The 144,179-nt window shown below is 44.5% G+C and overlaps 2 protein-coding genes across 4 annotated transcripts in view; one reads left to right on the forward strand and one right to left on the reverse strand.

Moving 5' to 3' along the window:
- Window positions 1–408: 408 nt before the first annotated feature.
- Window positions 409–65,970, reverse strand: EDAR (ectodysplasin A receptor; the record flags this gene model as incomplete). Of its 2 annotated transcripts, XM_084279181.1 has the most annotated exons (12): window positions 409–728; window positions 2,114–2,174; window positions 6,416–6,575; window positions 7,298–7,370; window positions 7,679–7,753; window positions 7,843–7,971; window positions 9,127–9,213; window positions 19,147–19,232; window positions 25,313–25,494; window positions 26,576–26,698; window positions 27,540–27,608; window positions 65,938–65,970. In XM_084279181.1, 12 exons carry the CDS (start codon window positions 65,968–65,970, stop codon window positions 409–411), a joined length of 1,398 nt encoding a protein of 465 aa, XP_084135307.1. The 2 variants fall into 2 exon arrangements, with proteins under 2 accessions (XP_084135307.1, XP_084135308.1); XM_084279182.1 differs by lacking the exon at window positions 65,938–65,970 and having other exon boundaries at window positions 7,843–7,968; window positions 27,540–27,590.
- Window positions 65,971–108,421: 42,451 nt separating this feature from the next.
- SH3RF3 (SH3 domain containing ring finger 3) overlaps window positions 108,422–144,179 on the forward strand; it is a gene marked incomplete at its 5' end in the record, with an annotated part of 257,121 nt that continues 221,363 nt past the window's right edge. For both annotated transcript variants that reach the window (XM_084272921.1, XM_084272922.1), the window contains one exon: window positions 108,422–108,817. In XM_084272921.1, coding sequence (XP_084129047.1) covers window positions 108,422–108,817 — 396 coding nt within the window. The remainder of the gene's footprint in view (window positions 108,818–144,179) is intronic.

A 144,179-nucleotide genomic window follows, 5' to 3' on the forward strand; every position in this document is an offset into this window, starting at 1 on the left:
CGGTACTGCTTTTGACTGTAGCTACTAAACCATTGAACAAAGCCCTAAGAAACAGGAATACCTTCAGAGAGAAATTCAGTGGCTTCCTTGAAGGCCAGGCAGGAAAGGTACCAGCAGGGTTATCTGCACATATACACAGGGTGCAAAATGGATGTTTGTGGGTCCACTTAGCATCAGGAACTATTTACCATGATCGTTTTGTGTAATGGCATGTTTCATACCAAGCTTCTTGGGAGATTTCTGCTCTTGTTTTGGTAGATGTGCAACTTCACGTTCTTTAGAAGTCAGAGAAGAGTTTCCCATTGGTTGTTGGGAGTAGAAGAAACATCAATGGTCTTTTGTCCAAAGTCTTTGCTGGAATCGCGGTTCTCCCAGGAGATGTGGAAGTGCAGGTCCCAGGCAGGCGTGTCAGGACGTCCCTGCTGGTTCAGGAGCTGGCATTGCTTGCGCCCACTCCAGAATATCCGCACATAAGGACTCCACAGCATCCAACCGCTCGATTTGCACCAGTTTGGTCAGCAGTTCTGGGATGCTGTAGCCTGCCGTGCTGATGCGGTCGAACAGCTGCATGCCGTCTGTCATGCCGCCTATCTCGTCCCTCTTCAGTCCAAAGCTCTCGGCGAGGTGGCGCCACGTCTTCACTATGGCTTTTTCCGTGTTGTAGGTGGAGCTGAGCATTCGGCTGGTCTTCTCCAGGCAATCAAACGGCAGCTCCGTAGGGCTCAGACCTGCAAAGTGAAGGTTTCGCTGTCAGACGGCTCCCAGCACGAGCCCCAACTGCTCATGACATTTATTGAAGCACTACAGTGCGTACTGTTAGCAATAAGTACAGCTGAAATCTTTAAGGGATGACAGTCCTCGATAGGTAAGCCTAGCTCCAAAGTCATTTCTGTATATTACAGTAGGGTACAACGATTAGGGTGAAAATTTTGCTGGGAAAGAAGTATTAGATGGGTTGTGTGTATTCCCATGGCACTGCCCCTTCCTTCAACAATCTCCTAGCTGTTAGAAGAAGTATATTGCAACCATTTCCCCAGTGAGCAGCTCCATCAATACACCTCTGCGCTTCAGGCACAGTGTTTGAGCTGGAGAGATAGCTCTGACCCTTCCCTGAGTCTGTCACCAGCAGCTGCCGTAACATCTCTGTAATTGAAAGCTGCCCTTGTAGGAACGTGAGGAGTGAGGTGAAGCAATGATGCCTGGTGCTTGTAAGCATAAAAGTCCCTGCAAATGCTCGACTGTCATTACTATAACTGAATCTCTAGAGAGAATTTAAAATTCATCCTGTGGGGAAAAAAATTGCTATTTTTTTCCTGGGCATTTTTTCTATGTATGGTCACAGAACAGAGGAGAGAACCGGCTAAGGCATTTTTCCAAACCCAGTCTTTCGCTTCTGTAGTTTTCCTGCCTTACATTCAACAGCAGTAATTTGGTGGGAGACAGAGCTCCTCAAACCACAGAAAACTCACACCCACATGTGCACATAAAGTGTGCGTGGGGGGTGAAGTAAACTCAGTCACGTCTTCTGTTCTGCAGGGAAATTATCATGTCTCTACTACCAGAACAGCCCAGGTAGTCAAGTGCTAAAGAGGGTTAAGACACGTAAAAGACCGAGGTGGAAACTCCAATTTTTGTCATGAGAAGTGGGGCAGCATTTAGAGAAGCAGAGTAGGTCAAGACTTGTTTCTGAAATACAATCCTGACCTTCCCCAAATCACACTTGTGTGGTTGGAACTAATTTCTACCTGTCATCCAAAGGACTAGACAAATAAATCACACAGCTTTCCTCTAGATGGAGAATGAGAGTGCTTCTCTGCAACGTGGTGTGTGCATGCCCCAGCACGACTCAACACTACCCTCCCCGCTCTCCATGGGAGGGAAGCCCATGCCGGGAGAGAAGCCACTGTGTGCTCCAGCCCAAGGCCAGCCAAGACAGGTCTGGGTTCAGGGCATCATGGGGCTCCCCCTGTGCAAGCGAGGGTGAATCTGCCCACGGAGTGGGTTTTGTGGGTTGGGACTTTCTCCTTTCCATAGGAAGAGCAGAGGCCTCTCTTATTACAGAAACTGCTTGCGATGCTGTTTGTCAGTGGGAGCGCACGCTCGGTACACTCACCTTCTGCAACATCGCAGACGTTGGCGTACACGTCAAGTATCTTCTTCCTTCGACTTTGAATCTAGATGAGAAGAAATCTCTGTCATTAATTTTTCAGTCCTGGGAGTAAACAATTAGCAGGCAGCAGTGGAAGAACCCGTGAGAGATCCTCATTTCACGGCACTAGGGGTTATCACGTCACATACTCAAGGTTCCCTTTTGAAGACTTGAAGAAAAGGACACAGCAATTATTCCACGAAGCATATACCTATCTCTGACCTCACTTCCCACTGCTAATGATCTTTCTTTCCATCTTCTAGTCTGTTTTTAGATCAATTGCTTTTCTGCTCCAAATATTTGTATATTTTATTTCTGTTTCAGATGGAAGCAAAATCCTGACAATGAGGACACATCCAATACCAGGTATGCAGGCAATTAATGCAGGGATGTCCAGGTACACCAGGACTGGACTAGCCGTGGGGAATTAAATCAGACTGAAATTGCCTTCGTCCAATAACCTAACAGGACTGTGGAGGAAGGGATCTTCCTTCCTGTCATTTGTCATAGAGCTGCCTGGTGCATTAGTAATTAACTGTATTTTCTTCCATAATGTATTACCTGGCTGAATTGGAAACATTTTACTAAAAGATAGATTTAAAAAAAAATAAAATAAAACAAAACATATCAGTGAAGCTTTGGACAGGTAAAATCTGAGGTCCAAGGTGCTGTAGTCATTTTTGACAAGATACTCGGACTGAAAACCTGACATTTCCCAAGCTGAAAAGGGACGTTTCATTTAGCAGGGATATTCTCAACGTTTGTCTTTGGATTCAATGTGGAGTGAAAACAAATGTCAAAATGTCATGAGTTCTCAGGGACAGGAATTGTCATCCCTCTGCCAGTTCTCATTAGGACTGAGCTCTCTGAAAAGCTGTCTGTTTGATGGGACTCCAGCATCATCTCCACACATTTGCCACTTCTCACTGCAAACCAGGCTAGGAAAAAAAAACCCGCTCTGCTCTCAGCGTTTTGTCTTGTGGAAAGATTTTCCTCATTTTATTTGGGCTCTAAAGGGCAAGGCATATCAATGGCTTGGATTAATAGACTTGCAGCTGGAGCCCACAAAGCGGCTGCTCCAGCCGAGGGCTGTCTCGCAGGCGCAGACGCTGGGCGAGCGTGTTGTACCACAGGGCAATGCAACGCACGCACTGGTTGCTGGTCACGTGTTCTTGGTATAATTTACATCTGCTTAATTGGTTATGTTGCTATTGTGGGCTTGGATTAGCTGCTTTAGAACCTTGTAAACAGGAAATTTTCCTTTAACGGGATTTATTAAAACTCCTAAGCAAACTATTGGATGAGTATTTTCATTTTCCTCTCATTTTTAGGCCAAGGAGGGAAGCTAAATAATTCCATGCCCGTGAAGAATTATGCAGAATGCTCTTTTTACCAGAGCCAAGAGACAAGGGATTTATAAAGCTTTTTGTTGAAAGCAAACAGGTAAAGTTGAGCCTGACAATCCTCTGCATGGCAGCTTGTTGCTTAATGGGTTTTGGTTTAACGAGGAAGGAGCAGACACAGTTAAGAGCAAGCCTCTAACTTTCTTTTCCTTTGTCCAATAGCTGCTTAATACTCTTTCCTGTACTAGAAATGATATTTAATCTCCATCTTAAAGCAAATTATAGCTTTTATAATGTCTGGCAACTGACTTAATTGTGAAATCTTGGATTCGGAGTGGTGGAACTTGACGCAATCTGCACTTCCATTGACAGGTTTGTCTTCAACCTTGTCAGCAGGCTTCAGTACATGAGAAATATGTTTAGAACAGAAGGTCTGGAAGATATGGTTCAAGCTTCAGGTGGGCTTACAAGCTATGTATCTAAATTATTCAGGAGGATATGTCTATTATATATGCTCAGGTAAGCCTGACCCTAATAAGGTAAGCCACTTCTTATTAAATGTTTCAATTTTGTGAATGCCCAACTTGTATTGTCCAATTTCAAGCCAGCATATATGGAAGTATGATGAAGTTGGATGCTTAGAGACACCTCAGAAAACTGAGTGTAAGCATTGGAGTAGAAAATTGTTTTCAGATGGTCATAACTGTACAACTACGAAAACATTTCTCATGTATTGAGATTTTCTGTCTCTGGCCTCAGATGAAAAATGAGTGATTTTAGAAAGTTTGAGCTGAACCATCCCAACAGTTTAAAACAAGAAAACATGAAAAGATGTGTTTTCAAACCTTTTCATTCTTAAATGGTATCTGTTTGATATTAATGATGCAATTTTGTCCTAGATATCCCCATTTTTCAATTATTTTTAAAGTACTAAAATCATTAAAAATCTCTGAACAGACACCTTCTTTTTAAGGACAGTTTCATGTTGAAATAAACGAAAAAGTTGTGGGGGGGAGGCGTGGCCTTAACTGTGCCTTGAAATACTCTAAGTGAGATAAAGTGCCCTGAGCAGTACATCCTCATCAGGAAGAGGTGAAGGCCTTCCACAGTGAAACAAACAGTGGATTTCATGTCCATCAGAGCACAGGAGTGACCTTCAAAGCACACGTGTGTTTTTCAAAATTATCACAGGAAAACCAAGCACAACACAGGATATTATTGAAAAGTCTGTGCTGTGGAAATACCGGTGCTACTGGGTCAAGGTACTCAGATATTCATTACCCTATGAAGCCAAAAATACTGTTGAATTATTTTTTTTATCTTGGATTTTCTGTGGTAAATCAGAATCACAGAAAGGTAGGGATTGGAAAAGACCTCTGGGGATCATCTAGTCCGACCTCCCTGCAGGACCACCCAAAGCAGGTTGCACAGGATCATGTCCAGGTGGGTCTTGAATCTCTCCAGAGAAGGAGACTCAGCAACCTCTGTGGGAAGCCTGTCCCAGTGCTCTGTCACCCTCACATAAAGTATTTTTTTCTCATGTTCAGACAGAATTCGCTGTGTTCCAGTTTGTGCTTGTTGCCCCTTGTCTTGTCACTAGGCACCACTGAATAGAATCTGTTCCCTTTGTCTAGACACCCACCCTTGAGATATTTATAAGCATTGATACAATCCCCTCTCAGTCTTCTCTTTTCCAGGATAAACAGCCTTTCCTCATAAAAGTGATGCTACAGTCCCCTCATCATCTCTATAGCCCTCCACTGGACTCTCTCCAGTAGGTCCCTGTCTTTCCTGAATTCTGGAACCTAGAACTGGAAACATTGCTCTAAAAGTGGCATCACCAGGGCAGAGCAAAGCAGGAGGATGACCTCCCTCAACCTGCTGGCCATACTCTTCCTAATGCCCCACAGGATACCACTGGCCCTCTTGGCCATAGAGGCACACTGCTGGCTCACGGAGACCTTGTTGTCCTACCAGGTCCTTCTCCACAGAGCTGCTTCCCAGCTGGTCAGCCACTAACCTGTACTGGTGCCTTGGGTTATCCCTCCCCAGGTGCAGGACCCTACTCGTGCCCTTGTTGAATATCATTTGGTTCCTCTCCACCCAGCTCTCCATCCTGTCCAGGTCTCTGAATGGCAGCGCAACCTTCTGGTGTGTCAGCCACTCCTCCCAGTTTTGTATCATCCACAAACCTGCTGAGGGTACACTCTGTCCTCCTGTCCAGGTCATTGATGAAGATGTTGAATGAGACCAGACCAAGCCCTGACCCCTGGGGCACACCATGGGCCACAGGCCTCCAACTAGACCCTGTGCCACTTATCAAACCCCCCCTGGGTTCTGAGAACCCTTCAGCCAGTTCTCAACCCACCTCACTGTTCACTCATCCAACCCACACTTCCTAAGCTTGTTTACAAGGATGCTATAAGAGAAGGTGTCAAAAGCCTTGCTGAAGTTAAGGTAGACAACATCCACTGCTCTACCTTCATCCACCCAGCCACCACAATGTAGCATCAGAGTTAAGTTATATAGGCATGACCTATACTGGGGTTTTGCTGTTATTTGCTTTTTCTTTCTTTAGACTATAAAATATAATACTCAAAAAATCAAAGCTATTACTCCTGTAGGAAATTTGGTTTTCAGCCCTGGAAAACCCAAACCATGCTATGATTCTATTTTATATATATATAGACACATGCACACACACACACATATATATGCAGCACTATGCAAAGGAGATTCTATAGTAAATTTGTCTGAAGAAGTTCTTGTAAATTAGTATGGTCTGCACTATGATGCATTTTTGGGGGGTAATGGTTTGTGTATTGTTTTCTTAAAAAGCAAAACAAAACAAAACCCCCACAAAAAGTCCCCCCAAACCCCACAGAACAATCCTCTCAATTTTTAAATCTCAAAATAACCTTACCCCAGTTGATTTATTGCTTGTAGAAGATTTATCTCTGGCCAAATGCACTAAAGATAACAAGCATCTCTCTGGGGTCCCTTGCTTGTCAACTGCAGCTTCTTCATCACTATCCATACTCCGACTTAAAAGTCGTTCATTCTCAGAAGACGCATCATTTTCACTGTAAAATGAAGGATACAGTTATCTTGGCAAAGTCTCTCGTGGGTGGACTCTAATCATCTCCTTTTGGCTATCCTAGAACAATGGAATAGGAATGTCTTCCACTTTTTCCAAATGCCTTTTCTCCAAAGCCCTGTGAATGTAACTGCATTCGCCCTCCCAGGATACACGTACCGGGCCCACCAAGTTACGCTGTCGCACGTTGCTTGTACCAACCCTGTTATAGAGGGATTTTCCAACTGAGGACATTGTTTATCCCACTTTCATTGGGTTACCCAGAGAAGTTTGGCTGCCAGGAAGACAGAAAGTGAGGAAAACTATCACACCATGCCACCCAGACAAGGAGTTTCCTTAAGGCTTGGAGCAGCTATTTTTACTCCTCCTGCCTAAAGTGAAGGGGAACCTTACTAAGGGCGTGTATGCAAGAGCAGTATCATGTCACAAAACCAGACCTCTCAAAAGAGTAGATGGAGTTCCCCAAGAGCAGATGAACTCACGGAGAGTGGGGAGGATGGGAGTTTCTCTCTGGTAACGTCTGTCATCCTCATTTAGAAACCAGGGGGAGAAAAGCCTACAAAAGCATCTAGTCTTCACCCTGCTGCAGCAAGCTCCCAGCACACCCACCTAATTTGTTCTTCATGTATTCATCTGTACTGGGATGAATGGTGACTATGTCCCCTCCCCACTTTACTCAAACTGGAAGTATGTTTATTTTTCACTCACCTTTTAACAGCCTTAGCTGGAGTTGCTGTAAGTTTCTCGAACTCTTCTTTCTCGGAGAATATCACCACATTATCTGCAGATCAATAATTAGAGAAATTTAAATTGGCAGTGAGTTTCCAAACCTGTATTTTGTCTCAGGAGCTGTTTCTGCTGACAACCATACTGCAAAAATCACTCTGCTACTTTTTTTAATTGCTACCAGAGGATTAAGTGACAATCTGGAAATACAAAACCTATTATACACAATAGGTGTATAGTAGTAAACTATATTCTTTACTAAAACTATACGGATTTTATACAATTAAAAGGAGAAATGCATTAAGAGTAGTTAAGACAACTGTATTCTTGGACAGGAAAAGCAAAACCTAAAGCAGCTTATACCTTGCACTTCCTTCTTCTCTTCTTGTGCGTTAGCCTGAGCTTCAACATTTTTCACTGAGTGGCTCTTGCAACAGGCTAGAATGTAAAAATACAACAATAATTATTCTCACAAGCTATCTAAAAATAGCACTTGCAGCTAAAATTTTCATGTGCTGAACAATTACCTTGAGCAGAAGGTTTTGTTTTCACAATGTAAAACATGATGATGAGGACAATGGCAATAGCCATTATGAAGATAGTAGACATTGCAATTATAAGAGCTGTAGCCAGATGTCCTTGTCCTGAAAGATCTGCTGGAATAAATGAACAAAAAAATAGTATTTTCATAAAGGAGAAACTGTTTGGATCAGAGAACTGCTAACAGTTTGTTGACTGCTCTACACTTAGATTTTGCATACTCGTTTAGTTGATCTGAGTCTTAGCTACTTGTTAAGCATTGAAAAACTTAGTGCTGCCTCTCAAAGGTGAACTAATAAACTTTTTTTTTTAATTGTGACATTTATGCCACAATAACCAGTTATCAGTACTCATAAAAATATTTAATTGCACAATCCATCAGATACAAGGGTGTAGGAAATTATCTGCTAATAATATTGGGAGCTATATGTAAGCAAGAGTAGCAGCTTTCCTAAAGCCCTATTCCGGGAAACAGCGTAGATAAGAAAAGAAACCAACCAACCCAACAAAACCTAAGTGGGGTGAGAGCTGAAATGACTGTTGAAAACCATGGCTGCCTCAAAAGCTTTGCAGTAAAATGGGAAACGTGATGCACATGCAGAAGGGCTGATGTTTTTCTAACAGAGACTTAAAAGAGCATGGCTGGAAAATGAATTTAAAATTAGGTATTTTAATGAAAAGGTATTCAGATGCAGAATTTTAATGCAACAAACTAGAATAGAAAAGCCACATGAGGATGCAGAAGATGCTAAAATAGATGGAAACTTCAATTTTTTCTGAAAACCTGTTCCTCACGGTCAGGTTTCCAGACAATGCCAGGAAGAACAGCATTGTTGGTACCTCATTAACTGCATCTTTCCAGTTGTGCCTTCTCAGATTCGCTTATTTTTAAAACCCAGTAATCACGCTGGAGAACTGTTTATGTGAGCTCAAGAAGAGACTGGCCATATTTGTGCATTAAATTATTTTCACCAGTCTAAGCTAAGCTTTGCTGAGGCGTAGTGCCATTTCTGTACGGCTACAAATAACGAGCTAAATTTGTTGCTGGCATTACTGAGCACAGTTCAAATCCATTTTAAGTCCATCTGACTTAAACCAGCTGTGTTCATTAACCAAGAAATAAAAATTCATTCTGAATGATTTTTAATAGCACTTTTAGAAATCTGGAAATAGTGGCAACGAAAAACCGCAGCAGATACTCTCAGTTTGGTTGCACTTTGCTGTGTGCAAAGCTGGCAGCTGCTGGATTAAATGTGGGAATGCATCCTTACCTTTGTGAGCATGCTGGTAAGGAGAGAAAGTGCTGGTGCCAGAGGTGCTTGGGAAAATGGCTGAAATGCCCGAGGTAGCCCCGGCGCCTGCAATACAACCAGAAATGCCATGAACTTCCACAGTTACTTTGTCCAGTCAAAGCAGTAGGTTGGCCCAAGTAACCAGAGCCTTTACTTAGCTTGATCACACCTCTGTCATATTGAAATTTGCGTTACAGGCTATGTTTTTGCATAGCATCTAGAGGAAGTGGAAGCAAAGTTCCTGAGCTGTTAGGACCCTAGAAGAAAACCCAGTCATCTCCAGACACAGACAGAGCTGACTCTTCTACATAGATTCCTATGTTACACATCTGTCCCAAGGAGCAGGAAGTTTCCCAGGATCCAGTTGATGATTCACACTGTTTACCCCACTCCATTATTTGCAACTGCAGACCCAAACTCCCAGTCATCAAATCAGCGCTTCTTACAAGCAATCCTTCCCTGCCAGGACCAGTGTGAGACTTTGGTGGTATGCAAACCCTCCCAAAAAGGAGACCTAGGATAGGCAGCAAACGGTACTGTTGAATGTTTTTTCTGTTCCATGGAGCTCTCTTATCATAAGAGGGACTATTAGAATTACCTGCAACCTATTGGGACAGTATGTTTCTCATGATTCACCCTGCCAGTCCCAATCTACATTCTGGGGAGGGAGGAAATCCACAAAAACAGTGAAACAAAGAATTTAAAGGAATACCACAAGCTGCTAGAGGAGTGAGATTGTCCAATAGGGGCTTCCATGTCTAAATTCTACACTTAACTTCAAAAGTCAATATTAATCTTTCAGATGGTGTTGTGCACCAAGCTTTCAGAGCCGTAAACCAAGTAATAACATTATTTGACAATACCAGACAAAACTGGACATTATTGGGAATAAGGCTTTCATACAGGATGGTGTTGGCATAGCGTTCCCAAGCAGAGTGAAAACATCAGGTTTGGGAGAAAACATTCTCTTTGTTCTCCAATAAACTTCAATGTCGTTGGTAAGCAGGTTGCGCAAACAGCGAGTACCAGCAGACACTGGAAAACATCTTCTGGCTTGGAGGGGGTACGAAATCCCTCCTGGTTCGTAGTAGCTGTCTGAGAAAAGCTCGGGGTTAACTGAATTGAGAAGACCTAAAGGCAAAAGACTGTCTCGGTGATTGGTAAGGTGCACACAGCACATGACTTCACAAGGCACTTTGGCAACGGCAGTAGCTGTGAAGAAACCCTGCCATTCTTTTGCCCTAGTAAATGTTTTCAAGAAATTAAACCCACCAGGTAAACTTGACAGGAAATGAAGTGGTCTGGAGTAGCCTGCGAACCGCTCTGCGGTTAAGAACAAAGCGATATACACGCTCTTCAAATGAAGAGAAAGGTTGTCTAAAAAGAGAAAGAAGCATTATCCCTAACATAAAGCATGGCTGCGGGTAGTGAATGAGAAATGCACGCTCTTAAAGTGGCCAGAAAGTATGAGTTGCAGATGTCTTCAAAATAAATTCTCTTTAACAATGGTAAAACTTCTTTCAAACCTCATTTGTTGGAAGGAAATGGATTCATTTATTACAATTGTGGTTTTATTCAAACTGAAAAAAAAGGGGGTTCATAGAGTTTTAAATATACTAATTTGTTAATTCAGATGCTTTTCATATTATGTAAATGACAGGCAGATTACGTAAGTCTTGCCTCTGGTCCTTTCTAAGACAGATTTCCTTCTAGGAAGAATTAGAAGCTCCAGAAACTTCAGCACAGCAGTAGATCATCTAGATATCTAGAAGAAGATATCATCTGCATGTAGTGAAGATTAAAGATGGGTCATTTGATAAATTTTCAGCAATTCCTCACAAAACTGAAATGAATCACCCTTGGTCTTGACCTGTGTATTTACTGACCGTGGCTGGACTACTCTGGGGAAGTTTAGTAAATGGCCTGTGCTGTAGCATGTCCACAGCAACCAGGCCTACACCTGCTCTTGCAGTCCACCCTGGCAAATCCAGTTACAGACAATTGCAATCCTGTGCAGGCCTTGCAAGCTGCAACAAGTCAACAACACTTTCCTTCCAGTGCCTTTCAGCTAACACCAGCGAGCCATGCTGCCTTGTCTGCTTGGAGTTTAACAAGCTTCAGCTCGTCTCCTCCATAAGTGAGCCTTATCAAACTCTCCTTCCTCTCTCTCCCTTCATCTGAAATACGTAGCCACTGAAGCATTTCTGCCCAATCAATCTTTCAGCCGCTTTGTGTTGTTAGCCTCACGTTTTCCACCTGCCTGTGAAAAGGAAGTAGAGCCCTCCGAGGTGGGAAGTCACGCAGCAGCACGTAGCGCGGGAACAGTAAGGAGGAAGGTCACCCATTCTTCATTCAGCCCTGTCGGCACGCTTCACCCAGCTCTAACCCACACCAGGATATGGCATGTTGCCCATGCTCACACACACACAGAGAAAAGCAGACAGACAGGCAGACCCCCTCTCCTGTGCAGACAAGTGAGCACCTTCAGCTCCAGAGCCTACGTGCAGAATTATCTTTCCATGGGAATGGGGCCGCCTCGGTTGTTCTGCAGTGCCTGTCGCGGCAAAATCACGGCTGGCACTAGAACGTGATGGCTTTTCACATGTGACTAGGTGGGAGTTAGTCGTTATGCATATTTTAAGCCCATTATCAAATTTAATAATTTGGCATACTGGTGATGAGCCAAGGTTTTTCTTCAGATGTGGCTTAGCAGAAAGCGCCAATCTGCGCACCTGCACGACGAGGGGCACCGAAGGCGCCAGCTTCTGCGGGAGCTCACTACTTCATACCGCTTGGGTGTGAGCAAAAGGAAACAGAACTCCTAGCTGCTGCTTCTTCCCAGCCCAGCAGTACACCATGGCTGCAATGTCAGTCATTCCTGAGCACATCCAGTTCTGCATCCCGATCACAGAATCGTAGGGATTGGAAGGGACCTCAAGAGATCGTTGGTTCCAACCCCCCTGCCAAAGCAGGACTCCCCTGCCATCATGTTATTAATTCTGGTTTCAATATAGATGACACTTACATAACCTACAAAGACGTCGATATAGTTCAGGCAGAGACATCCTAAGGTGCTACAGCACAACATATGGAAACAACTCTACTTTAAGCACAAAAAAAAGACTGATGACCATAATATAGTTGTGCAAAAGAGTGGTTTATATTCCTAGACACCTGTAAGTAATATTGTAGGAATGTGATAAAGACATTAGGGAAGAAGTTTATCACTGAAGTTGGGTCAGCTTTTGCTTTATAAATGTTTATATTCAAAAACTGTAATTTAGTTATAACTTTCTTGGATTCTAAATACAGTTTCTTTTTAAAAAATAAACTTATTGTTTAAAAGAACAATTGAGCTTGTATTCAGATTTGAATGTTGGGGGGGTTAGCTGCTGAAAAGATAGCTCTAACCTAAATTGCCATGCAGTCAGCCTTTTGTCCTCATAGCAAGCAAATAAAATACTTTTGATTGTTTGTTTCAAAGAACCTTTCTGCTTTATGTAACAGGACAATTACAGTTGTTCTTGCATCTCAAGACAGATTTACAGTAAGATGCGATGAACAAAACTGCCAGATTTGTGAGGGGAGGAGGGCATGGGGAGTGGGATGTTTACCAACATGCCCCCTTGCAAGTGTTTGTGAGTGAATAAAATCTGGAGCAGTAGGAGACCATATGGGCTCCTGACACGGGTCGCTTACTGGTCTGTGCAAAGGACTGCTGTTCCCATAGCTAGCAACAGCTTTGCTTTTTGTTTTGTTTTTAAAGCTTATTTGATATTTAATGACATATTATAAAAATCCCTGAAGTGTGTATACAACAGACTATCGGAGTGATCCATAAATAAGAAGCATTTTAAAAATGTCTTTGTGTGTATATGTATCAATTCCTTGCCATTGAGTGCCTCTTGCTTTCTCCTGATGCACCCCCTTTCTCACAGCCCTGGCTCATTTATGAATGGCCCTGTAAACTCATCACAGTTCCACGGGAGCCAAGGAAGATGAAGCACACACACAAATAAATAACTAACAGCCTGGAGTGTGAGATGAAAAATAAATTATATTGAGTTGAAATTCAATAAAAAGAGACAGCTTATGGCTGGAAGAATAATCAAAAACTGGCTTGTAACTAAACCTAGTCATAAATAAAGCCCTAGATGTCTAGAAAGCAAAGGTCAGAATTTTCATTAATGTAAAACTGCATTCAAGTAAGTTCTGGGTTCAAACTTAAACGGAGCCATGGAAGCAGAAGCAGCAGCCAAAGCCAAGACACTCCCTCAGGTGTCTACACACAACTTCAGTAATCAAACATTAAACCAACTCTGAACATTTCACCAACCACTAACAGCAGAGCATATCCCAGGTAATGGAGGATTGCCCCTCTGCTCTTTACTTTATTGTCTTTCACTATCAGGGGACATATGATAAGGCAGGTTCCCCTGATGTTTCCTGGAGCCATGGGTAGACACTTCAGTTAGCATAGGTAGTTTTTAAATCAGGAACAACATGAAGTAAGTTAATTCCTGAGATTGAGCCTCCTAAAAAGGGTGATGGCAAAGGTCCCCCAGATTTTATATATTTTTTTTTTAAATCTGGTCATTCCCACTGTAAGTAACCCCTACCCTCCAGACACATAAAAGGAAGTATTTCATGCTGTTGCACTCTCTGTAATGCCTTTAACTGTTCTGTTTCTCTCTTTTTTTTTCTTTTTTTCTTTTTTTTTTCCAGGGCAGAGAAGTGGTGATGAGTCCCATGGCCATAGTCTAACAGTTTGTTTGCATCTGTTATAGTTTTGCTCAAGATGCACTGGGAGCTGCAGTCATTGCACACTACTGGAAGGTCACAGGCACACGCTTCATGAATTAAACCTAACTCCAGGAATTCAGTGTCGTGACCTCTTTGTGCAACACGAAGGGGATAATTGCCATTTTAACCCTATTCTGGTGACTTCAGAAGTGTCGGAAAGAAGCGAACAGACCTGCAAAGACTCGGTCTCCTATTTCCTCTGGGCCTTGGTGGGTAGGCTGTATAGGCAGTGGAAAGCTGCAGCTCTGTGGGTTTTGCAGCTCATGAGCCTGGGCAGAGCGATGCTGCAGAAACTTGCAATGTCTCCCATGGGCAGGCAATGCTGCAGCTCTGGCAAATGTGGAAACATCAAATTGTTGGAGATTTCTTTCAGGAGAGCTGCACTGGGACCAGGTGCCCTCCTGAGTGATACCTACGCCCAGCTTCCCCAGCAAACCTCATCTTTGCTTCTCAGATCCCTCCCCTTGAAGGTTTATGGCTGAGGCTGGCCAATTTTGTCCTAAGATTATATATTTCCTAATATAGACAAACCCTGAGGGGATGAGAATTAGGCCATACCACCAGTGAACAATAAAGCACTGCCTTCAACATTTCTCCCATTCCACATGTGAAGAGGAATGGGGTGTTCAGAGATCAAACAACTCAAAAAAAAAAAAAAAAAAGAGAAAGAAGGAAAAGTTTGTTAGCTCCAGCTAACAAGCCTATTCATTTGTAAGCATAATTTGAAACAGAAGGGGAAAAAAAGAAGTCCTGATGTTGATCGTATTACAAAAGGACAAAACTGGCAAGGAAAGAAAATTAGTGATATTACAAAGAATGGAGAGTTAAAGTAAAAATCTCTGAAAGAATTATTTTTCGCTAATACAAGTGTTTTTTGGCATTAGGCTTGTTTGTGTTAAGCATTTCAATTAAGGAGACTTAGTACTCAGTGTTCAGTAAATGGGTATGGATGTGACCCCCCACCTCCCTCCCCGATTACAGCTCGTCACACCAAGCCGTCAGCCTGTTAGTCAATTGTTCCATCTCATCTGTTTAGTTGTTTTTGAAGTTCTAAGGATGCAATAATAAAAATGATCTTTTCTGTTTCTAGATGCTACTTGTTCTCTGGTAACTCAAAAATAACTCGACTGCCTATGTTTTCCGTGGATCTTTGTTTTTCTTTTTTCCTTTTAATTTTCCTAAGCCATCATCAGTAGGTGTTAGACTTAAAAACTTACACAGGTTCATTACTGCATCTATTTTTGTACATACAACCAGCAAAAAAGGTGAGAGGAAATAACAGTGTTTCATGCCCATGCACAGTTACAAATATATACAGTAGATTCCAAAGAAAACCTTTGATGAACTGTCAAATTTCTCTAGATCAATTATCTGTGAGTGGAAAAGGATTTGCAGATTTGGTGTAACTGTGTAAATACAAGGTGAAAGAAAATGTTTTTCAAGTTTTTGAAGGAAGGTTTGGTTTTGTTCTCCTCCATCGTTTTTGACCTGGAATGGCTACTATCAAAGACTGAAGAGTAGAATTACTTTACATAAACTGAGTTGTAGCTGCTGAAAGACAAAATCTCTTCCAGCAGTAACTGCACCTCACTACCAGAGAGACTCCGAGTAGGTTAAAATATTCTGTCTTTTACATAAACTTTTACATTGGATAAAAGAAGAAAACCCACAACACAAAACAGCCTCTGTAGTCAGAGGCCTCAAGTGACTCCAGTTCCAGAGGTGTTGACAGAAAATCCAGCTCCTTTAACTGTGGGAAGCCACATCTTAAAGCAGCTCGATGCTCATTACCATCATTCTTCGATTTGCGTAGGAAACGTCCCTCCCCTACGTTTTGCGATCCTGCTGTTTATCAATTTTCTGTCAGCAAAGGTCAGTGATGGCTCGTGATCTGCTTCATTCACAGCCAAAGGAAGGTCTCACATCTTTGATATTTTGGCATTGCACTCCTCTGTGCTTAGCACACCAGTCCTGAGGCTCCCATCCAGGAGACATGGGGGAGCTGCATGCTGAGAGCCCCCTAAGTCTTATGTAGGTGATTCACAGTGCACAAGATATGAAAAATTGCAGTCTTCATAGTGATGTCAGCTCTTTTTCCAATAAGAAAAAGCTTTCCTCGTACACAACACACATCCTTACGCTCACATACACACAGCCCCTTCCGTGTATGTACATGCTCATGGCTCACAAGCTGCCGCTGAGGCCTGCTATTCTTCCCAAACTGCAGAACTTTATTGCTCCCATTGTTCAGTCTGGAGAGCTTCAACACCGTAACCTGGTGATATGTTTGCCTCAATTAAATCTCTGACCTCATGAAATGTCTCCCTCTCTTCCCCCTCTTTTCCATGCTATTTTGTGGTATTTATGTCTTAAGTCCCTCAGGTGGGGAGGAGGGGTGGGGGGAAAGAAAAAAAAAAGGTGACACAGGACCATCAGGGAATTTCTTTCTCACTTCTAGTCCTTTTTGCCCTAATATTTCCAGATGCTGGGACATGGGGTGTTCGTGTTGTTTCCTCAGTCGTTTCAAGGTTTATTGACTGTGTAGGAGATGAAAGTCGCACAGCAGGCTCCCGGAGTTGAAAGCTATTTGTTTACCCTTTGATCAAACCCAAATACTTTTCTGCCAGATAAAATGTGTCATCAGGCAAATTCTTTGAGCAGGTTTCCATGAAGCAGCACACATACCCTACTTCCATCTTCTCCCAGCCCCCTGTAACATGCAGGCCTGGCACTTCCCCAGCAAGGTACTTGGACAGCTAGGGCTGTCCTCCAATCCTGTCTCTCACCTAGTGAAGGTCTGAATTTAGATTTATCTCCTTTCATTTTTCTATCTAGAAGTGTAAAGCCAGAGCTTGTCCTCCCCCAGCTTCTTATTTGTGAGTAATCTGCCACGCTGGCTTCCTTGCAACCCACTGCATCACCTTTCTCCAGCAGCGTGCCATATGCCGAGGTGTTTGAAGAAAAGGTGCTGTAAGGGAGAGGCACCCCTTTAGGCTGGGGATTAGGATCCTGAATGCTGTTCAGTGCTATCTTGAAGTCTCAAGAAAGGAACAGAAGATGCCTTGTGTCTGTTTGGAGTTCTCATTCTGGGACCTCCTCTGCCATGACAGCCAGAGGGGTGAGAAAGAGGCACCATCATGCAAAAGTAGTTCTGCATAGAGGAACCATTCCTACCAAAGAGCTGACACTGTCCTTCATATGACAGAAGCTGCATGCTCATGTCAACTTGAAAACCTCAAAAAAACATGCAGATATGACACCTTTTCTTTGCTCTGACTGGTATCATCTGATGACAATGAAACATATGACAGAGAGCATTTCTTTTTGATCAACTGCTAATACCAAATTTTATGCTGCCTGACACAACAATGCTAAGCCTTTCAAGAGGTTCCTGCAGCAAGGGTGATTTTCCATCTGGAGTACAAATTCTTGCCTATGAATTAGGGAGCTGCAATTCCAAACCAGGTCCAGAGGTTTAGACATCGTAAACCAAATTACCTGAGCTTAGTGATTTGAGGGATGTGGATTTTAAGAAGCTTTCCCACTTTTTGAACATTTGTAATCAAACAGTTGGTTTCACAGACTTGATTAAAATGGTAATGTTTACTCTTTCTAGACTAATGTTTTCTCCTACTTTAGTACCAATTTGATAGTTTATGCACCTGCCTAAATTTCTCCCAAAGATAATATGTATTTTATTCTTCTGTTTGTCAAGTCAAAAATTGCATGTGGTTAATCAGTTGTGCGATTCGTACTTTCCTCTCAGAGACTAAGCCCATTATTATAAATGTCAGATATCCCACAAAAAGGCAAAGATTTGGTTTTTGAATTGAGTAATAGCTGTAAGATCTTCTGGTAGTTCTTTGCCTAATCAGTAAGATACAACATACTTGATACTACTAACCCCCCATTTCAGCGTGTGTTGGAGACACAGACTGTGAGAGCTGAGGAAGTGATTCATTTCTGGCTGTTGGCTAGCAGCATGGTTGTATTCCCACCAGCAGGGCAACCAGCCTGCACAGGCATGAAGATGATGTGTCCACATCCTTTTACCAGATCATCTCCCACCAAGGCTCCTAACATCATGTTTCTGCTTACCTCTCCACCTTCTTCCCACTACTCACATTTGAGTCCTCCCAAGCATCCTTAACTCACCTCCCAATACAGAACAAAACCACATTTGCTCTGCCCTCACGGGTCTCAGAACCAGGTGGGTTCCTGCAGACAAGGGGGAGCTGCGGCTGTACAACGGATCAGCCACTTTGCATCCAGACAGTTCAGGGAGTTGCCTCCAACCGGGTTGCTACCACTCACCAGGAGCACTGTGAGATGGTCATTAATTATCCTCTGGCTCATCTGAGCTCTTGCACTTTAGGAGAGGTGGTAGCTGTGAACGACCTCTCCTCCTTTGAAGTGGCTTACACAGCACTGACGATACACAGTTCAGCAGCATCTGAACTAAGTAATTGCTATTTATGTACACAAATAAGTGCTCAGGGGCTTCTGTGCTAACTTTTGCTTTCAAATCAAGCAGGAAAAGTATTTCAATTCTTTTTCATGAGAAAGGCTTTTAAAAGAACAGAACATGGACAGGATTTTGGTTTTAGATGCATCGGGTTTCTCTTGGGCCATTTTTGGCCTTTTTTTTTAAAAAGCTGTTTCTCCAGATCTTCTCCCGATTGTCTGACCAAGTGCAAAATAATTTGTTCATTCAGACAGAACCTCATTTTTCCTTTTCTTTTTCTCACTTTCTTTACTCATAAAGGGGAAAGCATACTGCCCATAGAGGAGAGAGGATATGAAAAGGTGTGATGCACCTTTAGTAGGATCTGCAAAGTGACCCATGTTTTCTCCATGCTGAACTAAAACTGAATGAAAAAAGATTACACAGATTTGTGACTTCCTATACCTACAGGTTAAGGAACCATAATAAGTCCTGTATGGGATGTCTTAACTGATGAAAACAGGAGCACAACTGAACAAGAGCAGGTCCTGGAATCAAAGGTTCTTATCTCTCCCCAAATGTTCAGCATTTGTTCCCTTTGTTGGCAAGGCTAGGTGGGAGCAGAAATTGCTTCACTGGAGATGGATTTATTGTTTGAATATAATAACCATCACTGGAAGTCTTCATATTGAGCTTCCAGATTATTCCAAGTCAAAACCAGATGAAGTGCATAGAAACTGTGGAACACTTACATTCCTTGGTGTTAGGAGGTGCCAGCAAGCATGAGTAGCAAACCATCCCGTATATGTTGCGAGGTCTGTTTTCCAGCATGTAGTAACTGAAATGAAGGGCAAGATGAGGCAAAACAGTGTAAATTAATATGCTACAACTGAGCACGGTTCAGCAGCAACCAATTATACTGAGATAAAATCATTTTTTTAAAAAAAATCCCTGCCACTTTTATAAGCAATTTGATGCGACAATTGTTCTTTTTTTAAAAAAAATTAAAATTGCCTGAATAGACACAGTGTTTCTCTTCTTCCTTTCCTCCTAAAAGGCAATTAATCAACCATCAAGCCTACATGACAAGAAGCAGTATCATTGCCTAAAACAACATTACTCTCCCTGCTGAGTTCAAGCTGCACTTTACAGCATGCCCAGAAAGAAGACTTTTCAAAATAAGGGAACGTTATTTTTTTAAGCAGTAATCTTCCAGGCAAGACCACCAGTTGGACACGGTTGGCTAAATTTCTTCACAAGCACCAGTAGAATAATCTCCTTAACGTTAGAGCCAAATCAGAGCCAAATCTGAGTTCAAAAAAAATACAGGAAAGCACCACCCTCACAGGGAAAAACAGATTAGGGTTTGCATGTTGGGCTTTTATTTTTGGGAGGGTTTTTTGGTTTGGTTTTTTTTTTTTTTACTTTGTTGCTTTATAGTTTATGTTAGCCCTTGATAGTGGAATTACAGCATGAAGAAAAGGTTTTTACAACTCGAACTTCTGGGCTGCTAGATAAAGTTAGTGTTGAAAAAGGTAATTGGTTATGCAAGAATTGGATCCACAGGCAACCTACTAAGCAAATCACCTCAAAATCATACGTAGTTGATGTTACAGATATGTCTTTACGAATCACTTGTAAATCACTAGAGATTTCAATGAAGAAATTAATACATTTGTCATCCATTCTATGCAGACCGGTATCCAGTATAATAAAACATCCTATGTTATGAGGAATCTGTTTTCTGGTCTCATGTATGTGTACACAGTATGCTTTTTTCTGGACAGTGTGTGTATGCATTGTTATGAAATTACTGCTGAATTACATCAGAACTCCACCATCAAAATCAGTTGGCCATTAATGAATTAGCCAGCCTACAAATAGGAGATAAAGGTCCAGGAAATGGAGTATGTGCAAAGGGGGATGGATGGGAGATGGAGGTACTTTGGAGAGCAGGTGAACGGAACATGATTCCTCTTCTTTCTTACTGGTTTTAAAACATTCACCTTCACTCTTCACTTTGAATGTCCCTTGGGCCTTATCTGCCACTCCTCTCCAGAGCCAAACTTCATCTTTCCTCTCTTATGGGGGCCTGCATAATGTTAGCTTGTGAAGCAGTTAATAAATAAGGAGGGAATGACTGCCATACCACACACACACACAAAAAAAAAGGCAGGCCAAAGATACATATAAATCTATAAGGAAAGATACAGGACAGTTAGAATCCTCAGTGTAATAGACACAGTGGTTTAGGAAAGACAAACAACTCTTCTGACAGTTAATTAAAGCAAGCTGGTGGAATATTTCTTGGGTTTCGCCACAATGCAGAGTGATGGAAGACGCGTACAGAAAACTGAAGAGGATGCTCACAGCAAGCAACTGTTCACCCACATGAGTAGGAAGCTCTGCAGTTGCAAGCATGAATGATTTACCCCTATGAAGTGCTAGCAACAGATTTGTGTTTCTGGCTACTTTGCAATGCACCAAGTACTGAAGGCAATGTTGTAAATCGTTGATCCCTTTATATGGGTAACAGCAGAGAAGAAGTGACCAAGTAATGAAATAATAAATTTTCATGGTGTTACTCTTCCACTGAGAGACTTGCTATTTGTCTTTCATTAGCATCTACCAATCTCAGGCTTTGAGGTGTTAGAGGAAAAATCCAAGAGTAAAGGCTAGACTGAAAAACCAACTCAGGTGTTTTCCTGCTCATCATCCTGCTCATCTTGGACTAAACTTGCTGGTGTCATGTCACACTCAGGGACTTGGCTCTGGGTTTAGGTCAACCTGCCAGCAGGGACCTGGTCACCTGTAACCTTGGTGGGGGGAAGCTGTTCTTATCAGGGGACATCCTGCAGAGGGACAACAGGGAGCTGATAAGCACATAGTTGGAGGCAGCTGCTGCCTTATCTAGAATTGCAGGGAGACACTTGGCTTCATCAGAACTCCACTAGCTAAATGTTTTCATTCAGAAAACAGAAGAAAGGAGCTCATTCCTTCTTTCAAAAGAACCTCAGAGATGAGAATTGAGTCTGCATTTGCTGTAACTGTGGACAAACACATCAAAAGGGGAAAGATATATGTGTCCATAGGAGAGGTATCCCTGACTACATTTCAAAAGAAAATGCCACCTTTACATTTCCATCTAGTAAGGATACCGGGGACTTACTCTGAGCTGAAAATAGGTGCTGGGACAGCATGGGAGGGACTTATCATATAATGCTTGCCCTGTTCTTACTCCTCTGTGGGCTTGCACTTATGGCCACTGCTGAAGACAGACAACCAGGCGAGTGGAACCCTTGCTCTGACCCACTGTGGCTGATCCTACTTGGGTAGGATCTCAATCACACCCCAAAAACACATAGTGGATCATCCCATTGAGGGAAATCATTTGAATCGTAGAATCACTAGGTTGGAAAAGGCTTTTGAGATCATTGAGTCCATCCATATCCCTAAGCAATTCATCTACCTATCTTTTAAATATATCCAGGGATGGTGACTCAACCCCTCTCTGGGCAGCCTGTTCCAATGCCCAACAACACTTTAAGTAAAGAATTTTTTCCTAATGTCTAACCTGACCCTGCCCTGGCACAGCTTGAGGCCATTTCCCCTCGTCCTATCACCTGTCACTTGGCTGGAAAAGACCAACACCCACCTCTCTACAAACTCCTTTCAGGTAATTGTAGGCAGTGATAAGGTCTCCCCTCAGCCTCCTCTTCTCCAGGCTAAACAACCTCAGCTCACTCAGCTGCTCCTTGTAAAGTTTGCTCTCCAGCCCCTTCACCAGCCTGGTTGCCCTTCTCTGGACACGCTCCAGGACCTCAATGTCCTTCTTATGATGAGGAGCCCAGAACTGGACACAGCACTCGAGGTGTGGCCTCACCAATGCCGAGTACAGGGGCACAATCACCTCCCTAGACTTCGTGGCCACGCTATTTCTGATACAAGCCAGGGCACCATTGACCTTCTTGGCCACCTGGGCACACTGCTGGCTCATATTCAGCCTGCAGTCAACCAACACCCCCAGGCCCTTCTCTGCCAGGTTGCACCTGATTTCCACATTCTTGATCTGTCCTATTTAACATGATGGAAAAGCTGCTGGGCAGGAGTAGAGGATGATGTCTGCTGTGTCCCAGGAGGTTAAATCTAGGCACCTCCAGACTTCACTAGCAGCTGAACTTTTGTTTTGAGGCTCACAGCTTTGGAGCTAGGCCTTCAAATTGTCCCCTGGTCATGGTTTTGCAAGCTTTTTGTGAGCTTGATAAATAGTGTTATTGCTATTTTATATGTAAGGGAACCTGGACACAATTAGGTGGTTGATAACCTCTTGTTCCAAAGGTTTCTTTCTTCCTTAAGGCTGATCATCAGTAACACCAGGGAAAAAATAGAATGAAAAATATATAATTATCCAGCACTTATTATAAGGAAAATAATACAGAAAGGCACATGTAACCACTAGGAAAAGGTGCCACGTCATTGGTATTTTGTCTAAAAACCTTTGGTCAGAATGTGCCACACGCTCATTGTTTCCTCAGGCTGCTTTTCTGAGCTGCAGAAAAAAAGCAAAGGGATGAGATGCCCCTAAATACAGACTGCAGTGTGTGTGCTGCAGACCTTGGAAGTGGAAACCTTAATTTTTTCCCTCACATTGAGTCAGGGGCTGTTTGAGGTTTACAGAGCAGGCAAGGGAAAGGTCTGGTGGTGGCTGCCATTCCCCCAGGTGCCTGGCTGTCCCCGCGCCACCAGGAGAATGAGGAAAGGTGGCTGGTCGGTTGGCACTGCTCGCCAGCTCCTCTCTGACACAGGGACTCTGCGTTTGCCCCACCATCACACAGAAACACAGAATCGTTGAGGTTGGAAGAGACGTCTGGAGATCATCTAGTGCAACCCCCCCACTGCCAAGGAGGTTGACCTAGGGTATGTCACACAGGAACACATTCAGGTGGGTTTTGAAAGTCTCCAAAGGAGACTCCACAACCTCTCTGGGCATCCTGTCCCAGTGCTCTGTCACCCTCACAGTAAAGAAATTTTTCCTCATATTTTGGTGTAATTTCCTATGTTCTAGTTTATGCCCTTGTCCTATCACTCACCACCTGTGAAAAGAAATCTTCTTGACACCCACCCTTCAGGTATTTATATACAATAATCAAATCTCTTCTCAGCCTTCTCTTCTCCAGGCTGAACAGACCCAGCTCTCAGCCTTTTCTCATAAGAAAGATGCTCCAGTCCCTTAATCATGCTCGTTGCTCCTCATTGGACTCTTCCCACTATTTTCCTATCTCTCTTGAATTGGGGATTCCAGAACTGGACACAATACTCCAGATGAGGCCTCACCATGGCAGAGTAGAGGGGCAGGAGAACCTCCCTTCACCTACTAGTCACCTCTTGGGTCTCACGAGGAGTCAAGGCAGCTTCAGAGCTTCTTTTAGCCCACATTTAATTTATCTTGAGATATTAATCTCTTCAAGCTTGGAGCAAGAGTGTGTTTCTCCTTAACTGCTAACCTCGCCAAGCTATCCCAGGACCTGGGAGTCACAGGCAGGGCTGTGCACAGCCAGACTCCTACAAGGCCAGTTTCTGCTACAGGTTACACCTGTGCAAACACGGTGTTTTGAGACTACTCCCCACACAGTACCAGCTGCACAAGCTGATTCTTTTCAGCTAGCACCCCTCTCCCACCTGGGTGACCTCATTAGTCCTGACAGAAAATTGCAAAACAGCAACTGAGGCCACTATTTAACTTTCGTGCTCTTTACGATGTATGAGGGGAAGTCAAGAGGGAGCTCTTTGCAAATCACACCATCAGTTTGCTTGGTTGGCAGCTAGACAAGTCCTTCTTTTTATTTGTAAACTGTGAAAATTTCACACAGGCTTGCTGATATAATAAACCTGGAGCCTCGTGGGGCCTCTTTGACAGAGTTTCCTGTACTATATGAGTAGTGTGGGTTATGCAGTGTCTGCAAACTGCACAAAAGCCAAATGTCAGTAGGAATTATGTTTCTGAACCAAAGAGGCACCCTGGCAGAAAACTGAAAAGGCCTGTAAGGTGAGGTTGTGTTTTAAAGTATTTACTTACCCTACCAAAAAAAAAAAAAAAAAAGTTGAGAAAGCAAATATACTTTAGGGTTTCAGACTTTAAAAGGTAATATGGTCAAGAATGTATTGCTAACATATTCAGTGCACCAATTGCTTTCTCACCATTACTATCAGAATTCCACTGAGTGTAGGAGGCCATTAAAAGATGAATTTAATACACAGCACCTATTTTAAGCCTCTTCAGCCAGCCCTGGAACTTGTTTTGACTCTGAACACCTGCACAGCATCCACATAAGCAGCTCTAGAAAGGACACTGAGAGTCTAAAACACCTCTATGAATCTGACCAAACAGCTATGTTAGCTAATGCTGTCAACTACTGACAAATTTGCCAGCTGGTCACATCTGGAGAGGAGATAATTTATGTTCCTAAACATGCTGTAGTGCCAGCATGGACCCTACATGGTATCCAAGGTGCTTGTTTGTAGGATGCAAGACACAGAGGATGTCCCTCTGAAGCCACAACTGGAGGCCAACCTGGATTTCTTAGAACATCTAAAATGGTACCACACAACTCTGCTTGGGCACGTGACCAGCTCCCTTCCCACTTCTAGTAAGAGCAGAAGCTTTGGTTTTTCTAGCTGTTCCCACTAGTTGTTTCTTCAGTGAGATTCCAGTAAGATTAATGACATCTTCTGAAACACTGAATTCACCAACGCTTTCGAAACATTTAAATTGTTTTAGCGGAGACTGAAAAGCATAATTCACCAGTCAGGTACCAACACTCAGCTAGGATATGAAGAGAGGCTGTGAGAGGTTTTTAACATAAAAAAATCACTTGGCAGTGCCTCAGGCAGAGCAAAGGCCCACAGTTAAATCCTTACCCTGGGAGACAAGGACCACACTCTGCATCATTCTCCTGATCACCAGGTGTCATGACTGTGGCTCGAAAAAACCCCTCGCAGTCTTTGTGCCGCCTGCATATCTGGTAACCTCCTCTGGAAAACTTCTCTGAAGGGCAGGGGATGCAGCCGTAGTCCTCATCTTTGGTGCCGTATCCACAGGTCTGTAACAACACAAAGTTGCTGAAAAGCAGGCTGGTGCTGCATGCCAGCTTCTAGTAAAAGGGAGCACTCATAGTCTGGCCCGTTGGCTTTGCGGCACAACGTCATATCAAGGGAAAGAAGTCTGTCATTTGCTCCCTTAGTGTCTGTCCTAAAAAGGCCATGGGGAGATATAAGGACCCAGTGTGCTGTGCCCTGAGAGGGGGAAGGGGAACCGGAGCATCGTACTCCTTGAAAGTGGCCCCCTGCTAGCTATTTATAGTTTTTTATAGTTTATCTCAGCTGCTGCTCAAATAGAAAGTGGACCAAAAACTGGAGAGTAGAGAAGAAAATTACAGGGGAACATGGCTACAGCAGGGATATCAGAGGTCTTGCTTTCATGCTTGGAGAGGCCAGAAGCAACATCACAAAAGGCAGTGTTTGGATGAGGTTTTCTAACCTCTGAACTCACGTATCCCAGCTGAACATTAAATAAAACTAAACCAAACTGGTTATTATTCAAAAGTACTTGGTCTGAACTACCAACTGTGTGAAATTCTTGCAATAGGATGTTTATCCCATTAAAACCAAACAGGATTTCAGTAATTTATTTTTTAACAAGCAACAATTATCTACTGTAAATCAAATGGTTACTTAGGAACTGCAATTTAAAATGCTGCAGAAGCATCCAAGTTCCTCTAATGCCAGAATATCTTAGCGGGAGAGCAAAATTAAATTCTCTGTGTGGGGGGCCAGAGAGCACGCCAGGCTAACTGATTTACCACGCCACGCCAAAATGGCAGATTTTAAGTAACTATTGAGATGAGAATGCACTGGCAGAGGCTGTGGGAGAAATGTTTACCTTACAGTTTTTTACAATATCACTTCTAACAGGCTGCTGCTGGGACCTGGTGTACCAGAGCACGTGTGTGTGGTGCCTCGCCGCTGCCACGCACTCGCAGGTGTGAGCACTCCTGCTTAAGCATCTCTGTCCTTGCCCTTTTCCTCTCTTATCCGTGTATTACCACCATGTGGCAAAGCTTTTGTTCTTTGCATCTGGCGCTCGACATGTGTCCCCCTACCAGCGGAAGAAGCTGAAATTACCATGTAAGGCTCTTCGCCGGGCTCGCACTTGGGGCAGTCGTGGCACATGCCGGTGGTCTGGTTGTAGTATTCGTTCTCGCCGCAGTTGGAGTATTCGGCACTGGCAGTGTACACCAGGGAGACCTGTCACCAGAGAGCACCCCAGAGCACCGTCACTTCCACCGCCTTCATCCCACAAGCCTCGCCCCATCCCCGTGCCTAGCTGCTCTGGCTGGCATTGCAGCACCAAACACCCCTCATGCTCAGAAGCAGAGTGATGGCACCACCTCCATTCCATGTGATGCCACCACCGAAGAAATTTATCTGTCATCCAGTAATGGAGTCAACATTGGACTCCTTTTATTTTTTACACTTTATTTTGAGAGGATAACTGTTAGAGAGGAACAGGTGGAATGCCTTTAAAAAGCATAAAGCCCCCAGCAAGTAACAGCATAGTTTTCAGCAGCCTGGTCTGCTAAGAGTTTCTGGGAGCACTGATGTTCATCTTGTTGTCACTGAAGACTGAAGGCTGTGATTCCTGACCTATTAATCCTCCTGCTCTCCCACGCAGCAAATGCCTGAGTTTGCATCCTTACTCCTCCCAGCTCTAACGAGCCTTCATAAATATGACTGCGAGGGACAATTATAACAACCTGAGATAATGAGCTGCCTCGGGCCTCAACCATGAGACACATGGTTAATCAGCTCTTCCATGTTCATGTGACACCCAGGTTAATCAGCTCTTCCAGTGCCTTCCCTCTGCTCCATCTGGGGTCCTTTTCCTTTCCCCCTCCTCCCTAGCAGCCTCAGTCTAGGCAGCGCATACTGAGGTGTTTTATTGAATGGAAACCAATCACTGCATCGGAGTTCAGTCCCTAAGTCATCTGTGGCTGTGCCATGATGACTCACAGACGTTTTCCAGGACCCCAGAAGAACCCAGTTATCTCTGTACACTGTACAGACATATCTGCACGTCAATACCTACCACCAGAAAAGGGAACACGTGAGTCCATTTACGTTCGCCCAGGCGAGCCATGCTCTCTTGATATTTTACCTGAAAAGATAGAATCAGTGGTTGTTTATGAAGATGAGTAAATATTTGTGTGTGTGTTGCCAAAATAAGAACAGAAGGGCTCACAAGCAGAACAAAGGTTACATGGGTATCTGTGCGGGTGCCTGGAGGTCTAAACAGAGTGGGAGATGTGCACGTGCACTCACACACTCACACACACTACACGCCCTTAACTGCACGTCTTTTTCCTCTCTTTGAGAAGACCAATAGTATCAGGGAGCCCAGTCTTGCAGCCCTTATAAAAATCTGTCAAAGGTGAAGAACCAGGTCAGAGCCCCAGACTTTCTTGGCTTGCTGAGAAATCCTCCCACGGAGGAACGGAGGGCTACATCAGGACTGCTGAATGGAAGAAGACTGGGGATCAGTATCCTGGCTTGTGTCTGCACTGCTTAGTGCTTGACCCCACTAGATCAGATTTGTCTAGGAAGGATCTAGATTGAGCAGCCAAAAGCAGTGCCAGGGAGCAAACCAGCAGCAAGATGCGTGGGCAGCCGGCACGCTGAGGGCCCACCGAGGAAGTTGAGAGCTGCCTTCGGTTAGAAGCGCCAGCTGCTTTTCAGTCTTGATAAGCCAACTGCAGATTTAAGAAGTTAAACTCCAGGAAGAAGCCAAACTTTATATGTTTAGTGCCATTACAATGGTTGGGGAAAATAAAGGCTGCAATTTCTGTTATAAACACACGTGCTAATTTATTTCCTTTCTTCAAATGAATAACTTTGAATAAGAGCTAATGTTACATATTCATATACTGGATTTCTTTCTAAGGGGAAAAAAGAGACAGGAAAAGGAGGCACAAATTGTTTCGTTAGCATGATACAACATATTTAATGGCATTGTTACAGCACATAATATGCCCTAGGGATTTTACAGCTTCAGGTTGCAAATGTTTGAAATACAGTTGCAACACTTTGGCCCTAGAAGATGTAAACTACAGTTTTAATTTTCCAGGTCTCAGGCACTGTAAGGCTTTTAGTCTCCCAGAAGAGTACAATTACTGCTTTGTGCCACGTTTGAGCACACAACCTACATGAGAGCAGCGCTCTAGTATTCGAGATAGCCATTAACATTTACATTTTTAAACACTAAGTAGATTAAGCCAAGATGATATCACTCCAGCATCAAGCTAAACTCGCTTTATACGTTCCTTCCAGCAATTGGGCTAGCTGAGACAGGCAACTGGGTGGGTGGGTGGACAACCTGAATTATGAGTATATTCGTTTCTGCAGGAAATTGCACTTTGAAACCTAGAAACAAAAGGGAATCGGAGATAAATTGTCCTAATTCTGGAGGTAAGAGATGAAAAATAGTAGTGCAATTGTATAAACTGTCAAACATTTGAGTTGGACAATGGCTTTGGCTATGACAGTGCAGTTACTTGGAAAAGTTCCAAGGATATATACTCTTAACGCATATGTCTCTTAAACTGAATCTTAATTATAAAGGAGCTTGTTAGACCTTTAATGTGAACATTATTAAGGCTGTGTCCTCACTAATGGTGTAAAACAATTATATTTATTATAAATTGGGTCTGAGGCTACTCAGGACCAAAAATTTGTCCAGTAAAGCTCGAATCTATAACTTTACAGTAAAAATCTATCTTACAGTGCAAACATGCTTCAGTTTCTTTCAAGCCACCCAGATGTTTGCTGTTTGAGGTACTTATATGCAATCATAGCCAGATTTGAAAAATGGAAATGAAGAAGTATAGCCCATTAATGTATAATACAATCTTCTCCATCCATTTGGTATTTATTTACATAAAATGTTGAAAGTGTCAAGTTATACACACAAACATAAAATATTTTTCTGTCTTTCAATATAAATATGCATGTGAGGTTACGTTTTGTATGTAAACATAGTTTCCCCCTCCCTGCATTCCATCCTTATATGAAGCAATATGTCAAACATATGGGAAATACTTTTTTAACTGGAAAAAGCCAGTTCCCAGTTCAAAGTACTGAATATGGCCAGATTAGAGCTCCTGGGGAGACTTTCTCCTCAAATTGGAATACCAAAAAGTTGAGTGCAATTATTCACCCCCCTATTCAACTAAGCTGCCACAAACCAGCAGTTTTATTTTCTATTGAGTTTGATTTGGGATTTTTTTTCCTCCTTTGATGTTAAGCCCCAAAATGCTTACTTTATAACACAGGAGTGGGGGAAGGCAGATGCAGGAGTCCTCTGGCTGTAGGGCCATAGGTAGCTCATCCACTGGGATGATACCTGGCGGTGTCTACAAAGATATGCCAGGCTGCTAATTTTCAACTATGTTAATTTGTAGCCTCACTGCATTATCTGTCATGCATTAATCCCATCCTCACAATAAGGCATCTTCTAGTGCTAGGATCTAAAGTGAAAAAATGTCAAAAGTTTTACATCTGTGAAGACACACAAAGCTTGGAGGGTGAGCCTGCAGCCAAGAGCTGGAAAAAGAGCCTAATCATGGGAATCGATTAGTTCTTAACGAATTAACAGGCGCTGTACCTTGCCTCCACATTCTGCTGTGCTTTGACTAAAGCAAATGACCTTCTCCTGCGGGATGGCAGGCAACGGTGAGTAGGAAGGAGCTGGAGGTGTATTTTTGCTGGGACCACGAGGTCACTCCTAAGCAATCTGGGATCTGGGGCAGCTTGTCCGCTGAGCCCTCCACAGATCCTGACTCGTGATTTTGTGTAGGTCACATGGGGTGTCTCTGGAGAGGAGGTGTGAAACACAGACCCGTGTCTATGGATCAGGTGTGCAACATGCAGCAAGTCTCATCATGACTAGAGGGGGTTGCTAATTACAGCCATATTTGCCCTTTGGGTCATATTCATTAATAGCTGCTAAGAATATACATGTAAGCTGACAGGAAAAGGAAGACTATTTTCCCAGTGGCAACCACAGCAAGAAAAGCTAGAGACTCCTTGTCTCTCCTATAGACTGTGAGGCACAATTTGGCCTGGGGGAATAGGAAAAGAGACGCCTGGGACCCTATTACTCAAATATTTCTCCTCCCACATGAACGGTCCTTCTATATGGTCTTGGTGACTTCTTACCAAGAGCTGGAAGATATAAATAAGTAAGTAAATAAATCCATCCCCAGGCAGAAAATGCTTAGTTCATGCTTTCCAAAGGAGAAAAAGCATCATTTGCAGCAGTCAGCCTTTGAATTCGATAATTTTCTTAGATCATAAGGTAGCGCTGCCGTGACACAGTATCCATCAGTAAATGGAGTAAACAGAGGGAACGTGCAAACAATGAAGTTCCCCTGGCTGGTGGTCTAAACAAAAGCTCACAGCTTTCTGTAAATGATCTTATTGGTTAATTCTGTGGCTTTGGTATTAACACTGTGCAAAAGATAATTTCCAGTCATAGACTTCTTGGGGTTTTTTTAAAGAAGGCTTGAAAAAAAGAGGCAAGTAAATACAAGGATTGGGATATAGAAACACATGTTTCTTAATGAAGAGAGGAGTAATTTTTGGTGTCTTTAGTTTCATTGCTAATGCATATGTACTTTAAGGACAGAAAACCTGACTTTCTGAGAGGGAAAAGCACAACTGTTGTGCCAGACATCTTCACCACTTTGACATTTCTGCAAGCACTTTTCTTCTAGGGCCTTCTAAACAGCTGTTTGGTTAGCAGATCTGTGGCTGTGTAATTCCTGACTAGCTGGAAAATTGGTATCGATCACAACTCCACGCCCAAGGTCTGCACTACTAACAGCAACAGCAATGGGCAGCAGCATGCGAGACAGCGGTTTTCGTATGAAGGAATGTGGGCAGGCTGTGTGTACTTCACAGGTGCCACTAAAAAAACCCCAAAGCTTGCCCTGAGTTTCTGGGGTTTATGAGATGAACCTCGCAACCCGCCTTTTCCACAGATTGCCACAGTTTTTTGCATGAGCTCAGTAGATAATCTCTGTATGCTCCCACTGCTGCTAAATCCTCTTTAGCTGCACTAAGCGTATAATCCTCACTGCAAAGGCCTCACAGGTTCCAGGGTTCAAGCAGCAGAGTTCAGTCTGGCTCTGGCCTTGTGCAAACAGATGCGATCTGAGTTTTCCTTTCGGGAGGAAAGAGGATTCCCTGAGCCCATCACTTTATGGCAATGATGGCAGCGCAAGTTCGGGGAGACAATAGGGAACTATAAGCAAATGGCAACACAGAGATGATGAAGAAAACTATTCTGCAGCCTTGGTTACAGCTTGTATTGTGAAAAAATATTTCACAGAGTAATATTACAGCACGAACAGTAAGACAGCATAAACTTTATAGTTTCCCATAGCTGGTCTTTACAGCTTTGACCTTGCAAATACGCCTTAAGAATTACCTCAGAGAGAGATGTAAAAGTGCTAAAACGATACAACTCCATGCTTTATTTTACCTGAAACATCAAAAGGAAACAGGAACAGCTCAAGCTACACACAAAACTTTAATTTCCTCTGCAAACCAGCAACTCCGTCAGAAAAAAATTCAGTGCTTGGGCACAGAAACAAGATTTTTTTTGCTGTGGGAGCCACAGTGACAAGAGGGGACAAAGAAGATTCTTTGATTTGTTAACGGGGCCACTGCGTGGGGGCAATCAAGTCTAATGAAGAGTTGTCTGTCTCTCACAGGCTGGCTTATCTGGAAACTACATCTGGAAGTCTGTATTCCAACCTGCTTTCTCACCTTACATGAAGACACGTGTTGGCTCTTGTGTAGAGAGGCCATCAGCTTTCTGAAAGGGTTTTTGAGGGTGGGGGAGGCTTGAGTGCACGAAAAAAGCAAGTAAGAAGGAAAGGCTCTTTCCAACAATCTTGGTGCATCTGGCATATGTTCCTGCAGAAATGGGGCCACTAATCTGGGGTCTCACTGCCCAGCCCCAGGGCACCCACAGGTGGCTGGTGCTGAGCCAGCTGTTCCTCTCCAGCCCCCTCACTACCATCATGGCCTCAATTCATCCTCCTCCAGGCTGATGTTGGTCAGCACCCCTCCAAAACCCAACCCCACCAAACCAGAGCTGCAGGACGAGCAAGGTGGTCTCCCTCTCCAGCCCTGGCTCTCAGGCAAACCCTCCTCCCTGTGCCTAGGAAGATAAGATGCTCAGGAAGGTGAACAGGGAGTGAGCAGGGGATGGCTTTTTGGGCAGGCAAATTGTAATTCATTGATCCTGAGACCTGTCACCACAACACATCTGCTTCAGTGACATTCCTGCTAGAAAGGATGCTATTTTGGTGGGGAAGTGATGGGTAGGGAAAAGACACTCATGGCTGCTGCGGTAGCTCTTCTGTTAGTGCTGCTTCATGCAAACAAGAAAATACTCACTGGGGCAAATATGTGAGCAAGAACTTGTATATCCCCCAGTCAAAAGCTTCCCTTGACCCTTAGGCTAAGTCATATAATCTCTTTTGTTTTTTATAATAAAAAAAAAATATCTGGGATTTGTCCTGACACACACACACAAATAAATCATAAACCTCTTGACTTTTTTGACTGGTTACCATAAAGATTTTCCTCAGTGGGAGAGGACTGCTTTCCACCTCTGAAAATAAATTTTTTCCAAAGCAATTTACACAGAGGTTTTCTTGCTGTTTTTCAGGCACATCTAATACCTGCCACAACAATTGACACATTTTTCCTTCTGGTTTGCTTGCTTGCTTGTTTGTTTTAGGAGGGTCTGGGCTTGTAAGAGATGCCGGCACTGGTGGCAGTGGGTGCTCAGGGCTGCACTCCATCTCCTCCCACCCAGAAAGCTCCTGCTCCGCTGCCCAGGTGAGCTCGCCTTGCTGCCAGCTCGCAGCTGCTGGAAGGCACCCGAGTTTTCCATGGAAGTAATTGCAAGATGAATCTTACATCACCATGAAAAATTGCAGATGAGCACGTTAGACTCCCTAACAATTCCACAGCAAGAATGAACGAGCAACAGCATATTCGTTCACCTTCTAACCAGGTTGTCCTGGTGCTGCATTGGCTCTGTGCTTTCTCCATCTCTGCTTCCTAAGATGCTTCCCCACCTGCCTTATCTGAGGGAGAGGAAATGGGGTTTCAACATCTTGCTTCCAGGAGACAGGTAAAATTGCTGGTATGAAGGAACTCATTTTAGATTCAGCAGCTCTCCTCAGTTCCTAAGACAAGTATTACTTTCCATTCAGAGCAGAAAATTAAAAGCTTATTAGGAAAATGCAACCACTGAAGCAACAGGGATGTTTTTCTAACAACTTTTCCTTTTTATTGGGCTTTACACTTTCTAGATAGCAGATACCATAATAAGAACAGTCTGAGTCTTGCCTTGTGTTACAAAGATCAATCAAGATTTGAGCTCACGCTTTGCTTCCGTTTCTCAGGTCTGACCTTGCGAGCTGCCAGGGACCCTCCAATCTCACAATATTTGGGAAGTGGGTGATTTTTAGCACTGTGCAGAGACAGGCATCTTCTTAATACAATAATGGTTGACAGCCAGGACAGAGGTGGAGACATTTAGAAATACTTTACGGGAAGAAGCTGAGGTGAAATCCTACAGTGACCATCAACAGAATTTGCAGAAACTGCAACTAGAGTGGAAATCCCACCGTGACCATCAATAACTAATCTCTGCTCTTAGTTCTGCAGCACATTTCCATTTCTTAGCTAAAAGCCACCAAGTTATGAGTGAGGTCAACACACAGTTCTGTTTTTTCCACGGTTTACATGAAAACATCTGAATGACTCCATCTTGCAGGAACAGTGAAAAGCAGCTGGGGTTCTGTGGGAGGGGGCTGCAGCAGAGCGTGGTGGTACCTTCGGATGGTAAACCTCCCCTGAGCAGCTCACTGCATGGGGAGGATGTCATTGGGAGGGTCCTGGTCATGAACTTTTATTCCTTCTACAAGTGCAATAAGCAACAGGGCCGCAGTTTCACTGTGTTTGGCAAATGTAATGAAGTCACTACTAGGTGGTGGCCATTTATACTTTGGGACTTGATTTAAGAGATCCAGAAAAGCCTCTTGTTTGTCAACAGGCCTCTGTCTTGCAGACAAAGGGATACACACGCTGCCAAAAAACATTAGGTTTTTTTATTATTCTACTTTTTACATAACTTTGTTTGAAGGGGGTTTATTATTTTTGTAAACTAAAGGCTGGCCGCATTTAAATTCAAAACTACATCCCAAGCTGCCTGGGCCACCATTGTTGGGAAGAGCAGGGAGAGGGAGCACGGGGAGGGGAAGCATTCTGCTGGGAACTGGGGCCACACAGTGGGCGGGCGCCGTGCCGGGGGCTGCCTGAGGGGACAGGCAGCTGGGGGGCATGGCATGGGGCTCTGTGCCTCAACTAGGGGGGATGCAGGGTGGCACATGGTAGCAGCCCCCCCATGTGCCCCATCCACCCACCCACCCATCTCGCAGTCAGGGGTCCCCCCTTGGGCGGGGGGTGGGGGGGAAAGCAAGGGGATGGGGCATAGAGGCCAAAATGCAACTCGCCGTCCAAATCCAGGCGGAGGAACATGCCCGAGCAACCGAACCCCCCATATCTGTGGGTAGTTGCGAGCTACAACCTGCTGGGGCTGCTGTTTGTGCCAACCACCATGCGCACAGGTGAGAGGAGGAGCAGCCACCACCTTGGCTGGCAGCAGCTGAGGTAGCAGCCCACTCTTGTGTACGTGCCTGTAGAAATCACGTGTTTGCAGGCACGTGTGTGTATGCAGACACATCTATTCATACCCACACGCCCTCGGAGAGGCTGACTGTCCCTCACATCTCTGTTCAGCCTGGACACCCCAAATGTCAGTGTCCCAGTGGAGGGAAATGGCAGTGCCTTATGTGCTGCGTAGGGTTACAAATAGAAAGTAGGTTGCCCCCTGCTCCTAGGGCAGGAGGAAGAAATGGCTTCCTCAGTTGGAATACTTTCTCTTTTGAGTCCCTAATCATAAAATCTCTTCATAATTTCTGTGAGGCCTTCATTTTTACTTTTTTTAATGAAGGTGTTTACATTCCTAATTAAGGAGCACGTTAAGCCTAGTGGTACCTTATCTGATAAACCCATTAGCAGGCTATGTCAAGCTGAGCCTTTCAAGGGAACAAGGTAGTTTTAAAAACTGGTTATCCTCTGGGCTGGAAATGTGCAAGCCAAGAGCTTGCAATTAACTTCGGTTAATTACAAAATACCAGAACTGTAATAATGTATTTAAAAATATAACACAGGTGCTAATGACCTTTTTTTTTTTCCCTCCCCCCCCCCCTCATATTCCTACTCTGCAGGAGCTCACAGCCTGTCCCTGTGCTCCCAGGTAACGCCTCCCACACTGCACAGGTGTTAACCACCTTTTTCTCTCATGTGGTGGGATTGATTAGCATAGCAAGATTGATCCAAGGGATTTACTTCTACCTTGCAGTTAGCATGGCTTTTGCTGCTGCTTTCTTGGCCTGCTGAAGGAACCATGCCTGAGATGGTTTGTTTTCTCTAGGTCTTCTGGCTAGTCTAGGTCTAATAAAAGATACCACTTTCCTCTATATGCAATTCTACCACCATCACCATGATTGTGCATAGCACAAGAACTTTGAGACCCCCCCCGCCCTGCAGTGCCACACAGGATCTAGGCTTGAGTAACCATTTGATCTCCTTCCCATGAAGTAGTCATCTTGTGATTGCATCCCATCCTTTTCAGCACAGATGCTGCCTTCTCAGCTAGGCATGCTCAGCTAATTCTGTTTGCAACTTGCAGTCCAGGACACTTTTAATAAGGCTCGTTTGGAGACACCAGTCAGGACTCTCCAGTTGAGTAGCTGCTATTCTGACCTGACCCTTCTATACGTCTCTGCTTTCTCATGTTTTACCTGTTTGTCTTAGCCCATGTTCCATATGTCTACCAGTGTCAAGTGCTTTACTGAAGTCCAGACAGCTCATGGTACCTGCCCTATTTAGAATTAAAGCTTCCTGTCAAGTACATCTTAGGTGCCTGGTATTACCTACCAAGGTCATATTGTATTGCACAGCTAACTGGTGGAACAACTCTATTCTATGATTTTACAGAAGACATAGGTGCATTTCTTGTGCAAAACCCACTAACAAAACAACTGGGGCTATTGACCCCAAGCGTAAATGGGGAAGGGAGAATATTTGCAGGATTAGGGTACAAAAACCAACTCACCCCACCCCTCAAGCCCCACAGTGCTGCTGAAAACACAAGGCAAGTAGTAAGGCAGGGTATGAGAAGGGTGAATGACTGTGGGTCCAACCAGCCCAAATCCTCTCCAGCTGTGAGATGTGTTAGATGAGGAAGAGGAGCTTGCAGAGGCTGAGTAGGAGAGGGAGCAGGTTGCTAGCACCCGTCTTGAGAGGAGGGACCAGTGCTATCCAGGGGCTGCTCTCTGCAGGTAGCTGAGCAAGTATCCTGCCAGGATGGCCGCCCCAGGGCAGGTCTTGCTGACATCTCATCCTGAGGCCCGGGAACTGGGTGACTGGAAACCATTGCACACACTGCTGGCCACCCTGCAATGTGTGAGGATCAGGCTTTGACACCCACTGACCCAACAGCAAGCACCCCAGAAGGCACAGGCCAAGGGTGGGGGGCGGGGGGAGGGCAGGCATTCTACATGGCAAACTAATGCCCTGGAAGGCAAGCCTATAGGGTGTCTGGAAAGTATATATATGGAAAGGAAGCTGTACTCCTCAGGCTTGTGCTATGTGAGACACTGCTTTTCCTATGTGCACTGTGAGGGTGTTTGTGACAGTCCCCTGGGGCAGCCTGCTGCCTGTTTCTGCCTTGAGTGCTTCTAAGCCTAGCTTATGTGTTCTCTTCAAACATACTGCATTTCACATTGGCTTTGTAATTCTTTCCATCTCCATCAACTGGCCATTGAACCAATCCTGGTGCCTTTTGTGGTGCTAAAACCTGACTGTGCTATGAGCAGAAAAAGATACTTTCGTTATGTGCATGAGCATTTATTGCCTCATCCCATTCCAGTGACACAAGTGCAGGAAAATGCAGAGATGTGGTTTCAAAGGCATTGCCTTTGTCCTGACACAGAGGTGATGTGAAGGAAATGTGGCAGAGCACTCAAGGAAAAATGACAAGGATAACACCTTGAGAAGAGAATCAAAGCAATGGTGAACATCATGGTCTTGATGTCTACCATCTAGGCACTTAGTTGTGTGAATTTTTTAAATTTATATTCAGCTAGACCTGCTGTTTGATGAAAGGGTCGATGGACGAGCCAAAATAGTGACTGTAACTGTGAACAGAACCTCAGCTTTTACAATATTCTGTGTTGCTGTAGGAAAAATGAAATGAGGATAGGAAAGGGACCTGTAGGAAGTAGCAACAGTCCTAAGAAGGCTGGAAGTCAATAAACCAGTGAGAGAATGAAATGCAGTGGGAAAAGGAGTGTGATTTAAAGTTATCTTCAGAAACAGTTAATATGCTCAAATAAAGTAGTATTTTCTGGTACAAACCAGAAGGTGACACATTTTCCCACTGGATGATGAGGGGTGTTACAGTGAATGAAGACAGCTCCTTCCAGCTGCTTTAACAGTTATGTGTAACATATCAGCCTTGAGAAATTTTGGGTTTGGCTATTCTTTAAAAAGGAGAACCTCCTTCAGGTCCCCTCAGCAGCTCTGAGATGTGAAGGGTCATCCAGAAGCAGCTGAAGACCACCTTGCTTTCTCTGACTGCAGTGCTTGCTGAGAAAGAGAGGTCCTTCTCCTCCTCCACTCTGCCCTGGTGAGACCACACCTGGAATACGGGGTCCAATTATGGTCCCCTCAGTTCAAGAAAAACTCCTTGAAAGAGTCCAGTGCAGGGCCACCAAGATGATTGAGGGAGTGGAACACCTTCCTTATGAGGAGAGGCTGAGGGAGCTGGGCCTGTTTAGCCTGGAGGAGACTGAGGGGTGACCTTATTAATGTTTATAAATATGTAAAGGGTGAGAGTCAGAAGGATGGAGCCAGGCTCTTCTCAGTGATGGCCAGCAATAGGACAAGGGGCCATGGGTGTAAGCTGGAGCATAGGAAGTTCCACGTGAATATAAGGAGAAACTTTTTCACTGTGAGGGTGACAGAGCACTGGGACAGGCTGCCCAGAGAGACTGTGGAGTCTCCTTCTCTGGAGACATTCAGACCCCACCTGGACATGTTCCTGTGTGATTTAGTTGTCCTGGTTTTGGTCAGGATGGAGTTAATTTCATTTGTAGCAGCAGATGAATGCTGTGTTTGAGAGTAAGATGGGAGTAGTGCTGATAACACCCTGATGTTTCTAGTTGCTGTCAGACAGTCAAGGACTTTCTCAGCTCTTCATGAGAAAGGAGGGGCGAAGCCAGGACAGGTGACCCAACTGACCAAAGAGAGTATTCCACGCCAGTTACGTCCTGCCCAGGATATCAGGGGCTGACGGGAGGAAGGCCGAGGGCGTCTCCGGGACGCGCGGTTCTTGGGGGACGGTCGGGTTCTGGGACAGCTCTGGGTGGCACGGCCTGAGTTGTGGGTTTGGTGAGAAACTGCATTGTGTATCAACAGCTTCATATATTTTTGCTTTGAAGTCCTGTTAGTATTGTTACATTGTATCTTTCTGTTATCTTAGTAAACTATCCTTATCCCAACCCACGGGCCTCTTAATTTCTTGATCTTGGGGTTATTTGCCCCTTCCTCTTTCTTTTCCCTTCCCTTACTTCTCACCCCCCCCCTCCCCTTCCCTTTAACCTGCTCTTTTCCTTTAAGGAGCAGGCAGCTGCGTGGATCTCGGCCCTCAGCCGGGTGAAACCACGACATTAGTCTAGCTGACCCTGCTCTGGTAGAGGGGTTGGACTAGATGGTCTTTCAAGGTCCCTTCCACCTCCTAAAGTTCTGTGATTCTGTGACAGCGTTTGTTTACACTGCAAAATTACAGTTGGGTGCAATCTACCATCTCCACAAAACACCTCTGAAGAGCTTTAACACTGCCCTATCAATGATTTAATGTATGTGCCATGAGCGTTCCCTTTAAGCACTGCCCACCCCAGCGAGGGTTGGCGGCAGAGCTCCGGCTCCTAATCCAGAGCCCGGCTCCACTGGAGGGCAGTGCGTGAGCACGGCCAAGCCCTCCACACGCACCCCTCTCCTCCTGGGCACAGCACAGACAGACACACAGCTCCCTCCCACAGACACACAGCTCCCTTCCACGCCTGGTCCTGCTAATGGAACAAACACGCACAGATGGATGCATGTGGCAAGTACCCCTCTCCAACACGGGGCTGCTAGATTGCTTGCTAAATGAGCAATGCTAACCTGGGAATAGTTTTCAAGTTTAAAGATAAACTGTTTATTGGCACCAGGATCAACAGATTCTAAATTAGCTACAAAGCTGCAGGGAATAATGACATGTGAAGGGGTTTTTTGTTGTTGTTGGGCTTTTTTTTTCTTCTTCCTTTTTTTATTTTTTTAAATTCTTAGCCCCTTGGGAGATTTGGGATGGTTTGATGTTCATCTGGAGTCTTGTCAAAATTCTATAGAAACTTAATAGCCTGCCAACATGGGTGGTTGCTGCTTGAAGGCATTTCAACATGGCAAAGGTCCTGTCTGCACGCTGCAGACCTGTATCCATCAAAGGCTGCTTGGAATGACATGAAAACAGGAGCCGTGTGGTGTCAGAACTCCGTGTGCAGGATTGCAGGGGCAATGTATGAACATCCCTACTCTCCTAGGGCAGCTGTGGGAGGAATCCATTTGGCCCCTTAATTACCGTGAGCACCACCTAAGCATTAAACCCCACAAGGTGCTACCACACCTATATACCAGGTTTGGGTGGGACGGGGCTCCCTGTTCTCTGGTTAGAAGAGAAATGAAGACCGGAGGGCAGCCAAGGAGGGGTGATGAAGCTGGGTGGAAGCAGGAATCAGGCCAGAAGTCTCAGGACAGAGCTGGAGGAGGCATGGAAGGCTAACATCTGGATTGGGAGCACTGGGCTGGAGAAAGGACACTCAGGGTAGGGACAGGAGTGGGGAACATGACCTAATTTGAAGGCAGCAGAGGTGAGCGCAGGCTGTGGATGCCCTTTGGTGGAGTCACACCTGCTGGTTGCTCCAAAGCAAGTTGTAAGTAGAGTTGCCTGGTGGGGTGTCATGGTTCAGCCTCAGGCAGTGGCTGAGCACACCTCACTCACCCTTAGAATGGATGAGAAACAGAGCCCTAGTGGGTTGGGATAAGGACAAGCACCTCACCTCTAAAGGGTCACAATGGAGCCCCTGGCAGAATTCACACACACTGTGATAACACTGAGCACTTTACTGACCCAATGAGGTGATAACACAGAGCACTGCAACACACTTCAGCTGCCCTGGAGCTGCACAAAAAGTGCCCTTTCCACACCACATCCCTGAACGTGGTGTGGAAAACAGCCTGGGCTCACCTGTGCTGGCTTCCTGGGGGAATTAACTCTGTCCTGGCTGGAATGAGGACATGGAGTCAGGGTTACATAATTCCAGAATTCCATGGGGTCTCCATGGTTGGAAGCAATCACAACATGAGGGAATAGCCAAGACTTCAGGAAGCAGATGGGAGGAGCCATCCTGTGCTAAGCAGTAGGATGGGGAAGAGGATGACCCTTAAACCATCCTTGTGATGAGCCTTCAAGCTCCTCCTTGAAGGCATGGGAGAAGGCAACTTGACAGAGAGCAGGGATGTCTGCACTGTGGCAGCATCAAGAACATTGCTCGAGCTTCTGGCAAAGCTCTGCAGTGTTGTGTCAAGTGCCTTGGGACGGTGACAAGAGTTAGTGCAAAGAATTAGTTGGTAGGACAAAACCTTGGTTACACACCAACCTGAAGGGAGACATGCAGGTTTTCTGTCCTGAACTCAGGAGGTGGGTAGCTGAGGGATACAGACATACACTGAGCAGCTACCATTGGTGAAACATGGGAATCACACCACAGCAGAGAAGCTTGGAAGGTTGTACCTTTCCAAGCAAAGCCCTGGGCAGGACACAGGGAGGACCTGCTTAGCCAAGAGCAATCTGTGCTGGCAGACAGACTGTAACTGCCTGGGTCTTGTGCTCAGGGAGAGCGCTGTCTGCAGCCCATTCCCCACACGAGACTAAATCCTCTCTCACTGGAGCCTTGACTTGCTTCCCCAGAGCACTCATGGTGTTTTTGCAGTTGCAGAGCTGTACTCTCTGAGAGAAGGCAGGTGCTTTTCTGTATCTTGTTTCGGGCTGTACAGAAACATGAAGTGCATATTTGATACCTGTGCCAGGACTGATGCTCTTGTCCCTGTTTGGGTACATTTGAACAGGTTTCGGACCACAGCTGGGCAGAAGTGTTAGAGCTATTTAGGATCCCTTTAGGCGAGGAAGAAGCAGAACTTGCTGGAAGTTCATGCTTAGTCATCAGTACCTGCAGTTTGGAGTTTGTGGAGGAGGAGGAGGTTCTCACTGTACTTTGTGTGTTTGGTTCTGTTTTGTTTTGTTTGGTTTGGTGTTTTGGGGTTTTGGTGGGGTTTTTTTTGCAGGGCTGGACATGTCATGGATAGCTTTGTCCAACAGTCTTGCAGCCAAGAAGACATTTACCTTGCCACAGTTTGGTGGAGCACATCTGGACTTTATAAGGAAAAGACTTCTGAAGCAGGAGGAGGTGTCTGAGGCAGCACTCAGAGAAATGGCCTTACTAGGTCCCTCACCACTGATAAAATACAGTATGGCCAGAGGAGGGCGAGGGGTGGAGTGGGATATATATCAGGTTCTGAACAGGGGAGTTGGGCTGTTGGGAAGCAGTGCAGTTGGTCCCTGACAGAGGAGAAACGCTATGTGTCTGTTTGGAGTCATGTCACTCCACGCAGCTTGTGGGCAAAAGAGAAGTACAGGGCAGAAGGCAGAGCTGGCTAAAACTAACTAAGATAATTCTAGGAAGATTAAAAATAATTTTTGGTAATTAATGGATAATTCATGTTTATCAGGATTATAAGAAAAGAGGAGTAGCTTACAGCTGTAAAGTCAAGTATTATTTTTTCCATTTCTTAGCACTTAAGAACTTGTAATTGCAGCAATGAGACACTGAAGGCTTTGGATCAAGCCTGCCTGCAATTCAGATGCTGCTGCAAACACTTCTTCAGTTCACATGGGCTTTTATCAGAAAACTTGGATCATAGATGCTTACTGGTTTGGATATTGCATCTCCATCTTGTGGCTTTCATGAAGTTTTTTACTAAACATGGTAGAAAATGAATTCTCCCTGTATTTCATTTCTATCGCATCTGACAGCTTTCGAGTTTGTCTCTATGTGTGACATTTGTGGCCAAGTATTTTAACATAAAAATTCCTTTTGCAAGGCCAGAATGGATGCTTTTCCTATGCTTCATCTCCCTGTTTTTTGAAGGAGTAATTTTGATGCTGAGTTAACATTAAGAGAATAAAGGTTGTAATGAAGCAATCTCAGAGATACATTAAATTAGCCTAATTAAAGCAGGATTCAGATGTATTTTCTTTAAAAGTCGATGTACCTCCGTGACACACCGAGTACCAAAAGCAGGAAACTATAAAGCCGTTAGATTTTACAGAGAACTATAAAGACCTTTGACAATTCAGGCTATCAGAATAATCAAATCCATCCTGTCAGGGAACAAAGGGCAATCCTGAGATCTATGCTTGTTATATACTTAGAAGTTATCAAGTAATTCAACCATGGGGAGGGGGGAAAAAGAAAAAGAAAGAAAAAAAGGACCAGGTGGGACATCAAGAAGTTCTCTAACTATTCTACCCTTCTGTTTCACACTAAGACAAAATCATTTTGTCACCTTAATGAAAGTTTATCCAACCGGGTCTTGAGAACCTCCAGTGACAGATATTAAGCAATTTTCCCTCATCTATTTATTCCTGTGTTATGTTGCTTTGGGTACTAGGCAGCTTCTCTTAATGTCTAATCTACATGTCCCTTCACTGACTTGAAGCTGCTGCTGTTTGTTCTACCCACCAAGGATGTGAAGAACAGATTGTTTCCTTCTGCTCTGCAGCCGTCTCCTGTGTATTTCAGTCTGACCTCATGTCTTGGCTTGGTCATATTTTATACAAAAGTCTTAGCTCACCCAGTCTCATACCATTAAGCCACGGTTTCTGGAGCACTGGCTGTTGGTGCTTCTATCTGGAGTTTCTCCAACTTTCTTTCTTTAAGTGGATGTCTAAAACTGAACAGAATACTTTTATACAGGCATCAGCCATCCTGGATAGAGCATTTCGTGGAAGAGTTTATAAGCCCCCAGATGAGATTGTGGAGAGAATAAAGAACCTACAGTCACTAGGAATCTATGAGAGACCATAACATCTCATCTTTTAAACTACTGTGTGTTTGAAGCTGGTAAGTTTTTGACTTGCTCTTGTCCCTCTTTCACTACAATCTATGTTGGCATCTCTAACAAGATGTGAAAAAATACCTTGCATTCATAAGACATAGAGCAGTTTTGCAGTGTTGCTGTTTGTGCACCAACACATACATTCCTTTTGTGCCTAGCAACTTCCCAGGGTTTTTCATTCTACCAAATTTTTTGGTTTTCCAGCGATGCCATTCATACCAGATTCCCATTCTCCATGCTCCTTGCTTTCCCAGGTTGGTGAAGGCGATGTTGAGACTGCCATGGTAAGAGTGTTTTCATCTGGAGAACAACAGCGATTTGCACCCTCAGAGAACTGTCAACTATCTCCTGCAGCCTGCTGAGCTATGCCAGCTCAAATCTTTTCACCGTGATGCTGGATGAATGCAACAACTCCAGCATCATGAACTGGTATTTTGAGTTGGATGCTCGAGTTGTTGAAAAAGATTTTTCTGGCAGAATACCTCTGCAATATTTCCACTACAAAAGTCTGCTTTCATCCTCAAATTCTAATGTCTCTGTTTGAATGTATTGCTGTCAAACCTACTTATGTGGTCAGGAGATAATCCAGTTGTGAGGGCTGGCAAGAACAATTCTGCTTTGAACAGAACAAGAAATTGCTCCCCTTTGTCCACTAACTCGCTGAGTATCTTGTGTGTCACTTGATGGTCAACCCTGAGTGCAAACTACTGGAGGATTCCTTAATAGATAACACGTGTTTTAATAAAACAACACAAAACTATAGACCTTGGCAAATATACATTGCAGGTATTCAATTGCTCTTTGATCAAACATGTTAAAATTAGATTCTTAACACCTTTAGTGGCCTGCAGAAAAACAGGACTCACTACTTGTGTAGTTAACTCTCGTCCTGAAGCAGAAAACCAAAGAGCAGTATGTAATGTGTAGAGCCTAGGAGATGCTACAGTGAAGATCCTATCTTGTTTCTTTGGAGTACATCTGCAGTGGCTTAGTGTGTGTGTATTTTTTTTTTGTGCATAGAAGATTGAAGGATGTCTTCTGCATGAAGACAGTGAACTTCTCTGAAGCTTTGTTTTGTACAAAGCAGTGACTGCTCCTGCAGAGCCAACTCCTCTGTACTTTAAAGACTAAAAACTTAACGAGAAACATGGGAACCTTAAATTTCATACAAAGCCTACCATTTTCCCTTGGTTAACACCATGTGACCACCACAAACAGAAAGCCAAGGCATTCATAGAGTGAATTTCGCAATTGCTACATTTGGTACCTCTACTTAGAGCACCACATGAGCAACATTCAATTAGCAGCTGAATGCTTTTGGAGAAATAGAGTGGGGCAGAAGGGAAGACTGTGGGCCTGATCTATCAGCTATTCTCAATCCAAAGTGTTGGGATGGGGCCATATTGTTTTTTTCCTCAATATAAAGCTAGCATGTACATCAAAGCCAGCTCTAGTCTGCTGGGTTAATCTGAAATAGAGGAAACTTGATTCTTGGCTGGATCAGATCACACAAAACTGATGTAGGCTTAGTAATACCTCCTTCTGGAGGACATTGAGGTGCTGCTTAGGGTTGGTCAATAGGGTACCTTCCGATCTACCTCCCAAATCAGTTTGATAGATTTTAATTAGTTACATTTTGTGTTAAAAAAAGGATGTGTGGTTGCTTCTGCAGGGCAAGTTGGAAAAAAGCTTATGTCCAGCAAAGGAATGCCTCCACACCTACTGACAGGTCTATGAAAGGACAGACATTTATAGCAGTGGGGAGGGGAGAAGAGTGGCACAGATAGGCCATGGGTGGCTTAGCAAGAGAAACAGCCCAAACAGGCCACCACACTAACGCTAGACGCTCCAGCACTCCTGGGTAACTTGTGGGCTCAGGGGGAGCTGGCAGTGCTGCCTGCACACAGATCAGTGTCCAGGCACTGGGAGAGGCAGGGAGCAAGGCACTACATGCAGTAAACGCATCATCTTACAGCTGAGAAAGAGAAATTGAATGGCTAGAGTGCCAGAAGCAGAAACACATTTCTTACTCCTTAAAGACTATAATGTTACACAAGTTGGAAATGGAGTAGATGAGACTTTGTAGAATGACAAAGTTTTACTTCGTTGTTTTTTTTCTTTTTCTTTTATAGCCAGTTTTGTTTGCTCCCTGGTGACTGGTGGGACAGCCAGACACTAGCCTTCTGTAGCCATTTATTTTGTCTGCTGTAGAGCTGGGTCTGATGGTGCTGGTGATCTCACCTTAAATTTTTTTCTTAATCACAGAACCTCGTATTTGTGGGATGCAGAACTCAGGTCCTTTTTTTGAGGCAAGGTCTATTGACAACTCTGAAGTCATGGCTGCTGCTGCCGGACTACCATGTCTCCCCACTTCCTTCTACCTTAACTACACTGTAGATTGCAAATCACACTGATTTTTACCAGTTGGCTATACCTAGAAGTAATGTTTTGCAGCCCTGAAGGCATTCAATAGCGATTGCTGCTGAGGTCTTGCAAAATGGTTTCTGGAGGCCAAAGTCATATATCATAAAGGATTTGATGGTGCTAGTAAATCTATCTAGCCCAAATTTCTGAGAGGTATTATTTCTAAGCTAAAAATATCACTGGGGGGGTGGTATTCCTTCTTGGTCACAAATAAAATTTAAAGCAGTCTACCCATCCTCTGGGTTAAAATGTCTGCAGGTATCAGTACGGAAATAACCCAGACACAGACAGTACTGGATCCCACAGGTGACTAAGGTGTTCAGTGCATGTAAATAACAAGGGTCTATCCCCTCTTGGAGAAGTTGTTTTGGTAAATTCAAGTCTAAACATGAAGCAAGCAAAACATAAATTTTAGGCCTTTCCTGTCAAACATGATGCTTCGTTCCACTGGTTTGGAAAAAGTCGTAGCTGTTGTTTCCCTTAGAACAATATGAAAGCCTTGGGGAAAATGAAATTGGTGAGAGATTCAGTATGTAAAATATACAGCGCAGAAGGATGGAGAAATCTCAATCTGGGTGTGAAGAATCACTCTTGTCACGAGTTGGCAAGATTTCTATCCTTCTTTTACACTGAATTTTGGAAATTGATCCATGTGCCTCCTAGGTGAGCAGCTTACTGGCTGTGTGGTGCTGTGCCAAACTGCTGATCCCCAAACTCTAGGTGCCAATGTGTCAAGAAAATCTAATGCAGAAGGATGTGTGCCTCCATGAAGCAAGATGTTGTCAATTAGCCCGCCGCTGGAAAATGTCGTTCGAAGAATTTTTGGAAGAGGAAATGCCAAGTTTCTAGTTAGACTTGTTGAGTATCTCTGGCAAAGTTGAATAAGAAACTTTCTCTGGAGAGATTATAAAAATAACTGTTCGAGCCAAGTAAACAATGTATTCAATGTGACAACTTTTGTCATCGTGTCAGCTCTGATTTTCACAGATTATGATGAATACAAGAGCGAGAAGCTAAAATAACACTGAAGGCTTGTAAACATGAGGGGAGCCTAGGAGAGGAACCGGAATGAACTAAACTCATGAAGTTAAAGCCCATTAAACCTGCAAGGCTTCCTCTGAACGTGGCTGCTTGAGATTCTCAGTTTTCTTACTTATCTAACTTAACATCTAGCACAAAAAAACCTGGAATGGCCTAAGAGTTACATTACCACACAGCTAAGAAAGCAGTCTGAGGGCAGCAAATGTAATTGTTCTCTCATGCTTCGTGTATTTGTCTCTGACATCCTGTGCTCAATGTCCTGCACGCTGGCAAGGCCTCTATCTGCAACTGTACCCAAGATGGGTGAATATAAAACTCCCCGACTCTCTGCTACAGCTGGAAAAGAGGAGTCTCCCCTCACTGGGAAAAGATAATGTCTCTCCGTGGGTATATTAGACATTGCTCTACTGTGCCAGAAATGACTAATAATACTTTTCTAACCTATATCAGGCATAGGGAGACCTCAGATATATATTCTTAGGTAGCTCAAACACACCATGCCAATCCCATTGCACAGTGCTGCTCCTGCTCCTGGGCTCAGCCTCACGTTACTGAAGGTTATCCATCGAGCCATCTTGCGGGGAAGGGAGGTTATCCTGAAGCATGGCTGCAGTGATGGAGGCTGGGGCATGGCCCGCACAGCAAAGCTGGCTAGCAGAACTGGGTGGCTATGCTGTGTAGTAGGAGCATACTTTCAAGCGAGGGGCTGCAGCACAAAAGAACAATTCCTGTGCTAGACTGACTGCTGTGGATCAGTTTGGAAGCAGCAGATATGGGCAACATTTGCTCTCTTATGTAAACATGCTTATTTTTGTAAAGACTTGGACCTATCATCTCAGAAGGGTGAGATCATTTGCAACTGGGAAGACTTGCGTTATCTTCTGATGGATTGGTCTGACAAGTTGCCATAGAGGCTTCAAATAACTTAGAAAACCGGTAACCATTCCTACGCCCTGTCCCTGCACCTCAGCTGAAGCTCTTAAAGTTGGCTACAAGTTAAAGCAGCCCTCAAGCTACCTTTTTATTTGTTGGGTCTAAGCCAGGAGAGGCAAAGCACAAGGCATACATCAGCCTCTGTGCTGAGGCCAGCGTTGCCAGCCTGATATATGTCTTCTGCTGTGCTAACTCCATGGTGTGCATGCAGGAACTTCTGGTCACTCCTCACACGGTGCTTGCCTGCCCAGAGGAAAAAAGACCTTGTCAGCCCTGTCTTGTTTTCTAGGCAGACATTTTTTCCCCTGTCCTCTGGGGATTTTTTTTCCTGTTGTATTAATGATCTAAAACCTGTCATCTCTGGCAGAGATTGTTCAGAGGCACTGAAGGACATGGCTGCATCTCTGCATAGTCCCACGTTCCCTGCGTGGTGACACCCACTTCGGTCTGGTGGGAGGAGGGTGGTCACTGAGGTCCTTTCCTCCAGACCTGCGGTGGGGAGAGACCTAGTCCCTAGACTAGGAGGGGCTGAGACACTCGGGAGGACGTGGGGTTTCTGAACAACTCTGGTTCAAAGGAAGAACCTGGGATTTCGGGAGGAACAAGGCTGCTCCCTGCCTGAGGAGGAGCATCAGGCACAGCTGTGCAGGTGAAACCCCACTGAAGTCTGCCGCGGAATTCTCAGTGATCCTGACAGCATCTGGATTCGAGCCATGACACACAAAGAGTGCTCTCAATGCGGCAGTTGACAGAATTAATAAAAGGGGATCATGTAGATAAAACCGGTGTGTGTTCACTGCACTCAAAGGAAGTAGGTGTATAATTTCCCTGTACCACCAAACAATACCACCGCCAGCACTGCAAACCTACCCTAACATAAACCCATACGTAGCAGCCTGACCAGAAACCTTCAAATTCTCTCAAAAATAGCCAAATCCTAGCTCGGAGCCTGAAATGCAACGCTCTATATATTCTGAGTAATGGAATAGTCACTAGCACACTAACAATAATAGTTCACAATTAGTGAAAATACAAAGGCTGCTGTAACCTTTGCTGTACCAAAGGGCTTATTTGTAGTCTGCTGCTTGCATCAGAATGACACGTTACAGAAAGATGAAGGGAGCCTGTCAGAGCCCATTTGAAAAGTCACTTCTTCTAGACAAGGCTGTCTGCTTTCATCCCTTTTTGCATTATCAGGTGAACTGCTGGCACCAGGTATTCAAGGAATTTCAGAGGGAAGGAGGAGAGCACAGTATTTCTTTGTCACCGTGATAGATTTGACAGAACATTTGGGCAATATATCCAGCATCCTGTCACACAAATTGAAATCTTTGGAAAGCCAACAGGCTTTAAGAACAATACGCAGCTTACCCTAGGCCTGGGATATTAGGTTATGACCAGATCCCTCTTTTGCTTGTGAATCACTCACTTTCACTTTTTAAAAGCATTTAGAGAACTAGGGTTTGGGGCAGTTCTGCAACAGTCTGCCTGGCTTCCTAATGGAAGTGTTCACATCCGTTCTTCTTTGCTCCCACATGCATCTCAGGGAACAGATTTTCTCTGCTAAAGATGGAGCAACTCCCCAGACTGTTGTACTTGTCTCAGAGACAAGTAACTGTGCTTGCCAAGCCTGTTGTGTGTGTGGTGTGTGGTCAGCAGGCAGTGGTGTCAGGAGAGGTCCTGGGCTTCACCAAAGGGGCAGGCTTGGCGCTGATGTCTGGAGGCGAGACAAGAGAAACACCGGCTGCTGTGCCAAGTGATGTGGGCACCCTTCCTTCGGGGTGTTGGCACCCAACGAGCAACCTAGCAAGATCTTTGAAGTATCAAGCTGCTGACAGCGCTATTTAAGATCCGTAAACAGGCATCTTATTCAAACCGTGGTTATGGAAGAATCCTTGGTGCTTGGGAAAGGGGTGTTATCAAGCTAGAGTTTAGGGATTGCAGGACCGCAAAGGACTGCCTTGGTGCCTGCAAAGTGACCATACAACAAAAGTCCCACTGCTCTTTCTAGATTGAATACTCTAGCCATCTCCATGTTGCACAACCCAGAGCCCATTTGTGTAACTACATTTCACTGGCTGCTATATTCCCATAACACCTAAAACATCATCCTTCCATTCACACACTCCAAATGGAAAGGGAAAATATTTATGAGCACAGTGCTGTTTTTTCTACCCTGCATTATGAAGCCAGCAGCAGGGTGGGATGAACAAGCCTGCTCTTACAAACAATTTTTATATCCTCTTGTAAAAGCCTTTTGTATGTTTTGGGATTGAAACTATATGAACAAGACTGAAAATACAGCCCTTTCCATTGCCTTCTCTCCATTTGAATGACCACACACCATCCAATTGTACACTGCTCCTCAGTAGCCCATCATGATGTGTTGGACAGGTACAAACTTTGGACTTCTGCACTTCCATGGCATCCTGCATAAACTCATAGGACCCTCTAAAGAGTATGCTGACCTTGAAAATATCCATCAGTAAACACGTCCAATAAAAACAAGGATGGTCCTCCATTCTGATGGATTAATTCTTCCTTTCTTCTGCTGCCTATTCCCAAGGCACAGCTTGTGAATGCTCCTAACCCTGTCATACTCTGCCCATTTTTATTTTCGAGTCAGAAAAGTATGCGTACTGCAGAAAAGACCATTTCCATGCCAACTCCAGGCTTTCAAACTTCATCCATCTTTCTGTCACTTTGCCCAAAGAAGCGATACTTTAGAGAGGGCAAAATGTCTTCTCACCTACTTGGAAATCTGAAAGCTCATTTTTCCCTATTTTTTCCTCACATGGTTGATCTTTTGGGGAGAGATAAATTATGGGTAAGCTGTGGAAACTTCTTCCTTGGCCATTGTTAGGAAGCATGCAAAGAGTTGCATTGCAAGATCACAGAATCACAGAATCACAAGGTTGGAAAAGACCTTTAAGATCAGGCCCAACCATTCCTGTCCTATGCTAAACCATATCCCTAAGTACCTCATCTACCCGTCTTTTAAACACTTCCAGGGATGGTGACTCAACACCCTCCCTGGGCATACTCTTCCAGGCCCTGACAACACTTTTAGTAAAAAATTTTTCCTGATCTCTAATCTGAACCTGAATCTCGCCTTAAAGTGTCTAAGTGTAGCTCACCATACTTCTAGGTTCCCATCAGGAGCAAAGCAGACCTCTGACTCAGGTCAAGAACTTGTTCCCCTCCACATACATGGAATAATATTATTTTCCCCTGGCCATTTTGGAGGAGAACTGGATAGCACAGGGTTGGTTGCTTTGTTCTACAGGATCAGGTTTTCTGGTGATTGCAAAGAAGGTACCGAAGCTTGCATGAGCAAGCTTGCCAGTCTGTACCTGCTCAGGGCCTTTACCCTGTGCTGTGCAAAGAATGAAACCAGAAACTCTCCCAGGTATCAGTGGCATTAAGAGGAGGAAGCAGAAGGTGAAACACTGTGTCTAAGTGGCTCCTTGATAAGAGGATTAATGTGAAACCATACGCTTTGCTCATTTAGCTTTTTCCTTTTTTTTTTTTTTGGTGAGGAAACATAAAACGCCACTGTAATTGTACTTTGGCCTGTGGGAATAACATCCCAGAAATAACATCCCTACTTAAATTCTAGCAGCTTAAGATCTCTGTGGGGCTGCTTCTTTCACTGGAAGACCTATAATTATCCACACATTGTGGCATTGAGCAGTAATCCTTAGGAAGCCCATATTTTCCCCTGAGCACTGTATCCCAAACACACAGGTAGGCAACACGCTGCTGTTCACCCTCCTGCACAACCCAGGCAGCACAGGGGGTTGGAAATCCTCCCCAGGACAACTTGCTGGGCTCTTTGGCAAGGACACCTGCTGGGACACCTTGCTGCTCTTGTCTGTACTGTGTCTCACATTGCAAACATTCTACACTCGAAGCCCTAAAGCTAAGGCGGTGTGGTTTGGGATGCCTTTTCCCTTTCTTTTAGCTTTGGGGTGAAGAAAGAAAGTAGTTTTCCATTTAGGAAGGGTGGGAAGCCACTAAGCCAAGCACTCCTTTCCTTTGGGTGGGTAACATCTCCTCAGTACAACTGTGATGGGGATGGCTCGCTGGTGCAGCTCCAGGTCTGGCAGTCTGTGTCTTCAGGACAGCTAATGCTGCCCTGGCACATCTGGAGGGGATACTCCCAGGGAGCTGTACTGGTCAAGCTGAAGACTGAGTTCAGGTGGGGTGAAACAGCACATCTGAAGAAGACCTGGTTAAAAGTTATTTCCCAGTGGTTTTGGGAAATATTTTAGGATCCCTTAAAATAAATAAGCAACTTTCTCAAGTGAGTAATTTTCTCAGGTGAAGTACCATAAACATATAAACTGTTTCACTTAGCAAATCCTCCATTTGAATTCGTTTGTATTTTTCAAAGCCTTTTCCCATTTTTATTGTCTAAAACTCTTTTCCACATCAGAATTGAATGTATAAATGGTTTCAGTTGCTTAGAAACAGTGCTGGCAGGGTTTGCGTGTGTGTGCGAACAAATCACTGGCTGAAAAGACTGCCCCTTTCTATGTAAAACCTTTACTGAAATCCATGCAAACTCCTCTGAAAGTGGCCTGGAGAGCTCTGCAGTGGTGGACATGGCTGATGAGACCAGTCCTCATCTTGACACACTTCAGTCTCTGAGACAAAAGTACAGACAGTCCTCAGATGTGCCAGACTTCATCCCCCGTACAATTTCCTCTGAACTACCATCCAGCCTAAATTTATGTTTAGAAAGATATTGAATCCCAGGTGTGACAGTTCCTCTCTGACTTCTGATGGCAATTACCAGGAATGAAAGCTCTCCAAGGCTCAGCATTCTCAGCAACACTGCTTCAGACAGCCCTTGAGTTACACCCCCTAGTTTCAAGTGCAAGGTAAAGTAAACTATGTTTTTTACAAACACTTCATTACTACAGATCAATGCCACCAGACACTCAAATTTGCTTTTCCCAGATTCCATGTAATGGAAACAAAGAGGGTTTCTGTAAAGTACTGGAAGTTTGGGGTCAAGGGCATGAAGGCATGTGGGAGGTGTAATGCTCTGCTAGACTTTGGAATGTGATTACTCCTCACAAGAAGTATTGCATGTTGATCCTCACCAGCCTAATACCACTGCAAGAGACAAATCTGTGACCTGCCTCAGCTGCACATATACTTGTGTAGACGTCACGTGTCTTTATGCAAGAAGTGGATACAGAGAGAAGCAAATTTTGACTAAAAGAAGAGGTCAAGTTTTTCTGAAATTCCCAGTGACGTTCCGCTCCGTGATAACACTCAGTTGAAGGTTTGGGAAAAAATTTACATTAAATTAAGTCACTGCAGTAGGTCAGTCTGGAAAAAAGCATTTTGCATTGCCAGACAGGTGCAATTTCTTATCTAGCAGTTGTAGTACGTGTTGAAGTAAATCTCATTTTACTTGCTCAGTAATGCCACGGGCCTGATCCTGTTCCAGGCTTCTTTGGAAACATAAAGGTAAGCTACACAACATTTAAGAAACTTGTAATTAAAAAAAAATTAAAAATAGAGTGAGCTCAGTTTTTAGATGTTCAATGTTTCTGGAGCTAGAACTCAAAAAAAACCTGCTTTGATCTTGTCCCTCAGCCAATATTTTGTTCTATTCTCTCTATGATATCCTTAAAAAAAAAAAAAAAAATAATTGGTCCATATTTGTGATATTGAAGTATCTACTTAATTCTGAGATTCTATTAGGGTGTTGCAAAGAGATCATGCATACATCCAAATTAGGAATCCACGAGATGCAGTAGCAACTGTAAAAGTTGTGGTTAGCTGGAGATCTGGGAACCACTGTGGTGGTTTTTCAAGACAGAAGAAATGAATGAGGTATGTAGGGAAAAAAGAAATAATCTGATGACCAAGGAGATGATCATGAGCTTTCTGGAGCTGTTAACTAAGCAATTCTTCTAGTTGCTGGACTCAAGAAGGGCTCGACACAGTTGCCCATGCATGGTTTCCTGGAGCCATTGGAGATGTCTTATGGCACCCTGCCTGACCCTGGTGTGCCACACTGAAAGACTGCATGTCCCCTCCAGGTCTTGCGTCAGGCCTGCCAGTCTCACATGGACATCTTATATACACAGCACATCTTCAATGGCAGTAACCACACACAAGCAGGCAAATGAATGCAGCTCTTCAGAAGGACCTTCTACTTGTTTGAAATCACAGGCAGAAAAAAGCAACAGTGAAAGATCTCATTCTTCACACCACATAGAAAGAGGATGCAAAGCAATTTTGTGATTTCACATTATCATGGCAGTCAGGGAAAGAAAATTGACATAAAGCTCCAGTGATCAATGTCCACACAATTACATATTCCTACACAAAATGAGTGTGAAAATACAATTTTTCTTACTTTCTCCCTGCATGCTCTTGCTGGTCACCAGAGAAAAGAATCACATCATAGGAAATATTGTCATACAGTGTCAAACTGTCTGTCTTTATACCTATAAAGTGACCATTTATGTAGGGATTATATGGTATGATAAATAAAAGTCATCAAAGATGCTGTTCCTCTGACTTTAAAGCAGAACTGCATTTTGAGAGTAGGATAAAAAAATCTGGGGCCTCACACAGCAGATTTACTGTTGGCTAAAAGGGGACAGGCGTGAGAGGCAAAGACAAACCTGGAAAATCCTCATTTTCTTGAGAAAATTAAACCTGTTAATGGTGTCCATGGTGACCAAGGCTTCTTAGACCTCTCCAACTCTTCCTGAAAATGTCCTTATCACAACTTTTTCATGACAATGACTGTGACAATGAATGTGCAAGTTGCACAGGGCAGAAAGAAGCTAAGGAACAAAACCTCCGTTGCCTCAACTATGCACTGACCAGTGCCGTCCTCGAGGCTCTCTGACTGAAATCTTCAGGTGCATCCACGTTCTATCATTTAATTTTGAGCAAAAACTACTGTGTGGTCACACTGTTTCTCACTCCCTTCTTAATAGCTAGAAATCAACATCCCAAATACCCTCTTAAACCACACTGTCTGGCAGTTATTTTACAGTATAGGCAAACATTTGAGTTTAGTGTTAAATATGCTGGGTGTTGTACAGTACACAAATAAAGGCTGTCTCTTCCTCAAAGATCTTACTGTCTGAAAGATAAGAAGATGAAAGAGTGCTCGGGAAGATGAGTAACTGGGGGGGCTGTGAGAAGGATTCACTTCAGTTAAAACATAAAAACCTCTCATCTCCTGGAAACCCCTTAAAGAACATACAGATTTTTGTGCTAAAAATATATATCTTTTGTGTATCACGGTTTTGCAATTAAAAAAAAAAACATAAGAAAAAAATGTGACGCTGTTGATATTTACTTGTGCCTGGTTTTGGTAGGACTTAGGTAGTGAGTTGCTGGTAATTCTCCCGACCCCCCAAGCTGGCCACAATGCTGCAGCCGGTCTCTGAACGTAACCAAAGGCTCTCACCAAAACCGCTGGTCCTGCTCTGAGCGAAACACTTGCACATCAGCATCCTGATATCCCTTCTCTTCCATAAACAACTTGTCGAGTTTTGACCTTGAGGGGAACTGGAGGGAGATTTTTCTGCCATACACAGATGTCTGTCGTGTATGGAAAAAGAATTTCATTTAAATACAAGAAATCGATGGACTTCTTTTTTCTTGCACAGACTTAGGAAAGTTATGAGTCACAAAGTAAACAGAAATAAATATGATGTAATCAGCATATGTGACTTTCCATGATTCAGTTTTGCAAATATTTCTCTGAACTGAACCTATCTGTCTTCAGACATCAAGCACAGGTTAAACCCAAGGACCCCCTGATCACAAGGGCACCAGATGGCTCTCTCCCTGAGAAGGAGTCACCGAAGAGCAGGCTGCTGGGGCACAGAGGCAGGGTGCTCAGCACTGCCCTGAACCTCTTGCTCATTTTTACCTCTGATTTTCTAGAAGCAGAGTTTATTGTTATTGGAGACAGAAGGACTCAGCATCAGGTAGCACAAACTTTTCTAGGCTACAGATACTGCACGGGGGACATCCCCAGGCTGGAACTTCTTTGTATGTCACTTCCCAGATGACAATTGCATCCCACAAAGAAAGGACAAAGATTAATTTCTCTTTCACTCGTAATGTGGTGTAGTACACATCATATGGTGCCTCTGTTGGTTTTGGGATCATACCAGCATAGCTTGTTCCTCAAGCAATGTTTGAGATCAGACTTACCCCAGATCACACAGACGATAGATCTGACTTTCCCTTAGCAATGCCAGAACAGTTGTGATACTAACTGGGATGATTTAGCTGCAGCCTCTCTTTGTCAAGCATGAGCAAAATGCCACATGCATATGAAATGAGTGATCCCCAGCATAATGAAGTCTTGTTCCCCTTGTTTGTGCAGAGAGACAAAGCACGCTGTTACTTTGCGAAGCCAAGCGACACGCTTGGAGCCATCCATGTTTTCATTTCAGGCCAGTGAAAACCAGATTTTCCTTTTGCTGAGGTAGCTGGAAGGTTGGTGGAGTGGGAGGCAGCCAGTGCCAAGGTAAAACTATGCACGTGTCTTGTCATATGTCTTCAAGTGATACATTCCAGGGCTTTTCTTCATGTAATCATCCAGAGATACATAAGCTACCACTTAGTAATAAGTAATTGTCTTTTTAAGCAGCACAGCTAAAAGATAATCTGTGCTACAAAATTCCTAGTGGCAACAACATCCAGAATTTTTTACATGTAAAATCATGAAGCTCCTGTGGTGCTTTTGAAGTTTTCACACACACACACACACACACACACACACGTATTTACTTAAAAACTACTATGCAAACAATAAACGCTCTTGTACGTGTCTGGTCCTTCAAGGAACAACACGAGTAGTTCTGCACTTAACTACACAGGCTCTGTCCTCACAAATTTCACCTAGCTGGTAACATTTTTGAACAATGGGTTTATCTATCAATGCAAATAATTAAAGGAAAATAAATATCTGGGTTTAGTATTGATTAGTCTTCTCACCAAAAATTAGGTCACTAAAGAGTTGTCTGTAGGAAAGAGGCTTAACGAAGACACTTAGAAGGGAAAAAGCCCAACACAATGCCTTTTTCTTTTGCTTCTCTAATTGCTGCAGATGTTGTGTAGTCACACCTATGAAAAGTTAAATATTATGTCTCTGGAACATTTTTGATCTTCATTAATTATAGCTCAGAAAAACTTGCAAAAAGCAGCATGCCTCTTTAATACAAATAAGATTAATTGCATGGCTGTTCAGAAAATGAACCCCCAGTAGTTAAACAAAAAAATGTTTGTCTTTAAGCAGCCCTTGGATGATTTTTTTTTTTTAAACTGTTACAGGAAGTGAAGAGGCTGCCAAATTACCATGCCCGTGAGCCCCACTCTCATTATCAGCCTAAACGAACGCACACACCCCGCTACTTTCATCCTCTTCCAGGTCCAAGAAAAAGAAAAAGGAGGCATAAAAAAACCCAACCTTCCACACAAAGAGGTGTCTCTGAAGTCTGGAATGCAGCCTGGCTGTTTGAAGACAAGATTTATACCTGACACCCTCCTTTAAGCTCATTGTCGAGACTCGCCTGCGTTCAAATCAACCGCAGACTGGCTGCTGCAGGTACTTCATCTTACAACCACCACATCATCTGAAGACAAATACACCAGGAATTGCTATCACTTTGAGGTGAAAAAAAAAGAGAAAAATATCAAAAAAACCAACCCCCTGATGCAGGTAGTGGGTGGGGGGAAAAACAGACGGGCAAGAAGGCGTGCATGAGGCGTGCCCAGGGAGGGAGCTGGAGATGGCCAACAGACTGTGGCATGGGGCATGAGTATGAAAGGGGTTTGGCTGCCTGTGCAGGTACCTGTGTTTCAGCACAGCATCCCCTCACCTTCAGCAGCTGGGCTGTGGGACCAGCCACAGGGTGGGATGCCTACACTGATGTCACTGCTGGGGAAGGGACAGCATGTTGGCTGCCTGTGGAAGACTGAAAGGTGTTCGATTTGGTGAAAGGTGACGAGAGGGAGTGTGGCATCGTGCCATTCCTATGGTTTCTGAGTTAAGCCTGGGTTGCACATTTTAGGTATACCCATTTTCTCCCCCAGCAAGCTGTGGTTTAGACACTTTCATTCAGCCTCTGGAAGAAACCCTTGGTAGTTAAGGACTTAGTTTTACACTGAGCCTGTCTGATGGGAGGTGAAGCCATAAAGCACTGAGATATATGAAGCAAACAACGTGAGGGAGAGAAGACAGTGATTGGGACAGTGTCAGGACATAGCAAATCACAACTGAATATCATAGAATCATAGAATCACCTGGGTTGGGAGACACCCTTAAGCCTAACCCTGCCTAGTCCATCTCTAGATTGTGTCCATAAGTACTTCATCTACACACCTTTTAAATACCTCCGGGGATGGTGACTCCACCATCTCACTAGGAAGCCTGTTCCAGTACCTTACAACCCTTTCAGTAAAGAAATTCTTCCTAACCCAAATCACCCCTAGTACAATTTTATGCCATTTCCTCTCACCTATTGTTTGTCACGTAGGAGAGGAGACCAACCCTGACATCTCTGCAACTACATTGCAGGTAGTTGCAGAGAGCCATAAGCTCTCCCCTCAGCCTCCTTTTCTCAAGATTAAAAAGCCCCAGCTCCCTCAGCCGTTCCTCACAGGACTTGTGCTCCAGACCCTTCACCAGCTTCGTCACCCTCCAAGCTCAGGCTGCTGAAACTCCAGCACTAGCAGGTGTTGCACTAATGACCGAAGGCTTTCAAATGACAAATGGCTGAAAAAGTCTGTCATAAAGAGAGAATAACACCCGGAAATTTGCAAAGATATTTATTGCCTACATTGTTTTATCAAAGGCCCAATAAAAGTTGGGGAGTCAGGACACCATTCATGGTGCAGAACCAGTTAAGAGGCATTTTCCAGAGTGAAGATTTACCATGGCATTTGGAATAATACTGCATTAATCCATGGCATTCAAAAACATTTGTGAAGAGGTATTCTGAAATCCCACTGACAGAGAAAAGAAAGCAGAAAAAACGATATTATAGCTTGTTAATATAAAACTTAACGTCAAGCATTTCATAATGCCTATCTGATCCTGGGACCAGAAAGCAGTATGGGGTTTACATCAAAACTAAGGAAGCTTGAGAGCTGTTCTAGCATCACAGATTGACCCTGCCATTGGGGATGACCCCTCAGCACGTTCTGGACTTAACCCAATGGAAAGCTCTAGGTTTGGTTTCCCGATTCTCCTTTTTTTGAGCAGTTCAGAGCCAGGCCTTTATGGGGCTTCCTCCAAAATTTCTGGGCTCACAGGGATATTTGGGATGTTGAGATCTGGGAAAAAGGAGCTGATTTAATCCATTTCAGTTATAGAGCACTTTCTATATTTAGGTTTTAAAATTACATTTTATTAAGAATGCAAATGATGAGCATTTCTAGGACTCCAGGTACTTGCATGTCCCAGCTAGTACATAAACCTCATGCCTTTACAGATCTGAATAAAGCTGGTTATATTTGCAGCAGATTTAAAATAGAGCAAAAGGGAGGGTGGGGAGAGAGCCTGTTGAACATCTACCCACTAGCATGGGAGGAGAAACATCTACACTCAAGCTGAACTGACACAATTGCCTGTGAAGCTGCACCATCAATCACAGTTTGGCCACAGGTATCCTGTTCTGTTTTCACATCTGAAAGATTTACCATTTATACTTCTTTATTTCTTTTTTTTTTTTCCTGTGGGTGTTTTGTTGTTTGTTTTATTGTTTGTTTTGGTTTTTTCCTTGGGGGATGATGTCTTCTATCTGGTGCCAGCTAGAGGTTCTCAGAGAAATCAGTTTCATCAACCTGTGCCCAATGTATTGAAAAATGGAGCGTTGCTCCACAGCAGCAATCACAGGAATCCGTTGCGGACACTTAGCCTGGAGCCTCCATAATTTCCGACACTGAGCGTCTGAGGAAATAGCATTCAGTATTTCATTCTGACATTTCAGCTCTTGACAGCCCTACACAATGCTGCTTGAACCCTAAGTCAAATGCAATAAATGGAGCACAGCTTTGCAAAAAAAAGAACCCCAAAACAACAACAAAAAAAAGAAACAAAAAAAGACAGCATAAGCAAGGCCAGTTCAGCTTGTCCTGTCTCACAGGGAGCCACAAGAGATGGAGACAGAAATATGGAGCTCTAGGCAGTCACTCCGTTGCCTGTTAAAAGTAACTTGTGATTTTCAAGAAGTAGTTACAGGTGTCCCAGCCTAATGAGAGCACCAGCAATGAATTAGGTAGAAAATGCTCTGGGTCACCCAGCAATTCCTCCTCCAGACCACAGAAAGACAACTTTCCCCCCATCCTCCAAAAACGTTTGCTATTTTTGTCCTTGTTCAGTCCTTTGCCTCATAATAATTCACTTTCTTCCTCAAGACACTCATTTTCTGGTGCCAATGAGTCCTTCTCTTCACCCCTCTTGCTGCCTTTCCTCACTCCATCCCTGATGGAGCAGCACGTCAGTGGAAAGCAGCCCTCTTCCCCCTGCCCAGAGCCCATGTTGCTCCCACAGCCACTGTTTGTGTCTCCACTGCTTTTTATGTCCCTGGGAGCCCAAACGGGACTTGAGCATCTCTTCCTCCCTCCCTCCCGTGGGCTGCATCCTGATCACAACGCATGCCCTTTGTGTGGCCGTTCTCTGTGCTGTTCAACTCCACTGTGAACCAAAGGTGGCAAAGACACGCTGGGCATGTCCTGCCTCTGGATCAGAATAATCCCACCTGGAGCGAAATCCCAGGCAACTCACCCTCACCTGCTTGGGGCCCCACTGCCACCAGGGCAACGTGATATCGGCCTCTGTCTGCAAAGGGGTGGGTAACGTGAAAATCGTCCTGCAAAGTGAAATGCTTATGCCTCATGTTTATGTTTATGACTAGTGGGGGCGGCTCATGTTTATGACTGGTGGGGGCTGTGAGAAGAGCCCTTTCCTGCCTCCTGGCACATCCATTCCTCTCCAAGAGCCTAGTCCAGGCGGTCCCCTGGCATCCCCCAGGTCTGGGGTAGCTCTTAGAAGACAGCTTAGCCTGACTAAATGCATTGCCCTGTATAAACGGTAGAAAAATCACATTTGTAGCTGTATCAATGTATTCTATAGCAACCACCTATAACAGAAAATCATTTATTTCTGTGACTGTTTGCTTGGAGTAGATAAAGGGTTATAGAAACGTCATTTCTGGAAGACGCAACTATCAAGCAGGCAAGAGCAACTGAGGAACTACATTTCTTTTACAGCTTGTCTGAAATGTCACCCTGTGCAGAGGCCTGGGGGCATGTTTTAGTCATGTGCTTTAAGTGGTGAACAGTGAAACCTAATTCTTCTCCAAAAAAGGATTCAAGCAGGAAACTTGTTTAAAGGACAAAGCTTACCATGCATAGCAAGTGCTTGTGTTCACATGTGTGCTCAGGTTGCTTTCAGAGTTGGGTTTTGGCTTCTCTGCCTTCTAAGACATCTCCAAAAACTTATGTATGTGCCTAAGCACCCAATGTGTATGCTGCATCTCAACTTCCACACCAAGTGACAGCTAATTAAAACCATGCATATCAGAGACCTCATCCTTTCATGATAAACGATGCTATTGACAGATGAGTTATTTTTACCTTACACTCAATCGCATCAAAGCTCAGCCCACCAACACTACTAATAGGCTGCGTTTGTTACTCTTTTCCTGCACCATTGACAAGTGGTGAAAAGGGACCTGAACCCATATACATCGTATGTCAATTAAAACCATTTTGGTTTTGTTGTTGCACCATGACACGTGTACAGATCTGCAAGAAAAAAAAGGCCAGGAGGCGGTTTCTTGGCACCTCTGGGTGATGTAAGTGTAAAGCCTTAAGGAAACAACGACTGAGGTTGCCTGCTTGCATGGATCCAGTTCTGTACATTCTCCTTGCTTGGACTGTTGCATACAGAAAGCTGCCCACCTGAATCCCTGAGGTCCTGTTTATCTCCTACACATGTATACCTCTTGCATGAAGAAGCCAAAGCTGTATACAGAGCTACAAAATGGCTCTCCCTAATTTAGGTGCCTAATACAATTAACTTCTCCAAAAGGGGATAGCTTTAGTCTTAAAACACAAAGACCAGATTGTGCTGTTCTTGCTCTAAGAGCAGCATCAGCAGCTGAAATCAGTGGGCCCACTAAGAGAAAAGTGTACTAGCAGAGTTAACAAAGTGTCCTAAATGAAAACCAAATAGTCTATGATAAAAGTGGGGGTTTTTTTGAAGTCTGCCTTCTGTGTCCAGAAAATATTATAGCTCCTGTAGACCAGTTTTACTTCAAAGCCAGTTAAAAGCCTGGAAATGAAAACCTAAGACGACTGTAGTCATAGCACCTCTTACCCCTTCACTGAAGTTTTCCCCTGCAAGATATTGCTCCTAAATCTCAGCTCTGCTCTATATTTGCACTCTGTGTATCCGCTCTTGAACAAACTAAAAAGCATTGCTACTCTTCTTAGTAGGCACAAAAGGTTTGCATACAGGGTATGGTTAGCAGATTGCAGAGGAGTCTATGATTTCCACAGATCAATTTATTAGTGGAGTAGTATGACACACTGAGGAAAATTGGACAACATCAAATACTTTCTCTGTTAAATCTGGAAGAGGGAGCTGAACTTCAAACTCCTGTCTCAAGAGAGTGCCAAAACTGTGGGATCATTGGATATTTGAGGGGGACTTCTTTTTTTACTATTTCCCCCCTTTTTCGCTGCATTCCAAAGCAAATAGTGCTTGTGTAGCCATGATGTAATTTCTCACTAGCTGTCCTTGGCTTACCTGTGTAACCCCAGCCCCTCTCAGAGCAGCCCTGCCTGCTTGGATTGCACAGGGAGGAACCCAGTCCCTGAAGGTTTCATGATGCAGGTGGCCAGGACAAGCTTGGTGTGCTCCAGCACGGGATGAAGCAGCTTTGTGAGCCACCAAAAATTGCACATGGCAGCAAGGTGTTTGCAAATGTGGGGAGAATTTCAGTTGGAGTTGGCAATCAGCCATTAGACATTGATCCATCAGAAATCAACCTTCATCCATGGTGGAGCTACTTGTTTCTTAGCCATCGCTGATTTACACTAGCCTGGGCTAATCTCTAGCATATTTTTTCCATGAAAGCTCCCTGCTTCATCAGGGATCAGGGCAGATTCACAACAGGATGAGTGCAATGAAGGAATCAGTGCTCTTGTGGAAGCCACAAGACATGGCAGCATCCTTGCTACAGACAGAGCCTGGGGTGAGTGAGACATCTCAGAACAGGGATCCTCAAAAGGCAGCAGATATGCCTCAGCCATGGCCCTGCCAAGGCTTAGCCATTCAGTCCTCTGGGCTTACCCACAAACCCAGCCCAGGGGGTGCCTCCCACAGGCCATTTCTCTTTCACAAAACACAGCACATCTCTTTGCCCTGAATTGCCCCCCTCCTCCCCCATCCATGGGGCTGTGCAAGGCCACATACCTCTGCCTGCTTGCAAACAGCATTCTCCTTTGTTTGAACATCAGTTTGGAAAACTTACCCCCCTCCAACATCCGGCATCTGGGGGCAGACTGGGTGGGCTCCACAGAGAGGAAACAGCCTGGAGCCCCCAGCCAGGCAGCACAGCTACAGGGGGTCCCTCACAGGGCTGAGCATCTCCCTCCTGTTGATGCCCTTCTGCTTTGCATGAGACAGTTTTTTTCTCTTTTTCACTTAGACACATGACTCCCAAACCTGGTGACTGGGGCACCACCTGGGACGGGGTTTGGAAACTGGGCTCCAGTTCTTACTCTGACAAAAATTTAAATATCTTACACTGAGTATTCCCCAGAGCCCACATCTCCATACACCCTCACAAGTACCCTAGCCATCTCACAGCAGTAGTATTTTTCTTTTGCTCTCCAAATAGTCACTTACGCCTATGAAAATGTAACAGTCAAATAAAAAACAAAACAAAACAAACAACATAAAAAAAAACAAACAAAGGAGGGATGAACAGACTGTCCCAGATTCTATCCCCAAATACACAAGAGCTGGGGCTGGGGCCACCATTGTGAAAGAAACAGCTAAGTTCTCCCCAGGCTGAGGACACGTGGAGTCCATATCTCCCACCTGAGTTCCCTAGGCATGGGCTAAACATAACCGCATGGCCATTCCCATTGGCAGGACTCATGCCTGGCGTGTGGGTCTATTCATCGAGCACAGGCCAGCCCAGGTACAGCATGTCCAGAAGCACATGTTTCAGCATGCAAGGAACTCAGTGGATGCAAACGTGGGTGTTGAGGAATGTAGGTACCTCTGGGGTGAAGGGGCAGGTGAGCAAGATTTCTTAGGATCTCAATTTTGGACTTAAGTGTGTGAAGTGAAAGGTCTGTTGGGCATCCAGGTTCCTCTGTGAGATTAAGTACATGATGATCTAACAGAAAATATCTGCTTCTCACCTCAGAGTGCTCCCAAATCAGATTCAGACAGTGCCTGCTACTCTATGCACTTTTCACACACCCATCGCTAATTGCTCTTCTGTGATGATGGAAAAGAGTTTCATCTGTATATACGGAAGGGGCTGAAAGCTCCAGATTAAATATACTGCAAAGTTAAACACAACAGATTAGGAGCTCTCATCTGCTCTGCAAAAGTGGATATGTTATGAAGCTAAGCAAAGGTCTGTGTGCAATTCTGGTTAAATTAATTCAGCTAGCATCGGTAATGGCTGGAAAACACCACAGAGAGCAGCTTTCCTTACGTACAGGGGAACTCGAGCTACCTTTGCACTTGGTTTTGCAAGGGGAAAAGCAGATGCCTTTCTCCTTCATTGATTAAACCAGCACAGCAATTGAACCTCTTCTTTAAATTTTTGATCAGTTCAGTCACGGGCATAGGCAACAGCAAACAAAAGCACAACATCCACAGTTTGTTGAAAGAAGCAGCGAAAACACCCGTAACATCAGGGCTGAGGGAGCATCTCAAGCCTTTCCACTCAAGTCTTCCCAGCAAACTTGTTTTAAGAGGGGTGTACAGAAAGTTCTGAAGGAAAAAAACAAATCCAGACACCGTGCTTCCCTCTCATTTTCTTCACTTCTGTGTTTTAGAGCTCCAGAATAAAAAGCCACGCATGCGCATGAAAAATTACTTGAACACACACATAGTTCCACTGTTTCTTTCTTATTTCTGTTGCATATTTTTAAACATAAAACTCTGCCACGCTGCTTCTGTGCACCTCCGAAATTCTTCAGGGATGCTTGTGTAATTAGGGAGAACTTACTGACTTAATTAACCAGAGTACTTTGGAAAGGCATTAAAATCATGTAAGTGAGAGGCACACCCAAGGCTGTGCCGTGGGCGAGCAGCGTGTGGAGCTGAAAGCAAGCATCCCCCTCCAAAGAAGCCCGTGGCTCTACCAGCTGTAAGCCCATCACTTCGCAGTCGCAGTCTCCTACAGTGATGCCGTACAAAGCCTTTTGAGCCGCTACAAACCACAACAAGTTCTAAACTTGACTCATGTCTAGAACTCCGACTCGCTCGCTGTTACGGGCTTAGTCACTGCCAGCCCGACATGCATCTGCTAATCCTGCGGTATCCTCAGCACCGTTCCCTCCTGTGGGAAAGCCCTGGTTAGTCAGCCTCGCAGAAAGGTAGGGTATTGTGATATTTCTCTTACCATGGCGCTGCTTTGTTCTTCTTGCATTCCCATCTTAATGACGGCAGGGAGCTGTTGGCCTTCCACACTTTTCTTTGTGCCTATGTAAATGCACTGTTTGATGCTGAAGAGGCGGAGACGATTTCTAAGTCAAGGGGCAGGTGTGAGTGAAAGGAGCAACCCAACAGCCAAACTATTTGAAAAAGAAACCTTTAATGTCTCATCAGCTCAGCACTTGGGGGGAGAAAAAAAAAAAGAAAAAAGCACCTTCATAACTTGCCTTGAAAACTGGAAAAACAGGGTGTCTAGCTATAATTTAAGACATTAATAACAAGAAGAAATTGCAGTTCCCTGACATATTTTGACTTTTGTGGAGTGAAATTCTATCTTAAAACTAGGTCTGATTCTTAATACGTGAAGCGCTGTCAGTGACAAAGACATTACAGAAAGGTTGATTTGTTTCTCGTTCGCTAGGCAAAATTTCAATGTATTTGGAGAAAAGAGCCCAGCCTAATTTTTAGAGCACACCTGAAAGAAACTGGTCTTTCACTTTGGCAAACGGAGATACTGACGAGTATTGCGGCATAATCAGAAATTTGACCATACTTACAGTACTGTAACAACTTCACATGGGCTTCAGAGGTATTCAATGGCCACCCCTAAAACTGCAGCCTCGGGATGTGGCACCCCAATTAACCAATTCAGTTTCAGCAAAAAGCAGCTGATGAGTACGCACTCTTTCAGTACGGATGTCTTGTCACCAGCAAGCAAAGCTCAACGAAGCACGAACGCGTACGCATTGCCATGAAGGAACACAGGGCAATATAAGCCATGATTTATTTTTATTTCTATTTCAATTCCCACAATTTATTTTTATTTCCCTGATCCAGAAGAGATTTTCAAGCATGGAGTTAAAGTTTAAAGACATGAGTAGCTTATTCGCCTTCCGTGGGACAGCTTGCTCATTTCAAGCTGTGTGTATGTGCTTAATAATCTCTGCCATGAATGTCACGATATACAGAAGGGTCACCTACAGCCTCCTCTGTGCAAGCATCTTTACATCCATCATGGAAATCTCAAGAAATGGAAAGTCACATTTCCTATTGGGCTTCTTCCTTCTGCTGAAATCATCAACTTTCTACATGGCTGCCTCATCTAGAAATTTTTTATGATGCTAGTAGATAGACGGGCAAATGCAAGCATCCTGCTCCTTGCACCTTCAAAGCCATCATGTAAAGATAACAGTGTTTTCTTTTTAATCTTTTTTTCATTACTGAATATTATGCTTACAACAATCCTGCTTTGCTACAGATGGTTTCCTGTTGTTTCTGCCAAATGTGAAATAGCTATAAAACTTGAAAAGGTTTTGATGCTGTCACTGCATGAAAAATTGCATCTACGAGGGAAAATTAAATATGAGCCTTAGCCTTTAATTGCTTTAATCTTACTTAGTAAGTGAACTTTTTTACTCCCACCCCCAACTCAAAGCTTCCGATAACATGACCTGAAGGGAAAAATACAGCTACGTATTTTAGTCAGGTATAAAGCCTTCATTAACAAAAACAGAAAAAAAAAAAAGAGGAAGGGGAAGTAGATAATTCTCATGTCCAGACCAACCAAACAGCCACCAACTCCAGCTAACAAGAGCAGTGCCTTTGGCTCAGCTTCATAAAATATGTAAAGTCATTTCTGTTCGAAGACAGTGAAGTTCCTGTTTTCAGTGCTATTATAAGGAAATCTGTCATCTTAAGCAGACAAATTACTAGAAAATGGCTCGCGTACTCCCAAGGGGACGAAGCCTTTGCTCCTTGCGTGGGCAAACCTCAGTGAACTCAGTGACAACTTGACTTGAACACAGAAGGAGAGCTAAGAAGGACTTCAAAGAAAAACTGAATTTTATACATTTGTCATACTGCGCAGTAAACTGCTGATGCTCCCTGTAGGCATCCCTACAGATTCAGTGCTCTCTGGGAGAAGGGCGAGGGAAAGGGCATGTTACCAGCAAGGGCATGGGGCGGGCACCTGGCTTACAAGCGGAGCGTCAACGACTGAGTGAGGCGCAGACCGTCTCAAATTTCTGCCAGCAGTGGACTGGCACCACATCAACATAGCTTTTTTTCAGAAAAAAAAAGCAGTGATTTTTTTTAACCACATCCTTCTACCACCGAGGTAAGGCTCTGCTCACAGCCGTGGACCTGCCCGTACAAGCACTGAGGGTAGAGGCAAAGAGAGCAAATATTAGAAATCGCTCTGTCATTTCGAGTTCGTGTGCCCGTCTGCTGCCTTACGTGGAGGACCTGGTTCCTGAGGGCTCTGCAGCACAAGAACCAAGTGCTCTGTATTACACGAGAGACTGGGTGAGCACTGATTTCTGCAGGAAGAAAGCGTGCAGTTACAGTAATGGTTGACCCAGACACCAAACCTCAGCTTTCCAGTGGCTCAGACCTCTCATTCCTGGGGATGGATCCGATACCCATTTGCTGTAAGAATTGATTCCTTCTCATTGGAATGAGAAGCTGATGGGATTTAAGTTTCTTTTAGCCTACTCTGGAGGCTGGAGGAATTTAAAAGCTGAGGCAGAGGTGACACTGTGGGCAGGACTGAGTGGAAAATGTGTACAGTCATCAACCTGCAACCAAATGTCTCATCTACATGAAGACAGCCTCACCCATGTGCTGGAACCCCTGAGGACACCATTCACTGCCTTCTCAAATTGCCCCTGGTGTTTCCCCATGCAGAGCTACTTGCATCAGAGGTATCTGTTTGTTTGTTTAGTCTGACTTCCACCTAAGCTAAATTAAAAACAGCTTACATAAGCTCTGGGAGACCTGCACCACACAGCTATGGACTTAAACCCCTGTCATTCAGATTGGCTGTGGCTCCAGGTTCACCGTAAACATCTCCAGGTTGCAGGGAGGAGGGGCGCAGGGGCTGCTTGGGACCCATGTGGCTGATGTGCTGAACCTCCTGCCTTTTCTGAGTGACCTGCATGGTGCCCGACTTTGACATCTATGAAAACTAGGAAAACATTCACAGCCAAGCACCTTTTATTTCTCTTTTGTAACGTAGCCTGTAAGTATCTGGATTCTGGATGAAGATCAGAAATGGGCATGCAGGTCCCACTTGAATGGCATTTGTGGAGAGTCTCCTGTTGACTTCACTGTGAAGTGGATCTAGACCCTGCATGTCCATTTTCCTACCTGTCTGTCTGTCTGTCTATCTCTCTGTCTGTTTGTTTCTACTTTTGTCATTTGGTCACCAGCTGAATTATTCGCACCTTTCACATCCAATTAAATGCCACAAACTGCTAGTGCTGTTTTTTTCTCACAACCGGTTAGAAACCATGATAGAAAACATAACCCTGCCACATCAGAGACGTTCTTCATATACCGTACCGTATTTGCATCTAGGTTTCCTTGTTGCTAGCCAATGCCATCTGTTATCTGTTTTGGTCTGCTTATGAGAACTGGTAATTTTTGAAAACTGAGAGCAAGGAAAGAACAATGGAGTTTTCCTTTGCATTTTACATCTCAAAGAAACCAAGTGGATCATGCACATGCACATATACCCCTCGAACTGGCAGTATGTTAGCACATGCCTTTTCTGCATGGAAAATGTAAAGAGATGAGGCTCATCATGGGGAAGTATTTGAACGTAATGAAATAAACCTGCACCCCACAGTGCCTGGATGCTCGGGTCTGCTTTTGTCTCTCTTGGAGGGTGCCAACAAGTCAGACTTGGTGATGGATTAAACGGTGACAGCTGAGATAGTCGCTGCCCTCGGGGGCGCGCTCTGCCCTTCTCTTGGAAATTACTGCCCTCCCGCAGCCGGCACAACTGAACGCTCCGTGAGTCCGGCTTCAGACGGCCAGACTTGACGCCAGCCGCAGCTCACGCGGATCCGCCGGCCCGTGAACTCCCGCAGCTTGGAGGCAAGACTGCGAGCCATCCAGCCGCGGCTGCGCTGCAGGTGGGAAAGGCTCAGAAGGAGAGGGGGTGGCCAGCTGAAGGCGGTGCTGCTTCGCTTGGCCCCCCCTGTCACGGGACACTGGGTGGGTGGCAGCCCACCGATCACTCCCTCCTATTTTTGGAAATGCAAGGGTGTCTAACTCAGGGGACGCACATCGTCACCAGCTACCCACTGAGCAAAGAAATGGCCCAATCTCGAGTGACGAAAAGAGAACACATCCCCGGCCTTTGCTTGGGTGGGTTTTTCTTCGTGTTGTTGATTGGGTGGGGTTTTTTTGCACAAGCCCTTTGGGGACACTATTAAACTGTGCTCAGCACTGACCAAACTCCAATACTTTGAGGTGTGTTGCAATTTTTTTTTTGGTTGAGTTTGATAGGAAGAGAAGCTTTGCTTTAGGATGGCCATTTCAAACTCCTTTTCGTTATAAGAGGTAAATTTAAGCCCCAGGTTTGGGGATGCTGTCTCTATCATAGTTATTACCTATAGCAGGCTATAAACCAGTACCAGATTCTGTCATTTTTTACCCTTTGATCTCGTCTGTTCTCCATATTTTTGTAGTCCCAGTTTTTTGTTCCAAGATATGTGATCTGGACACGTGGGGCCTTTTCGTCTCCTTCCTTTCAGTGACAGAACCAATTTCTATAACATCTCAATTTATCAGCGATTAGTTCACAGATCTCTTTGCCTCCCTGGTCCTTCTTCCAAGCAGTGTGTACAGTTGGGAGAGAAAAATGGAGCATGTCACAGGAATGCATCCTCCTAGCCTGAATAATAATAAATATCAAGTCCTGAGCTATTAAAGTGGTTCTTGCATAAAATGAAAGGAAAAAAAATCCTGACACTCAATCTGCAAATAATTGTATGCTGCTTAAACTGGCACTTCAGTAGATTTCCTTTGTGATAAATCTGATGGAAGAGATGGATGCACTGTCAGAATTAAAAGCTCTCTCAGTACTTGGCCATATGTTTCTGCTTTGGTCCCCAGCCTGTTATACTGATGAACAGAGGATAAAGGCTGGTCTAACAGAGCTTCATGTACAACACAACCTCCAGGGGAGGTGGGGGAAAAAGTAAATCTTTCCAGGCTTCCTCCTTACCAAAGGCTAGGACTTCGATTCAGCCAAGTTTTACAGCACCATACCCTGGCCTTAAAGCCAGGGCTTATTAACATGATCTGCAAGGGATGTACATCCATCAGCAGAGAAAAAGGTAGTGAGAAACCGGAGCTCGTGTATCTTTCTATACCAGGCTCCAGCACAGAAACAAACAACTCATTGGTTGGGAAGGGTCAGATGCTGGAGGTTTGCAACTAGGGTGACTGTGGCCTTTAAGATCAAAAGGGCCTCCAGTCTATCAATATTTCAGGGTGCCAGTAGCCTAGCTAAGCATAGTCAGCTAAGCATTATAAGCTTTTTTGGTTTTCCTTTCCACCTTCCCAGTGGCCATTGATGGTACTAAAGTAATGCTCCCAAAACCGAGTTTACTCCACACATGTTTATTATCAGAGCAGACCCCCAGATAGTTCATCAAGACCTTCCTAGCCTCATATGCACAGCAAGTCAGGCAAGGGTCAACTGAGATGTCATCAACTTCTGGAGAGGTTTCTTACATGGCAGGGAAGGAGGCAACATTAACCTCCTGAAAAAGCCTTTCTGCTCTAAAACTGACACAGTTCTCTCAGTCGCTTCTGCCACATAAAGTTTTCCCAGCCCTCCCCTCCTGAAAAGGAAAAGAGCAGAATTTAAGGCACTGAATCCAAAAAAGGCTCAGCTCTACAGAACTGAGTCTGAAAAAGAGCAAATGCCAGAGACTCTATGGAATCCACCAGGGACTTTGCTAGTGATTTTGCACTGCAGATGGTCAGACGTTATGGTAATATGGTAATGTAAAACCTGTTGCTAGATTCATGGTGGGTTATTCAGCTCAAGCATTGTGGATTAGCTTCACAGATTGCCATTTCTGACAGTTCTCACTCATGGCAGATCAGGAGGATGCAGCCCTGACTCCATCTCCACAGAGACTTGAAAATCCATTGGCAAAGCTTTAACTTCTTCAAAAGACAATAGCAGATAATGCTTAAAAATAGTGTTTGTTTATCTTTTATTCTTTTGTTTCTAATGGACTCCTCCTGAATTTGAAAATAACTTCCTCTTTACTTTTGTTCTGATTTCCCTGGTGGGAAGAGACTGAAAGATCTGAGCTATGTCAAGTCAGAAGAAATGCAAAGCTAACATGGTTCAGAGAGCGGTGCCTGATCACTAAATGTTGCCACAGAGCCAGAGTGAGCTGGGCACAGCACCCTTGTGGGAGCTCTGCCATCAACTGCATGGGCCCAGGATCTCAGTTCGTTTGTTTTAGAATTGGATGAGTGATAAATCAAACAAAAGAACAACAAGTTACTTGGCCTCCAAATAACATTTGGATGTCCTGGTCTTCTGCTGTATGAAGCCAGGTTCTTTGTTTTCTGGGGAAAGTATGGCCAAGCTTTTTGTCCACATGGTGACCATTGGCACAGGTTCAACAATATTTTACCAAGTTGGACAGTCATAAATGTCACAATTACAACCTTGTTTGGTAATATCTTATCCTTTACAGGGATTTACTTGCTTGGAATATACATGGCAAAGAAGCATCTCTGGTTTTGCAAACAAATCCCTGTCCTAGCAAGACACTGGCCAGAGTATTTATACATCCTAGGAAAGAAGGGTTTTCTCCAAAAAGAGATGCTGCTCCAGGAGCTGTTGGGTAAGAAAGGGCACCTTGTATCTTCTGGATGCATCATAAAAAAATATAGTGGTTCAGGAGGGTACCAAAAGGCAGCAAAGCCCTGGTTTGGAGAACAACCAGAGGGAGAAACAGGATACCTCTAGCAGGAGTGCAGGGAAAGGCTGATCTACCCTGAGCTCCTTGCAAACCTCGGCGCAGGGTGTGGTCATGCTGGAAGCTCTGGGTTGTGTTGCTATGAGGCAGTAGCTCACATCGCCATTTATCTACCCTTTAGCCAAGAAGAGAAGCAGCACAGATAGGATCTGAAACCCAGTTCCATCCTAGCATGGTTAAAGGAAACAACTCGGCTGAGGATATTAGAGGGGAATTCCTCCACTTATGACAACATGAGAAAAACATTATCTTAATATTAATCTTATCTTCAAAAGCTTATGCTGCTATTTTTTGAAAACTGGGGCTTGGACAATTTATCTAGCATGGCTATGTGGGTTCAACTAGAAACTGTAGACTCCACCAAAATATTCCAGATCTCCAGGAAATCCCACCCTTACATGAAGAAGTTTAAATGTTTCAAATTAAGCCATTTTTAGAGGAATCCTAAACACCTCTATGGTGCAGTTACGTTCAGTTGAACATTTTCAGTGAGGTGATTTCCAGGGCATGCAATTCAGCACGATCCCTTGAAAATGACCATCTCACCATCTGACATGAGAAATTAAAACATCACGTTTTCCATCTAGCTGCAACAGAGAATAAAAATGCCTATTTATGGCAGCAATTTTCTGTAAAACTATCTCCCTCCCTCCTCCCCCCCCCCCAAAAAAAAAACCAAAACCAAAAAACACCAATCAAAAAAACCTCCTGCTGGCTTTTTCTGGGCACATTCTCATCTGAGCTCTTTGTTGTGGTCAGACTACATTATTGCAAACAGCAACACAACTATGCTGTACTCTACCAACCAAAAGAGCTGAGCCAAGCTTTGGTAACAGTTTGACCTTTGTCAGACACCTCCAGTGAAACTGGGCTCTCTCAGGAGCTTACCTGAAGGTGAAACTGTTCCCATCAAGTAGCGTGGAGTCCAGCTGGCTACTGATTAATATATTTTGTTCATTTAATTCTTCTTGTTTCATTTAATTTCAAAATTGTTATCAGGGTTGCTCTTTAATAGAGGATAACTAAACTTTCTTTTATTTCCACTTTATCTCAGACATTTCTGAGAGTGGAACAAAGAACTGAGTAACCCTGATCAGGTTTGATGGAGTGGTTTGACTCCACTTTGCACAATCACAGTAATTTCCCCCTAAAATTTACCATCTCCCACGATTTTTCTTACAGAATTGCCAGAGAATTCCACCATTTGCCCAAAACATTTTGAGACTTATCATTTGAAAGCGCAGTGTGCACCATCACCTCCCACCTTTGCTGTAGAGGACTGGCAGCAGCAGTAGCCATAGGCCTTGTCTGTGTTCTTCTAATGAACAGCAGCAATAGGTGTGAAAGCTTTCCTTGCAGCTTGAGATGTATAAAGAGGTTTTGGGTGGTACCCCAAGAGGTGGTGGTCACTAAGCTCCATAGCAGTGTTGCACTAGATGAGGATCTCACTTGTCATCACATGGGGAACAGATCCGAAGTGCTATTCAGTGCCCCTTCATGTAATACCTAAAGCTCCACTGGTTGCAAAAAGATGAAACACCTTTTCTCACAGGCATTTAAGTGCCTAACTGCACTTTTTCTACTCCATGGTACCAGTGATGTAGCCATGGCTGTGGCAGCTAAAAACCACCCAGCTCAGCCTTTCACAGCCGTGCAATGCTCAGCCCCAGCTGAGCTCTCTGCTCCTCCAGAGGTACCTGAGCTGGGCATTTCAAAGCTACTCCAGCACTGTGTATGGCTACAGCACATGGTGTTTGGAGCAGGCCAGCGATACCACTGTTGCCCAGGCACTCCCCAGCTGCCCACTTTTCTCCAGACCCCAGTCCCACACTACGCTTTTACAGTGAGACTGTGGAAGCAGGGAAAATAAAAATTGGCATGCTACAAACATGTATTCACATGTATAAGCAGTCAGCTGCAACACTACTGATTCTGCACTATCTTACAGCGTTGGTCATGGTTTCGAAAGTATAGCAACAGTCCAAAGCACACAGGTAAATTACTTTGCAATGTTAACATAAACCCCAAAACAGCAGATCCACTGTCCTCTGGAGAAACGGGTACTTCCACTCAAATAAGAAACCTCACTCGATCGTCTAGAGTTTGTGAACTGGTCAGAAAACCAGTACTTTAAACAATAAATAAGTCTAAAACACATTAGATGCTAGGAAACTTTAGCTTTTAATCAGACATTCTACCAGGAACTGTAGCTACTTTCTAGCACTCAGAGAAAAAACCAGTTCTTTAGTCCAATGCCAGGAGCAGAGAAACTCACTGAACGGTAGATCTTGCTCAAATGAAACTTTGAATCGACAGGATTTCCATCCACAGCCCTGAGCAACATCCCCACGACAGAGCGATTCCCATACCAGACCCACGCCGGCTTTGGAGAGAGGCATACTCAACACAAGCCTACCTTGCACAGAGGGGCTCACCACCACCAAAGCCTGGAGAAGAGGTCTTCAGGCGGGTACAGGGCTCGGGGTAACCACTTGGTTGGGCTCTCACAGGTGCCGAGGCTCGGGCACAGCCAGCGTGCGTCTCCTCTTCTCGCAGAGCTTGTCATGAATGTCCCCAACTCGGTCCCAGGGAGCCCAAATGCACCAAAGCCCTCAGCTGCCGGCCCCGCACTCCCTTCGCCGGCTCACACAGGGACTTCCCAACTTCTCCTTCCCGTCTCGCTCCTTTGCTGCTGCTGGAGAAGTTTCACAAAGCCGCTGGCGCCGGAGCGGGCTCCGCCGGCTGTGGAAACTCGCCTACCCCACCTAGAGGTACACAGCAGGAGGAAGAGGAGCCCCACATTCCGTTCCCACTCCTGCTGAATTCGGATTTTGCTGGTGAACAGGAGATGAAGAAGGTTTTATCGGATATGGCGCAGAGAAGGGGAGACGGACCCTGAGGTACGGAGTGGGGGAACACTTTGGAGAAGCTCCCAGGAGCAGATGGGACAAGGGGGAAGTTTGCCAATAAAACTGGTTTCTCTATGAATATCTAGATTTTGAGGTAATTTGGGGCAACTTCCCCTAGGTTTCCCTCTGAAGCTTGCATAGCTTTCCTACTTCTCAGCAGCAGGTCTGGGGATTCCCCGGACTTCCCTCAGGAAAGGTGAGATATCATGAGAAGCCCCAAGAATTACTGGGTGCTCGGGAGCTGCGGGCAGCACCCAGCTCTCTGCTGCTGTCAGCAAATTCGAAAGGAAAAACATCGGTGATTTTCAAACTAAAAATGCCGTGGCTGCCTCTCTGAACTACTGATTCTTTTCTTTGAAAGCAAACCAGAAATACTTCTAAAGGCAGCAAACTCTGGTGGCCAGGTAGCTCTGCTTGAGGAAATGACAGTATTTGCCTAAAATCAGAAAACATGAAATAACCTACTCAGACAATGTTGTTTAACTCTGAAGTGGAAAGAAATAAAATGTGAAAAAACCCCAGGCACCTGCAGTTGGCTTGAGTGTTGCAAACACAGTTAACTCAAAGGTCATTAAGGACAAACGTATCAGCATTACAACTGTTTCTGCAAGCATACAACATGTCACATGAAAAGCTGACAGTATTTGCTAGATGAGTGGAAAATATTTCTTAAAGGAGACCTTTCAGCCTTGTTGAGGTACGAGATTCAGTTTTCTGGTATATGCTGTTCTTGAAACTCCACAGCTGACCTGGTTGCCACCATGCTGTTGGGTGAATGTGTGCATTGAAAACATGTGTGCATTCATTGTTATCTAGTACCTATCAAACCCCATGCTATGAATCAACATTAAATTATTATTTGGCTTTTTTTTTTCTTTTCATTTTGTTAAGGATATTCAGTTAAATGGTTCTTGATTCCTTTGTACCTGCAGAGAAGAAAAGGTTATGGCTGGTTTCAGGACAACACAGGCAGAACATGGCTAAGCCTGGCTGACCTTCCAATGGGGCTGCTTCTCTTAGCAGCCAGTGAATTGTACCTGAATTTAGTTCCTTGCTGCACTGACATTATATGAGAGACAAAGATGAAAGTGGGAATAGCTGGACAGGGCAGGTTCACTGGAAATGAAGGAATAAACTAGGAATGAGGTGACGTCCCTACAGCCCACAGGGTGCACTGAGAAGGCACAAAAAAGTGGCAGGAGTGTGAAAGACAAAAGAAAGCATGGAGCAGAAGGCAGAAGGAGAACAATAGGTTTTAGCCCAATTTCCTGTGGAAACAAGGTTAATGTAATGTTTGTATTCCCTCCTAACATCTTTTGAATCTACTGGCCAACAAAGATGCATCCTCAGAGGTCTCTAACCATAAGCAACTGGGTAAAGACAGTCATCCACAAATTGTTGCCCAGATTTGGGGAAAGCACAGTGTGAACACACCTTATGAGAAAGCAAAAAATCCATGCAGAGAGACACCTCACACACTCTCCAGGCACTCAGAAAGCATACATCTTCTCAGACCACACAAGCCAACTCAGGGACACAAGTCTGTAGGAAATCAGGATTCATTAGTTCCAGTACTTCAGGAGCAAAATGTTTTCTGAGGATGGTTTATCATCATGGGTCTGAGAGATGTTGAAGCATTTTATGTTTTGTATCTTTAATCTAAATTAGATTATTTTCCATTCTTCTATTTGTCCCAGTCTTCTAAGCAGAAGGCAAAAAAAACCCACAACCAGGACATGTGCTTCCAGCTGTTTGGCAGCCCCGCTGATCTGAGGGTACCCGGGTCATGCGTAGGCTAAAATTGGGTGCCCTTTCAGCCTCTATGACATCTGTATGTGTCTGCCTACCCTCTCTGCCACATGTCTGCAATTGCCACTCTGAGCACCGACCTGAAATGAGGGGACTAGCAAGCATTAGTGCCAAAATAAGTATATGCACCACAAGGAAGGAAAGGAGGGTTGGGTCACAATAACCTATGGACTCAGCCATCTGGACTTGCAAGGCTTCTTGCTGACTACCTTTTCTACCAGATTGGAGGGCTCCGGGGCACAAGGATGTCTGTTGTCACATAAGCATCTTTCCACCCTATCTTCAGGGACATCAGAGGCAGAGTATGTCACTAATAATTGAAATAGTTCATCCAAAGCTCCTGTGTCTTTCCTCAAGTTGTATGAGAGGTAGGGAGGCATGAAAAGTGCCTGCACTACATGTCTAAACTAGACAGCGAGTTTGCCTTGTGTGCCTTCTCGTTGCTGTAATCAACTAAGTGAGGCTGATGGGACTGTCAGTTTTGCATTTTATGTCTCTCCCTTTTCTGCAGGGACTGGAATACCCCTGGCCCACTGTGGTGCAGGACACTGGCATACAGAGATGGTGACACAAGGAGGAGGAGAAAGGATTATGAGACACTTAGGTCCTTGAAGATCTTTGCTCCTTTTGTAGTAGAAAATCACCTGCTCAGTACCAAAAGCTCTACCATTTAAAGGTCTCTCTTGTCTCCCAGAAATCGTGATGTTCACCTCATCACAAAACTAAGAGCTAGGAGAAAAAAATGCTTTAAGAAGCAAAAGTAGCATAATTGAATAGAACATGACAGGAATGAAAAGGCAGAATGAAAGGGCACTTCTGGGACTGTCCCTGATACAGGGACTCCTTTCTGGAGCTTACAGCTATTTCCCAAAAGAGAAATAAATGCTTCCATATTCTGTTAGTATCCCACCTGCTTCAAAGCTTGGACTCACTGATGAAGTGGAGACTACAAGAGAGTGTGCTCATCCAGGGCTCCTAAACCTCTTTCTTTCCTTCATAATCCATTCAATCTTCTCAGGCAGGTGTGTCACAACACGAACCATCACCCTCAGCCCTTCTTCCCAGCACTTTCTACCTCCATGCAGTTGGCAAATATGTTCTGTCCTTCACCAGTTCTCTCAACTGTCCATGAACTAACAGTGCTCCTTTGCAGCTGGGGTGGTTTATTAGGTCTAAGAAAATACGCATGGGTGCTGAAAAAGGTTTCCTCCAGCCAGAAAGATTTGGTTTGTTCCAAATGGTACCTCTCAGACATTCTTCAAATTTTCCTGACTCGCTTCTCCAGTTGAGTTATTACAAGCCCCTGACCTCAGAGGTGTCTGGGAACTGAAGCTGATTATGAACAGCATATGTAGCATATGGAGGCCTTCTTCCAAATCATTAAGCAGACCATTACAGCCTAGCTCATTAAATATTTTTCTAATTTTCAGAATCATGTCTTTCTACAGGGAAGGCAGCAAGCATCTGAAAATTATGAAGCAATTAGTTTAGCTTGAACACCAACAGTAACCATGCTCTTGTGTTTTTAATAAATATTTGAAATAATTAACAGCATATTTCTGTGCCTTCTAGAATGTATGTAATTAACAAATGTATTAATCATGACTGCTTTCCTAGAAGGAAGACCTCATGTCAACTACTGTAGAAAAATTTAAACCAAAACCAAATGAAACCACCCTTTCCGTTGTTGCTGAGAGACAACACTTTATATGCTACATGAGACTTTTCATAGTCTTTCTGAAACTCAAGTGGGCTTTGGAGAACACAGAAGTATGGATGCATGGACAATCCCTTCTCAAATGTCCAAAAAGCCAAGAGAAGAGATGTGTTGTGGTTCGGTGGAGGAGGGGAGGTTGCAGGAGTGGTTTCTGCAAGAAGCAGCCAGAAGCTCCCTGCAGGCCTGACAGAGCAAACACCAGCCGGCTCAAGGCTGGAGTTGTTGCTGACCAAGGCCGAGCCCATCAGTTCACAGTCACAATGACTCTGGGAATCACAGAGAAGAGCAAAAAAAATGCAAGCAACAGCTTTTTGCAACCAGAGAAGGGAGTGAGAAGATGTAAGGAGCTGTGCAGACACTGAGGTCAGTTGTCCTGGTTTTGGTCGGGATGGAGTTAACTTCATTTGTAGCAGTGGATGGAATGCTGTGTTTGAGAGTTAAAATGAAAGCAGTGCTGATAACACCCTGATGTTTCTAGTTGCTGTCAGACAGTCAAGGACTTTCTCAGCTCTTCATGAGAAAGGAGGGGCGAAGCCAGGACAGGTGACCCAACTGACCAAAGAGAGTATTCCATGCCAATTACGTCCTGCCCAGGACATCAAGGGGCTGTGGGGAGGAAGGCCGAGGGCGGCTCCGGGACGCGCGGTTCTTGGGGGACAGTCGGGGTCCGGGATGGCTCTGGGTGGCATGGCCTGAGCTGTGGGTTTGGTGAGAAACTGCATTGTGTATCAACAGCTTCATATATTTTTGCTCTAAAGTCCTGTTAGCATTGTTATATTTTATCTTTCTGTTGTCTTAGTAAACTATCTTTATCCCAACCCACGGGCCTCTTAGTTTCTTGGTTTTGGGGTTATTTGCCCCTTCCTTTTCCCTTCCCTTGCCTTTCACCCACACCTCCCTCCCCCCCCCCCCCCCCCCACTTCCCCTTTTCCCTGCTCTTTTCCTTTAAGGAGCAGGCAGCTGCGTGGATCTCGGCTCTCGGCTGGGGTAAAACCACGATATCAGCGGAGAAAATGAGGGAGAAGGCCCTCCAGGAACCACAGAGAAAGATTCCCCTGCAGCCCATGGAGAAGACCACGGTGGAGCAGGTGTCCCCCCACAGCCCATGGAAGAGGACGGGGAGCAGAGATCCCACCTACAGCTCGTGGAGAGGCCCCAAGCTAGAGCAGATGGAGACTACTGAAGATGCTGTGACCTGCACTGGAGCAAGCCCCTGCTGTGACCTGCAGCCCGTGGAGAGAGATAGAGACCCACACTGGAGGAAGTTTGCTGGGGGAACATGGGACTCCATAGGGGATGAGGCTGGAGCAGCCTGGGCCTTAAGGTTGGCACCCCATGAAAGTGACCCACGCTGGGTTGGTTGATGAGGCTCTGAAGGTCCAACAGAAAGGACGCATGTTGGGGAAGCTTGTGGAGGACTGTCTCCCGTGGGTGGGACCCCATGCTGGAAGAGGGTAACAGTGTGAGGAATGTCCCACAGCTAAGAAGGAAAACAACTTGTGAGGAACTGACAAAATCCCCATCCCTTCCCAACCCCTGGCCTCTTTCATGCCCCATGACACCTCAGGGGGAGGAAGGAAAAGAAATCATGAATAAAGTTGACTCTGCAAAGGAGGAGTGGGAGGAAGGTGTTTTAAGATCTGTTTTTACATCTAATTATTCTACTCTGGTTTCAGAGAGAGCGAGTGAGCACGTGCGTGCGAGAGAGAGAGAAAGATTGTGTCTGTGTGTCTTGTAATTCCTTTAATTCTGTGTTGAGTCTGTTTTGCCCATGGCGTTCATTGCTGAATGATCTCTTCCTGTCCTTATCTCGGTGACAGAGCAACTTCAGTGGGCACCTGGCCTACAGCCAGGATGAAACCACCACAAGAGGAAACTAAGAAAGAGGAAGGGCCAGGAACAAATGGAGTACAGGACAATTGAGACACACTGCTTATGATGATCTTGTATTAACTAGAAGTACTCTTAAGAGGATTCTTCCTCATTACAAGTATCTACATGCCCACAGTGAAGGTCCTCTCTGCAACTTCGTTCCCCAGACACTGGATGTGTACCTGCCTCTGCCAATGTACACAAGTAGTTCTTTTAGCTCTCCTTTTTTTCATCCTTATGCAATGTGTACGCACTAACATTATTAATGACACAACAGCAAGCACTGCTACACATTCATTAACTTTTTTATGGATTTTGCCAAGATTTTATGGATGTCTCTTGTAAAACACTCAGTATTCCTGAGCTTTACAAGTAATATTGATCGAATCTTCAACTTTTCTCTAAAACAGGTGGTGTTAGCCTGATTTAATAGAAAAGGGAGGGAGATAGAGGAGAAATGATAACCAAATATGCCAAATAATTCCATGTGTTTGATTTCAAATGCCTCAGGACTGATTTTTCATGTGACATCACCATGCACAGCACTTGATATATTCCAGAACAGCCTGCAGTGACTTCAGTGGCAGCTGGCACAATAGCTTGTTGCTCTGTCAGGCCTGCATTGCAGGTCTTGTGGGAAGCAGGATAATAAGGTAGGGAGCCCCTGAGACAAGGTTGTGTCAGAGGCTGTGTTTCCAGGGCAGCATTCAGCTGCTTGAAGTGTGAAAATGCTCCTTCTCCTCCTGCATCCCTTTGCCTTTGACAACTCCTGTGATTAGGGTTTTCACTTGTTCAGGCATTAGGGCAGATGAGGCAAAGTCTAGTAAAAAGTATATTGGCATGTAATTAGACAGAATACTGTAGTTTGCACTTGCAAAGTAACTTGAGTAACTCTCTGAATTCAGTCCCAGATGTCTAATTCTGCCTTATCTTGTGTAACCCCTGCCAGTCAGGCAGATGTGGTCTCCAACACTCTCATACTTGTCTGGTGACTTCCTACACTCAGTTTGCACATGAAAATAAACCCATAAGGATATAAGACCCAAAGGACTTAAAAACACTTTACTCCTGATTAACCTCAACAAGACCCTGAAGATTTCCTGTCCAAACAGGTAATCAAAACCCTGCAGGACATCTGGAAATCCAGAAGCTTTACACTTGATTGCCAGAGGAGTACTTATCTGGTGTTTTTAAATAACACAAATAATGCATTTCTTACACCACTAGAATTTACAAGATCTGAACAGGAAGCCAAGAAGCAGTAGGCATTGGAGGTGTCTGAATGATGAGCCATCCTGTCTGGGTCCTTCTGCTTTTGATGGGTCAGGCTGCTTCCCTTAGAAATGATCTGAAAGTTAAACTGACCACAGCAAGCCCTGCCACCTGGCAAGAGCAGTGGTCACCAGCACACTAAAGCATGTATTTCACTATTATGTTTAATGGGGAGCTGCATGAAGGAATTCTTCAGCTAACATTTGTCCTCGTCAAATAGCTATAGCACAGTAAGGTCATTAGCCATTCAATAAATGAATTAACTTGTGAAAGGTGTTTCTAGGTATTTCAAACAAGCCCTAAGTCTTTTCTTGCTTTTGGCATAACCCAGGAGGGTTTCAGCTTGGAGCATGTTTTTCTTTGTTGCACGTATGCACTGAATAAAACACTGGAGTAACCTTAGTTGGAGGAATTTCTTAGAAGAAGTAATTAGAAGTGGTAACTGGACCATTATTTTAAGTATTTATTAGCATTTGGATGGTCATAGAGTATTTTGATACATGATAATCACTTTAATAAAAAAGTGTAAACAGGGCATGAACAGCTCAGACCTTCCTTATATGTGTCTTTCAAAATTAGGTTTCTAAATTGGTGGTGATTCAAGCCATTGGTTAAAACAAAGTCTAATTGAAATTTGGATCATAAAATTAGGAGCATAACTGACCACAATGATGTCACAATTTGTCACTTTTATGGTAGAAAAAAAAAATCAGAAGTCTGGGCCAAACAAATTTCTGGGTCTGGTACAGCATCACACTCTTTTCACTATCGAGCCAGCATCCCTACTCTTTCACCAGAGTACCAGGAGAGTTTAAGTTAACATCCCTTAAAATCAATTCCACCTTCAGTACTCTTAATGGTTGTAATACATCTTTAATCAAGGAGCCTTGCATGAAGAGGAAGCATTCAGGATACTTTTCCAAGTACAGTATATTTTGGCTTGTAGCACATTCTTCAAAGTTATGGCAATGAATTTGCATTCTGTTTATAGCTTCTTCCTTGACAGATTACTTGTCTTCATGAATGCATGTGGTTTGCACATTTGATTAATATTTTAATACAGTATTGTATCACCTGCAATGTATGACTGTGGTGTATCACTAACCTTCAAAATACGTAATAAATTCTAACTGTCAGCTGGTTGAAAAGACCAAACCCAACCTTGTGATAATACATCTGTACAAGTGCAGATGATTTAAGGTTAGCAGGAAGTCAGAAAGCCCAGGTGACTCCACCATCTGTACTATCTACTACCTACTGATAGCCTGTACTCCAAATAGATCTTACTTCCATTTTAAAGGGAAAATGCAAGGTCATGTGCTTGCTCAGAGGTAGGATCCCAGTTCTGTTTGTCCTGAAGTAGTTCATTACCTCTGTTAGACGAGAATCCACCTTCCCTTTAGTTCACTTTGCCTTTAGTTCTACATATCAGCTGAGCTGCTTGAGATCCTCTCCCAAAAGGAATCCAAAGCTTTTCACAATATTGTTTTAATATGCTAATTCCTGGAAAAATACCCGGAAGTTGTAAGTAGGTTTGTGAGATGCACATGTGTTTGTTTCCCTTTCCAGCACAGCCAACATTTCAGTATTCAAAGTACTCCCATGGTACATAGGGCCTGAATTAAACCGGGGGCTTACACCATGTCGTGGTTTTGCCCCCAGCTGGGAGCTGAGTACCACACAGCCACTCTATCATTCCCCTTTTCATCTGGACAGGGGAAAAATATACATTGAGAGGCTCAGGAGTTGAGATAAGGACAGGGAGAGATTATTCTGCAATTGGTGTCATGGGCAAAATGGACATCCAATTAAAAAAACCTCTCTGATTTATTACACTACACACCACACCCAGTGAAACCAGAAACAGAAGTGCGACCAGATCTTAAAGCACCTTCCCCCACCCTTTCCTTCTTAGCAGGCTTCACTTTAGTCATGATTTTGCTCCCTCTTGCCCCCACTCCACTGTGTCATAGGTAGGGCCAGGGAATGGGGAAATTGGGGTTTCTGTCAGTTCCTCACAAGTTGTTTTCCTTCTGGGGGGGCATTCCTCACACCCTTCCCCTGCTGCACTGTGGGGTCCCACCCATGGGAGACAGTCCTCCATGAACTTCTCCAACATGAGCCCTTTCTGTTGGAGCTTCAGCTCCTCACCAGCCACCCCAGCGTGGGTCCCTGCTATGGGATACAGTCCCTCAACCCAAACTACTCCAGTCTCGTCCCCCACGGAGGTCTAGTTCAGAAGTTCACAGGATACCTGGACTTTATTTGTGGTACATGCTAAACAAAAATTAAGTTGCTTTCCTGATGACTGTACCTACAATGCTATCTTTAATTGAGCCTCAAGTTTGTATTTAAGCCCAAATTCGCCCTTTATGGTAAATGCTTTACATACCTGTCCGTATCATGACTCACATCTGGAGCAAGCCAAGTACTCAGAGAGTAGAGAACATCAAGAAATAGTATAGATACAAGGGGCTTAAGCCACAGCAAAATCACACCAGCACTTTGGTGCACCAAACAAAGCCCTTGCAGACAGTCGAAGAGGCCGTGCAAAGAGCAGCAAGAGCAGCAGGTACAGAGATAGTGGCCAGGATGTAGTGTAAAGATGCCTCACACTACACACCCATAGCAACAGCACAGCCTAGCCTGCAAAAAACCAAAAACTTCTCTGTAAAATTATGAATAATTGAGGACTTGATGAACTTTTTGTTCCCTCCTCACTGTTAATACCACTTTTACTTCTATAATGCATTCAGATGATCTTAATTTGTAATTTAGGAGAGACTTAATTACCGTAATTGTTAAGAAAAATTAATATGAATGCTTAGCAAAGTCAGTGACCCAACATGCTCTATGCACTGCTAAGGTTGGGCTCAGAAGAATGTACCAGATTTCTTTCCTTCAGGCAAACACCGAGAAAAATGTTCAAAGCTGCTTCTTAAATTGCACACGCAACATCTCAACAGACTTCTCCCTATGTGTAAGAAACCTGATTTGCATGCACAAATACAACATTTAATTTAAACATATCCACGTTATTTCCACACTAAGGGAGCATGCAAAATGATACCCAGGTAAACACTTAAGGCAATTTTCTATGCTTCTTTCATTTGAATAATAATGTTAAATATTGTACTGTATTTTTTCTGAGCTAGTCCTTCAGAGTGCCCCCTGAAAGGAGACATCTGGGTTCTGCACTTACTTCTGCAGCTTGTCATCTGGAGCTTGCTGAAGCCTATGCTTTCCTTGCAGCAGTGCTGTTTAGTTAATGACCGGCATACTTTGAGATTCTTGATGGAAAACCTTTCTAGGAACACCAAGAATATTACTCCTCTTTTAAATAATTTTCTAAAAATCTTAGAAACTTCATTTGCTCTTGGCCTTCTGGGTCTTCCTGCATGTTTTTCTACCCTCTTGCTTTAGACTGAAGTACACATTTCCATCCCCTGCAGGGCACTACACTTCAAACTCTGTCCTCTAGGTAGGTAATAATAGTGAGTACTCTGACACTTGAAAACCACACTCAGCAATTTCAACACCCTTGCTAGTGCTTGGGAAGCTTGGAAAAAGGATTACTGTAGTGATAGGACAAGGGGTAACAGCTTTAAGCTGAAAGATGGTAAATTTAGATTAGATATTAGGAAGAAATTCTTTACTATGAGGGTAATGAGTCCCTGGAATAGGTTGCTCAGAGAGATTGTGGAAAGTCCACCCCTGGAAATGTTTAATGCCAGGTTGGATGGAGCTTTGTGCAACCTGGGCTAGTGGAGGGTGTCCCTACCCATGGCAGGGGGGTTGGAACTAGATGGGGCTTTGAGGTGCTTTCCAACACAAACCAGTCTGTGATTCTGTGATTTGGATTCAGAGTGTGCAAAGGGCAGATATGCAAAACAGATCAGGGAAAAAACCTGGTGAGGAGATATTGGAGACTGGGGAGAGGTAGGAACTGGAACTGGGAGTCCGGCAACGAGATTGGGAAGAAAGATGGAGACTGGATGAGATTTTAATGGAAGGGACATGGGGAAGGCATCAGATGCAGGTACTCACTGCAGTGCAAAGTGATGGGGAACTAGGGAGTTGCATGGGCTTGGGAAGAAGTGCAGAGGGCTCTGCAGAATCTTGAGGTGAAAACAAGTCATTCAGATAACTACCACAGCCAGAGCCAAGAGAGGGAGAACTGAGGTTCCACCAAGAACCATAATGCTGATCCAGCATGACTATGGAGTTCATGGCAGGATGAGTTTCGTTGTGTAATTTTTATCCACGTAGTATTAGAGGCAAAAGTGGTATTCTGAGACCTAGAAAACCAGAAGTTGTAGCTTATTGTGTGAATGGCTTGAACTGCCCTTAACATCTCTACTTCACCAGAATCTTACTCTAGTACAACAGACTGAAATGTAAACAGTCTAGATATAACTAGCAATGATTAATTAGTCATTTTCTCGGAAATGCCTGGTCCAAGCAGCACTAGCTGCACTCCCATTAAATCCACAAAGAAATCTACACTCCGTTACAAAGGCTGCCTTTTTCGTAAGGCTACCTGAATTCCCCCCAGAAGTTCTAAACATCCTTTCCTTGCCTCACAACACAAATGCAGGAGCCACAGCTGCTCTGAGGGAATTTATGAACCCATGGAGGATTGTCCAAGAAAATGCATTTTGGCAAAAGGAAGTCTGATTTGGACTGGCTACTGGGTCTGCCAAGAGCCTGGATCCAGATGTGTAGCTGTGAAGATGCCTCTACATCTTGGGGTGGCTGTGCCAGGCACTTGGAAAGGGGGGTGGCAGACCCTACAGTCCAGCAGTAAAACAGTTTCTGTGGGGTAAGATTTTGACACACAGGCATAGTCATCTTAAGCAGTGAGAAGACCTCTGCCTGGGAAATGGTTGACACCTGATGCTTCAGGCATAGCTTAAAGAACTCATTATTATGAAGTATGAAATTTCCAAATGCAAGGTATTTTCCTCAGTTTTCAGTCCATGCTTTTCACTGATGTCAACTGGTCCCTTACCTTCAGTCAGTCAGAAGGGACAGCTACCATCAACCACGTTTCTCTCCACTCACTGACAGGGAAGTCTTTTCAGTCTCTGCATGTTCATCTTTGTTCCTCCTATTCCCACCACATTTTCTCAATACAAGGTTACCGCAATCAGCAATACCAAATTTACTCCCTTACCATGGAAAAGCTATAGACTGATAGTTGGCCATTCCTAGGTTAAATCCCTGACCCACATAGGCTGATGATTAAAATTGTCTTGGGATCTATCCCAGTGACCAAAACACCTGGGTCCTTCGGCAGGCACTGGATTGAACTCCACAGCTAAATAACACCTCAGGAAAAATTTAATGTGCTAAAACATAATGGCATCTAGAGACATTTTAGATCCAACCATGTCCCCTCCCACTCCCATGCCCTTCAGCTGCTGTTTCACAAGGGAGCAGACCTCTCACAAGTCTTGTGTCTTATCTGCCAGCCCCATTGATATGCCTTAGATATCTAGGGCATGTCAGATGGCAGTAAGTACCTGTGGTTAGACAAAATAACCCCACCATCACTCTGTCTTTGTTTTCCTTGAGAACTTAATTTGAATTTAAATATACATAAATCTTGTACACTTGCAATTCCATGGTGAGGGCTGGAGGCGAAGTCTGGCCCATACATGCAATAATAAGCCACCGTGGCTCATCCGTATTTGTAGAGAAGATGAAAACATTAGTCAGTGTGGCAGATTTTGTATCTAAAGGAATGGAGATATATTTACTGGTAAGTGGTTAAGTCAAGGTTAAGTCAAGGTTTTGCGAAATACCTGCAAATTTGCTGTACTTTTACACTTGTCTATTCATCCAATGACATTAACTTTAGCCATAAGTGTGCTGGTCTGTTGGTAGATATGTTGCCCTTTTTTTTCTTAGTGTGATTTATTTATTCACTCTCCAGAGTCTAATTATATCTTCTCTATTATATAATAGGTTTGAACTCTTTCCCTGTAGACATAACCTGCAAGATCTGGGGGCATAAAATGTAATTATCTTTGATTATTATATGATGGCACCCCTGAAAATTAAGTTAGAGCAGCTGCAAAACATGTGAAATAATGAGACTTATCTATATTACAGTCCTGATGAAATCTTGCGGAGACCTTACAATACACTTTATTGACCTTCTCTGGGGTACTATAATAATACATCCTGTGTCAGATCTACATCACTGTAATTGAATTTTAGAGAATTTCTGTGATGACTCAAAAATTGAATCTGCTCCCTGGTGCCTTTTCTTTCAATACAATCTAAATCCTTTTTTCATTTCCCCTTTTAATTAGGAAGGTGGGGAGACTAGGGAGAAGCGTTATCAGTCTTTCTTTGCCTACAGCCCTTTGCTTATGCTAACATTTTCCCACCAGAGACCAAAGAGTCACTATGTTTTGTGCAGGATGGGCTTGAGAAGTTTTCTATTTTACATATGGTAGGCAAGAGACGGCTACACCACATCCTTCATTTCAGCATTCAAACCCTAGCACATCTCAATAGTATCAAATTGCCTGTCCCTGGTTGGACTTGACTGTGCCTCTTTTCAGCAAGGAGATGTTGATGGTTATCCTCACTGCTCAATGGCCAGCTCATTGGGGTGACCCCATGAGAAAAAGGATCCAATTTCCACAGTGAGGGCAACATTCCTGGCACGGCTTAGTCCCAGTGCATGTCTCAGTATTAACTTCAGACATGCCTACTGCACTTGGAACATATCAAGGGGTTTGGAAAGGCCTGTGATACACCTTCACCCTGGCCTCTACCCAAAGGCACGTCTCTACTGACTTTGAAAAGGCTGGTAGCGATGTTTGAATCTGATGGCATCCTGCAAGTGGGTGTTGTTGCATCTCCCTCTCTCTTCATCCCCTTATTGATACATTTTGTTAAAGAGTACAGACACACACAAAAAAAATCAAGATGAAGTAATGATATGCTTTTTACAAAGCCTGCTTCAAGGATCCAGTTGACCAGAGTGACTGCACTGTAAAAGACACAGCCAAACTACTTTGTCTCTAAAAGCTAATAATGGCTTTCAATAGCAGCAAGTGAGGGAACGCACACTAAGTACATAACGGTTCTTCCTGCTGGGACATCAAGTTAGATAACTTTCTCTGGATGATGCCAGAAGATCCTCTCTTTCCTTGTGTCTCCAGCTATGCTGGATTTCTCTTTGCAACTGTACTTAACAGAAAAAAGCGCCCAAATGTATTTATAAAATGTCTTTTCCTGATAGGAAGAAATCGTCTCAGTAGGGTATGGAGAAAATGCATGTTACTTGTTACCACTCCCCTATGCAGCGAAATCTTTTGAAGGCACAACATCTCTCTCCGTCCCTCTGTGCAAAATCCTCCTTAAGGGACACTGCCACAGCCAGGGACGTGGCATTTCCCAGCAGGGCACATGCTGTTTTCTTTCAGGTCTCTCCACTAAAATCCATTTACTCCTGGTATCAAATAAAACAGACCTATATTGAATAAAGCACAAGGAGCAGTTTCTTAATCTGGTAAGCTACTGGGCCTTGACTTGCACTGCTGTGTCAGGGTGCAGTCATTCCACAGAGTCTATTTTGTCCCTACCCCTGCCAAATCAATGTCCAAGAGCCCTGTGAATTCCCATAACATGCTCGGGAGCCGTCTGGCTGCAAGTGAGTCTTCTCCCTTACTTCTCCTCTCTCATGAGCAGTGACAGAACTGTGTAATAAAACCTTTACAACTGGATCTGGCTCAAATCATTCACAACAATGCTTAGGTGAAACTTGCGTCCTCTCAGAGTTTTTCCTTTCCTCTGGAGCTGTCAAGACAAATAATAACACTAAAATCTGTCACCTTATGTAACTTTTCAGCTTGATAAGAAGCCACAATGACAGTGTTGGGGAAAAAAAGGATTTCTCTCTAAAAAAAGAAAGGCCTATCTTTGCACTCTTTTGGGCACTTCTGAATTTCTGTAGACTACGTTTGCCTCAGCCCTCCTCTTCCCTTTTTTTGCTGCTAAAATGCAAAGTATAGATACATTTGTCATCTCTGTATTTGAGGGAAAAGTTCCTATAAACCTTCTGAGAACAGAAACTATTTTTGTAGCTGAGAAAAGCGCGGTTATGTCTAGGCCAGAGCGGGAAGCAGCAGCTACCAAAGAAATCCCGTAAATGCAGGGCACGTTTATAGGAAACCCAGTAAATACAGGCCAAAAGTCATTACAATTATAAACAATGAGAAAAAAAAAAAAAAACAAACCCAACCCAATGTGTTTTCCCTTCATTCTCATCCTGAATAGTTTGTGATATCTGTGCGGATGCTACAGATGCAGCTGTTGTGACTACAACTGCATAGACTATGCAAAACTGTATGGCTTACATAAATGTTGGATGCTTTTGATGAAATTAACAACTTGAAGTATCTGTTGCTTTTCCGTACCACAAGAGGCATATTTTTTCATATTCCAGAAAAGAAGTAAATATCTCATTCCATAAATACTTCAGTGAGTCTTACACTGAAGTTTGCCCACAGGAGAACTGGCTTTGCCTCTGGTGTTAAAATGACTGATAAAGAACTTCAGATAAATAATTCATTGGAGAAGGTTGCATAATAATCAATCTTCAAACTGGAGATGGAATTAAACAACTTTGTAAACTGGTTCATTGTGCAGTTGTAGCACAAATAAAGCAGTAGTTACAGCTCTATAACCTATTGTGATTTTCTCGGCCTTTTAACCAAGACGAATCAAGACCAGTCTTAGATACTGGACTTCAGTAGCCTGAGTTTTTGTTTTGATTGGTTTGGTTTTAATTGGTCTGTTGATATTTTACAGGGGCTGAGGATTCTGGAGGTATAAAATACATATTTTGTGCACTTCAGATATGCATTTTGTTAAGATGTAAACCTGAAAATGTAGTGGGCTTAGAAATAAAAAAACAGAGAATAATGTGTTTATGTGGCATGAGGCTTGTGTTAATACAAAGAAATAGGACTGCAGTGCTGGGTACGTGCCATGCATTGTGTTGTGTTAACCAGTGAGAAATTTGGTGGCACCTGCATTGGATGACCTCTAGTAGGTCTTTGCCCTCACTGATTATGTACAGCGCCTTCAGAGTGGGCAGGCATATAGAGCAGGAGTAAGGGAAAGCTTTTTGGTTGAACTAGCTATCCAAAACCCTGAGCGAGGTGGTTTTGGAGTTTGAAACTGATCTGGGAGGAAACGGTGTGGATACACATGGCAGATACACATCATGGATGCAGTGCCCCCCTTCCAAACATGGTCACCTGAGAAGGTGTCCTGTGTGCTAGGGTCAAGCCCTTCACCCTCTCCAGCACAACATGAGGTGTACATATCCTTCTGTCACCAAGACGCTTCCATGCACAAAAGGTGATATAGGAAGGCAAATTGTGGCTGGTGTTCAGATGCAGCTTCTTCCCTCACTGTGTAGGACGTTTCCAGCAGCGTTTCAGCTGGTTTTGTTTACCAGAACTCCCCATACTCCTACAGTCTAGCAAGTTTTTTCCAGTTTCCTGGATTATAGATTTGTGAAAACTGGTTCCATCAGTGTGGAGATGGGTTGTGCTCTACCAAAAGCTAAAACTTGACCTAGGTCCTTCAATAATAAGGTGCAAACTAGCTTGGTGGCCCACCTAGACCTTTTTCCCTGGCCCCAAGGAGGGAATATGGAGCTGCTATAGCAAAGTTCATCCGTGGTATACATGGACTGCCTGGGACACACTATGTTTTTGGACCACGTTAGAGTGCAAGATTTGGTCCAATTCTGTAGGTTTGGTACTTGCTTCTGATCCCTTCTCAGTGTCTCTTTTGAGAAGGAGATGGGTTCATTGCAATTTAAAAAAAAATTATTGTAAGAGGTGGCTGTGGAAAGACACAAGTGATATTCTTTAATAGCATTTGTTTTTGTGGTGCTTGACTGAAACACTCCTTAATGACCTCAGTCTGTAAATCATTGACTGCTCGGCTTTAGTAGATTCTGTGCAGGATGAAAAAAAATCTCTAGGATTAGGCCCTGAAAGTACATTTTCCTCAGGTTAACATTTTTTCCCCTTTAATAAATAGCTGTATTACCTAGAGTACTGCCTTTCAGCTCCTGCCTGTGTTAAACCAGTCATACTAATGATTTTGCCTATCATAATGATTTTCTCGCGAACACGGTGTTATTAAAAGGCAGACGAAGTCCATTACAAGTCTCATTACATCCCCTGTAAAGCTAGCATTATATATCAGATATGGAGAGAAAGACAGCAATATAATTTGCTGAGGGTAGCCTCAGTAAGGATTTGCTGGATCTAGCCCTCTCTCCAGAGAGCTGCTCTGCCTGCACAGTAGTAGCTGTACATTGGGGCTGCCACTCAAAAGCCTGTTCCTTTGATGATTAGATTTTTATTTTTATTTTACCTTGCAATTTCTGCTCTTACAATTTTAATTGGAAAGGCATCCATCATGAATGATAAAGTGTAATTAGGTCTCTTAAATAAATCTTCATTGTCTCCCATAAATCTAGTAGATCCAAGTCTTCTGAAGCCATTAGTTGTTTATTTTATAAAGAAGCCAATGTATCGGTTATTAGTTTGGTCTGTGTGAGCCTGTGAATGATAGAATAGGAAACCAGATTCTACATTCTTCAGATGATGTGGTTCTTCTCTTCTAGGATTTTTAGAATAACAATTAGTCATGAAAAGGGGAGTGGCACGCTTTTGAACAGAAAAGTACAGAAATTTCCAGATTCTCATTAAAAACATACCTTTAATCAAGATAATTTTTCAAAGCTTTATCAGTAACTTTAAATAATTAAGCTTTTTAATTATCTCATCCGACCATGGAATGATTTTTTGTTAAATTAAATAATCTCTCTGTATGGATGTTAATTTAGTCTCCTTTAATAAATGAAATACCCATAATTTGAGTAGTAAAAAATGTATTAATGTCACTAATTCTAGTTCAGGAGATACTGAAGTCAGAATAGATTACTGAAAGAAATAACTTTACAGGAAAGAAGACTTACTATAATTTAAATTGTGAAATATTCTTAATGCCACTAATTCTCCCTCAATCATTTTCTGTGTAACAAGCCATTTATCATTAGGATCATTTCAGTCAGTTGTGGTGATAAATGGGTGCTGATTTAATGTGTGGATAAAGCAAAGTTTCTAGTACTAGATTTAAGAACAGCACTAAAAGTTGTATGTCTGTCTTCCTTTTGAGGTTTTCTGGGGAAAAAAAATGGTGTCCTTTTCATTTCTTAGATGTTAGTTCCTTGAACATCTGTCAGACTGAAGTCTCCTGGCAAACACAGGTCTTTCATGCAAACTCTGTGACTCTGCTCATCCGCAGCAGGCTCTGCGCCTGCACTTCTAGACACTATGCAATCCCACTGCGGGATACATCTTTATACCTAAGGAATAAGCTGAGCACTGACTCCTGCTTAAGAGGTGATGGGACAGTTAATTATTTTCTATTGTTTGCATCATATCAAGTGTGACTGGAATTAATCTTTTTGTTTTCTTTATAGAAGCCAGGGGAGGAGGGGACATCATAGTTTCCAGGCTCCAGTCCACGATGGCTGGTGTGAGTTACCTCAGCCTAAAGCATGTATTCTTGGTGAGGCTGTGGTCTCAGTAAGTGACAGACACTAAGAACATCTCTGAAAGATGCATGACCTGTTTCTCTTCTCTAAAAATAAAATGAAGGAGACCCGCACAAGCTCATTTTCCCAAAGTTCGGTGTTTGAATGAGTCCTCTGAGTCTGAAGGAAAAGGGGCTTGTCAAGGCTTGGTTCTTACAAGAGGTGAGAGCTGTTTTGAACTACTCTGAGCTCTCAGGTTTGTTCTTCATCAAAGACCTCTGTGCCCCTCCTAGACACTTCTCACAGCAAGAGCTGCCAAAAGAAAGGGAGAATTACTGGAGACAGAAGCGATCTGTGATACACCGATCCTGCAAGAGAGCTGGTGCTATTCTGCTGATTCTTCGCACCATACTTTCACCTACTATTATTCCCTCTGGGTGCCCACTGATCATGTGTAAGGCACGAAGAGAAACTCCTTTCTGTCATCTAAATACATGATTTGCCACCAGCTGCTTCCTACACACTTGCTTTTCTCTGAGGAGGAGGGAGATAGGGCATAGATAGGGGATACTGATGGTGTAACACTCTCAGGTGCATCTACATCAGCACTTTAACCCAGAGCAGTAATGCGGTTTTGAATTGGTGGTCCTGGTGGTCTCACTGTGGTGTGGGTTGTGTCACAGGAAAGCCACTGGGTGTGCAAATGGGATTCCTGGAAGGAGACCAAACTAGAAGTGTCTCAGCTGCACAACTAACATGTGGGGATCAGACTTAACAGTTATCCCCCTAACCTGTGTCATGTCAGTGAGAGCTCCTTTGCACCAATGGTTTTGCTCTACAAATCCATGTTTATGGAGTTTGTCACTTGCTCGACATACTGCATCCAGTTCACACACAGAGAGTTAAGGCAGTTTGTGATCTAGGGTCAGAAAGGGGTTGTTGTGCTGAACAGTTTGGCAGGGAGGGGCGGACTGTGTCCCTTCTTCACAATACAGGTCATGATATACCTTGATATCCTGTGACTGCAGGAACTGGAAATGTTCTCAATTTCTCCTGTTCTTTCCTCTGCTGCATTACAGGTATCTGTGGAGAAGGACCTGGGAGTCCTGGTGCACAAAAAGCTCTCCATGAGCCAGCAGTGTGCTCTCGTGGCCAAGGTGGCCAATGGTATCCTGGGTGCAGTAAGAAAAATGTGGCAGGTTGATGGTGGAAAGAAAAGGAAGGACTGGAGAGAGGCGTCATAACTTTGTCACCTGATGTGTTTTGCATTGGTGGTTGCATCGTGTGTTTTCCTGGAAAATGGTGCATCTGAGCTGAGTCATGCCCATCTGCCCCACTCTTTGCACTGAGGCCTCACAGAATCACTAGGTTGGAAAAGACTTTTGAGATCATTGAATCCAACTGTACCTGTCCTCTACTAAACCATATCCCTAAGCACCTCATCTACCCATCTTTCAATTACATCCAGGGTCAGTGACTCAGCCACCTCCCTCAGCAGCCTGTTCCAATGCCCAACAACCCTTTTGGTGAAGAATTTTTTCCTAATGTCTACTCTGAATCCTCCCTAGCACAGCTTGAGTCCATTTCCCCTTTCCTGTTACCTGTCACCTGGCTGAAGAGACCATCACCCACCTCTCTACAACCTTCTTTCAGGTAGTTGTAGGCAGTGGTAAGGTCTCCCCTCAGCCTCCTCTTCTCCAGTCTAAACACCCCCAGCTCCCTCAGCTGCTCCTCATAAGGTTTGTTCTCCAGCCTCTTCACCAGCCTGGTTGCCCTTCTCTGACCACGCTCCAGGACCTCAATGTCCTTCTTATAGTGAGGGGCCCAAACCTGAAAATTTCTTCTGACAAAGTGATGCCTCTAGACATGCCTCTACCTGTTTTGTTTGGGCTGTGAAAAGAGATCCCACCTGGGCTGTGCTCTTCTGCTCCTTGGCAGATGATCCTCTCCTTTTGTCTGCCATTTAAAACTATTGGCAAATTTTGCTTTGAGAGGACAAATAATAAAGTTGCTTCAATCTCTCACTGTGATCACAGTTCCTTTTTATGCAGAGTTTTAAAAAATACTCACTTCTCTTTTTGTACAAGGTGGTTTACCTTAAAACCTTACTGATCTCTGAGAGCTCCTTTCAGAAAGTGACAGACAGCTCTTACAAGCCTCCCACAAAGCCTCTGCAAAAGCTTCCTACTTGCTTTCTGAGGCAGAATGCAGCTCGTTCTGTTAAAAAAAAACCCAACTGGGGTGAATATATAATGTGTTTTTCAAAATGCCTATTGCGTTACTAGCTGCACATCCACTTCATTGGGTACTGTGAAAACATAGAAATAAGAACCGAAAATGTGCTAGGTGGAGGGGCTGAAATGCATTGTGCTATCAGTACCTACTTGTGGATGGTTTCTACAGCTCAGCCTGTGAGTTGGTGCTTGCAGAGCAGATGCTACTATGGGACAACTACGATGAGTTATTTTTGGAGCACACGCTTGGGGCCTTTGTCTGGAGTGCAGTGGGAGATGAGGGAGTGCAACCGAAGAGTTGAGGGTGTGTTTAGGAGGGCAACAAAGAAATACTTCATCATAATAGGCATAAATATGTGTGTTTCTCTGTGTCTTGTGGGGGAAGTCTGTCCCTGAGCCAGGCAGCTGCTTCTGCCAGGACCAGGCAGGGTACCAGCTGCTCACAGGGATACACAAGCTCGCTGAGTGATGGACCACCTCCTCCATAGCAGGGCATTTGTTCAAGCTGCTGAGCACATGTTGTGAAATATCCCTCTTTTTCACTATTGTGGGAATTGATTGCATAGGTGTCTGTAGTGTCTTTGGCAGGGATGTGCCTCCAAGGGAGTGTTAGACAGTGTTGCTAAAGTTGTTGATTTAGCCAAAGCAGATTGAACTAGTGCTGGCCTTGGTTCTCTTTGATTTTTCTTGGCATCCAATTCCTCTTAATACTTTTCCTCCATTTCATTTTATGCCACACAAGACAGTTAAAAAAATATGTTTCTGTGGAAGCAGAGACTAATGCTTCCTTCAGATCTAAAGCTGTCAGCCACCTGAAATGAAAATAGCTAATAGAAAGACCCAATCTGAACTCTGCTTGTCATTGAAAGCCCTCCCTGGAGGCACTAGGCCTCATTCTTCCTTTGCCAGGAAGGAGTTGGCTGTTTGGGCCTCTTTTCCCAAGACAGGTGGAAGCTGCTTTGTCAGAGCCCACCAAAAGGGAGAGGAACTGACAGCACAGGTTTACATTTCAGGCACTTCTAAGGTATTGATGGCAACATCAGCCCACGCTGTTATCGAACACTTCCCTGCAGCTGAGGCTTCATGTTCAGCCACTGCCTACAGCCTCCAGACTCTGCAGTGGTGAAGGATGTGGTTGCCCCTTTGTGTCTTCCCTCATATGCCTGGAGATGATCAGCACATCTTGAAGTGTCGCAGTCTTTGATGGGAAACTGTCCCTCTCCTGCCCGTCAGAGAGCTGCAGGGACACCTTTATGTTCTAAGCTTGGCGGTTTAGCATATTATTAACATTTGTTAGCATATTGAAGTCAGAGTAAAAGCAGGAAGCAGTAAAGCTTCCTCTCTTTTCCCAGCTCATTTTGTCAGACATCTATATAGCAGTTTGGCCCACCGTGTGAGTACTACAGGGCTTGACTGGTCCATTTGCATAAACAGGCAGCATGAAGTGATTAAATCAGCCTCAGCCCTGCTGTCACAGAGGTCACATTACACTGCCTTTGCACTTCTTGGTTGCATGACTTACCAAAAGAGCACATGACAGCATTGTTCCTGAATAGCAACCTGACTTTTAAGCAAAGTGTGTGATTTTCTAGTAATATTTACTAAATGTTATCACTTGCAGACCTATCGCCAACTAGCCTTGGGTTATAAAACCCTCTCCTGCATTCTGCATTAGCCCAGCAGAGGTGAGTTCCCAGCCAATTTTTTTTTGAGAAAACAGTTTATATTATGATTTTGCTGGGGGAAAGAAGACCTTCTCTCAAATTTATTGTATTCTTGCACCAGCATACCACCAGTAGCACCAACAACATGGAAATGTGGCCTGGAAAAGGAATGGTGTAGAGTCTGTAATTTTATTGATTATACTCAGTTTTATGTTATGGGGTGGAAAATCAAATGTACAATAAATACCCTGGACTATATAATTTACACTCTGTAGATGAGGTATAAATGCTGCTCTGCTGGGCCACATTGTTTTTTGCATGAGGGTGAATTATTACAAAAAGGGTAAATCCATATGAACTGGCCTTCCAGTTATAAACTATTACAATTTGGCTTCTCAGATGGGAAATAAAAATGGAGAAATTAACACAGTAGAAAGAAATACTGATTTTTTTTTCTTTCTTTTGTAAATATCTGGGTACACAGTGAAGAATTTCTGCAAATGAAATGTGCTTTGATTATATTCAAGACCTTTTTGTGTTTTCTTTCCGTAAGTGATCTAGCAAATAAGTGCTCTGATTGTAATGCTCATGAGAAAGGTAAATCCCAGAGAAGCACATGAAGAGCGAATGCTGATTTGTGAAGGGGTACTTATACAGAAAACCCAGTACAATTGATCACTCTATCCAGAAAACATGAATGCCTCTGTGTAAACATCACGTGTGAAAATGGGAACTGAATACTTGATTAATTACTGTATTACAGGCAATGCATTTTTTACATGATTTCCCCAGTAAATATTTCTGATTAAACAGAAACAGATTTTTTTTTAGTTTTGCTATTTTTTATATATATAGAAATTAAACAAACCTTCAAATGCATCCTGGATTATTGGCTGGTAAAAAAGTTTAATATTTCAACTTGGGGAGTCACCTAAACTTTAAAAGTGATATCTAAATCAATATGAAAACTAATGTAAAGTTATGAAAATAGGCACAGGGCACATGAACAGCAGTGGAAGATTTTATTGCTCAGTTTGCCAAATCCTAAAAATCTCAGGATCTTAAGACTGTGTTTCCTGTAGAAGCAAAAAACAAAGATACAAAAATCTGAAGTACTTCCTGATACAATTTCTCTGGCTAGAGGATGTGCACCCCTCCTATTTACCGAGGACAGAGATGATTTGGAGCTGCCACTACAAAGCACCTTCTCCTCTCTGAAAGCCCTCCATGAGGCAAGAAGTGGAGGCTGCTTCAAAACTTCACTTTGGGATTATCTTTGGCTCCTTGTCCTCTGCTAAATGTGTAGACAGCCTTACACTACAGCCGAGGGCGATTTCCTATTCAAGGTTTAAGGGCAAATCAGGGGGTAGATACTTATCCGCAGGAAGGGGGGAAGAAACCTCCCTTCTTTAATGTTACTGAGGTGGTTGAAGCCATCTGAGTTAACTGTTTCCATGAGAGCAACCGTGTCCTTTCACCATGCGATCCATTTTCTCTGCTATTTTGACAGAGCTTGTTGACTTTTATGGCCTCATTTACAAAGGCAAGCGGCAGCCACGACTCTAGTTGACCTCAGCAAGAGCTACCAAGTGTTCAGCCTTGCTAAAAAAAAAAAAATTTAAAAAAAAAGCAGGTAATTAGAGCACAGTATGAGGAAAGTTTATGTCCTGCCACCAGGTTTTGCATGCAAAGGGAGGTGTCAAGCTGGATTATCATATTAGGCTGAGTTATCATATTCATTATTTCTGAGTAGATTGTTTGCTTCTCTGCTTTAAAGAGCCAATCAGCCTGTTAAATTGTGTATGCATCCAAAGAAGCTGGTAATTAGTGAAATATAAGTAAATAAGACATTTTCTACCAAGATTACAAAGTATTTCTTCAGAAAACTTGGCAAGCTATAAAGAGGAATTTTTTTTTCTTTCCTTCTTTCCTCTCCTCCTAGTTCCACCTGGTGTTTCTGCGTGGTATTGTTTTCCTTAGCTGTCTTCAAATGCTAAATAATTCCTAAGCTACATCTATGCTGCTAGACAGTTATGGGCCTCCCCCTCAAATCACTTTTCTCTGGATATTCCAGACTGGTTTTTTCAACTCACACTGCTAGCAAATACGAGTTAGTCTCTAGAAGTGCCTAATGACATATAATAAGATGTGTAAGATCAGCACAAAGAGAATCGGGGCAAGAGGTTCCTTGGGAAGGCAAATCGTGACTTGAACTGGAAACGTTGCTTGTGTGTTTCTTATTGCAGGCATTTCCAAGCTGATGGAAGATGGGATGACATTTATGCTGTTTTCTTTCATCTTGCAAGCTGCACCAAATAGCAGGAAATCACTTCTTTATGTGGTGGATTTGTCGTTTCCACCTTTCTAATATTTGTCTATTGAAAGCATGGCATTCATATGCTGGCAATATTATTACCAGGCACTTGCAGAATACAAGTACTACAGCTTCTCTAGAGATGAGTCATTTCTGAATTTTAAAGATATATATATACACATATACACAGAAGAAGGATAAGTAGCATAGGAAGAAACTAAATACCACATGTTTCCTATTCCTCTTCACAGGCATTGGGGAAGCAATTATCCCAAATGGTGGGAGGGGAAGAGCTGTAGCTGCAGTGAGCGAAATTCTGACAGCTTCTCTGTGGGACATGCTTCTCTATGTGCCTTCGGAGACCAGGGTGGCTCCTCCTCTTCCTCAGCTTGAGATTAAAGTCAGGAAACCACAAAACTGGTTTTGGTCACGTCAAGTCAGGCATTGGAAGGGAGAAAAGAAAATATTAAGCCATGCCTACTGTCCTTTCAAGAAATAAGTGCTGTACAAATACTTTTAGCTCCGCACTGGAGGCTGGCTGACACTCATGCTGGAAATTAGGTCCTTGCAAGATGCCCAAATGCTGCCTACGAATGAAACATCAAAATACCTCTTCCTATGTAACAGGCCACGCTGTAATCCTGGCAAGCATGCCCTTGTCAGCGCAGAACTTACCTCTTTATTTATTATTCATGAATATATTATGGTGTCTTCAGAAATTTGTTCTGCAGCAGGTGATCTAGAACAGGAAAACAAAATTGCCTATGTCTAATTATAAGCGACATTGTAGAGCTCCTGTAGCAGCGTACTTCCTTAGCATGGGCAAAGCACTGCATTATAGATTAAAACAACACAGACATATTACAGTTTGTGTAGTGTTTCACTTCTATTGGGTGTATGTTGCTAAGAAACAAAATTGAAATGTCTCTTTTGAACCTGAAGCCTCTCGGGAGAGTGGCATTCATGTGTAGTAAATGTTTTTCACTTTAAGAGGAATTAAATGGGAGGCCAGGAGAAGCAGGGAGGGTTCATTAGTATTGCATGTTTTCCAATCTACTGCCAATGAACCCAACTATTACGATAGTAAAAGCTATGTAAGGAGCTTCAGCTTGTTCTTGGATGAAGTGTTGACAGCTGCTTGTTTGAATATTAATAAAGTCTATTGAGTTATTCCCTGGCTGCATTGTCTGTAGCTTGAAACTCTGAAGATTTCCCTGCATATTGCATCTTCATGTTTCTAAGTACACGCCTTTCTACGGAGATGGTACCCGTTTTGTTCCTAGAGATGGTCCGCCTCGTTATAGAGAAAATTATAGCCTTGTGCTCCATTAAACATTTATTTTGGCAGCATTGTTGGTTGCTGTTTCCCCCCCTTGATTTAAAGAAGTCGGTGCTGATTGAAGGAACACATGTTCTCTCTTACATATGGTAATTAATCTTCATTCTTCCAAACTTTTACAAATAAAAGTCAAAGTTATTCCTGAACCACATGCAAGAAAATAGAAGTTAATTCTCCTTTTATTTAAAAAAAAATTTTATTAAGTCAGAAGCGTGATACAGAAATCAGGAATTGTACAGTGCTCATTGTTTTTCCATGTTTTAGCTGCAGATGGCTTGTTAACTCGGTCATGCATGGATTAACTTACGGCAGAGCAGCAGTTTCTGCTGTCTGGGTGTGCTGGTTAATGATGGAGGAAAACACTGATAAGGCGATGGTTTAGGCCCTGCTGGGAAGGGAGACCTGGAGACTTTCCCTTGCAGAGGCAAGAACTAGCCACCCAGGCACTGCCACAGCCCCACAGGCACAAACCCAGCTGCTGGGCCTGTGCAGTACAGAGGTGGGCACTTGGGGGAAAAAATGGGGCTCCAGGTAAATCAGTTCTCTTGGCTGGCTGCTGTAAAGTTAAGTAACGGGGTAACCTGACTAACACTGGAAGTATTACACATCCCCACCTGAACAAAGCCCAGTCTCTATGAGGGCATGCAAATCTGAGAAATTCAGATGTCCAGTGTAAGTTTTCTGGCAACCAGACCTTTAAAAACCACACAAGAAGATTAAACAGTTAATTTTATACCCTTAAAAACTTCACCATTTAAAAAAATACATCGTTTAACCATCGCAACCTCTTCTTCCCTGCAACAGATTCCTCTAAAAACAATCTGAAGGGTATGTCATTAGCAGTGGGGCAGTGACGAAAGAGTTTGTCTTCTCACCATTGCGACAAGAAAAACGTAACGGTGGAACAATCACGACGCCGTGCCTGTGCCTCTGCTCGTGGGGTGGCCCTTCCCACAGCCATGCAGCTTTGCCAGCTCAGGCATGTTCTCCCTGCTGCCGTGTGGCATCTGCGGTCTTGTCTCTGACTTTGTCAGATGTCCTCAAAGACGTGGTTAATTTTACATGTGAGTTAGCGGGGAGAAATCGACGAGTGGAAAAAGCACTTTGATAAATGGGGTAAATGAATTAATCACTAACAGAAGTATCTTTCTTTCGATGTTTAAGATAAATTTGCGTGGTGAAGTGAAGGCAATTTAATCAAATTTATGACCTACAGAGAACAGAAAATAAATGGAATGGATTTTTTACCCTCCTATGGAACTGTAGCTGACTCCTAGAGAGGGCGAGGAACTAAGGGGTGTCACTGTAGTCATGACCTCAAAAAGTTCCTCAGGTCTAGAATAATGCTCCTCTTCAGCCTTTGATGCCATCGAGCTCATTTCTGCCAAGATAAAAAGCTCCTTGCATCATTTATGCCAAATTTACTGCCAAGAAGGTAGCCTCATAAATGTTTGAAGCTATTTTTCAGCCCTTTCGAGAAAAAAAATCCCAAGTTATAATAAAAGCTGTCTAATTATATAAAAAAGAGCAAGATGCATCTTGAAATCCCTGCAAAAGGAATGTTTTATAATGACACTGGAAGGGCAGAGGGCTAGCTGGATGTGCAGCACAACAGACAACGCCTGGCTTGCCATCGTCCACATCTTTACAAAAGTTAAACTAGAAGGAATGTGATAAAACCTGTTGAAAACCTGCAGTGGTTTCCTAGGCTGCCGTACTGAGACTGGGGATGGATACTGTGCATTCTCAGAGGAAGTTCATAAGTTTATTGAAACAAAACCACAACATAATACAGTTATTTTCTGAATGTACAGAGTTTTAGCATTTGTCTGTCACTCTTATGGTCAAAATGATTTGCATTTTTTTTTCAGGGTTATTTTTTGTCTGGGTGAGTTTCATGAAGACAGGCTGACTATACAGGCAAGGTGCAAGGGAGGGGAGAGACCAACCAGCCAGAGCTGTTGGGGAAGATAAGGCAGGGCAGCTGCAGCGGCTGCCTGAACATCTGCTGCCATTCCCCAGCCCTGTTAAACACACATCTTCCATCTTCCTGACCCACGGCCAACATGACCAGCATGCGTGTGAGGAGATAGCAGAGGTATATGGATGTCTTCCTTTCTTTCCTGATTTCAGTGCTATGGTTCAACACGAAGCAAGCAAAGATTTTCTCTTCGGTGTTAAAATACTGCCAAGAGAAATTTAAGGAATACATCCTCCTTCATCAGTCTTTTAAGCTGGCATTGAAAAAAAAATCCAGAGTCTGACTGAATGGATTGTCTATTTCTGCCTTATAAGGGAGATCTCAGATATACTCTCCAGGCTTTGATGCAAGGCTAGGCTGTCACACACACCTTGCCAGGACAGGTATTGCAACAGCCCAGGTACTTGGGGGACAGTGGTCCTGCTGTAGCTGTACTGTAAGGATTTTCAGCCACTGAATCAGTACAATCTGTCTTTTCACAGGCAGCACAGAGGTTACCCCTTCACTGGGTAAGAAAAGCCTTTTGGCAGAGCTAGACTTCTACAGTGTATGGTGGTGGATAGGTAGGTAGGTAGGTAGGTAGGTAGGTAGGTAGGTAGGTAGGTAGGTAGGTAGATAGAGAGACAGACAGACAGATTGATCCCGATCAAAAATCTCATCTCCAGTCAAAGGGGAAGACAGGAGATCCCATCATTAGGCATCTATTTTGCAGAAGTACTGCCATGTTCTGACATCACTTTGGTACTTTTTGCCAGCTGCACCAGATTGTTTAGGTCCAACAAAAGGAAAAAAAAAAAAAAGAGCTAGCACGTCCCCCTCCTTCCCTCTGCTCAGCACTGATGTCATTTGCTTCAGAAGTCCAAGACTGCCATCAATTTTTTGAATCTAAATGTAAATAAAGGAAGTAATGTAAGCATAACCGAATGGTCGTTTAAACATATAGAGAAAAATGCAATAGCAAAAATGAACTGCTGTGCTTTCCACCGCAAGTTTAATTACATTGACTCATTCTAAAATAATAATGCCTACCATTCCTACAGTGCTTTACAGGTTTGGAAAGAGTCGTACAAATAAGAGCCAGTCGATGTTATTTAGTGGGCAAATGTTCTCCGGCTGTGCAAACTCAATAGTTATTGTGCTGCCGACCCTTACAAGCCGAGCGAGCGTGCAAAGAAGGATCGGGAATCATTTCTGTATTACAGAATCCCATTTGGTAGGAGATGGGAAATGAGCTGCAGGTATTCAAGAGCAGTGAGCAAATACACGAAGGCAAAGCTGAAGGTGTGATGTCCACTTACTGTCCTCCAGAAAATGTCTTCGAGACCAACATGGATACAGCTGCAGACAGAAAAACCTCTCAGTCCCCCCTGCTCTTAGCTGAATAGGGAGAAAGATCATGCAGGGAAAACAAGGGAAGCAGAACAGGTTGTTTGGGGTTTTTTTTAATTATTTTTAATTGAGACACTAAAACCTCACACGTTACCATAATTTAAGGGCAACTACAAGTTAAGTCTTCAACCAAATCAGGGTCGCTCCACTCTTCTGCAACAGTATTTTGCATTTTTGAGTTGGCTTCTATCTCCAGGTACTGTTCAAAGTTAATGCATCAAGAAGGATTTGTTTCATCTACTATGGGAGTGAAGCCGCTTCCACAGCCTGAAACAGGAGTCGCTTATCAGCTGTCTCCTCAAACACACTTACCAAGGGATGTACAGAAAATTGTGCGGCTCCATCCCTGTGTGTAAAACAGCACCTCTGCTTAAGAACCGTGTTAATCACATTACTTAATTAGTCCACAAAAAATCACTTCACACTTATAATCTGAAGCTAGATGTTCTGGCAGCTGAGACAGGGAAATTAGTAAAAGCTACTTTAAGTGAACTAAAACCTGTTACATCTTCTGTATCATTTTCCATCCCTTTCTATGTGCTTTATCTCAGGCTTCTGAGCATTTTATCTTTTTTCCTCTTTCTAAATTTACCAATCTGTGTATTTAATTCCTTAATATTTAATGTAACGTTTCCCACGGTCTCTTTGGCAAGAAGAGAAAGTATGTGTGATGATTTTTTCCTCCCTTTTCATTTCCTTCGGGCCTGGCTTAACTCTTGCTTAGGCCCATGCACAGGGATGCACAGCAGCACAAGCAAAACTTTTGAGGCATGAAAATGCCTCTGACATTGAAGGCTATTCAAACACTCCAGAGGTGTTATTTTCTAGTTGGAGCCCAACTTGCAAACCTCTCCCTCCTTTTCGTAGAGGTTTGCTTTTACTTATCTCTAGTCCCTTGTGTAATTTCTTTATAAATCTATCCCTCTTTTAATCCTTTCCTCCTTTCTTTTTTCCTCACCTCTTCTCACTTTCCCTTCTCCATAGCCACCTTGGGTTCCCCATTTCCTCCCTCACATTCTTCGTGGAGGTTTGAGAGCTCCCTTACATCCTCCCCCTTGAGGGGGTCTGCTGTAGCTTTGCTTCAGTCTTAGCTTCTGCTTCTCTTCTGTAACCAGCTTGTATTCAAGAGGGTGCTTTACAGGTGGATCACAACAGGCTCTCATTTTAAGTGTGTCAGCAATTTCTTCCACTGAATAATAAATGGTTTGCACATCTGGGACTTTTTTAAAGCTGTCCCAGTGTGAAGGGACTCCCTCATCATCTTTGGATGCTGGTTCTCTAGTGGTTTTCCTGATTTGGAGATACATAACTGGGCAACTCTGGGATACCTGGTGATATGTTGGTTTGATTGCAAACCCTGGAGCAACCAGAAGGACAGATGGATGAAGACAGCACTTCAGTTATTGAAGGTACTCCGGATTTACACTGGTGTGTAACAGAGCACTTCTGCCTTCTGTGTTCTGACAGTGACATTTCCGTTTTCACCCTTGAAGGAAGAAACCTGAGGTCCTGAAAAAACAATGCATTTCACTACAGATTTTACAGTATTTCCCTCTCCTTGCCGAAGCAATGCCTTTTATCCTGAAAAGTTCTCCATTACCACTTTTTTCTTAAATTAACCATTTTACCTCAGAGAAAGCCCAAGTCCTTGATACTGTATTTCACATTTCTCCAGGCATCATTGTTATTTATAGTTTAAAACTGTTGAGTTCGGAATTTCTTTCTGCAAGGACATAGGTTAGATTACTGGACATTACTCAGCAGCAAATAATGACCTGAGCTCTGCATCAGGAGCTTTGCTTTGCCTATACACTTACTCTTTCTCTTCTAGAGTAATGCAAGAGCAGCAAGAGATTCATGGGGGTTTTTTTGCGCACTGGAATTTAGTGAGTTTTACAATCCAGTGTCCGGATTGCCCTTACCACAACAGGGTCATCTCGCTATATACATCACAAGTTAACTGTAAAGCTGTAAAGCTGGTGGAAAGATTTTGTGCAGCCTGCCTGGCACAACCCTCACAAAATGTCAGTTTTACAGGCGTCACATGAGAGAGGAACGGGAGGGCTTCTGCCGGAACCGCAATCCCGAAATACAAAAGGGCTCTGACACACCGCCGGTGGAGAAGAGACCTCGGGTTAGGGATTGGACTACAAATTAAAATTCTCTTTGGCAAAACTACGACATATTTCATTAGCAGCTCTTCTGGCTTAAGTAGGCCCTTTAATTATACTAATAGCCAAACATTAGCGAAAAAAAAAGAGGGATTTAATTATTATTATTTTTTTATAAAGCGGCGTTTATCTGAAGAACGTTTGTCTGAAGAACGGGGTGTCCACCGCAGCCTCCCCAGGGCAGCTCTGTTCCTACCCCACGCATCCCGCTCCTGTAAAATCTCTCGTGCTCAGGGTGCAATCTGGACCCGTTAACTCCAAAACCGAGGGGGTCTCGTCCCTTCCAGCCGTGCGTGGGCACCCGCTCACACGGGACCCGCATCCGGGACGCGGGTACCGGGTGGAAGCCAGACGGTCCCGGGGCGGGCTCCGAGCAGTGATTACCTGGGGTGGCGGTGGGTGGGGGGCGACGCACCGGGACCCCGCGCTGCGCCCCGCCGCGCCCACCAGGGGGCGCTGCGCGGCCAGGGATGGCGGGGCCGGACGGCGGCGCGGACCCCGGCCCGGCTCCCGGCCCGCGGGGCAGGCGCTGCTGCCCCCAGGGGCAGGTTGTGCCAGCGGAACCCTTCCCGGCCACCCGCCACCGCGACCTCCGCTCCCCGAAGCGTGCCCGGGCTGGGCCGCACTGCAGGGGCTCCCCGAAACCCCAGCTCGGGTGTACTCGGCTTCCCCGAGGGGGTCTCCACCGCCTGTCCCCGGTAGCGTGCGGCCGCACGGGCCGTTCGGCAGCCTCTTCCAGGAGGAGGAGAAGGAGGGAGCGGCGGCGGAGGAGGAAGGCGGGCGGCGAGCCCTGCTGGGTCGGGTTACAGGGAGCCATGGAGCGGAGGCGAGGCGGCGGGGGCGGGAGGAGACCGCCCGCGGGGCGGCCGCCGTGCCGCGGGCGCCCCCCCGGGGCTCCCCGTCGCTCCCCGCCCCGCGCGGAAGCGCGGCGGGCGGCTCGCCGGGCCGCGCCGCGCCGGGCCCCGCCGCAGCTGCTGAGCCGCGTCGTGCCGAGCCGAGCCGAGCCGCGCCGGGCGGCGGGAGGAGGCGCGGGTAGGCAGGTGCCCTCCTCCCGCACCGCTCCGCTCCGCTCCACGCCGCTGGCATCGCCGCCGCGCCGTACGGCGGTGGGCAGCACCGCCCAGGCAACCCCCGAGGTCGTCGCGGCCCGCCGCCGGGGGCTGCCCCGCCGCCGCCTCTCCGCGCACTCCCGCCGCCCCGATGGCCCCCGCCGTGCCGCCGCCGGCCTCCCCCCGCCGCCGCCGGCCGCGGCGGCCCTAGGGGCGTCGGGGCCCTGCGCTGCCCCGCGGAGGGGAGGCGGAGGCGGCGGCGGCGGGGCGGGGGCGGAGGCGGAGGCGAGGGGGCGGCGGAGCGGCGGCGGAGCGGCGGCGGAGCGGGAGCCGGCGGCGGCGGCGGCGATGGACGAGTCGTCGCTGCTGGACCTGCTGGAGTGCTCCGTGTGCCTGGAGCGGCTGGACACCACGGCCAAGGTGCTGCCGTGCCAGCACACCTTCTGCCGCCGCTGCCTGGAGAGCATCGTCAGCTCCCGCCACGAGCTGCGCTGCCCCGAGTGCCGCATCCTGGTGGGCTGCGGCGTGGACGAGCTGCCCGCCAACATCCTCCTCGTCCGCCTCCTGGACGGCATCCGACAGCGGCCCCGCGCCGCCGGGGGCGCCAGCGGCAGCCCCAGCGCCGCGGCCCCCGCGTACCCCCAGCCCGCCGCCGCCCCCAGCGCCGTCGCCGCCGCCGCCGCCTCGGCCGCCGCCAGCCTGCGGGAGCTGGCGGCCGCCAGCCGCAGCGCCCTGCTGGGAAAGGTGGGTGCCGGGCCGGGGGCGGGCGGGCCGGGGGGAGCGCGGCCGGGCGTGTGCGCGGCCCCGCGGGGCGCCGGCGGGACGTCCCGCGGGGCGGCGGAGGCTGCTGCCCTCCCCGCGGGGCACCGCGGCGTGGGCTTCGCTCCGCGCTTGCGGCCGGCGGTTGCGGTGGTGCCCCCGCCCGATGTAAAGATGGGAGCGAGGGGAGGCTCGGCCTGGGATGTCCTCGGAACGCTCCGGGCGGCCGCGGGAGGGGCCGGGGACTTCTCGGGGGCCGCCGCGGGGGCGCGGACCGGCTGTCCGGCAGCTGCCGCACCGACGGGCCCTGAGGTATACGAAGCTAGACGGGGCTCCCGGAGTTAAGGACCACGAAGTGCCTCGAAAGCGCTTTGGTTCTGCGTGCCGGCCCCTCCCGGGTGCCTGTCAGGTGCAGGCAGGAGCTGCCTCCCGCTCTCCCGCTGCCTGCGGGGACAAGTCGCTGCTACCCGGGCACCCGGCCGGGCTGGTGCCCGCCGCTCTCGCCTCAGCCCCGAGTTTTCCCCTCCGGAGGCTCCCGGGGCGCTGCGTGTGCGGGGACAGCCCCGCACCGCCCTCCCGGCAGCCAGGACGGAGCGGGGTGTTGAAGCTGAAGTTTCCCCTCCCGAGGGAACGTGATTCCATTTCTATGTATGAGGTGTGTGGCTCACCGAAGGAGAGTGCTGCAGTGTTTGCATTTATGTGTTCTGAAACTGCGATCGGCTGCCCGATCTTGCGCCCTTCAGAATCAATGGTGAGGGCTTGATTGACTCGAGAGGGGACAAGATCGATTCCCCCCCCGCAGTGTTTTGTGTTATTATATAATTCGATATGATAAAATTTACTCTAGGACCTCTTTAGGAGACTTCGGCACGGAGATTTCTCAGAGGGCTGTGAACCACATCTTATTATTTATAAAGTTGTATATATAGTGGATATATTTAATTGTCTTCGATCTGTCATGAAATCTGCTTGAGCTGGAGTTTACCACGCAGGCTTTTGATTTGGGAAGGGATTCCTTGTGAAGTTGTATCCCTATAGTAAATGTTTAAATTAATTAATTTCCTTTTTTTTTTGTTTGTTTGCTCTTTTTCTTTTGCCCCCTGAGAAAAATGCCTAGACCTGTACCAGCGTTCTGAAGTTCTGCCTACAGGAAATGATGGCAAATGCCATACATTGTTCCATAAAATTCAATTTGGGAGTCTGAAGTGAAATATGCTTGGCAGTATTTCTGTAAGGGTAGAGAGTCCCTTTATTACTGAGCTGTAGACCACAATGATGTTCGGGTATTTAATAAGGATTTGTCCAATTTAAAGAAGTTTAAAAAAAAGGCAATGGGATTTTGCCCTCTGTGTTTTAGCGTATTTGTTTTTCAACCCATCTTCGGGTTGTCACTTTGTCATAGCAGGCAGCTCCTGTCATCTTGAGTTTCAGCATTGCAAAAAGGGAAGTTTGCATTCAGTAGGTGGCTAAAATATGGTATCCTGATGGTCTGGCTTGATGTCCAGATAGTAAGTAGTCTGTTACAGGAGGTAGGGTCTGCATGGAAGGCTTATTGCACCTGCGGGGTTCGTGTTGGGGAGATGGGGTCTTGCAGTCTGACCAAGCTTTTGTGACCATCCAGCAAGAAGGCAATTTCTGGTTTTCGTTTCTTTCAGTCCTAGTTGAGTTAGGGTATTATGGGGTGGTGTGTATGTAAGGAGATGCTTGATGGGGAAAGTTACTTGAGAGTAATTTTACGTCTTAACTCAAAAGTTGGATTTTCATTATTATACCATAAATTGGCAGGTTTTGTACGACTTACTTCCGTAGCCAACATTTCAGATACCACATTGTAAATAAAAACACATCATGTTCTATCGGTTTCTGACTTTGAACTGGACTTCAGTGAGCATCTGAATTTCTCTGTGTGGGCTGTTACCGGTCTGAATTTCATAGAAAGCAAAGTTGTATGTGTCCTGAAATTCACACTTTGACTTTTGTAGTTAACAACTGCTACTCTTTTTTTTCCCCCCATAGGGGTGATTCTGGGGCAGTGGGTCTGCTGGGGCACAGTGGGTCTGTGAAACTGTTTGCTTGGCCTTTTGACTGACCGCGCAATTTTATCTTGGAAATCAATGCAGTGTGCTTGATCCTTACAAGGTTCATTACAGTGAAAGAAAGTCTGAACTAATCTGCTTTTAAAAAAAGCAGCAGGGGAGAATAATCCTCCTTGGAGCTGCTGATACAGCTGATCGCTGAGCTATCCTGGAGACAAGAGTGCAGCACCTCTCTCTGTACTAAACAATAGATGGTACAAACCAGCCTAGAGTTTGGCTTTTTGAGGCTGATATGGAGGAGCAGAATTGCATCCCTTTCGGTCTTACATTGGTCTTTGACAGCTTTGCTCCCTTGGAGAGAGCTGAAGTGATTCCTTATGATATATACTTTTTTTTTTTTTTAATTTCAGAAATTGCTGTAGATTTGCTGCCTGGGGCTTAAATGCAAATTACACTATTTTACTAATTAATACCTTTAATTTCAGGTAATGCAGCATATAAAGTGGGGCATACCATTATGGGCTTTTTTTTTTGTTAGGAAGGAAAACGCTAAGAGTGAAATGTAATGGCAGGGAGCCAAGGTCACATCTATCACACTTCAGTCTTGCCCAGACCCTCTGACCGATATGTTAGAATCACATCAGGGATCTGTTTCTCTGAGAATTTTAATTAACCTTAGAAGACAGAGCAGGGCCGGCTCTTGTCTTGCTATTGCGCCTGTGTTTTGCTTCTACAACTTATACTTTGGGGAAGCTGTCTTTGCATAGACAGTATTTTCTAAAAAGAATGAATGATGTCTATCACTTTGGCAAAACACTGAGGGTTTTGTATTTCTTTATCTGGTCTTTGGTCCTTCTTTCAGTTTGTTGCAGACCCAGTCTATCCAGAGTGCTGAAACCCAGCGTGAGAGGGGCTGGGCTGGCTGTGAACCGGCACTGGGGCTGCTCCTGAAGTTGTCCAAGACAGTTCTTCATAAACACATCTGAAGTGTTGTAGGCATTTGTTGTTCTGCATGAGAGATCTGGAAGTGGTTTTTGTTTACTAACAGATGCTTGAAAAATATTTGGGATGCAATTGATATATAGTAGCATTTGGCCTTCGATAAACCAGTTAAGTCTCCCGGTGCCTTTATTTCAGCCTGAGAAAAAAATAGTTGTCTGTTTATAACTGGTACAGTGTGTTTTGGAATGTTCCCCTTAAAGATGCTGTGTAAACGCAGGGTATCGTGTTAGACGTTATGAAAAGGTCTTGCTGCTGAAAGAGCACACTGGAAGAGTGAGAGAAAAGAAATCCAGCAATTGTTAGAGTGCCCCCCCCCCATGCCCCCTGGGAATAAAGCAGGAGCCTAAGAGTGGTTTATAATGGTAGGCACATTACACAGAAGGTTATAATTTATTGGCTCCTCCGTTTCCATTACCACTGTAGGATCACTTGGGGAATTCAGGTTCTGTCAAAGTAAATGGCTCCCTTAGACTGTAGAGGCATTATGGTAAATCTGCTGCCTTCACTGAGTGCGGGGTTTGGGTTTTGTTGGCTTTTTTTTTTTTTTTAAACAATTACTGCAGTTCATCACTTAGAATTTTTTTCAGGACTCCTCAAGATCTAATAGCCAGCTAAATGTATGCAAGTTTAGTAATTTCCTCCCAAACCAGGCGTCTCCCACTCCAGGTGCAGGGTTTATTGCTTCTTTGCTTGCGATACAAACTGAGAACAACATTTGCATGAAAAAGAAACAACCTAGAAAAACAAAACATGTCTCTTGGTTTCCCCCGAAGGAAGAAAACATGGCCGGAGTGACGGATAGGCACGTGGGCGGGGGGATGCAAAGGGGTAAAGATGGGCACATGAGGAAAATGATGTGTCAGCGTGCTCGAGTGAAGTGGTGGATGGGCTGCACTCCCCCCGTGTTGTGCTGGGTGTATCACCCGTGTGTCAGCGTCACAGAGCTGTTTCACCATGGCGGGTGGGAGGCCCGGGGAAAGGTTACTAACCTTGGCTTCACAGGAGTGTTGCAAGCAGAGGGAGCAGCGCTCGTTTGCTGTCTGAGCTTTTCACTGGCTCTGTTTGTAGACATCCTCCCAAAAAAGACATTGAGTTGTTAATTTTTATTATAGAATCATAGAATGGCATGGGTTGGAAGGGACCCCAAGGATCATAGAGCTCCAACCCCCCTGCCACAGGCAAGGCCACCAACCTCCAGGCCTGGATCTACACAAGGTTGCCCAGGGCCCCATCCAACCTGGCCTTGAACACCTCCAGGGATGGGGAGGGCATCCACCACCTCTCTGGGCAGCCTGTTCCAGCACCTCACCACACTCTCTCTAAAAACCTTCCCCCTAATATCTAATCTAAACCTTCCCTCCTTTAGCTTCAGTTCATTCCCCCTTGTCCTGCCATTGTCTGCCCTTTTAAAAGTTGAATCCCCTCCTGTTTGTATGTTCCCTTCAGGTACTGGAAGGCTGCAATGAGGTCCCCCTGCAGCCTTCTCTTCTCCAGGCTGAAAAAGCCCAGCTCCCTCAGCCTCTCTTCGTAGGGGAGGACTCTTTATCAAGAGTCTTACCTCACCCTATGTATGTCACAGACAGTTGAACAGGGAGTAGACCTTGAGGTGATTTTCTGCAGCCACATTTCCTTCTGGGATACATTGTCTGTCAGGTGAAGATCCCACCCTGGGTTACGCCAGTGGCAGCGGATGGGGTCTGGTGTTTACATACATTTGCTAGGAGCAGTGGTTGGTTGTGTAGGGGATGCGCTTTGTTTTGGGCAGAGGAGACTCTTCAGTGTGTTTTTTTAATGATCAGATGTGCATAGTGAGGAGTGCCATCCTTGTCAGTAGGGCACAGTATGCACAGACGCAGGGACTTAACCCTACTTTTGTTCTTTCTCTCCGATTTATCTGCTTCTGATACTGTAGTTTGGCTGGCCTGTGCCTGAACTTTGTCATAAAGCCATCCAAATAGGACTGATACCCCATGTGTCAAAGTCTCTGATCTTGATTTTTTTGGGTCTGACAGATGGCTAAAATTTGCATTTCAACGCAAGAGATTAGCAATCGCACTAAAGGGTATTGTGAAAAATATAGCCAATAGTATTTAAAATCCCAATAATTAAAGCTGTCCTCACAGAAATGAGTGAGTGTGGGAGAGGAGAATGCTGAAGGGCTGTCAGAAAAATTCACCATTCACTGAGTTCTTAGGCCTTTCAGAAAAGCCACCATTTGCAGATGTCATATCCATTATGTTTTCTAAAACATCAGCATTTTTATCCATCTTTGGATGACGCTGTCAAGTTTTACTTACAAGCTAGAAGAATGCAGGATGGGCCTGACATGACCAAAGGGTGCCAATGTTGACAGCGGCTTCTCCTCCTGGACTGGGATGACCAGCAGTACTTCAGTAAGACCTAGAAGAGTTGTGGGGCCACGAAGGAAGCTCTGTCACTAGCTCCAGACCCTCCCTGGTGGTTTGTGTCAAGTGTAGTATGCCTCTGTGGGAATCCTCTTGTTGTCAAAGGCGAATGCTGCTTTTAATCCACGCACATCACCCCTCCGCATGATTCATGATGAACACCAGTAACGCGGAGTGTTTGAGTGTTTGGTAGCTGGGTACTCAAAGGGAAAATGGATGGACTTTCAAGAGTCTTAGCCCTGAAATCCTGTGCTCATTTTAATTTTGGCAATTTCTGCCCACCTCCCCTAAACATCCGCTCTTTGGGGAGACGGCACCATTGTGGTTTTAAGACTGAACTTGCATGGAGAGTGTGGTCCTGTGTGGGATGTGGCCATTGACCTGCGATGAGCTGCATGAACTTTCTGAGCTCCACATTTCCTGGCTGAAAAGCTGCCCCAAGCACTCCTCTCCCCTCATGGGCTTTGCAATCTCCAGAGGTCACCTGCCCTACAAACACAGAGTTATTACTGGAGAGGCTGCTGTTTGGGGAGATTAAATGTGTACAGCAGAGCTACGACAGCTATTTTCTGCTGTGGAATGAGGTTTCAGCAGAGATGCTGCACTTGGTTTGTGGGGAACGTGGGTGCGGAGATGCAGTGATGAGGTCTGTGTATAGGCTGTAACAGTACTCTGTATTCCTTGTTTCTAATCTTATCAGTTCATGTTCAGGCAGACTCCTGGTGCTGGCCGGGTGCCCATCAGGTCAGAGCGGCTGCCGGCGCTGGCTGCTAATGCCGTGTGTGCCTGTGCTTGCAGGTCAGGGGAAGGCTACGCGTGCTCTCTCTAGGCAGAGCCCTGTCCGTGCGGTCAATAAGCTGCCACAAAAAATGCTATGACAAAAATTTATTCATGCTGTGGACGATGTTATGCTCTGGGAAGGCCTTTTCTTACAGTCTAGAGTTATTTTTGTTTGCTGTCTTACAATTTGAGGTTAATAATCCCATTGCAGTTTCAATTTGAAAAGTCTGTCTGGGTACTCCGTGAGTTTTACACGATTGTATTTAGAACATCCCCCCCCTAATTTCACCGTTCTGTTCAAAATTTCATGCTGTCTCTGCTAAGAAGCACAGCCAAAATTTCAGGTAAAAACCCATAATTCCCTCTTGCATTCCAGTAGCCCACCTGTAATATCTGCAACTGTGGGGCAACACTTTCTTTTGAAGTTGTAAGCTTCTTTCTTAGAAGCCTTTCTTTAAGCTTCAGGGGGACAGTTATAACTAACATTTCACTCTGGTTAATGTCTTTAAGCATTGCAGCATTGTAATTGCTGACCTCTACTGCACTGGATTCAGTCAGTTTTCAGGGACTTGGTGACTTCTGCGGACCGAAACTGTTTGGGATGCAGGTGGTTTCAGCTTCCCAGCACTCACTCATCACATATCAAGCTGAATTTTTGCAAGTGTTTTCAATGCGGTCTTGTTAAAATCTGATATTTTACAACAGGTTTTCCCATTCTGGGGTAAGCTGTCATGGGAAGAACCCAAGATTAGTTCTAATAGGACATGAGAGCCTGGACAAAGATAAACTACAGGATTTGAGAAAGCTGCATGACCTTGGCCTTGCCCCAGCTCCCACAGCAGCTGTGCTTCTGCAGCTGGGTGGGAGCAATGGGGAGAAGCAGTGCCAGCTGAAAGCTGCCTATTTGTCCCTAGTCTTGTACCAAACCAAACTGGTCCCAGTAACAGAAGCCTCTTGCGTGGAGCAGACTGGTACTATGGCTGGGAAGTTACTGGCCTGACATAGTATTTATTTAGCATAGTAATGCTAAAGAAAAAGTGTGTGGGGGGAAACAACAACCAAACAAAAAAAGAGAGTGAAAAAAAACCTCAGAAAAATTTCTTCCCTGTGCCTTGTGCAGATGGGCCTGGGAACAGGTTCTCCCCATTCACCAGCCCCAGATCCTCTTTCTTCTGCCAGTTTGGATTCCTCTGACAGCTTGAGCCGTGCCTTTTCCTGACAGTTCGGGGCGGCGAGGGGGTTGCTGATGTGCTAGTTTTATTTGCTTGGCTCAGTTACCAGAGTAATGTTAAACTCGTTACCTCCTCTTTGCGGGAAGTTTTGCTTATGTTGCTAAGGCATTGCTGAAAAACCTTCAAAATTGTTTAAATAGCTATAAAAAAACCTCTGCTGTGTGTGCCCAATAATTAAATCTAATTGTCCTTGTATGTAATTTCAACGTTTTTATTCAGTTAAAAAGGACAAACATTAATTTAACGATACATGTACATGAGATGCCTCTCAGTTCAGGGGAAGGACAGAAGGAGGGAATATTACTTTTGGTATTAAAAAGGCATTTTGTTTTCAAAAGTAGAGAGAAAAATGTAAAACATCTGGAATTAAGAGCACTTTCTGCCCAGTCTTTTAAGCACAGCTTCCATTGGTTCCCCAGAGCTTGCTGCATGCTGGTCTCCGTTAGCCAGGATCACCTCTGAATTCAGGCGATGGGACTGATGGGGCTGTAGCCCTTCTCTGCTTCCCCAGGGAAGGCCTGGTATCTGGCACCAGGCTCACCCCTCTGCATCTGTAGGCCAGCTTTCGAGGGGTTAAATAGCCAAACCCACGGTTGGGTTTGTCTCGTAACTGGTTTCTGGCACTTTCAAAGCATGGGTTGGCCCCGGCTGGAGTTTGGCTTCTTGTCCAGTCGGAGTGGTTGGGATTTTTGGTGCGACTGATCCAGTCTGTTTGCGTGTGGTTGACCCGAGGGCAGAGGTTTCTGAAGGACACGCGTCCTCATGGACACCGTAAGGCTGCTTCTGCAAGCAGGGCTCTATCTTGTCCCGTTCGGGAAACTGGAAGGCCCCGCAGCTGGGTGCCAGGAGAGGGAAGGCTGTGGGATTCACTAATTAAAAAAAGAGAGAGAGATGGGGAATGTTTTCTTTCACCATGGTGATCGTGTAACATAACTTGACTCAGGGATGCCGAGGAATTTTCGTCTGCTTGCGAGGGCCTCGGGACAAAGGTGCAGAGCCCTTTTCCTGCTCCGCGGCGTTCGGCCGCGTTTCGTTTTGAAGACACCCTGAGGATCTGTGTTAGTGAGGAACTTGTCCCTGGTGTTGGCTGTCAGCTGGAATATGATTTATTGGCGAGCAAAACCAAGGCTGTATATGGTTAAGGAGTGCCTTTCTGTGCACAAAAATGGTGTTTATGAGAAGAGGTTGCTTCTTAGTTGATGCATAGAGTGTCTTTGTGCTGCTACAGCAACAGGCAGGAGAGTCTGATTGTTCAGGCGAGTTAGCATTAACTTTTTTTCCAAGTTTTTTTTAAAGATGGGATCCAAACCAGTATGAATCGGCCGTTGCTAATTTTAGAATGGTCTGCTTGCATGAGATAACAAATCCCAGTTTTAGTTAAAAGAGAAAATATTTTAACAGAAGGCTGGCAAGATCGTTATCAAAATGCTAATGATCATTTCTCCTACAGTCTCGGTTATTTTCAGAGGAAGGACCAGAATAGACACATCATCTGAATAATATTGATTTTAATATGTATTACTGTCTCATTAAGCAGTTAAAGTCTTTCCCCTTCTGGACAAAGGTTCATTAATCGCTGCAGTTGATGTATCATTAAAGTGGGTTTAGCTGCAAGATGGGTAGAGGGAGAGACGAGATCTGAAGCGCTGATTGTGCTGTTAGGATGGGCTGCGGGTGCAGATACTATGGCCTTAATCAAAAAGCAAGGGAGGGTGCTGTGCTTGGTGTGCTGCTGCCTGATTGCCTCCCAAGTGACAGCCAGGTCAGCCAAGTACAGGCGCTATTGTATTTACCCTGCTAAATGATCGTTTCGGTAAATATTATTGAGCATGTTTATTTGCAGATTAATTTCAGGCTAATTCCAATCAAAAACTCCTCAGTGAGTTACTATAAAAAAAGACGTGGGTTTATCAATTTATTTTTTAATTTCTAACCTCATTTTGGAGCCCTTTTTAACAGGCTGCCTTTTTATTGGCTGCCTTATTACATGTTTTGAAATGCTTGCATTGCATGGCAGCTTGACTCAGGTTTGCTATATTGTCATCCTTATGAGCAAATCAATACGTTTTCATTTCCAGTGATAGTAATAATTTATGAATTTTTAATTATTTGAACCCAGTAAAGTAAAAGGAAGATTTTGTTTCGATTGATTGCGTTTTGATAGACTTCATTTAACATTTGTTTTTCTGTGAATAAGACACACACATATAAATGAGTGCATGTGTGTGTGTGTGAGATAGATATATCTCTTTATGTATCTCCCTGAACATACAGGTTTTTTACAGAAAAGCCTGTTCCATGCATTCTTCTGGAGTCCTTGTCCAGCTCAGTGAATCATGCACTCCTGTTGCTGTGCGATGGGCATGGATGTCATGTTGTGTCATGGCGCGGTGGCCGGTCCTGCTGCATCTCTGGATGTGTGCCCACTGTGACCGCCCTGGTGTTGGAGTATGCCTGCTTGAGGGATGATAGGTGTGCACGTAGGCAGCCTCTTCTTGCACCCCAAAATAAATGCTTGTTGTGTGAGGGAGGAGGGATGTCCAGTAAGGGGAGCAGCAAGGAGTTGGCTGGAGGGGCGGCAGGGGAATGGGTACCAGCTGCCTGTCCCTTGAGGATGGTGAGGCCTGTCGTGACGGGCTCTTCTGGTCCTCGCTGCTGAGCTTCCCTGTGGTTTTGTGCTAAAATGTCGTGAGATAAGGGACGGAAATAGCACAGGCTTTCCTGGCAGAAGCGTGAGCTGCAGCACGTCGAGTGGGCAGGATTCATCAGCGCTGGGACTGCTGCTCCTCAGCAGCTCTGCACAGGGAGGGTGCAGCGCCGCAGAAGAGGCAGGCGTGTTCAGTCCAGAGCATCTTGTGTTGCAGCCAAGAGTTTTCGTGTGAAGAGCCTTGTTCTTTCACATACTTCCTTTCTAAAACAAATCATAAAAAAAGCCCTTGGAGAATACAGTCATACATACACGTCATAAAATACAGTAAAATAATAGTTGACAGCCATGAGATGAATTTCTTTTTGCTTATTCTCTTCTGCTGTGTAGGTAATCGTGGTGTTAGATCATAGTGGAAAACATCTGATTATTTATATTTCACAGTCACTCAGCAGTGTAAAATCCAAACCGATCATACCTTTTTAATAATCAGTACCTTATTTTATAAAAGGGAAGTATGGTACTTCTGATCTGTGTTGCAGAAAGGATACTTTGCTTTTCCCTTGCTTTGGTTTTTATCTGTTCTTTTGATAAACACAGGACTTCCTTTTATATGCGGTCGACCTCACTTTTATCTGAGTATGTATTTTCATGGTGGGGCTATCACTGCAGTTGTTACTGTTAAAAAAAAAATTAGCATACTTTAAAGAAGGGGCTGTGCAGGTTTCAGCATCTGTAATAATATTGTTCAGCCAGGGAGAGATCATTTTGTGCTTTTAACAAAGAAAAACTCATCAGCCAGGGTTCAGTGGCCATCTCCCACTCCTCCCAGGCCTTGAAAACAAGGAAGCAAGTAGCTAAGGGGAAGGTCAGTGTCTTCCTCCCTTTGTCTTGCCAGGAGCACACTGAAAGAGACGCAGAGGTGTAGACAGCCATACATACAGCTTTTGCTTTCCAGTTTCTCTGCTTCCAGTGTTTGTTTCATATGGATTTTATATAGCTGAAACCTCGGTTGCTAAGAACTGGGTCTGCCTATCCTTTTTTTTTAAATACAAAATATTGTATCGTATATGCTGCCTTCTGCAGTGTCTGGCACAGAGAAGATGAACCCTGTCTACCCCCGAACATGAGTGGGAAATGGGTTTGGTCCATCTAATCACCATGGTCTTCTAGGGACCAGGGTGGAGGGGAGTTTGTGATGCTCTTTCATGCATCTCCTCTGCCAAGTGTTTTGCCCACCTTGAAAATGTTACTAAAAATAGGAACTCCAGAAGCAAACTGCTGTGTTAGTAGTGATAACAGATGATCCAGGAAAGGATCTGTGTCATCATCCCCATACTGCAGCATTCTGCTGCTGGCTGAAGACATGCAGAAGGCAAGAGTGGACGGGAACAGCCTGTCCAAGGGGTGGGCTACACATCTTCTGTCCCCCTTCTTTCTCCACATGCATCCTCAGTCTCCAGCAGGCCAGGGCAGCTGCCAGTGTCAGGAGGAGAGGAGCAGGCACGGGTGGTTGTTGGATTGTTAACCTCCCAAATGAACACACATTTGAGTCCTTTTTAGCCTATACTGCAGAGCCAGCCTGGCTTTCAGGCAGGGCATTGTCACTCCTCTCTCCGCAGTAGGCACAAAGAGGGACCGGGGGGACACCAGGAAGATGAGCTCCTTCCCAGAGAGGGACCCAGAAGATGAGCTCCTTCCATGTGGATGATGAAATGCTTCACGAGTCACTGGTGATGCTAGTGGTCGGGGACCTTTGGGAGAGGGGTGTGCTTGGCGGTAGCTGATGACGGGATGACTGTACCAGGTTTAGTCATTCTGAAAGGCAGCACGGCGCCACGCAGAAGATGAGAGGGGATCATTTTGGATGTTTGGTTTCCTGTGGGAGTAAGGCTCGTGCGATAGCTTAATCTTAAAAATATGAAGGGAGTGTTTATGGAGAATGTGCCCTGACAGCGTTGTAGGCTGCAGTTCATGAGTGTAGTCAATAATAAAACTAATCAGAGCATGTTCTCCCCTCTCCAAGCTTGGGAACTGCTGTCACACCAGGGGCACATCTGACTGTTCCTGATGAGCATCTCCCTCATTGCTACAGCTGAAATGGAGTTGGTGGGCTTGTGCTGTGACACATTTGTCATTGAATTAAAACTCCCTAGAGTCACCTTGCTTTGACTGCTCTTTATGTGGGCCACCACTTGCTTAGGAAACAGTGGTAGTGGCAGCTGTCTTCTGCCTGTGGGCACAGGATTAAGGATCAGGTGGTAACATTCATGCAGTGCTGGGCAGTTGCTGCACCAGGACACTGCCCTTTCCCTACTTAATTAAACTTGAGCATGAATTCCTCTGGTTATCAAATTAGTTTATCCAGTTTATGCTGAAAGTGGGATTTTGCTAGCATCAGTCCATTGTCTTGTCCTTTTCATTTAATCCTCTCCATAGCTATCAGAGGGAAACTTCTTGTTGGTACCGGGTTGGAGTTACAAGAGTCTGAGCTCATGCTTACAATGAGAGATTGTGGGAAATGAGATAGACTTGAGGTTCCTCAGCTGCTCTGATGCTTTCAATGAACATGTACTTCCTTGATGAGTCAACCCATGACTTAAAGGTTTCGGATAGTGATGTCGACTCCCCAAATCAGTGATTCCTTTCCAATACTGGTGAAATAAATAGCAGCCGAACACAGAGGGAGCAAAGATTGTGGTTGCCCTGAAGCTGTCTTCTTAGCCCATAAACCCAAAGCAATTGGCAGTGAGCAGATAAAGAAGAGAGTGAATCTCAGGCAAGATGGCAAAAGCTACGTATTTTTATTGTTGGGGTTTTTTTCCCCTCTGAAGAGCTTGCTTGTCTGATGAAGTACATTAAAAGATGCCTCTATAGCAATATTCCACTTTCTGAAGTTGTGTAGCTGCAGAGCCAAGAAAGTATGGGGAGAGCCTGACCTTCATAGTGTTCAATATCCTATCTGTTTAGTAGCTTTGTCTGACTGAACTTCAAGTAAACACTGTTTTGGTTTTTGTAGCTCTTTTTTCCCAGCAATTAATGAAGGAAAGTGAGTAATCTGCTACTTGGCAGTGCTGCTAGGCACGTGGTAGGAGAGCAAAAGTCTCTCTCTGTAGTAGAATGAATTGATTTCTTTTTTTTACTTCTACCTCCTCTTCCCCTTCAATCCCTGTAGCTCCAAGGGACTACAGTTTTCAAAGCTAAGAGTGAAAGAGTCGTGATGCCCAAGCTGTTCCTAGGGGCACGTGAGAGCCTCGAAGGCCTCTTTGGGACTGTGACTCAGTTTTGGTGGGAGGTGTGAAAAATCACTACTGTAGTAAGTAGCAGTATCGTAGCACCTCAGCAGAGCCGATTTTGAGAGTGTTGCTGGAGGGAAATAGGCTGCTTCCTAGGAAGAAAAACTTGGGGAACGCTGTTCAAATAGCTTTGCTTCATTGACCTGTTGCAAATACAGTTCAGCATAATGGTTGGCACTGATGGAGTTGCTGTATTACTTTGCTTTAGGCCTTTCAGGTGTTACTATTTTCTGCTCTGCATGCCATGAATAGATTTGACTTTTCCCTCTTATTTCATCTATTTACTTTCTTTGTACATGCAAGAAGCGAAAGGAAGGGATTTTACCAATGATCAAGGTCTCTCATGGACGCTGTGCCCCTGCTGCTGTGCTCCTGTGCGTTCAGACTGAGGAGGGGTTTTATTAGTTCTCCCTTGGGCTCTGGGGAAGCATGTTGTATTTTCACTTGGACTTGATTGGAGGTCACAGCTGAGGAAGCCCCCACAGCCCAGCTTACCTGCTCTGCATCCCTGTGAGGTCCCATTTGTCAGTGCCCCTTGCTGCTCACAGCCACCTGGGCAGCAGCAAGGTCTGCCAGGTCTATTGCCATCACCCCTACCACCCCTTAACATTGTTCCCCTGCCCCATCACCATCATCCCTTGTTTCCAGGAGGCCCACAACATGGGGTGGCAGATTGGCAATGGCACAGTGCTGTTTGGTTGCTCAGATATTCCCTACCCATTTGTACATGAGTGGTGCCATTCAAAATACTTGAGAGAAAGGATGCCATCCAGAGAGACCTTGTCAGGCTTGAGTGGCCCCATGCAGACTTCATCAAGTTCAACAAGGCCAAGTCCAGGGTCCTGCACCTGTGTTGGGGCAGTCCCCACTATCAGTAGAGGCAGGGGCATGAAAGGATTGAGAGCAGGACTTGGGGGTACCAGTGGATAAAAAATCGGGCAAGAGCTGGCAAAGTGGATTTGCAGCCCAGAAAGCCAGTTGTATCCCAGGATGCATGAAAAGCAGCATGACCAGCAGGTCAAGGAAGGTGATTCTGCCCCTCTGCTCTGCTCTGGTAAGACCCTACCTTGAGTACTGCGTCTCGCTCTGGGGTCCTCAGTACAAGCAGGACATGGACCTGTTAGAGCAGGTCCAGAGGAGGGCCACAAAAATGGTCAGAGGGGTGAAGACTGCTCATACGGAGAAAAGCTGAGGTAGTTGTTTAGCCTAGAGAAAGCTCTGGGGAGATCACATTGAAGCCTTCCAGCACATACAGAGACCTTAGGAGAATGGTGGATAGAGACTTCTTACCAGGGCCTGTAATGAGAGGACAAGAGGTAACAGTTTTAACTGGAAAGAGGGTAGATCTAGATTAGATATAGGGAAGAAATTGGTTACAGTGAAGGTTGTGAGGCCCTGGCACAGGCTGCCCAGAGAAGCTGTGGCTGCCCCCTCCCTGGTAGTGCTCCAGGCCAGGTAGGATGGGGCTTTGGGCAACCTGGGCTAGTGGAGGGTGTCCCTGCCCATGGCAGGGGGTTGGAACTAGATGGGCTTTGGAGTCCCTTCCAACCCAAACCCATCTGTGGTTCTGTGTCTGTGACCAGGGAATGGGCACAGAAAACACAATGTGGCAGACAGTGAAAAGTAAACACTATAAAACGCATGTTTATGTGTTTTGAGAGTTCACAGTGGTTCAGATCTCTATTGTTTATTCCTCAAACATCTTGATGCAGTGAAGATGCTATAAGGAAAATTACATTTTCATGGTGAAGGTTTTCTTTGGGTATAAATGCTTCCAAATTAAATACAGAACTGAATAAATACGGAGTTATTCTCTTCTATTTCATCACAGCTTTGCTGGATTTCCAGAAAGGTTTATAGTGGAAAAATTGCTTGACACCTGTAGCAGGTATAGTCTCATCCTTAATGGGTGGTTTAAATCTCCCAATAGGCATATTCTGTTTCTGAACAATAATAGTAAATGCTTGACCTTGTTTCAGTTTCCAGTTCTTTAATAAATAGAGCTACCTTTAGTTAATGGTTCTTAACTCCACAGAAAATGTTATAGAAAACAGTAAACATCAGTGCTACCTTTGTAGATGAGAAGCTAAAGCAGGTCCAGAGTGACCCAGTGCCAGCGTTGCAGAGCCAGGGAGCGATCGCAGGCCTCCGGACTCCAGCGCCGTGCTGTTGTGGCATTTGATGCGCTCAAGCTCTTGTCAACATCCTTGTGTTTGGAAGGAGCACGACAGACATTTCACACCAGATTTTGTTCTGGTTAAAGAGCTTTGATGAGTTTCACCTCCTTTACTGTGTGCTAAAGCTCTGCTTGGCCTATATCCAAGTTTAGTTTCTTTAGTTACTGAAATTGTTTTCCTTTTCTATTTCCTAGTATTAAATTGCTGTAAAATTAACTGGAAAACTACTATTATGTACCCTGTTTCTTTCTTTTGTCTTCACATTCTGAGTCTTTTTTGTTTGCATGTGTTTATTTTTCCTTTGCTTATTTTTTCTTTTGTTGCGTCTATGAAGATTTTGTTCTCAATTTTCACGTCATTTGACATAGGAGAGAAGCCAAATAAAATATTTCACATTTCTGTTTCAAGTTAAAAACCAGGTTCTATGCTGAACAATAACTGTATTACAGGGAAGCCTGATGTGCCCTCGGTGCCATTACGGCATGTTGAATAAAAGGTAATTTAATGGAAACAGCGCAGTATTTGAAAGTTCACTGCATGAAAATTGGATTTTTGCCTTTTATTATTTACATTGCACCTTATTCATATTTAAGGCCACAGGGATTATCATCCTCCTTAATGGCTTTATTTAATAAAGACTTTGCATTTCACAGTATAGGACGTAATGCAGGCTTCAATCTGTTATCAGGATTTCAATTAACTAGCTTTGCTTTCAGTTGCCCCATAAATCCTATAAATAGATCTAAATAATTCATTTGCTTTCACTGGGCAGTAGTGGCTACTTTTAAATACAGATGCTATATACTTATATATACTTATCTGCTAAATGATACAGCCGTTGCTCATAATTTGCTCTTATTTTTGATTTTTTGAAAGATGACGTGTCTTTCAAGGTGTCTGGCTAGAGCAGGGTCAGTCTGCCAAGGTAAAAGACCTCCTGGAGGGACTGCTGTTATGACTGAGGACCATTGCAGCTATGGATTCAAGTGCACCTTGAATTTTGTGAAGGGAGGTTTGGGACATATTCCCTAACTGGGGTCTGAATCCTTTGATGGTGGTTATGGATATTGTGGATATGGTGAGGCTGGATGTAGTTGATTCCAGGGTAGAGGAGTGATAATAAATGTAGGAGACAGGATGAAATCCTGTTGCTCTTACTTTTGGGTTTTCCCTTCACCTATGCAGTATCACATACCCGTGGTAACTGTGGTCAAGGTTTTCTTTTGGAGTGAGAGTTAAATCTTCTTGCTGAGTGTGCAAAACAAATAATGATCTTAGCAGTTTTGCTGTCGCCTTTTGGGTACTGGGAGAGGCTGAGGTTGGATTTTAAGCGAGCCTGATAAACAGTCAGAGTTGCAAAGGTGTGCCTAAGCAGCACAAGGATAGGCCCTATCAATTTCTGAATTTCTAAGTTCTTGCCAAAGTTTCAATACCCTGAAAATAGGAAATAAGGCATCGGCCATGGGCCAGCAAGCTCTGGCGTCAAAACAGATAACGAACCGGCGCTAGTTCAATGGGAACCACGCGGTGTGAACACTCAGCCAGCCCAGCACCCACTACAAATGCCTCCCCTGCTCCAAAACAGAACAAAAAACCCAGCACCAGCGAGCTGCAGGCAGCAGCGCAGGCGTGCCGGCCCTTCGCCAGCGCAGATGAATGTGCTCAGTGATTCACCTAAGAGCAGCAGGGCAGCGTACAGCTTGGCAGCTGTGGAAAAGCGCTGTTGATCTGAGAGTCCTGGTCTTTTCCAAGTTCCTCCTGCTGGCTCGTGTCCCGAGGAGAGAAGATTTGAGACCTTCAGGGACCCGCCAAGTCCAGGCTGTCGCTCAGATTTAAAATGCTTAACTTGCAGTACGTAGAGCTTGAAAAATATTTTTCACCTATCAGTGGGTGATTAAGCGAGTGTACGAACTCAAAGGGAAACATAATATTTATTAAGCGTAGCTCACTTAGTCATTTTGGCATTTGATATGCAAAGATTATGCATTTTTCCCAGGAGTTATGTTAATAATTTCAACACGATAACTTTAATTTTAAAAAGCGCTTTGCTTTTCTTTGCTAAAGGGAGGGTTTATCCATGCATGTGTACAAGGAAAATTTTAATTAAGATTTTTGGTCTCCATTGTTTTCAGGAGTTTAAAATGTACTTTCTCCCCCGTGAGACAGAGACTGCTTATATTTACAAGACTCAAAGGGTTAATGTGTGAAAATGAACACATACAAGGTTCTGTTACTGACAGTTCCCTTGTGTTGGCAAATGAAAAAGATGAAGCACAGCCTCAATTTACTTCTCTCGCTCAACAGTACTTTATTTATGTTGTTAGAGGAATCATTCCATATCTGGAGAGGATGGAAAACATGGAAATCCTGGTACTGCCTCTGATGACCTTAATATAATTTTTTTAAAACCATTTCTACTCTGGCCCTGGTCCTTGTGGAAGGCTTGAAAGAGAAACCACTTTGTTTTTCTGAGGAAGATCTGAGGTCTTCAGATGTGATCCTTCTTTTTGGGGCCCACTGCAGCAGATAAAATATGGGGGAGTTCTCTTTACAGTTGCCTGATAGGGGAAACTGATGGTCTTGGATACATCCAGCATGGAAAAACAGGGCACGTTTAGTAGGTTCACAAATTATTGACCATTTGGTACATTTCGTTTATCCATGGTATAGGATATTATTGCAAGTATTAGAGAATTGATGAATAAACTGGGGGGGGGGGGGAGGGGGAAAGTAAGGTGGGTTTGTGTCAAAGCTCCATCTATTTCCTGTGGGCTCCTGCAAGTTTCCCTGAAAATTCATTTCTGTGAATTTGAATGGAAAAGGAGAAATCTTAAAAAACCCTCTCTTTTCTTTCCTCTAACAGATGTTGTTGTTTGTAGGACAGTTTTAGTCAAAATGTAACGTGGCTGTAAATAACTACTTGTCCAGAGTAAACTCCACCCATGGAGTTCTCAGTCCTTCAAAGAACCCAGAAGAAGGGACACCAAGGTAGTTTCTCTCCTCGAAACCTATGATTAAGGATGCTGCAATTATTTCTTGGGAGAAGTTCACTTGCGCCTGCACCGCCCTCTCCTGTTGAAATCCTCCCAGAAAAGGCAGGAGGGAATAAAATCCCTATGCTGCTCCAGCTTCCTGAGGTTTCCTTTGGTAGTGTTCTTGATGGGCTTGTCACCTGTCCCTCCGGAAAGGGTTAGGATTTGCCACCCAGAAGTTCTTTGCTGGACCGGTAGCCCTTAAATACCATGTATATCAGCAGTACGGGTCCAGAGGAGCCACGTGATTGGAAAGTGCTCATCTGCTAACCACTGGCTGGCAAAGCAGCTCCTGTACCAAGAAGGAAAGTAAACAAGGAAGAATATAAATATTCTGATCCGAAAGCAGTGTTTTTCTTTGAAGATTGATAGCAAGTGGCCAGTCTGTTAAGAAGGAAATGTTACTCTCACTTCAACTCACTGCCTCAGAGCGAAACCATTTTGTTTCATTTCAGTATAAAACATTGCTATTTTAACTTTAAAAATAACCAGTGTTTCTGATAGGAAATTGTTTATCTGCTAAGACAAACAAATTCATCTGTAGCTAATACAAGCGGCCTATTGCTCCTTCCGTACGAGGCACGCAAATCTCTCTCTTGGCTGTTTGTGACCAATCTGACTTTCTAATATTTGCCAGTGGAAAGGCCCTGGCTCATTTCTTTCTTCTGAATCATATGTTGATTGTCTCATTTCCTACTGCAGTGATTAAAGCCGAGCTGGATATACACAGACTATAACTTCTACACATGGCTTTGCTAAGCTGCGATGTCTATTATTACAATTTCTAAAATTATCTTCTACTATCGGCTTATTTAATGCCCTAAAGCCTTCTACATGAGTTAAGAATAAATGATAGGTGTATCCACATTCAATACTTCTTAGCAGGTGCATTTGTATGAAGGATCAGAAGGAGGAGGAGGTGATGTGCTTTGGGTTTTCAGCCCAGGCAGGTTGAGTCCCGGGGCACCAGAACTCCTGGATACATTGAGGAACGTGCACACTGGGTAGGATGGGAATAGATGGAAGAATCCTTAACAAGGAATTGGAAAGAAGTACTGAAAAAGCGTCAGAAAAGCACCTGCCTCCTGGGCTGCTTTAGAGGATCTGGGTCTGAATATGTAGAATTGTGTGTTAATGGTAGATCATAGAATCACAGACTGGTTGAGGTTGGCAGGGACCTCTGGAGGGCATCTGGTCCAAACCCTCTGCTCAAGAAGGGCTGCTGGTTGCCCAGGAATATGAACAGAAATACTGAATAACTCATCACTGCAATAGAGCTGTGCCAGGTCACAGCAATTAAAGCTTCAGAAATAGTAGGAGGTAAGAAAGAAAGACATGGTTTCAGAAGTAAGTAGTCCTTAAGAATAGTAGACCCATTGCTATTGCCTACTTAGGAGTTGCATCCCTCTTTGTTAATTTCTAACAGCTGTTTTTGCCTGGTTTCTTGATGGGGTGTGCTGTTTAATGTTTCTATCTGTGCTATCAGCAACTGGAAGCAGAGCTGGAAAGTGTGATCATCCCACTAGCCACTTCGCTGTGAGAGTCTTCCTTCAGACTTTGGAAATTGTCACCTGTCCTAAAAATTTATAGCTTGTCTTGGCTTTGGAGCTACCGTGAGTTAATCTGAAGTATTTATAGCTATTACCGTTGTTTGACAAACAGGTTCAGCCAAATAAGAGACCTCAGCAGAGCAGATTAATAGCAGGGAGCCCTTTATTTAACTTGGCAAGGCTCATCATGAGCTATCAAAGAGAGCAGTCACTTTGTCAGTAGTATTGAATGGATGAATATGATAAACAAAGAGGTCATGAAGGCTTACAGCCTAGTTTCCTTCAGAAAAGAAGTAAGAAGGGCTTGCCAAGAAGCTTTAGGACTCAAATATAGGTTGTTTTATGTATTCAAAGCATATGGGGTTCATAACTATTGTTCCCTTCGGTATTGGTGAGTTTTCTCAAAAAGCAGGAAGGAAACAGGTCTTGAAGGAGCCCAGAAGTGACACGCAGCCCATCTGTTTTGCTGGACTGTTTCTCTAAATTAAATCCATTGCTTCCCAAGTAGGGTCGATAATAGGATGTTGAAAACAGAGTATTTCAGAAGCAGTTTTGAAAGTGGTTCCCAGTGGCCTATTACAGATGCAGGTATTCTGATGATAATTCCCCATTCCCAAGTGAGGTACTCACTCAAGGCCCCGATTCAGCTGAGGCTTTAAATGCATACTTGTGTTAATCTTGGTTACAGCAGTTTTGCCTGTGGTTAACTCCAGCAGCGTGTTCTCAATTAAACGGGTGTCTGATGTGTCCTCTGCAGAAATAAAGGGCTGGCTTGAGGTTAGAGATAATTTCCTCTGAGCAGCTACTGAACTCTATTTGGGCTGTACCTGTCTGCATCCATTTGGCATGAGGAGTCATGGGCTGTTGTGGCTTGTGTCCTCCTGTAAGGAATTGTTTAAGAAAATGGCTGATGTCTCCCACTTGATTAATTCAGAAGAGAGGCGCTGAAGGAGTTGGGAAGAAGCAGGACTATAAAATGTAATTTCAGGGTTATGGCTCTTTGTCAGCTATTGCAGGGAGGATGAGCATTACAAGTGTCACAAGTGTCTTAAATTATATATGGCCTACTGCCTGAAATATTCATTAGATGCGGAGATATGAAGTGAAAGTTCTGGTTGGAAGGTATAAAGGTTATTCTTAAATATCAACAAGGTGATTTCCCCTACCAGGTTCTCGAGCTAGCTGGCCTGCTGTGTTTACAGGGAAAGAAAAAGTCAGAGCTTCTCTTTCACCCATGCATCTTCTTCTCCTTGGTGAACTATCCCAACTTGGGCAGTGCAGCCTGCTGTAATAGAGCGTGTCCCTGCCCATGGCTGGAGGGGAGGTGGGGGATTGGAAGTAGATGGTCTTTAAGGTCCCTTCAGACCCAAACCAGCCTGTGGTTCTATGATCCTACAGTGAAACGGCAGTTGCAGTAGATGGGTCTTAAAGTCCAAAGTGCTGCAGATGTAGAAAAACTACTGGCTCCTGATGAACAGCCAGAGAGCGGAGGCAGTGATTTGTAGGGCAAGAGAAGTGTGCACAATTCAGAAGCAAGTATACTCTGGAGTTTGGGGTTCATAGAATCATAAAATGCATTAGGTCATCTAGTCCAGCCCCTCAACAGTAAGCACCTTTAATTGGATCAGGTTGCTCAGGGCCCCATCAAGCCTGACCTTGAATGTCTCCAGGGATGGAGCCTCCACCACTTCTCTGGGCAACCTGTGCCACTGTCTCACCACCCTCATGGTGAAGAACTTTTTCCTAATGTCTAATCTAAACCTACCCTGCTCCACTACCACTGCCCCTCGTCCCATTGTTACATGCACTTTCTTTCCAGGTTAAATGAATCCTGTGAGCCCTGCAGGACTGTTCAGCCCCGTAAAGCATATGGTTAGCAAATTCCAGTCTGAAACAAATGTAAAAATAGTGGAACTGGTTTTAGCACTGTGTTTTTTACTGTCTGCTCTTACATTAGGATTGTGTTAGAGATAGGAACGCTAAACTCTTACAGGTGGCAACAGGTGGAGGGTGATGAACAGGAGGATTGTTCTGGATATGCAGGGGAAAGGCAAGGTGCAGACGGTGGGACTGAAAGTGCCTGCTGTTTTAAAAGCATAACTCATTTAAGTACAGCCCGGCAGCAGTCCCCCCGAGGGCAGTCATCATTCATTTCTGCACACTTGAGGCTGTCACCAGCTTGGCACATGTCCTGGACCCAGCCCCTTACTGTGCTGCTATCAAGTGAGAGTGGTGAAAGGGGAGGAAAGCTGGTGTTATCTTGGTGAACCAAACATCTGCAGCAGCATCGTAGAACCCCAGTTCCAGGGAGTTCCCTTTACTGAATTTCATTTCTTATCTCCTTTGCAACCAGGGAATGACCTCTCTGTGGTACAAGCCTGCACTGGACACCAGTTGTTCACATGTGCCAGCATTTGCTTGAGCTGTAGCTGCCACATCCCCTGCTCAGTTTTCAGTCTCTTAATGCATCCTACACATGACCCTGCAGCGCTTCCTTCCTCTCTGCCCAGTTACGGTCTTCACTGCCGGTGCCTGTATTCACAGGCATGTTTAGCTGCAGTCATACGTACCTCTTGGCCTCCTTGTATGGTGTTTCAAGCCAAGTCATGGCCATTTTTAGGAAAAGGTCTCAAACTTAAGTCTTGCTTTAACCAAGTGACTTAGAAATTCGCTTGTGAGATGCTCAGTGCATCCAGCCTAGTGTTACTGACATCTTTCTAGTGAGTGCCTTGGTGCACGTGGAGGGTTGGATAGTCTCATAGACTGTTCCTTCCTCAGGGGTGACACTGATACTGCAACCTGCCAGGGGCCTGGTCACTTCTGGTGCCTCCTGTTAATTCACAGTACCTTCTTCCTGCTCTTCCACGTTGGATAAGGCAGTACAGTGCTCTTGGCCTCTGGTCCCTGATGCTATATATGAGACACTATCACCTTCAACCTTTTTGTATGGAAGGCAGCAGTGCAAAAACAAAGGTTGCTCTGGAGGGATCCGTGAACCGCCTGCCTCCCCATGACCAGATTCAGCAGTCTACAAGTCACTTACCAGCGTTTTAAAATTAATGTAAGACCTAAACTTGAAGAAAACAGAACAGGGAGGGTATAGATCCCCAGGTTAGCGTGGAAAAATGTTGGTAAAATTCCTGGGATAATCTAGGATATACAGTACATCATGTCTCTCAGGTGGGAATCCGTTTGACATGAGCAGGGGAACAAGGCATATTGACCTTTTAGCCTTAGGGTGTGTAGTGCTGCGCTCCGCCCAGCACCCCTCTTCATCTGCAGTAATCTGGACATTACAAAACCCATATTCTAAAACTGGTGCTAGCTGGTATTTTGTGAGGTGCCTTCTCCCTTCACTGCAAAGAGTGGCGGGTTCCCAGAAAGCCTCAGCACATGCCTAAGGCAAATTTCTTCTTACCCTTTTGCAGCCCATGGAGCTGGGTTGAGGACAAATTGCTCAACCAGACATCCCCCTCCACCCCTCTTTAGGTAGGTCTTTGCTGGCACAAGGAGCTCCAGAAGTTAACTCAGGAGGAGAGCTATCCTGAATGCAGTTTCTGTGTGGCTGCAAAGACTTGGTTGCAGCTCTTAATTAAAACCTGAATGGTGATGGGCCGTGAGGAAGTTTTTCTAGGCTCCTTGGGATTTTTTTTTTCAATTTTTTTTTTATTATAAGTAAAACAGAAAATAATTCCCAGTAGCGTGCACCAACAAAGTCTGGAGCTGATGATAGAGGCAGGCTGTTGGGTCTGTAGTTTGTCCTTGATCACAGCAGTGCTCCAGGTGTCTGATAGTGGAAAAGTCAACATACAAGGTGTTGTTTGACAAAACATGAAAGAATGGCTCGTCCTAAATATCATTCCTTTGACTGCACTGTGTAGCTGTAAGTATGTATGCATATATATGGGTCCAATATTATTAAAATTTAGCAAAATGTAGGAAGTCCCTTCCTCACCATGGAAGTGCTGCCTGGAGGCTGGGTAAATAGCCAGCCCCTTTTCAGTGGTCTGTGGGGACAGGACAAGGGGCAATGGCCTCAAGTTGGAGCACAGGAAGTTCCGCACCAACATGCAGAAGAACTTTTTCACAGTGAGGGTGACAGAGCCCTGGGACAGGCTGCCCAGGGGGGTTGTGGAGTCTCTTTCTCTGGAGATATTCAAGACTCGTCTGGATGCCTCCCTGTGCGACCTGTCCTAGGGAACCTGCTTTGGCAGGGGGGGTTGGACCTGATGATCTCTGGAGGTCCCTTCCAACCCCTGCGATTCTGTGAATTTGTGATACATGCAGGAGGAAGGTGGCTGACTTTATTTTCAGATAACGGGACTGCTGGACAGGAGGTAGGGGCTTTTGGTTTTGTGACCAGAGCTGTGCTTCATAGAGCAGTTGGGATGAGTTGTGGAGCCAGAAAAAATTTTGATCCTTTTATGTGCTGGTTCAGTGATGTGCATGCAACGTTTATGTTGGTAAATAAATATCTCTTATGAAAAGGAAGCTTTAAAGGAAAGAAGAGTCTCTCTGTTCATACCCCAGAGCTGACAGCACTTTGGTTTTCATTATTATTTACATGCAGGCACCATTCTCTCTAAGAGATGCCAGTTTCTGTTTCTCTCTTGCACCTGGTGATGCGTTGCTGTCAGCAGTCTGCAGGGTGTGCATCTCTTTGAAAAAAAAAAATTAAGTGTTATGTATTGACCTCTAAGATTTAAAAAGCATCACAGTTTATACTTTTGTTAGGCCGAACGAGGTCAAAACACTAAAAAGAGGAAAGAAGAAAAAAAAATCACACCAGGGCTGAAGAATTTTTATGCTCAACTGTGTTATAGTAAAATGTAGTACAGCAAGGGTGCATAATTTACCTCTTCTTGTTGACTGCCTTTGCAGAACTGTATCTGAATCATTTCCTGTTAGTGAATAAAATCAAGAGGTTTTCAGGGTTGTTTAGTCTGGGCAACTGGGAGTTGGTGTAGCTAATGTGTTCCAGGAGGTTAACCACTGTGAACTCTCTTGTCTGAGCCATTTCCCCTTTTCGGGTGGTTTTCTACCCATACAGTTGCCTTTCAGGTAGCAAGTTATCAGCTGTCTCGCACGTAATGTGGAGGAGATCAATCTCTGGCGGGGTGGAATCGCGAAAACACATACTGCCTGTCTACACTGTAGCCAGGGAGGGGTAAAGGAGACTGGCTCTTCCACAGAGATGTTTGGGGCTTTTTTTTCCTCCCTGAATAAAGACATTTATATTTTATGTGCAGTAGTTTTTGAAAACCTCATTTTGCATTCACATAAAACCACGTTAACGGGCAGGGTATTTATCTGTAATTCACATCTTCAACTGGAGGAAAGGTGTTTCCTCCGAGGCATTTTAATGGAAATTTTTATGTGCAGATAGACTCCAAAAGCCATTAGGAATTTTAGGTGATGCTGACAGCCGGGAGTGATTAATGCCGACTCCTCCTGACCTGCGTGGTGCTACTGCAGTGGGAGACTGGGCGCAGGCAGCGTGGCGTTAGGCTGTGGGGTCATCTGGAGCGGGCGATTACGCTGCTTGCAATTAGCTCCAAGTGTCGGGATCCTCAGGTCAAGGGGTTTCTTCGACATAGCGGTTTCTGTGGCACCAAGTCACTCATCACACACAGGGTGCCCGCAGGCGATTGCTGCGGGCAGTGCTTTCTTCAGCATTTAACCTGGGTGCTTTTGAACAGCAGTCCTTCGTGTACTTTTTTCATTAACTACATTTGCAAGCTTCTCATTGATTTTTTTTTTTCTTTTAACCCCCTCCTGTTCTTTTTTTTTCCTTTTCTTTTTTTCTTCTAACAGCGGCTGATGTATTTGTAATTAATTATTTAGTGGGGATAGTATGACATAAAAGGGAATATCTTGCAAACGATTATAGTTTTCTCCTTTGTGTCATTTTTCTCCCTGCTCTCTTGTGATCTCCCCACAGCTGATCTCATGGATGATGAAAGTAACCGCTAATGGGCTTCCTCGTGTCCGCAGTTATAGGTGCGCTGCTTGTCAGCCCCTGCACAGGGGATAAATCCTCGAGTTCCTTAATGGGAGTATTTTTCACATGTAACAGAAACATACTAATGGGTGGCAAAAGCCAATTCCCTTCTAGGGTTTCAAATTAATTTGTATAAAAGCTCTGGGTTTAATTCAGTTCAGAGTGTGCTCTTCATTCAGTAAAAGAGGAAGAATGGGGAATATGGAGAATACTGGAAATCTCATGGCTTTAAGAACGCATTCTTGTTTGTCATACTGTTCATATTAACAGGATGGCTACAAACCATGGAACTCCATTGCAAATGATGCTTTATGAACCATTTCTGTACACATTTCTCCTTGTCTTAAAATGGTATCAGCCCTCGAGAAGCATTTTCAAAATGCTACGTTAAAAAAAAAATATTTTTGTGGTAGGGAGTTTCCATTAGGTTCATAGTAGACCCCTAATCTGAAGAATTAAGTGAAGGTAAAAGTCTCTTGACAGACTTTTTTTTATAGATGTGTGTTAAACTAGAACTCTACCAGGTCTCACTAGCCTGAGGGTTCAAAAGAAGCCCTGACTGTGTAATTTTATTTCTAAATACACATACTTTTACAACAGCAGTTTTTAAAAAAGAGAGCTTTACTCTTCGTGTATGTGAGTATAAGGTAGGAGTGCTCGGGGTCATTTAACAAAAGTTAAAGTATGACGACACTATCCTGTTTGCGGTATTTACAGAACACATTCAGTTAGCATCTGCACTAAATTTTACTCTGTAAAGCCAGAGACGTCATTGGACTCAAATAATAGATTGTTTTTTAATTAGTATTCTTCTATAAAGTCCTGTACTATTATTTCACACGTGCACATTGGTTTTACACGTGCCCAACAGTCCAAGAAACCTTGGGAAGTCATGTGGCAGATGCAGGTGGCTCCTCCGGAGTGGAGGATCTCAGTGGCTGAGTAGGATGTGAGCTGGGATCACGCTGTGCATCACACAGCGATGCTGGAATGCGTGTTGTTGCAACCCCAATCACCTCTGTTTGCTTCCTCCCGCCTAAGGGTGTGAATTTAAAGTGGAGGCATTCAGCTTCAAACAGATAGAATTCAACATGGGAAGGAAGCAGGTTGTCCAAGGTGAAGGGAAGAGTGAGAAGAGACCTGTAGGAACAGGGACCCCAAAGCCACCTAGTTAAGCTGCCTTCTGTTGTTTCCCTTCTTTGACTTCTGCTTAGGCTGGGAGAAAAAAGGTAATCTATTAGCTTTGCTTCAGCTTTGACAACTTGCCTGAATGTTTATTACTGATAGTTTCCTATTTATACCTTCTGTTTTCTCAGAAATGTCTCCGGGTAGAAGTACAGGAGATGCATCTGCACTCAAAATTGTGTTGTCTTCTGTGCTGTCTCTAAAAGTTGGCTTTAGCTGCCTCATGTAGGCACTCTCAAGAAAAACAAACAGCAGATAAACTTTTCAACTGCGCCAAGTATATTGCTAAGGAAAGGTTAAACCGGCCCATTTAATGATTAGGAAACGCACCTAATGATGGTTCTCAGAGCTGTAGCACCGTGTGTCGTCTGGTGGCTGTGCTGCTGGCTCTGCTCGCCTGCTTTCCAGTGTTCACATGGTCATTGCCATTTGTTTGATGGAACTCAGACCACATACTCCTGAAAGCCAGCATCCTGGTTTTACCTGCAAAGCCCCCTGTTAGTAGGGCATTCTGTAAAAAAAAATATTGCTAGTAACAACAATTAGGTGTTGTGCAGTAATGAATCTGAACAGTTCTTTTGCCATGCCCTGTCACTCACTTGATTTCCCCTTGCCTCAGTTTCCCTGAGTGTGGAGTTGATGTTCCTTCGCGTTCTTACCAAGAGGAGATTCTGTGAGGATTCCTTCATGTTTGCAGCTTTCAGCATAACACTTTTTGGTGGTTTTCCTGCTCAGTGGATTGAGAGGTGAAGTACGGGGAAAGCTGGGGGAAAAAAGAAGGTGGGCATATGGTTCAAAACAAGCCTCCTTGGAAACAGTCTTAGTTTTAGCTTAATTTTTTTTTCCTCTAGCTAAATGTGTCTTTTGGAAATAAGCTTAAAAAGCAGATAAACAGCAGGCTAGGGGAATGTTTTCTCCTTTTATTTACACAACTGCTGCTTTCTAGAAATCAGTCGTAGAGTGTCTTTAGGAAGCAGTGAAGACTTCAGATCTTCACCTCTGCTGCTGTGTGCATTGTCTGTGGGCTGTGCTGGATTCCCTGGGAATAGCTAGAGACTCAGGTGTGAAGCCAGATACGTAGCGCAGGAGATAGGCAGATGGGCGTACGCACAGTCTCCAGGGAGAACGTCTGCCGGCGCCGTTTGCAGAACATGGGGCACTCCAGCAGCCGGAGTTTCGCAGCAAATCGATGACGTGTTGGGTAACGCCAGTGTGTGGATGCAACACATGCTCCAGGTCTGCCTGGGGCTAAGGAATGCAGCGTTTTATTCTTCCAGCTATGACATACTGTTGAATTCCTACTTAAAAGGATGCGAGAAGCAGGATGGTACTGAATGCTGCTAAATCCTAAGCCTGCTTTTGCAGCTTCTTCTCTAGCCCTCTTCTGTTCCTCTGCTGTCCTTAATTTCTGGTACCTTTGGATCTGGGAATTGGTGGAGCTTGAATTAGAGCTTGAAAGGTGGACAGTGTTTTTACGAGTTCACTGCGACTTGAGAGATGATTCAACCCTCAGCACGCACCAGTATTTGTATCTATTGAAAGGCAAAAGTCAGGGGAGTTTTCTGTTATGTAAAAGTATTAAAGTAATTGGCACTGTGGCAGGTGACTGTTGTGGCATTACCTTCAGAATTTCACATGTATTACCCAAACTCATTCACCTTGTTTGCAGGTCTTAGTACCATATTTTTCCCAGTTTAGTGACAGGGACAGCGCTCTCTGGAGACTTGTGTGCACGCTGGCATTATTAACTGGGGGTGAATCCTCTTGCTGCCTGCCTCTGAGGAAAATGCATAATGTTACTTAACACTCAGGGAGTGCCTGATGTGCTTAAATTAGGCATACAGAGAACTCCGTGCTCAGCATGGTGACAGACTGTGGACACTTAGGAAAGGGGCTTTCAGTGGCTGGGACCTAGTTCCTCATCACCAACCTCTGTCCCCTCCCACCTGGGCAGTGATAGCAGCGCTTGAGCCCTGTACAAGAAAACACTGCTTAGGATTACTTTGCATTGTTAAAAACCTTGGTTTCTGTTTGCTATCCTACCAGGTCTGAAAGGTTTTGTGCTGTGTCGTGGCCCTGGTTAGTCACAAGGTGCAGGTCCATCAGAAAAGTCCATTGCAGAGGTGGTCTCCTTGGCTCCCCACAGTCCCTTTTGCCTGCTCTGGTCCCCCATTCACCACCTTTCAGCAAGCCAAAGCAGCTTTACGAGCCTCTGTAAACCGGATCAGTGACAAGGTCCTTTGAACTTATTAAAAATAACTTCCAGATAATGTTTGCTGCTGGATAAGGAGCATCTTTTGCAACCACATGCTAATTTTCTGTGCGGTTCTCTTGGTTTGGCCGTGGTTTTGTGCAGACAACCCAATCTCAGCATTTATTCCAAGGATCTGTAATGGACACCCCTTTTGCTGTTCTCAGCATGAAATGGAAGGAGAGCCTCAATTTCTGTAAACTTTTGTGGCTTTAATAACAAAAACAAAGCATATATAACCTGTCACTTGTTCCAACAGACATTTTAATCACGGAGGACGTGTGTCTGCAGAGATGTGTGTGACCGCCCTTTTACTGATGAAGGTTAATGAAGCCATGGTTTTAATTCCAGGTCAAAGGTGCAAGAGGGCTTTTTTTCATGTTGTCAGTGAAGATTTGTAGCCACTGTGCTGCCATATGTGGAAATAACTCTCTGCTGTTGGCAGGTTGTATTTTATTTTGTTGACCATCTGGTCTGCTGCTGCTGTAGACCTTGAGCTTTGCAAAGTTTTAATTTAGTGTATGTTGAGATACCCTCCGTTTCAAACTGTGTTTTCAAAACTTGAGGGAGTAAGATATTAGATCCTTAATGAAAGTTACAGTCAAACCATTTCAGCAGTTACAGACTGGGGATGGAAAGGCTGAGGGATGGCCATGCTAGCAGGAGCAAACAGGGAAAAGGTGTTATCTTGGTCCTGGAAAGTTGCACTCCTGACTGTTTATGGAGCAGGTTAGCCAAGCTTTTATGCACTGCAGGCTGGGTTAAATTGTCGAAGTTTACTCAAAGGTTACTCATTAATTTTTGATGTTATGTGGTGCTGTAAAATCCTTGCATTCCTACGGAATTGTCCTGGGGCTGCAAGAAGTGTGGAAAACTGAAGTAAAGCAAGTGAAATTTGACATAATTTTCGTGTGTTTAGTGTAGAAGGCATTTTTAGTGCAAGGTGACGTATGGTAGCATTCATCTTTGCAGAGGTAAAGATTTAGGTGGAGCATTCTTATTGAGAGGATAATGGGATCATGTTAATGCCAACAACATGTACATGTGCCAACGCATGTACCCTGATGCTCATAAAATACGCCTGAGCGATAGTGTGAAGACTTCTGTTCAGAAGTAGATATGTTTTTCCTCATCTGTTTTGTTTTCTGTGGAAGTCACAGTTAGGCTCAGTAGCACGATGTGGTTATCAGTATCACTGTGCTGCCAGTACTAGAAATTAGCCTTGTGGTGTGCTTTAAATAGGATTTAATTCAAGTTTGAGGCAAGCTGTTTGTCTGTGTTTGCTTATGGTGAGAACATTAAGGATGTTGCATGTTTTTGTTTTTAAATAAATCAAAGCAAATAGAAGAAAGAATTAAGTAAACAATTTATATGTCTTTGTGCTCAGAATTGGTATTGTAAGGACTGCTGTGATTTTAGAATAAAGCCAAATAAAAAGCAAATGTATGTTCAACTTTAGTTAAACTTATTTATCTTTTCCAAGTAGTGTAGGCAATTTTAGCAGGAGCACTTCTCATGAAATTAGGATACAATCAAGGCTCATTGAAATGTGTTTTCTTCAGATAGAATTACAAAAAGAAATAAATGCAAGAATAGCATCTAAATGCACCTCATCTGTCCAACAGCTCCTGCAGGCAGCCTGTTAGCAGTAATGAGGATAGTTCTTACGAATAGCTTGGTCTTCTTCAGACTATTGAAAAAACCTTAGCTAAAAGTCCCAATTTTGTGATACCCCTTATGATGGGATGCATTCCTTCTCATCGCTGCTCCTGACTTGTGAGCCCAAGGTTTCTCTCCCTGGCACATGTCGTGCCAGCGCCTTCACATCAGTATGGTGGAGATTTCCATCAGCAACCTCCCAGCTATTTCCTGCCAAAGCTGCTTTGAGCAGACAGTTTATTTACCCGAAAGACACAGCTTGAGGTCCGTGGTTGTGCCTCCACCTCTGGGCACAAGCAGCTGTGGAAAGGGGCCAGATGCCAACCTCTTCTCTCCTCCGTGTTGCCACTCCACGGGAGGATGCTGGTGGGAGTGTGGCAGGTGACGTGGGCATAGCGTCGAACTCCCTGCCTGGCCCAGCTGCCTCCTTGTGTCTTGTCTACCTTGATTCGGTACCACGAGACCAGGTTTTAGCAGATAAAACAGCAGAGGATCCTCCCCAGAAGGGCCCTTGTCTTTCCTGAGGCAAAGACAGATGGGATTTGTGATTATCCTGAGCACAAGCTAAATTGTGTTCAAACTGTCACTGCAGAGAAACGTGAACCTGCGGCTCAGGTAAGTTGAGATGTTGTCATTGAGACTAATGAAACAGCACAGCTCAGTGCTACATTAAACAAAACTGTCTTGAGATATTCACCAGATCCACTGATGTGGAAACGTGCGTTCAGAGAGACGTGCCTTGGAGGCTTGTGTGCTGTGGAGGCGAGACGTGCAGGAAGCAGCTTTTGAGAAATAAAATTACCAGCTCCATTGCTGCTGTCCTAACTTCTTTATTGGGATGCTAACGTGCTGCACTCACACCTCAGCCATCCACATGGGGTGTGAACGGCGACACTGTCAGTGGAAATGAGGGGGAGTAAATCTGACGTCCCACAACAGGAAGGCGAAAGCACAAGAGAAATCGTGTTGTAAACTACTGCTGTCCTGGAAATGAGTAGGTAAAGCTGTCACCATGACAGTGCGCTTCTTGACGACACAGGATCCTTTGTTAATGTTGGGTGGAGTCCCACATACATGACAAGGGGATTGGAAACACTTCCCCTACGTACACCTGCTTGTACTGCCCTGTGTGACAGTTGTAGGAGACCTAAACCCACACGGCCGTGAAGCTTCCGAGGGAAGCATCTTCTGCAGTTCTGGTTTTTGAGGCTCAACAAACACGGCTTTCCATCAGCTCAGCTGCCTTAAGCCATTGTGATTTGTTAATACCCTTTTTTGTAAGATGTCTTCAAATTTAGTGGAGCATTTTCTTGCAAAACGGAACATGGGCTGTGATCCCTCAGTGGCCACTTAAACTGCTTGTCCACGTCGTGATGCTCCCTGCAGCGTTTAATGCTGCTGAGCTCTCAGTGGGTTTACTTTGCTGCGATTTACGGAGAGGCTGCATAGAGGGTGCCTGTCAGAGCGACTTCCAGAGGAGTTTGTCTCAGTCCTTCCTCAGGGCTGTGCGACTGTAAGCACCAGCCTGTGAGAGTCACCGCTGTGCTGGTGACAGTAATGAGAAGCCTTTGGGTGCCAGGGACTTCCTGTGCTGGGACAGCCCATCTGTTACAGGTAGTTTTGGTCTTCAGTTTTTACGTATGCTGGTCGTGAAGGAGGAAAGAAAAAAGCAGGCAGCTGTGATGTCTTCAGCCAGAGAGCTATTAAAGAAGCACTGTTACGATAACAAGCCTGACATTATGCAGTAAAACAGGCATTACACTTCCCTTTTGCCTGTCGTGTTTGTTTCTCAGCTTCTTCTGCAAGTTAGCACTGGGACAGGCTGCCCAGAGAGGTTGTGGAGTTTCCTTCTCTGGAGACATTCAAAACCCACCTGGACACATTCCTGTGTGATTTAGTCTAGGTGATCTTGCTCTGGCAGGGGGGTTGGACTTGATGATCTCTGGAGGTCCCTTCCAACTCCTAATGTTCTGTGATTCAGTGGTTCTGTCTGTCCCCAGGTAGGCTGTGTCATTCTGTGTGAGAGGTGGTTGAGGGATCAGCTTTGTGCTCACCAGGTTAGATCCCATCCTGACTCCTTTTTTAGGACATAGATTTCATTTCTATAGGGACCAACTTTTATTTTTGTTTGTTTTATCTGCTGGCATTTTAGAGCCATTTGACAGGACTATTTGTGAGATAAATGTTCCTCCTGCAGATAAGAATAAATGTAGGTATGTTATGGAAATAACTAATAGTGAACATTGTAAAACAGGGAAAGAGTGAGGACAGATGGGTTTGCTTTTCCTGAGGGAATCTAAAATAAACTTGATTTGTCTTCTTTAAATCCTTACACTCGGTTGACAAAAAATGTAGGAAATTATGTTTACTCATGTAATAGAAATATCTTAAAAAACAGTTAATATCAGCTAAGGAAATCTGGCTGGTCGGTGATTTATATATGTATGTATGTATATATGTAAACAGGAGGGTTGACGCTTCACCATACTCTCTCTGATAGTAACATAATCTGTTTTATTTTCATAGATGAATCCAAAATCTGTCTTTGGCATTCTGTGTGTTTTGCAAAGGACATTTGTCTCTCAATTTAGGTCAGAGATTTTCAAAGGCACATACAAGCATCTAGGCATTTAATTTTCACTCACGTTAATAGAATTTGACCGGTTTCTTCTTCCTTGCTTTTTGACATATTTCATTTCACAGTTTTTGTTTCAGTTGCACCTGCCTAGTGAAAAGATGTAGGCAAAATGGGAACAAGTCTGCCAGCTTTACTGCTTCTCATAGTCTTGGTAGACTATTTCTTTACCCACTGATTACTGCTGTGCTCCTTTGTTTCGTTTTTTTGTTATCTACCACTTTTATGGATGCCCAGCAAGTAGTCCAGCAGTAGCTCCGACTGGATGGCTGGAAATCCAACAGCCCAGAGCAAACTGGCACTGGGCACGGGCTGTGGATCTGATGGGCTCCTGTCACATTGTGCTCACTGCATCTGCAAGGCAGAATTGCTTCTGTGGATCAGTTGGATCTCGTGGATCGAGCACACGAAATCCCAGATATGTGGCTGTTGTTTTGAATTTTAGGACACAGACCTGCTATCACCTACATCTTCCTCCCTCTTGGATGGATTTTTCTTGTGCACATGTAAGGATTCATACCTATACTAGCCAGAAAAGCCTCTGCTGTGCTTAAGTGTTTCTTAACCACCTGTTTCCTTAAGGCGTGATACTCACAGAGCTACCAAGTTACTCTGCTTTTCCCTTTTTTTTTTTGGGCCATTTTAGTTTATAAGTCCTGTAGTTGTCTGAATTTTGCCTATCCAGCACGTCTCTTGGCAGTCTGCTGTGGTGATCAGCGTTACGCCTGGCTTAGGGGAGCGTTGGTTGGGAGCCGCGGCAGCATCAGTTGCGGAGCACGTCCTGGGCAGGATGCGAGCGCCTCGCCCCCGGGCCACGGCAGATGTCTCAATTGCTTTTCAGGCTCTTGGACTGAAATTGGTTCGTTATTGCCAGTGTCCTATTTAGACTGTTTAGAACTGAGTGGTAAATGAGTAAATTGCTTGAAACTCCATTGCAGAGATGGTAAATGACTTTTTACAAACATTGCTGTTAATAATGTGCTGTTTAATAGTTAATAATTTTGGTGCAGAAATAGACATTGCATGGCTATAACCTGTTAAATATTTTTCAGGTGAGGTGGCCAAGTCACATGTGCCTTGGCTTGTTACCTTGCTCTGGTTTAAGACCTGCCTCACCTATTTTAAGTTTGCTGAGAGCTGCTGCATGGCTGAGGCTTTGGCTTAATTGCTGTCTGCCAACATGGCTTTACTAAATAACAAGGTGCATACTTCCCTTAGGTGACAGAGCTCTTTGTGTGCTACCCCAGGGACATGTCACTGTTACTACCATGCACGTCAGCATGTGGGAAAATGCAGAGTACAGTTTCTCATCTAGCCAGATACTGTATCTGTGTTACTTATGGTGCAGGTGTTACTCAGTAGTTACTTTGTAACAGGCATGTAAAAATCTCTCCTAAGTAGTAACTTAGTTCTCTGCAAATATGTAGAATCATAGAATGCATTAGGTTGGAAAGGGCCT

This window comes from Gallinula chloropus (genome assembly GCF_964237585.1).
Source record: "Gallinula chloropus genome assembly, chromosome: 1".
In the NCBI taxonomy this organism is placed as follows: Eukaryota; Metazoa; Chordata; class Aves; order Gruiformes; family Rallidae; genus Gallinula; species Gallinula chloropus.